Source organism: Hemitrygon akajei, chromosome 7 (genome assembly GCF_048418815.1).
Source record: "Hemitrygon akajei chromosome 7, sHemAka1.3, whole genome shotgun sequence".
In the NCBI taxonomy this organism is placed as follows: Eukaryota; Metazoa; Chordata; class Chondrichthyes; order Myliobatiformes; family Dasyatidae; genus Hemitrygon; species Hemitrygon akajei.
In genome coordinates, this window is record NC_133130.1 from 6,336,481 (window position 1) to 6,480,659 (window position 144,179).

Consider the following 144,179-nt stretch of genomic DNA (forward strand, 5'->3'; position numbering starts at 1 on the left):
CACGGGCAAAATTTTAACCACAGAGGTAGCGGATGGGTCCAGCCAATTTGCCGAGCTGGCGGAATTGGCCCTTACCCTGCGGGATACCACCGGCCGAGTCCACATTTACACCGACTCTTGGGCAGCGGCTAACGGTGTGGATGGCCCAGTGGCATGAGATGGGGTGGGAAATTCATGGACGCCCCCTTTGGGGACAGCAGCACAGGCGGTTCATTTGGGACCAGGCTGCCCACAGAAAAATTTCAGTCCAACACGTGAATGCCCATACCCAGAGAAACACTGGCGAAACAATACATAACGCTGCTGTGGGCCAGGCTGCCCAGATATGCCGCGCCACCACTTCCCCACCAGAAACCGACCTCAGTGCGCAAGCTGCGTGGGCGCACCGCAAAGTTGGCCATCGAGGGGCTGACAGTACACGGCGTTGGGCAGAGCAATTCGGGGTCGCCCTCACGCTAGATCAATGTAAGACCTCTGTTGCCATCTGCCCCATGTGCCAACAGATAAGACCACGGGGCTGGCCGACAGGGCCGCCGGGTCACATTCGTCGCAGCACGGGAGCGGGTCGCGTATGGCAGATTAACTATATTAGACCGCTCCCACGCCAAAGTGAAAAGCAGTATGCCCTGTCGATGGTGGACACATACTCTGGTCTCCTGGTGGCGGTGCCCTGTAAGAGGGCCGAGCAAAAGAACACCATCAAGGGATTACAGTACCTCTGCTCCATCTATGGAGTCCCGTGGGAGATAGATTCCGATCAGGGCTCTCACTTTGCTGGGGCCAAAGTTGGGCTGCTGAGGTGGGGATTTTCTGGCTGTTCCATATACCCTATTACCCACAGGCATCGGGATTAATTGAGAGGATGAACAGGTTTAAAGAAAAAATTCGCACGCTGACACCCTCTCGCACACTGCAGGGGAGGTTGAGCTTGCTACAGCAGGCCGTTGACCAGTTAAATACACGGCCCATCGGCCAGGGTGGGTCCCCACCTTCCCTCCATCTGGCACATTCCCCATCCCCCGACAGAGGACCAGGGTAGAGTGTGGATACGACGGCCACAAGGTCCCCCCCACCCCCACCAAGGGGATTTCGCGCGCTGTCCAGTTGACACCCGTTGGTTCGCGATTCCGCGTAAAAGTGACTTCTCTTGTCTACATACCCGACACCAAACCTGACGAGAATGTGTCTGTTCCTCACTCCCCCCACCCCCTACAGAACAATGGCGTTACTCCAGTCAACCCTCCCGGTCACCGCGATGATCAGCTTCGGGACAGCTGCCAACACCTTCCTCAGGGTCGCTTACGAGTTCGCCAGCAGCACCAACAGATCGGACTGCCGGATTGGCATGCGCAAGCTGATGACACCCCGCCACTCACGCCGATCCCGCTGGTCTCTGAAATAAACCTTTACACAGACTGTTTGCACCTGTGGCTTTTGGTATATCTGTTGTTTTTTTTTTTGGGGAGGGGGTGCTAATGGCAGTCCCCCACCACTCCCCTCACCACTACATAACATCTCTTCCAGCGAAACCCGATGGGGTGTGATGTGCTTCAGGAACTGGTATTTCCCTCCCTACAATTTGACCTCCCTCCGAGTCCCGACCCTCAGGGTTATCTCTCAGCCAGTGAGCAGACCCAGGGAATGTTGGTGCAGGCTCCGAAATGAGCACAGTTCCAACCTTTCAGTTGGCCACAGCGACTGTGAGCGAGACTGGTATCCGGGCGCTCCAGTGACCACTGCCGATGGTGCCGCTAAACTGGGGGCTCATGTGGTACATGTGGTGTCCTTTATCCATCCCCCGAACGACCTGTGTGAGCACCCGGCGTACTGCGGTCATCGGGACAAGAGGGCCATTACGGAGGCGGAGAGGTTCTGGCTGATAGCCTTTCCCGGATATGGAACGGTCCGATTGTCCCGTGAGGTGATCCAGATGACCAGTGTGCTAGAGGCGTTGGCCAAAGAAACGGCAGTGGCTCTACAACACACCGAAGATGCCCTCACCCGAACGGCGTCAGAGCTGGCGGCCGTCAGGATGGTCGCCCTGCGGAATCGACTGGCCCGGGATTACAGACAGACGGACAGACAGACTTACTTTATTGATCCCGAGGGAAATTGGGTTTCGTTGCAGCCGCACCACAAAGAATAGTGAAGAAATATTGCAATATAAACCATAAATAATTAAATAATAATAAGTTAATCATGCCAAGTGGAAAAAATAAGTCCAGGACCCGCCTATTGGCTCAGGGTGTCTGACACTCCGAGGGAGGAGTTGTAAAGTTTGATGGCCACAGGTAGGAATGACTTCCTATGACGTTCAGTGTTACATCTCAGTGGAATGAGTCTCTGGCTGAATGTACTCCTGTGCCTAACCTGCTCGCGGCTGATGCAGTGACTGGTAAGGAGTGCTGCACGTTTATCCCTGACGAGTCGAGTAACATCACCCACTTGGCTGCTCACATTCGGGACTCTGTGGCTGAAATTCAAAAATCAAGGGACCAGCTCCTCCAGCACGACACCTCATGGGGACACTGGTGACCGTTTATGTCCCTGGGGGGATGGTGGGCAACTGTCATCCACTGGTCGATTACATAGGACACAATGAGAAGGACTGTAAGATATCTTAATGGAAGTCTTACACTGTACTTCTAAGCTTAATGCTAATTGTGACTATATAGAAATAAAAAAAGGCATACGTGCTGTGAATAATTTGGCAAGCACAACATAATACTGTGCACACACAGCGATGATAACGAGAATGAGTGCTTGACGAGTGGAGTGAGTTCCGAGGGGTGGACTGTATTGGAGGGGCCGTGACTGTCACGTGACAACACTTTCCTATTACCTGGTCGGAAGACACGCCACCTGCCAATCAAGGTTTGACCCCTCCCCGTCTTTCAATGAACTCCTAACCATTGGCCCTTTTAATTAGCCTTGTACTTCACCTCGGGCTATTGGCCTTTGTAATCAGTTTAACCCTTCTGGCATCGACCGAGCCATTGGCTGCCCTGTGAATCACGTGGGCTGGACCTGCCAGTCCTGCTGCACTATAAAGGAACCCACGTGTGCTCTTTCTCCCTCTGGTGCTCCCCCCACCACCCCCTTTCTTTCTCCCGAGGCCTCCCGTCCCATGATTCGTTCCCTTCTCCAGGTCTGTGTCACTTTCGCCAATCACCTTTCCAGCTCTTAGCTACATCCCACCCCCTCCGGTCTTCTCCTATCATTTCACATTTCCCCCTCCCCCCACTACTTTCAAATCTCTTAATATCCTTCTTTCCGGTTAGTCCTGACGAAGGGTCTCGGTCCAAAACGTCGACAGCGCTTCTCCCTATAGATGCTGCCTGGCCTGCTGTGTTCCATCAGCATTTTGTGTGTCTTGTTGTTTGAATTTCCAGCATCTGCAGATTTCCTCGTGTTGTGCTCTTTCTTGCTTTCTCCAAGGGACCACTCTGCTGTTGGTGAGTTGTGCATTGAATAAGGTTGGGAGTGTGGATATTGTCCCTAAGCAGAAGAGGTGTTCCCGCACAGAGTCGGGGAATTGGTATGGTTTATGACAATAAACTTGAACCCGAAAGGGAATGCATACTTTAGAATGCTGTTGGTGGATGGCAGTTCAGCATTCAACACCATAATTCATTCCAGACTTGACAGGAATCTCAGAGACCTCAGCCTACACCCCACCTTCCACTGCTGGATCCTAGACTTCCTACTGGATAGCCAACAGATGGTAAGGATGAGGTCCCTCACCTCTGCCCCTCTGACCCTCAACACAGGTATAACCCAGGTTGTTTTCTGAGTCCCTTTCTCTACTCCCTTTACACACACAGGTGCATGGGGTTGAGTGGAATCCAGGATCAGCCACGAAGGAATGGCGGTGCAGAATCAATGGGCTGAATGGCCTAATTCTGCTCCTATGTCTTAAGGCCTTATGGTCACAGGGGACTTATTTGAGCTGGTGTTCTCTAATTACTGGTGTTCTGCAGGGATCGGCACTGGGACCTTTGTTGTTTATGATATACATATATATATATATATATATAACTAGGATGATAATATAGATGGGTGGGTAAGTCAGTTTGCGGATGATACCAAGATTGGTAGAGTTCTGGATTGTGTAGAAGACTGGCAAAGAGCGCAGTACGATATAGATCAGTTGCAGATATGGATGGAGAAATGGCAGATGGAGTTCAAATGGCAAGGGTAAGGTATTAGTGCTGTGAATGAGTTTAACAATCAGTCATGATGTTTCTGAATGATGGACCAGAGGCAAGAGACTGAGTGTGTTTCTCCAGGTTCTGCAGCCTGTGTCCGGATGTTGAATACATCTTGTTACTTACAGGCAGGCGATGCTTCATTTGCACAGGAGCTGTGAATGGGAATGAGTGTCTGTGGTTAGTTCAACATCTGAACTTCTGAAGGAAGGAAGGTCACTTATGAATCAGTGATGAAGTTTGCACTGTGGATGCTGACCCAAGGAATACCGGAGTGTTGTCCCGAGAATATTGTTACTACAATTGGCCAACCCCAATTGTGTTGGGAATTCAGAGCTTTAATCTCATTGGTTAAGGACTGTGCCATTGCTGTTTCATTAATGTGTGATTAACAGATAATCTCTGTGGCAACTTTGTGAGGTTGGTGCATCACCGGCCCCAGGGTGGTCAGATACCTATGACCATATAACAACTACATCATGGAAACAGGCCATCTCAGCCCTTCTAGTCCGTGCTGAATGCTTACTCTCACCTAGTCCCACCTACCTGCTCTCAGTCCATAACCCTCCATTCCTTTCCTGTCCATATACCTATCCAATTTTACTTTAAATGACAATACCAAACCTACCACTTCTACTGGAAGCTTGTTCCACACATCTACCACTTGCTAAGTAAAGATGATCCCACTTGTGTTACCCCTAAACTTTTGCCCCCTAACTCTCAACTCATGTCCTCTTGTTTGAATCTCCCCTACTCTCAATGCAAAAAGCCTTCCACATCAACTCTATCTATCCCCTCATAATTTAAAATATCTCTATCAAGTCCCCCCTCAACCTTCCATGCTCTAAAGAATAAAGACCTAACTTGTTTAACCTTTCTCTGTAACTTAGGTGCTGAAACCCAGGTAGCATTCTAGTAAATCTTCTCTATACTCTCTCTATTTTGTTGACATCTTTCTGATAATCCGGTGACCAGAACTGTACACAGTACTCCAAATTTGGCCTTACCAATACCTTGTACAATTTTAACATTACATCCCAACTCCTATACTCAATGCTCTGGTTTATAAAGGCCAGCATACCAAAAGATTTCTTCACCACTCTATCCACATCCAGCTTCAGGGAACTATGAACCATTATTCCTAGATCACTCTGTTCTACTGCATACCTTGACTGTAATTGTGTGTGATGGACACACTGGGCTGTGAGGATCTCGCTCAACTCTAATGATGAATAACTGACTCTCGGACCTTGATTTTATACGTAGTGCAGGGTAATATTTCTGCTCCTGATGGCCCACCATATCTTGTGGATGCTCCTGTTTCTGTCTGGATTTGGCTGATACTGGACAGATTTGCAGCAACTGGATTGGAGAGGATGAGGTTCGTCAATCCTTCAGCAGAGCGATTGAATCCTTCCAGAAAATGAGATTTCCCCACCACGAGTGTCCATTCTGTGTATTGTGAAATACAGCAGAGTGAGGGATCCCATTATTGATTAAAGGCTCTGTACAATATCAGTAACTTTCAGAACATTCAGCCCTCACTGAGTCAATGAGCACCAAATGAGGAGGAGTACAATTAGTGTAAATGCAAGCCACCTTTTCCCCTTGTAGTTGGGTGGGACTCTTACTTGAGGTAATACGGTGAGTGTGACAGGTGAAATATTTAATAAGTACCTGAAGAAATGTGTGATGGCAATGTCGAAACACCTGCCAGTGGAAGTAATGGATTTAGATTTGCTTTCAACATTTAAGAGAGATTTGTAAATGTACATGAATGAGGAAGCATGGTTGGCTATGGTCTAGGTACTGGTTGTTGGGGCCAGACAGAATAAAGAGTCCTGCAAGGACTAGATGGGCTGAATAGCCTGTTTTTATGCTGTGCTACTCTGCATTAATGACTCTATGACAATGTATTGTATTTCGGGTTAGTAATCCTGTCACCTGCTGTGCAGTAAAACCTCTGTGTTGTTACCCTGCCCTCTCTCCCCGATACACTGAGTCACCTGGTTGCACTGGAGACCAGGATTCATGAAGGTTAATGGAATTCATCGCTGTTCACAAAGAATGAACACTGACCAAGAGGCAGTTGCTTGCTTTTGTCAGATCTTTTAATCACAATTCAAAAGTACATCGAAATATTACAGACGAAGAAAACAAACATTTAGCTGGACTATGATGAAGGGTGTGTGCACACTACTTGTCAGATTTAGCTACTGCATCGATACTTGGACTCAATAACACAGGACATTGTGTTTAAATTCCAGCAGGGCTGAGGAAATTGAATTTATTGAGCTGAACGATTCGACATTGAAGCTGGGAACAGTGACACGAATCCATACCTTACTGGACCCGGCACTGAATAGGGTGAAGAAATGTAATCATTGTCAATCTGCTGTCAGTGGAACTGTTCGCTGGTAGGTGAGGCACCAGACCCTCCAGTTCTGATGAAGTGTCACTGCCCGAAACGTCGACTGTTTATTCTTTTCCATAGATGTTGCCTGACGTGTTCAGTTCCTCCAGCATTTTGTGTGGGTTGCTTTGGATTTTCAGCATGTGCCAGAATTTCTTGAGTTTGTGACATTGAACATCTACACCAGGATGACTGAATCTAGATTAAATTGTGAGGCATTCTGATGCTAAATGCTGCAGATACTGGAAATCTGAAATAAACCCTGAAGAGGTGGGTGGGTCATTGGGTCAGACAGTGACTATGGAGAAACAGCTCCCAGAAATGATGGTAAAAGGGATAGCCTTCCTTATAAGGGTAACAGGAAACACTTGGACTCAAGCTGTGTGAGGATTAACAGGAGTCCTGATGTATTGTTTATCCCCCCCCCCCCATTGATGCATTGATTTCCAGTATCTGCAGAATCTCTCGTCCAGATGGAGGTGGGTTTCAGAAAGACCTTGATTTTGGGTGATAGATATCAGGATGGTGTGACAATCCCTCCGGGATAGAGTAAGAGGGGCACACTGATAACAGCCCTCAAATACCGATGCCTTCAGGGGAAGTGGCTGCCTTGGCATTTTGCAGGACAATTTTAGCTGTCTCCACCATTGCATCCAGTGAACTGTTCAGCATCATGAGAGTCACCCCAAAGGACGATGTTGCCCCAAAGATAGAGCCTAAAATGGGGACAAAATCAAGGAAGGGCTCGGCGATTGTCAGCGCCATTGCCACTGTGCTTCTCTGCATCAACAGCACTACCTGCTCACGTGTGATCTCCCCGAACACCCAGTTGTGCTCAGTACCTTTTTTCAGATCCTCTACACTTGTCTCCACTCTCTGGGCCAGTTTGATGAGTGACGCCTCATCCAGACCAAGGTTCTTCCGTATGAACAGGATACCAGTGGTAATGAGCGCCAGGTCACAGGCAAGGGATAAACCCGGAATGGGAACTACACCGATAGCCCCCGATACGGCAGACAGCATCTGGATGAAAGGCCGCAGAGCCTGACGTTTTCTCTCTATAGCCTCTTCAGATGTGTTGGGGAGTGCTGTGATGAATAGATTCTTCTGTGTCTCCGAGAGATTGGATACCACAGCTTCCCTTAATTCAGGAAAATCAAACTGGTCAATGTCAAATGCGGAATAGAGGAAAACGGGAGTATTTTGTACCCCTGCTGACTTTAGTGAGGAGATACAATATTCCCTCAAGTCCTGGAACGTATCCTCCTGGTTGTAACCCTTCTTGCGGCTTTCTGCCCTGATAGTGTCGTCGATCTTAGAGCGCACCAGGTAGAAAGGTTTGCCCGCCTTCTTCAGTGCTTCAGCCAGTAACTTGTCATTCTCCGTGAACCGAGCAGCAGTGACAATTATGCCCAAATCATACTGAGAAAAGTTGGTTTCCTTCATGAACTTTTTCACCGGAAAGTTTGGCGTATTGAACCCGGGGAAGTCATCGTACTGAACATTAGGAAGGGTGGGGTGGGTGTAATGTGTTACTTTCATGGTGGTCTCTTTACCGCCGGTTGGGGCAGCCCTTTCCTCTTTCAATTTAAGCAGGGCATTGATCAGGGTCGATTTGCCCGACCCGGACTCACCCATCACTGCAATCTGGATCCGTACATTTTCGAACTGCTTGGATTTTTTCTCGATGGCCACTTGAAGAGCCGCCTCTCCTTCACGTTGATAGGCAGCCACCAGATCCTTCACATCCTTGGTGCTGTAATAGAGGTTGGATAGAACACCAGCCATTGCTCACTGAAAGAGGAAAACATGTTTATTATATTGGAGAAGGAAGTTGTCGGGGAATCACAAGAAATCCTGTTTGAACGAGCCAAATTAATTTAAATCAGCTTGTGGCACGCGTGAGAGGATGGCAATGGTGGTTTGTCTTTCTATTCGGAGGATGGAAATGACAGGTGATTAACAGGTCTCCTGCATTTTTTAATTTATATTAATGACTTGCATGAGAATATTAGTTCCATGTTTAGTCAATTTGTGAAAGATAGCAATGTTGGTGGTACAGCCAACAGTGGAGAAGGTTGAGATTACAGCAAGATCCAGATCACATGGGAAGTTTGGAAAAAGAGTGGCAGTTGGAATTTACCTCAGATATGTATAAAATGAGTAATTTCAGAAATGTAAGTTGTGCAGGCCAAATACAACATCGGTATCACGGGTAGACAGGGCAGTGAAAGAGAGGTTTGAAGCAACACACACAAAATACTGAAGGAATCTGAACACTAAGCAGCATCTATAACAATCAACATTTCAGGCCAAGTCTCTTCACCTTGACTGGAAAGAAAAAGGAAACGTCATAGTAAGAAGGTTGGGGGAGAGAGGAAGAAGTACAGGGTGTTAGGTGATAGGTGAAACCGGGAGATGGGGAGGGGATGACGTAAAGACCTGGATAGTTAATTTATGAAAAAGATAAAGGGGTGGTGAAGAGGGAATATGATAGGAGGAATCAGAAGACCATTGAAGAAAGAGAAGAAGGAGACCATAGGAGGTGATGGCATGGAAGGAGATAAGGAGAAAGAGAAACAGGAATAGACAGTATTGAAGGTGGTGTAGAGAAACAATTACTGGGAGTTCAGGAAATCAATATTCATGCCATCAGGTTGGAGGGTACCCTGATGGAATATAAGGTGTTGTTCCTCCAAACTGAGTGTGCCCTCATCACGGCAGTGGAGGAGGCCACGGGCTGATATGTTGGAATGGGAATGGGAATCAGATTTGAAATGGATGCATTCAATTTGGCCTTTTCTCCTTGGAGTGACAGGATGAGAGGTGACCTCAAAGAGGTGTGTAAGATGATGAGAGGCATTGATTGTGTGGATAGCCGGAGGCTTTTTCCCAGGGCTGAAATGACTAACATGAGATGGCATAGTTTTAAGGTGCTTGGAAATAGGTACCAAACGGATGTCAGGGGTAATTTTTTTACACAGAGAGTGGTGGATACTTGGAATGCACTGTCAGCAACAGCTATAGAGGCAGATAAAATAGGGTATTTTAAGGGACTGTTATATGGGTACCTGGAGCTTAGGAAAATAGAGGGAAATGCGGTAGGGTAATTCTAGGCAGTTTCTAGAGTAGGTTACATGGTCGACACAACATTGTGGACCAACGTGCCTCTAATGTACTGTAGATTTCTAAGCTCTGTGTTCTATTTCAATAGAACTTGCCATTCCAACACAAGCTTTGTACTCTCAAAATTTCACTGTTGAAGTCCTCCCACTTACTAAGTACACCTTTGTCAGAAAGGAGCCTGTCTCAATGCACGCCTGCAAGATCAGTTCTGATACCATCAAAATTAGCCTTTCTCCAATTTAGAATCTCAACCCAGGGACGAGACCTATCTTTTTCCATATTTACTTGAAACTGATGCCACTGGGATCATTAGATGCAAAGTGTTTCCCCAACACAAATTTCTGTCACTTGCCCTGCCTCATTCACTAATAGCAGATCCAGTATTGAGCACTAAGGGACATTGGGACTTTTACGTACTGATTAAGGAAACTTTCTTGAACACATTTGAGAAACTCCATCCCATCTAGTCATTTGTCAGTATGGGAGTCCCAGTCAATATGTGGAAAGTTAAAATCACTTACTGTGACAATCTTCTGTTTGCAACAGTTTGCGATCTCTTTACACATTTATTCCTTTAAACCCCCTGGTCTGCTGAGTGGTCTGTAATATAGCCCTATTAACATGGTCATTCCTTTCTTATTTGTCAGTTCCACCAATTACGCCTCACTAGATGAGTTCTCCATTCTGTTCTGACAGAGCACTTTCGTGACATTTTCTCTGCTTAGTACCGCCACATCTCCTCCTTTACACCCTCCCAATCTGTCCTGTCTAAACCAAAGGAACTCCAGAAGATTGAGCTGTGGCTCAATGGCTACAATGTCACAATTACAGTTGGTGATCCATGCTCTGACCTCATCTGTCTCTCTTACGATACCGCCAATATAAGATGCTCTATATCACAGACGCAAGCCACTCAGCCAGTCTAATCTGAACAGAACTATTGTTCTGCCAATGTCATCAATCTGAAAGCCGACAGTAGACTTCCACTCCTCCTCCTTTGTGTACTTACCCAAACTTCCCTTAAATGTTGACTTTGAAGTTGCTTCCACTATTTCCACTGTCAGTGAGTTCCACACTCTCATCGCCCTGAACATTTCACTTTTCACTCTTAACATATAACCTCTAGTTCCAATCTCATCCAAACTCTGAAAAAGCCTGCTTGCATTTACTTTACCTAGACACTATAATGTCCTGGTTCACATCTTCACTGTTATACTGTAGGTATTTCATTTAGCTCTTCTGTACGAGCATCTGTTCTGCTATCAGCCTTTTTGGGTTATTGTTGAAGATAAGGATGGTGGAAATGGAGGGAGGTTTTTTTTGGTGAGGGAGACTAAGTTTGGTTTGGGGATTTTGTTCGGCAGCATATGAATAGAGAAGATGCTGGAGAGAACAGGTCGTAGGATATGACCCAGTGGGAGACCCGTGTGTTCGAGATGGATTGCGAGCGACGTTCGGAAGGTGGTCTGTGCTTTCATATAGACCAAGGCCCCAGCGCATGAGTGACAGAGAAGTTCAAGATTGAGCTCCAACTTGTGCACATTTGACTGTTTAATTAGAACGGGCCCTTTTTGTTTTTTTCTTTCTTTTCCTTACTAACCCTTTAGTTAAGTAGGTTTCATAAATATAAATCCTTTAATCATGTGCAATTATTTCTGGGCTGTCTGGGTTATCTGGGTTGAACTCCACCTGCCACATCTCAGCCCAGTTCTGCATCCTACTGATGCCCCACTGTAACCTTAGACAACACTCCAGACTATCCACATCACCCCCAACCTTTGTGTCACCAGACAGAAGCAAATTGCACAGCATCCACACAAACCGGGGTTTGGGGTGGGAGAGCCTTCTCAATTGCATGGTTTTGGCAGGACCAGAGTGTGTCTTCCCTAGACTTACGCAGCCAAGGAAGCCAGTGGAGCTTCACACCATATAATTTTGTATCAAATCTCTTATTATCATCCTGTACTCCAGTGAATAATGGTCTAACCTGCTCAAACTTTTCCTGTAACTCAGGTCCTCAAAACTTAGCCATAACCTTGTAAACTTGCTCTCTATTCTTTCAATTTTATTTACATCTTTCCTGTAGTTAGGCAATCGTAGTTGCACACAATACTCCAAATATAGTCTCACCCATTTTTTCACTACTTCAACGTAACATCCTAACTGCTGTACTCAGATTTATGAAGACCAATGTGCCAGAAGCTTTCTTTATGACCCTATCCAACTGTACCTGTGATACCATATTCAATGAATTAAGAGTCTGTGTTACCAGATTCCTCTGATCTACCATACTATACAATGACCTAGCGCTCTCTGTGCTAGTCCTACCCTGGTTCACCTTCCCAAAGTGCAACACCTCACACTTGCATGCATTAAATTCCATCTGTCATTTTCGACCTATTTATCCAGATAGTCAGGATCTCACTGCTTCAATAGGCTTCCTCATTTCCACTTTCACCCCCATTTTGGAGTCATCCAAAAATTTACTGATGCAGTTTTCCACGTTACCACCCAGATATTCGATATGGATGATAAATAACATAGAGCTGAGCACTGAACCTTGCTGCACACCACTGGCTACAGGCCTCTCTTAGAGAGCTCACTGGTATCTGCCACGAAACAAATGTATAATACAATCTATTACCTGATCCTGAATGCCAAGAGACTGAATCTTTCTTACCAAACTCCCATGAGAGGCCTTGTGGAAGGTCTTACTAAACTCCATTTAGACCACATCCTTCATCAACTTTCCTGGCAGCCTCTTTGAAAAAAATCTATAAACTTTGTTAGATGCGACCTAACACGCGAAAAGGGATCCAGACCATCTCTAAAAAGTCCTTGTCTGTCTTGTGCCTGTCAGTTGGAGGGGAATTGCACAGCCAATGCAGAATATTCCTGTGGCTGATCCCCTCAATAATAATTATATAAATTTAGATAGTATTGAAGGGATTACATAATGGGCGGAGCTACAGTGAACAGGACTCTGGCACTGAGCTGATGCTGTGGCTCAGAAGAGCAGAGAGACGAAGAGGACTACTGTGTTGATAGAGATTCCTTAGAGGAACAGAGATGAGGTTCTTGAGGCATGATAGAGACACCCGGATGGTAAGTTGCCTCCCTAGTGCCAGGATCAGGGATGTCTTGGATCGTGGCCATGGCATTCTCAAGGGTGAGAGTGAGCAGCCAGTTGTCTTTATATATCTATATCGCCTGTGATATAGATCCCAGGGGTTCAATATCCTTGTGGTAGGATGACTAGAGCTGTTTGGGTTTAAATTAATTTGGCGGGGGATGGGAACTGGAGTGATAGTGTTGAAGAAGAGTTAATTGGTTCACAAACGAACAATGTGTAGTGAGACCCCTCGTAAGAAGAGACTGATGATAGCACAAAATGAAAGTCAACAGGATGGGTTGCAACCAAAAAGGCAGTCAAAATCGAAAATGGTGACTGCAGGAAAAAAGGTGTTATATTTGAATGTGTGCAGTATATTTTGAATAAGGTCAATAAACTTGCAACACAGATACAAGTATGATGTTGCAGGTATCATTGAATCTTTAATGCGGTCATCCATTTCTTATTCGTCAGTTGCACCCATATGAGCCTAGTAGATGAGCCCTGTCTGTCTTGTCTGAGCACAGAGGGACATTGTCTGTGACTAGTAATGCCACTCCTCCATCTTTTGTACTTCCCACTCTATTTTATCCCTGCAGTGTCAAGCTGCTAATCAACCTGATCAAAAGGAAAATCCAGTGGAAGTGATACAAGCTCTAGAAGATCTGGGCATAGATATTCTTTTTGAACTGTTTAATGACATATATGAGTCTGGTGTATTGCCTGACGATCTCTTGAAATCGGTATTTATAATGCTGACAAAAATTCCTGGAACTATTGACTGCAAAAATTATAGAACTATCAGTCTTATGAGTCACATGGAAAGATTTTGTTGAGAATTGTTCTGAGTCGAATTGAAAACAAGGGCAGAAACTTCTAAACTGCAATATGGGTTTATTGAGGATAAAGGAACGAGGAACACAATTTTCATACTACTGTAACCCCTTGGGTCACCTCAGGCTCGCTCAGCTCGTTCTCATCTAGGGGGAGCAGCCTTCGGCCCCGCTAAACTGGGTAAACAGCTGGTGTGGATGCTGTGTGATGTCCCCACCTCGCCAAAGATCAGACAGTATACCATATGCGATTAAATGATTACAATTACACTGCCTACAATCTCAGTCAAATCTGACAGCCGCCACAGAGAAAGCACCAGAACCTGAGATTGTTTCACAGCCACAAGTCTCACCTGCCAGGCAAAGTGATTCTCCTTCTTAGGAAAGATAGTATCCCACAGGAGTAAAAAATCACCCACAGCAATTACATTTTTAGATCTGAATAGGACAATTTAAAATGCACTATGCTGTGGATGGGGTGTATGGGGCGGTTGGGTCCTATTTGGGACAGATTTAAATATGCTATACAGCAATCAACAGAGGAGATAATCCCAGTACAAGAAATCCAACACACCAAAAACGGGTGGATAACCCAAGAAATTCTAGATCTGATGGAACAAAGAAGGTTAGTAAAGAATAATGAAGTGCAATCGAGAGAGCTAGACAGACAGACCGGACAATAGTGCAATATTGCAAAAGAAGAATGGCTGATTCGAAAATGCTATGAAGTAGAAGGACATATTAGCAACAGCAAAGAAATGCACTAGAAAATTAAGGAACTTACTGTAATTAAGAAAAGATCCTCTGAAGGATGTATAAGATCAGCAGATGGATCCAGACTAACAGATCCAGATAAAGTATGTGAGAGGGGGATTCAGTATACAGAGCAGCTTTTTGAAGATAGTAGAGGGGAACCCCCAGATATTAAACACCCTAATTCTGGCCCACCTATTACCAAAGAAAAAAATAACTAAAGCAATGAAAAGCATGAAACATGGTAAAACCACTGGACCTGATGAAATTCCAGTGCAAATGATACAAGCCCTAGAAGATCTGGTCATAGATATTTTTGAACTGTTTAATGACATATATGAGTCTGGTGTATTGCCTGACGATCTCTTGAAATCAGTATTTATAATGCTGACAAAAATTCCTGGAACTATTGACTGCAAAGATTATAGAACTATCAGTCTTATGAGTCACATAGAAAGATTTTGCTGACAATTGTTCTGAGTCGAATTAAAAACAAGTTAAGGGCAGAAACTTCTAAACTGCAACATGGGTTTATTGAGGATAGAGGAACGAGGAACACAATTTTCATACTACGAATGCTTCCAGGAAGGGCAATTGAATATCAAAATGATGTCTTTTCATGTTTTATTGATTTCACTAAAGCATTCGACAAACTGCAACATGAAAAGTTATTTCAAATTCTCGCTAAACTAAACATTGACAGAAAGGACCAACAACTGCTTCCAAGTTTATATTGGAACCAAATAGCGGCGGTAAAAATTGATAATATAAGCAGTTGGACTAAAATTCAAAGAGGAGTTAGACAGGGATGCATTGCCTCACCGGAATCATTTAATATCTATAGTGAAATGATTCTCAGAGAAATAGACCCAGATGTGATAAAAAATTGGAGGTGTTAACATCAACAATATATGATATGCAGATGATACCTTCCTAATAGCAAGTGCTGCAGAAGATCTACAAATCTTCCAAGACAAAGTAGTACAAACAAGTGCAGATTTTGTTCTAACCATCAACTGTTAAAAAAGCAAATGTATGGTAATATCAAAACAGAAGGATACTCCCAGCTGCCAATTGTACATCGGTAACAAAGAGATTGAACAAAAGACCAGCCTTAATTACCTTGGTTGCTGTGGTAAACCATGTATATAGGTTGTAACAACACACACAAAATGCTGGTGGAACACAGCAGGCCAGGCAGCATCTATAGGGAGAAGCGCTGTCGACGTTTCGGGCTGAGACCCTTCGTCAGGACTAACCGACGAAAGATAATAAGACATTTGAAAGTAGTGGGGGGAGGGGGAAATGCGAAATGATGGAAGACCGGAGGGGGTGGGATGTAGCTAAGAGCTGTAAAGGTGATTGGAGAAAATGATACAGAGCTGGAGAAGGGAAAGGATCATGGGACGGGAGGCCTCCGGAGAAAGAAAGGAGGGGAGGTGGGGGAACACCAGAGTGAGATGGAGAACAGGCTAACAACTAAATATGTCAGGGATGGGGTAAGAAGGGGAGGAGTGGCATTAACAGAAGTTAGAGAAGTTAATGTTCATGCCTTCAGGTTAGAGGCTACCCAGCCGGTATATAAGATGATGTTCCTCCAACCTGAGTTTGGATTCATTTTGACAATAGAGGAGGCCATGGATAGACGGGATGGGAATGGGACGTGGAATTAAAATGTGTGGCCACTGGGAGATCCAGCTTTTATTGGTGGATCGAGCATAGGTGTTCAGCGAAACCAGTCTGTGTCGGGTCTCACCAATATATAAAAGGCCACACCGGGAGCACCAGTCCTTCCAGGTGAGGCGACACTTCACCTGTGAGTTGGCTGGTGTGGTATACTGTGTCCTGGCTTTCTTCACTGCCTGCTGTACCTGCATGCTTACTTTCAGTGACTGATGTTTAACCTGCAAAGAAAGTAATAATAAAACAATCTAATACTACCATATTAACGAATTTCCGGTATTCACCATATTGAACTGTTTGCTTGCTGAACTGAATGTCAATGTATCGCTACACTTGTTAAATATGAATAAATGTATGGTTTACTATCGGGAGTGTTCTCGCCATTGACAAGAAAGGTTAACTTCCTTCACACAGCCTATGACTGTGCAGTGAAAGTTAAGCCCAGGGAAAGAGATAAAATCATTTGACCTTAAGAAATAGGCTAGTCGGTCCATTGAGCCTGCTCCACCATTTCATCATGCCTAAACCATTTCTATCTCAACCCCAATCTCCTGCCTTCACCCTGTAACCTTTCACACCCTGACTACTCAAGAAACAATCAACCTCCACCTTGAGTACATCCAATAACTTGGTCTTCACTGCTGTCTGTGGCAACAAATTCTACACATTCACCACCCTCTGCCTGAAGAAATTCCTCTTCATCTCCATTCTAAATGGACATCCCTCCACTCTGAGGTTGTGCCCTCTGCTCCTAGACTCCCACTGCAGAAAAATATTCTCTCCACATCCACCATGGACCTTTCAACATTCAATAGGTTTCAAGGAGATCCCTTTCATTCTTCTAAATTCCAGTGAATATGGGCCTAGTGCCATGAAACACTGTCTACAGCAGCTTCTCTGCTTCATCAGCTGTACATGCCACTCCACCTATCTCCATATTGTACACAAACCTGGCGACAAAGCCATCAATTTCATCATCCAAATCATTGACATACTGTGGTAAACCATGTATATAGGTTGTAACTGGGTTATCTGTCTGGACATGCCTGGACATGTCCCTCTACTGACTGCTCCTGTAGCTCCTCCCACAGACCCCTGGATAAAGGCGATTGTGTCACTGCTTCCCCCACTGTCCAGGACAGACACACAGCATGGACGTGGATCCATTTTACTGTTAATAAAGGCTTTCAGTGTTTACTCCCAGTCTTTTGGAGTAATTGATAGTGCATCAATTTTATTAACAGTAATTTTAAGGCATGGAACACGTCCTGAGACCTGACAAGATAGACCTCGACCCACAAACACCTGAGACTGGAAATGCTTTCAAACTCTGGCTGGCCTGCTTCGAATCATACCTGGAGGAGATTGAGGTGACTGAGTCTGCTGTGAAGCGCAGAGTTCTCCTCTCCAGGGTCAGTCCACGGGTCTACTCAATGATTAGAGACCAGCTAAGTTACGATGGTGCGATAAGCGTCCTCAGAAGACAATACCTGCAGCCGTTAAACACCATCTATGCACAACATCGCTTAGCGACGTGGCAGCAGTGGCCCGAAGAGTCGAACGCTGAGTTTGTCGGGGCCCTACTGACACTCATGTGGGCCTGCGATTGCCAGGGGCTGACGGCCGAACAGCATGCGGAGCTCCTAGTAAGAGACGCCTTATTTACGGGGACCAGGTCAGTGTACGTGCACCAGCGGCTGCTGGAACACGCTGATCTTACCTTCCATTCAGCGATTGAGCTGGCCGACATGCTGGAGGCCACTCTGCACAATTCTGATGCTCTCCAGGCACGCAATCTCTCGACAGCCTTGTAAACGCCATAGCCCCAGCAACCCGCCAGCGAATCGACGACGGCCGCTGCAAGTCACGAGTCCACGAAGTGTTACTTCTGCAAACTCAAGAAGCACCCCCGGAAATGCTGCCCAGCCCGAGAAGTTACCTGCTTCAGCTGCAGGAAGAATAGTCACTTCCCCAAGGCCTGTAAGTCCAAACCGCGAGTGGGATCAAGCAGCGCCGTGTGTGAGGCATGGGGGTCACCACCTTGCCTGCTTGCTGCCACCATGTGCGAGATTTGGGGCGGCCATCTTGGTCGGCGCCACCTCGCACCGCCTATAACCCATGGGTGCTTACCCCACCACACCGGATCAAGACTGCGATTCAACTCTGGCCTTTGTGACCCTTGACCAAAGCACTCCCCACCAGCTCGCAAGGTCAATGATGGACACTCTGGTGGAGGGGCGCAGGCACAGTTTGACACAGGCAGTAGGGAGAGCTTTATCCACCCGGACACGGACCAGCGTTGCGGACTCGTGACACGGCCGGTAGGCCAGAGGATCGCCATGGCTTCTGGGTTGCATATAACAGACATCCGGGGGGTTGTGTAGTGATGTTAGTGGTGCAGGGCACAGAGTATCGGGACTTTACTGGTCATGCCTCAACTGTGTGCCCTGTGCTATTGGGGCTCGTCTTCCAGAGCCGCCTGAAAAGCGTGACAATGGAGTATGATGGACCCCTCCCACCAATCACTGTCGGAAATCCTGAGTTCTGTAGGAATACATCACATTTCTCGCTACTGACCACCCCCACACACCGACCCGCATATTCCACCCAACACCATGATGACAGCTGTACTACAGACACCACTTGCGGCCTCTCCACCCTCAAGATCCCTCCCCCACCGCTGTTCGCCAACCTGACACCTGACTGTAAACCTGTGTCAACTAAAAGCAGGAGGTACAGCACGGGGGACAGGGCCTTCATTGAGTCGGAGGTGTAGCGGCTGCTCAGAGAGGGGATCATTGAGCCAAGCACAAGTCCTTGGAGGGCCCAGGTGGTCGTTGTTTGGAACGGGAAGAAAAATTGAATGGTCATGGACTATAGCCAGATCATCAATAGGTTCACGCAGCTTGATGCGTACCCCCTACCCCGCATCGCAAATATGGTCAATCAGATAGCTCAGTACAAGGTGTACTCGACCATAGACCTGAAATCCGCTTACCATCAGCTCCCCATCCACCCGGAGGACAACCCCTACCCCGCCTTTGAGGCAGACGGCAGGCTTTATCACTTCCTGCGCATCCCCTTCAGTGTCACGAATGGTGTATCTGTCTTCTAGAGGGAATTGGACCGGATAGTGGACCAGTGCCAACTGAAGGCCACATTCCCATATCTGGATAACATCACCATCTGCGGTCATGACTGGCAGGATCACGACACCAACCTCCAACAATTTTTCGAAGTGGCCAAAGCTTTCAATCTTACTTATAACAAGGACAAGTGTGTGTTTTGAGGAGTCTCAAAATGGCGCTTATGGAGTGAGACTGTTTTAGGCTTCGCTCCAATCCTTTAACTGTTTTCTACCTACAAGCACCCCCTAATTGACCTGTTTATACCTATTCTAAAGAGATTCATATTTATGAAATCTTTTTCAACTGTTTGAATCATTTTCAACTTGTTGAAATGTCTAAATCAAAGGAATTGAAACAGACAAAAGAACCGTTAAGTTTGGAAGCAATTGTGAAACTTATGGACGAGAGACTTGAAAAACTGGAGAATAAATTAACCCCAAAACTTTCTACGTTCGATGAAACTTTAAAGACAGTCGATGCAAAACTTCAATCACTTACACTGGATTCACAACAACAACAATAAGAAAGAATTTTAGTCCTTGAAGATGCCGCTCGCCAGAGAGATCGCCAAATTGAAACTCTGCAACAACAGCAAGCTTCGACTTCTCAACTGCTGGATCGTTATAAATCTAAAATCACTGATCTTGAAAACCGCTCTCGAAGACAAAATCTCCGGATAATTGGGCTTCCAGAAAATTTTGAGAACGGTGATCTCACTGTATTTTTCTCTAAATTTTTAATGGATGTCTTCGGCTCAGAAGTTCTGGATTCCCCTCCAATAACTGACCGTGCACATTGCATTTCTTGTTTTCAACCAGCTCCAGGTACGAAACCACGACCAGTGATTCTCCGGATCCATTATCCTCATACCAAAGAACGTTTGATTCGGTCTGCCCGGAAAAAGGGTATGATCGGCATTCAAAATTTCAAATTTCGTATTCTGGAAGACTATAGTCCCGAAGTTTTGAGGGCAAGAATGGCTTTTAAATCGGTTATATCAGAAATTCATCAGAAAGGCTACAAACAAGTGCTGCTATTTCCATCACAATTGAGAGTTACTCTCAAAGATGAGACTTTTCGGTTGTTCAAATCTCCAGCGGATGCTTAAAGATTCCTGGAAAAATAGTACTTTTTTTTTACTACGTGTTGACTAATGTAATAATTAGTCTATAGATTTGGATCTTTTATAATTTGATGATTTTTTACGTGATGGCTAACAGTGTATTTCTTACACACGGTAAAGGTCCTTTTTTTTGGTTCATCCTGAGTTCATTCTTTTTATATTATTATTCTGTTAGTTCTGAAAGTAACTCATTAGGTTTTTCTTTTAAGTTCATATACAATTTTTTCATATGTTTAACGTTTAAATATTAAGGATTTTTTAAAATAAAAAAAACTTTTCTGTGATGTTGTTTCTTTTCCCCAAAGACCTTAGTGCTTGGATACATTACATCCATTTTGATGTGTCTGAATAAGTTTAAGGACTTTCTTTTAAAACACTAATACGATATTATCCATTTATGGGTTTTAACGTTTTAATTTTTTTTCTTTCTTTGAAAATCCTTTTGTGTTATTTATTTATATATATATATATACACATATAACTGATTTTATAGTTTAATCTTTGTTATACTAACCCTTTCTTAAAGTATGGGTAGTTTGTATCTTTTTTTTAACTTTTTTGTTTGAGTTGCTGTCTTGAGACATGGGGGTAAATTTAGTATTAGATTGCCTGCTTGCCTCTTTTTGGCTTTTTTCCTGGGGTTTTGAGGGTGGAGGGAGGGGGATCTTCCTTTTTGCTGGCTTCACGCTTAGGTTTACTGCATGGGCTGGCTCGAAACTACAAAAATGGTTGCAGTGTCATAACTTCCGGTTCCTCCTTGAACTTACTTCTCTCTTCCGGATACATGAGTTTATCTTTTTTTCTAACCTTGTGTGTTAATTGTAATAAATATTGGCAATATGGATAAGATTATTAATTTTGTTTCTTGGAATACTAATGCCTTAAATCATCCGATCAAACGGAAAAAAAATATTCAAAGTATTCCACAGAATGAATGCTAATGTTTTCTTTGTACAAGAGACTCATGTGAGGAAGGTGGATAGACAACATTTTCTTTAGGTTTTGGAAAGGCCAACAGTATCACTTGAATTCCGAAGCCAAAGTAAGAGGCATTTCCATTTTTATAGATTCTTCAACCTCCTTTATACACAATGAAACAATTTCGGACCCACAAGTTAGATTTTTGCTTATTACTGGTTTACTTTTTAATCAAAAAGTTGTTTTAGTTAATGTTTATGCTCCAGACATTGATTGTCCTGAATTTTTAAGTGTCTATTTACATCCTTTCCTAATTTGAATCAGTACATGCTGATAATGGGTGGGGGTCTTAACTGTTGCTTAAACCCTTCGATAGATAGATCTAAGCCCACACAAGCTCTTCCGAATAAATCTGTCTCTCTTATTAATTCCTTTATGGTTGATTCTAGAATCTCCGAAATTTGGCATTTTTTACACCCCAATGACAAATATTTTTCATACTTTTCTCATGTTTATCATTATTTTTTAAGAATTGACTACTTCTTTATTGATCATCGTTTACTTACAGATGTTATTGATTGTAAATATGATTCCATTACCATTTCTGACCATGCACCTTTGAAGCTATCTATTGTTACGAAGGATGAACAACTCTGATGGGCAGAAGGGTACAGATTTACCCATATTTCCCCCCCCCCCGGAGAATCACAAACTGTTACTGTTACCATGCTGCTCATGAGAGAGAAAGAGAGACAAAGGGAAAAACATACTGGGACTGGAACATTTGCGTCAGACAAGGGAGAGTTAACACAGGGAGAAAGAGACTTGTTGTTCCACTATATTATGACTCCTGAAAGACTTATGGCACTGGAGAGGGCTGTTTACTTGGTACCATTCTGTTCATTAAAATTCCTCAGTGGACAGCAGGAGTGGGCTGGTTTGATGGACTAAGCCATTCAAAACTGATTGACACCTGATACCCCGTGAGTAGGGGTAAAACTGAGGTCTGGGGAGACACCCCTCAGACACACCAGGAGACACACTAGTGAGCGCTGCTTAAGTGTTGGAACCCACGAGAAGGTGTGGGGGCATCAGAAACCAAACGAAGGATCGGTCAATTTTAACTCACAGCGTTTATAGTGAGGCCGGTGGGGGCTTGTGTGTGTGTGTCCACCCTTGCCTGGGTGACGAGTCCACCATAGAAGAATGGTCTAGCTAAAGGCGAGAGGGGTCATACCTGAGTGGCCACAGCAACACATCGATGGATCAAGAACGTAAAGGAAGGTTTGACTGACTGTAGCTGTCACTGTTCGCTCGCTCTCTCTCTCTCTCCAGCGATTAAAACACAAGAACCAACAACTACCTCAGCACGTATGAACTGAACTTTAAATTCACATATGACAATTCATTATCCCCTAGACAACAATAGAGCTTGTTTATTATGATTATTATTATACCCACACTTTTAGGTTTAGTATTGCTAACCTGTATTATCTGTATATTTTCATTGTTGATATTGATTTGTATATTTTACTAATAAACACTGTTTTGAAAATGGTACCAGACTCCAACGGATACTTTTATGTTTACTGGTAAGACACCCAGTTACGGGGTACGTAATAAATTGGAGACTCGTCTCGAGATTTGATTACTAAATTGAGGGGGCCAGTGAATCGGGCTATAAGTCCATTATTTGATCTGGTTGCATGGGTAACCAGACGGGAAACCAGCAAAGATGGATATAGACAAATTTTTAGAAAGCCCGACTTTGAAGGCGCTAGAGGATGCCACAAAGACGGTCTTGGTGGAGGTTGCAAAACGATTAAGTCTCACAGAGGTGAAGTCGTCAATGAAAAAGTGGGAGATACAGAAGGCCATAGCCCAGTATTATATGGACAAGGATTTGTTTTTGGCTGGGGTATTGAATCTGTTCCCTGAAAAGAAACCAGTTGTTGGGGTGGTTCAGTTAGAGTTGGAAAAATTAAGGTTGGACGCGGAACAGAAGAAAAGGGAGTATGAGCTCCAGCTAAAGGAGTTAGAGGCAAAAAGGGAACGGGAAAGAGCTGCCTGGGAGGCACAAAGGGAGAAGAAAAAAGCCAAAAGGGAGATGGAGGAAAGGGAAAAGGAGAGAGATAGGCAGAATGCGCTGGACATGGAGAGGTTAAAACAACAGGGAAAAGACCAAGGGGAAGGCTCAAGAGAGGAGAAGTTTAATGTTAGTAGGGAGTTTAGGTTCGTACCTCCGTTCGAGGAGACGGATGTTGATAGTTACTTCTTGCATTTTGAAAAGTTGGCAGTGAATCAGAAGTGGCCCAGAGATCAGTGGGTGGCGTTGTTACAAAGTGCATTAAGAGGGAAGGCTCAACGGGCATATGTGGCGTTGTCCGAGGGGGAGTCTGAGGATTATCAGGAAGTAAAGCAGGCTATCCTTCGGGCCTACGAGTTGGTACCTGAGGCATATAGACAAAAGTTCAGAGATTTAAAGAAACTGTGGAATCAGACGTATGCAGAGTTTGCCTATGAAAAGGGTGTGCTCTTGGATCGCTGGTGTGCGGCAGAAAAGGTGGAGGAGGATTTCCATCGTTTCAGAGAGTTAATTCTGATTGAGGAATTTAAATGTTGTGTTTCAGATAATATCAGGATGCATCTGGACAAGAAGACGAATGAGTATATATCGGAATTTGCCAGGTTCACAGATGAATATGCCCTAACCCACAAGACAAAGTTTTCCTCAAACAAGAGTTACCTGAAAGGCAGTAGGGACAGTAGAGAAAGCCCACCGGCTAAGGTCGAGAATAAGCCGAGAGCTATTGGAAAAGGTGAGGAGGAGGAAAAGCAGGCTGGCAGGAAGGTTCCTGGCTTGACCTGTTATAATTGTGGAAAGGTTGGTCATATTGCATCTAAGTGCTTTGCTCCGAAGGAGGAGACAGGAAAAGGGAAAACAGCAGTCCCTACAGGGTGTATTGAGTCGATCAGCAAATCGATGAGGAAGGCAAAGGTAGATAGAGTACGAGAGGGGCGTGAGAAATTTATTTCAGAAGGGACGGTGTCTGTGAAAGAAGGAGAGACCCCAGTTCCAGTTAGAATCTGGAGAGATACTGGGGCTGATCAGTCATTGGTCCTAAGTAAGGTGCTAGATTTCGGTCCTGAAACTGGAGAGGTGGTATTAAGAGGTATAGGAAAAGGGACAGAAGCTGTGCCTTTGCATGGGATCATTTTAAAATGTGACCTGGTATCTGGACCAGTCGAAGTAGGGGTGCGGTCAGAATTACCGAGAGACGGCGTGGACGTCCTTCTTGGTAATGATTTAGCAGGTGGTGACGTGTGTTCAGCAGTGAAACTGACAAGCAATCCTGTGAGGGCTGAGGACCCGCCCCTGGATTCTAAGATCTATCCGGCATGCGCAATCACTCGCAGCATGTCGAGAAAGGCGGCTGAGAAAGAGGACAGTTTAAATGAGTCCAGTGTTGATTTGGCTGAGACGTTTTTACCGACCCTCTACCAAGAGGGGTTGGGGGATGGTAAAGCGGAGAATAGGGAGGTGAAAGAGAGTAAAGGAGAGGAGGTAGATCCACCCTTAGCCAAGAGAGAATGTATAGAGGCTCAGAGTAAAGATGAGAAACAGATAAGGCAGTTAGAAGGTCCAGGGTTGGACATGGATGATCTGTCTGGCTTGACAGAACTGTTTGAAGAAGTTGAAAAATTTAAATGTGTTCCCGATAATGATATAAGGGCAGTCCTAGATGAAAAGGATGCCATTACCTTGAAGGAGTCTGCTGGGTTAGCAGATGAAGTTGCTTTAACCCGCAGTGTTGAGTTTACTCCAGATGGGAGTTGCCCAAAGATTAACTGGGAGGATCAGGGGAACTTAGAATTTGAAAAAGGGACTGGTATGGAAAGCCTGGAAGAGGTAGATGTCCCGTTTGAGTGTGTTCAGGATGTGAAGAATGTGGAGTCACAGGATACTGAACCTAGTGTTGAAGCTCAGGAAAAGTCTGAGGTATTTGATTTAGTTGAAAAGGAATGCAGTCCTTTTGGGTCAGTTGGACTTGGTTCAGTGAAGAAAGGGTTAACCTTGGTACCAGTGGAAAGTGAGGATTCTCAGTTGTTTGTGGCAGAAGGTGTGTTAAAAGTTAGTGAGGAGATGAAAGGTGGTGATGTGAATATTATTGAAGGGAAAGGTGTTGTTCCTAAATTGAATAAAGAAAATGTAAAGTCTGAATTGGTTTTAGAAGCAGTAACCAGGCTGAAGGAACAGTGGCTTGTTAACAAGGTGCCTGTGAATTAATTACAGTTTATTTTGGAATTTAAAGGTAAACAACTCGCTGATGTTATTAAAGGAGGTGACTTGGAGGGACAGAACCAAAAGTGTTGTTTTGACAAAGAGGGATCACTTGCAGATGTTAAACTGTAAACTAATAGAATGAAGGGTCCTGAAGATAAAATTAATGACTTGCTCAAAAATAAAGAATTGTGTGGAAGTTCAGAAAATGGTCTAAGTTTGGAAAACATTGGTGATAAGATAACTCCTATGAACGGAGTATGTGAAAGCCTATTCCACACTGGTGAGCAAGCTAACCATGTGAGAGTTAAATGGAAAAGGGACAAAGGTTGACAAAATGCCACAGGATCAGGTTTTGAGGGAATTTGACAAAGCATGTAAGTAATAAAGACAACACCATGGAAGATTGACTGTTAAGTTTAAAAGTAAAATAGAGATTAGTATTTGCACAAACTTTTGTAATGTACTACAGTATAATCACACCTGTATTAGTTCACATTTTGTAAAATACACTTAAGCTAAGATCACAACCCTTGGTATTTGTTCGCTAACAAAGAGGAAAGAAATAGGCGGTTATTAAATTGGAGTCTGATGTTACAGGAATTTATTAAGATATTAAGATACACCATATTAAAGGGAGTGACAATGTAATCACTGACTGTTTATCTAGATGCTAAATTGAAGGTATATCTGTATTGCTTTGTAGTTAAAAATACTTCTGTATTTTGTTAGATTCTGTAATTCTGTAAGACTCTGTATTAGTTAATTTTCCCCTTTGGTGAAAATTCCTAGAAGGATGGGGGTGTTACAAAGGATGAACAACTCTGATGGGCAGAAGGGTACAGAGTTGCCCATATTCCCCCCCCCCCCCCCCGGGAGAATCACAAACTGTTACTGTTACCATGCTGCTAATGAGAGAGAAAGAGAGACAAAGGGAAATAAATACTGGGACTGGAACATTTGCTTCAGATAAGGGAGAGATAACACAGGGAGAAAGAGACTTGTTGTTCCACCATATTATGACTCCTGAAAGACTTATGGCTCCGGAGAGGGCTCTTTACTTGGTACCATTCTGTTCATTAAAATTCCTCAGTGGACAGCTGGAGTGGGCTGGTTTGATGGACTAAGCCATTCAAAACTGATTGACACCTGAGACCCCGTGAGTAGGGATAAAAGTGAGGTCTGGGGAGACACCCCTCAGACACACCAGGAGACGCACCAGGAGACACACTAGTGAGCGCTGCTTAAGTGTTGGAACCCACGAGAAGGTGTGGGGGCATCAGAAACCGAATGAAGGATCGATCAATTTTAACTCACAGCGTTTATAGTGAGGCCAGTGGGGGCTTGTGTGTGTGTGTCCACCCTTGCCTGGGTGACGAGTCCACCATAGAAGAACGGTCTAGCTAAAGGACAGAGGGGTCATACCTGAATGGCCACAACAAAACATCGACAGATCAAGAACGTAAAGGAAGGTTTGACTGACTGTAGCTGTCACTGTTCACTCTCTCTCTCTCTCCAGCGATTAAAACACAAGAACCAACAATTACCTCAGCACGTATGAACTGAACTGAACTTTAAATTCACATATGACGATTCATTATCCCCTAGACAACGATAGAGCTTGTTTATTATTGATTATTATTATACCCACACTTTTAGGTTTAGTATTGCTAACGTGTATTATCTGTATATTTTCATTGTTGATATTGATTTGTATATTTTACTAATAAACATTCTTTTGAAAATAGTACCAGACTCCAACGGATACTTCTATCTTTGCTGGTAAGACACCCAGTTACAGGGTACATAACAGTATTAAGACAATGGATCCATCTTCTGATGCTAAATCTTGGAGGTTCAACTCTATTTTATTGCAGGACTCAGACATCCTTAATTTTATTAAACAATAAATTGATTTGCTTTTTTTCAACAAATTCTACAGCAGAGATCTTTAGTGGAACTTTATGGGACACTTTTAAAGCATTTATTCGTGGACAGATTATTTCATACTCTGCTGGAGTTAGGAAACTAATTCTGAAATATCAATATTGGTTAATAAAATTAAAGCAATTGATAAGATTTATTCAGTGACCCCCAGCAAAGAACTTCATAAAGAAAGAGTTGAACTTCAAGTGGAGCATAGTTTGTTATCATCCTCTTCGATTGAAAATCAGTTAATTAAATCTAGAACCCAGTTCTATGTACATGGAGATAAATCTGGCAAATTATTGGCTAATCAATTGAAAACTGCTTCGGTTAAATGACAAATTACTAAGATTTATAAATGCGATGGCACTTCGATGATTGATCATAAAGAGATAAATAAAATCTTTCAAGATTTTTATAATTCTTTATATCATCAGAATTTGTTGAGGATTCTTCTATAATGGATGAATTTTAAAGAAAATTGAATATCCCAAAATTAACAACAGAAGATAATGTATTTCTAGATGCACCTATTTCAGAAACCGAAATAAAAGAGGCTATATTTTCACTGAATTCAGGTAAAGCCCCTGGTCCAGATGGTTATACTGCAGAATTTTTAAAAATCCTTTTCCTCTATACTCTCTCCTTGGCTTTGGAAAATTTTTAAAGATGTGTTAATTGTAGGTAAATTGCCACAATCTTTTTATGATGCCTCTATTTCTTTAATTCTTAAAAAAGATAAAGACCCCACTGAATGTACATCCTATCGGCCCATATCCTTGCTGAATATGGACTCTAAGATTTTTAGCAAAATTTTGGCCACTCGATTAGAAAATATATTACCTCGAATTATCTCTGAAGATCAGACTGGATTTATTAAAAACCGTTATTCATCTTTTAACATCAGAAAATTAATTAATATTATTTATACTCCTTCATCCAAAATACCAGAATGTGTTATTTCCTTAGATGCTGAAAAAGCGTTTGATAAAGTTGAATGGCCATATTTATTTAATACATTGCAGCATTTTAATTTTAGTTTGAAATTTATATCATGGATTAAATTAATATATTATAACCCTTTGGCTTCGGTTTTTACCAATAATCAAAGACCTCCTTTTTTTCAGTTATTCCGTGGTACAAGGCATGGCTGTCCTTTAAGTCTTTTACTATTTGACATTGTTTTGGAACCTTTAGCTATTGACATTCGTGAATCACCTAATATTTTGGGTTTTACCCGTGGGGAAGGGACATATAGGTTATCATTATATGCTGATGATTTGTTACTATACATATCTGACCCTGAGAGATCTATTCCGGCTATTTCGTCCTTGCTTGCTCAGTTTAGTAGCTTTTCTGGTTACAAACTGAATTTTAATAAGAGTGAATTATTTCCATTAAATATGCAAGTTCCAATTTATAAACAATTACCATTTAAAGTTGTCACAGATCATTTTATTTATTTGGGTATTGTGGTGACCCACTTTCTGCGCAGGTAAATCGGCTCACAAATAGCCAGCGCGCGGGGGGAGACTTTGGTAATGCCCCTCTGACGTCATTTCCGCCCGGAGAGGGCCGGCGCTAGGGATTAAATACCAGCACTGCGATGTTTGAATAAACTAGTCTCGAAATAACTTACCGACTGTGTGTCGTTATTTCTAGCTCTGTGTGCAGCACATCGCTACATTGGTGACCCCGATGGTCCAAACGGGATTTGGACCAAAGATGACCGACTCTTCATCTGTTCACGTAGTTTCGCTGAAACTGCCGACTTTCTGGACGTTGCGACCACGCGTGTGGTTTAGCCAAGCAGAGGCCCAGTTCCAGATTCGTCAGATATCCTCTGATTCCATGCGTTACTATTACGTGGTGAGCACCCTTGACCAGGAGACGGCTGCCCAGGTTGCGGATTTCATACAGTCGCCCACGGAAGAAGGCAAATATGAAGCATTCAAAGCGCTGCTCATTGGGACCTTTGGCCTCTCATGGCGTGAGCTGGGTGCCCGCCTGCTTCACCTGGACGGTTTGGGAGACAGACTGCCGTCAGCATTGATGAACGAGATGCTGTCCCTGGCTGACAGACACAAGCCCTGCCTCATGTTCAAGCAAGCGTTCCTAGAGCGACTGCCCGAGGACATACATCTGCTGCTGGCCGACGCAGATTTCAGCGACCCCCGGAAGGTGGCGGCCTGGGCAGACGTGCTGTGGAAAGCCAAGACGGAGAGCGTGGCGTCTGTCGGTCTGATTACCAGGCCACGCACCCAACAGCAGACCAGACTAGGCCCAGCTGGGGGGCGCACACAACACAGAGGCAGGAATGAGGAGGACAGTGAACAGTGGTATTTCTACCACCAGCAGTGGGGCACAAAAGCCCGCCGTTGTCGGCCGCCCTGCAAGGGCCAGGGCCAGCTGCCGCTAATGACTATGGCAGCAGGCCAGCAAGACAGCCTCTTGTACGTCTGGGACAAACAGTTGGGACGCCGCTTCTTGGTTGACACCGGGACGGAGATTAGCGTTTTGCCCCCGACGGGGTACGACACCCGCAACAGGAAGCCAGGACCCACCCTGAGGGCCACAAACGGCAGCACAATATGGACCTATGGCACCCGCAGAGTGCAGCTGCAGTTTGGCGCCAGCCGGTTCACGTGGGACTTCACACTGGCCGCGGTGGCCCAACCACTCCTGGGGGCAGACTTCTTGCGAGCTCACAGCCTGCTGATCGACTTGCAAGGGAAAAGACTGGTGCATGCCGAGACTTTCCAGATGTTCTCCCTGGGTGAAGCCAAGTTGCCGGCTCCACACCTGGACTCCATCACGCTATCAGACAACGAATTCACCAGAATCCTGGCGGACTTTCCATCGATTCTGGCACCGCAGTTCACGGCAGCCATGCCCAGACATGGGGTACAGCACCACATTCTGACTCAGGGACCACCCCTCCACGTCCGCGCAGGAAGGCTCCCCCTGGAAAAGCTCCGCCTGGCGAAGGAGGAGTTCAAGAGGATGGAGGAATTGGGGATCGTACGGAGGTCCGACAGCCCATGGGCTTCCCCCCTGCACGGTGCCCAAAGCAGCCGGGGGTTGGAGACCATGCGGCGACTACCGCAGACTGAACAAGGCTACCACTCCAGACCACTACCCCATGCCGCACATACAGGACTTTGCAGCAAACCTGCACAGGGCAAGAATCTTTTCCAAAGTAGACCTCGTCCGGGGATACCATCAGACCCCGGTGCACCCTGAAGACATCCCCAAAACAGCACTCATCACCCCGTTCGGCCTGTTCGAGTTCCTCTGAATGCCGTTCGGCCTGAAAAATGCCGCACAGATGTTCCAGCAGCTAATGGATGCGGTGGGACGCGACCTGGACTCTGCGTTCATCTATTTGGACGACATCCTTATAGCCAGCTGTAGTTGTCAGGAGCATCTGTCCCACCTCCGCCAGCTCTACTCCCGTCTGAGTGATTTCGGCCTCACCATCAACCCGGCCAAATGCCAGTTCGGTCTCGATACCATCGACTTCCTGGGCCACAGGATTACCAAAGACAGGGCAACACCTCTGCCCGCCAAGGTAGACGCGATCCGCCACTTTGCCCGGCCCAACACGGTCAAAGGCCTGCAGGAGTTCGTTGGTATGGTGAACTTCTACCACCGTTTCCTCCCCTCAGCAGCCTGTATCATGCGCCCTTTATACACACTGATGTCGGGTAAAGGCAAGGACATTACTTGGGAAGCGGAGGCCGCGTCCGCTTTCGTTAAAGCCAAGGAAGCCTTGGCAGATGCCGCGATGCTGGTGCACCCCAGAACGGACGTTCCGACCGCCCTCACGGTGGACGCATCCAACACAGCAGTCGGTGGGGTGCTGGAGCAGCTCATCGAGGGGCGCTGGCAACCCCTGGCGTTCTTCAGCAAGCACCTACGACCACCCAAACTCAAGTACAGTGCTTTCGACCGGGAGCTGTTGGCACTGTATCTGGCAAACCGGCATTTCAGGTACTTCTTGGAGGCAGGCCGTTCACCGCGTTCACAGACCACAAACCGTTGACCTTCGCGTTCACGAAGGTGTCCGATCCCTGGTCGGCTTGCCAGCAGCGACATCTGTCCTACATCTCCGAGTACACGACGGACATCCAGCATCGTGGTGGACGCACTCTCCAGACCAGCTATCCAGGCCCTGTCCCTGGGGGAGCAACACTGGCGGAGGCACAGCAGGCAGACGACGAGATGCCCAGCTACAGGACCGCAGTCTCGGGTTTGCAGCTGCAAGACTTCCTCATAGGCTCAGGTGAGAGGACCCTCCTGTGTGACGTGGCTACTGGCCAACCTCATCCCATCGTCCCGGCAGCCTGGAGGCGGCGGGTTTTCGACTCCATACACGGTTTGGCGCACCCATCTATCAGGACAACCGTCCAGCTGGTCTCCAACAAGTTCACGTGGCACGGACTTCGCAAGCAGGTCAGTGAATGGGCCAGATCGTGCGTGCAGTGCCAAACAGCCAAGGTGCAGTGGCACACTAAAGCCCCGCCGCAGCAGTTCGAGCCCACCCACCGGAGGTTCGACCACATTCATGTGGATATTGTGGGCCTCCTACCAGTGTCCCGAGGAGCACAGTACCTCCTAACTATGGTAGACCGGTTCACGAGGTGGCCAGAGGCGGTCCCGCTCACCGACACATCTGCCGATTCCTGCACCCGAGCACTGATCGCAACCTGGGTAGCACGCTTCGGGGTACCGGCCCACATTACCTCCGACAGAGGCGCCCAGTTCACCTCCAGCCTGTGGTCAGCTGTGGCCAGCCTGTTGGGAACACAGCTACACCACACAACTGCCTACCACCCACAGTCGAACGGACTAGTGGAACGCTTCCACCGTCACTTGAAGTCGGCTCTCATGGCCCACCTGAGAGGAACTAACTGGGTGGACAAGCTTCCCTGGGTCCTGCTTGGAATTCGTACAGCGCCGAAAGAGGATCTGCACCCCTCGCCATCCCGGGAGAGTTCATACCAGCCCCATGGGGGCAAGAGGAAGAACCAGCAGCAGTCCTGGACAGGCTACGCAAAAGGCTCGGCAACCTGGCCCCTGTACCAACATCACAGCACAGACTGACCCCGACCCATGTACCCAAAGGACTGCAAAACTGTAAGTTTGTGTTTGTATGAAGGGGCGTAAACCGGGCGCTGCTACAGCGGCTGTACTAGGGGCCATTCAGGGTGATCAACAACAACGGGTCCACGTACGTTCTGGACATTGGGGGGGGGGGGGGGGAAGGAGGTTTTCACAGTGGACCGACTCAAACCAGCCCATGTGGACTTGGCGCAGCCGGTCGAGGTTCAGGCACCGCGGTGCAGAGGCAGACCTCCCAAACAGAGGCTGATCCAGACTGTGGACGTTGGGTGTGTATCGCCGGTTCTGGAGGGGGGGGGGGGGGGTTATGTGGCGACCCAATTTCTGCGCAGGCGAAATGGCTCACAAATAGCCAGCGCGCGGGGGGAGACTTTGGTAATGCACCTCCGATGTCATTTCCGCCCGGAGAGGGCAGGCGCTAGGGATTTAAATACCAGCACCGCAAAGTTTGAATAAACTAGTCTCGAAATGACTTACCGACTGCGTGTCATTATTTCAGTGCTGTGTGTAGCACATCGCTACAGTATTAAAATTACCAAGAAACATAAGGATTTATTTAAAGTTAAATTTTTACCTTTAGTTGACCAAATTAAGCAACTTGTTACTAGGTGGTCCCCATTATCTTTGTCATTGGTTGGTTGAATTAATGCTATTAAGATGATAGTATTACCCAAATTTTTATATTTATTCCAAGCATTACCAATTTTTATTCCTAAATCTTTTTTTTTATATGATTGACTCCAAAATATTCTCGTATGTGTGGCAGAATAAAAATCCTAGACTAAGCAAAAAATATTTACAGAAGCCTAAGAAGGAACCATGTATATAGGTTATAACTGGGTTATCTGTCTGGACATGCCTGGATACGTCCCTCTACTCTGCTCCTGTAGCTCCTGCCACAGACCCCTGACTAAAGGTGATTGTGTCACTGCTCCCCCCACTGTCCAGGACAGACATACAGCATGGACGTGGATCCATTTTACTATTAATAAAGGCTTTCAGTATTTACTCTACTTCCAGTCTTTTGGAGTAATTGATAGTGCATCAGTAGCTTTATATCACAAGATGCTAGAAGTAAAGTAGAAATAAAAAGAAGAATTGCCATTGCCAAAACCAACTTCCAAAAAATGAAACACATTTTTATCAGGCTACTAAAATGTTACATTTGGTCATTCTTGCTGTATGCTTCCGAAACATGGACTATTAACACCAGAAATCCAAAGAAACTTGGACGCAACAGAAATGTGGTTTCTTAGAAGAATGCTGAAAATATCATATAGCGATAGGGTAGCTAATGAGGCAGTACTCCAACGTGCCCATACAAAAAGATCTTTAATGAGAAGATTTCTGGAATGCAGGGATTAACATATGAGGAGCGTTTGTCGGCTCTTGGACTGTATTCATTAGAGTATAGGAGAATGAGAGGGGATCTCATAGAAACATTTCGAATGTTGAAAGGGTTGGACAGACTAGATGTGGAAAAGCTGTCTCCCTTGGTGGGTGAGTCCAGGACAAGAGGTCACAGTCTTAGAATTAAAGGGTACCCATTTAAAACAGAGATGAGGAGACTTTTTTTTAGCCAGAGGGTCGTGGATTTATGAAATTTGTTACCACATACAGCTGTGGAGGCCCAATCATAGAGTGTGTTTAAAGAGGAGATTGACAGGTATCTGATTAGTCAGGGTATCAAGGGATATGGGAAAAAAAAGCCAGAAATTGGAACTAGACAGGAGAATAGTTTAGCTTATGGTGGAGTGACGGAGTAAACTCGATGGGCCGAATGGCCTACTTCTGCTTCCTTGTCTTACGATCTTGTGAACATTAAATGAGAGGAAACTTAAATTCCTTTGCCATGTCATCAGAAAGGGAGAAATAGAATGCCTTACATTACAAGGCCGTATGCCTGGGAAATGTGGAAGAAGAAGGCAAAGAAGAAAGTTTATGGACACTGTGAAAGAACTAATAGATCTAAGTGTGCGAGATATCATTGATGCTGCGTGGGATCATTCGATGTGGAAAGCCATGATTGCCCAAGCATGTAACGCACAAGGCACATGAAGAATAAGAATGCCATGGATGTTGTATGGTAGTTTTATTATATAGAGTGTGTATCTAGTTGAGATCTAGTTGAATAAAAGTCAAAGCTAGACCCACATTTCAGATTCCTGTATCTTCCTTTGAATTAGTTTAATGTTTGGAAGCTACAAAACATGACAGAGGAGGTTCCTGAGAGTGATTCTGGGAATGGAAGTGTTGATGTATGAAATACATTTGATGGCTCTGGGCCTGCACTCATTGGAGTTGAGAAGAACGAGGGGAGGGTCTCATTGAAAGCTTTCGAATATTGAAAGGTCTAAATAAAGTATATGCGGAGAGGATGTTTCCTGTAGTGGGGGAGTGTAGATCCTGGGGGTACAGTCTCAGACTAGAGGGACTCCATTTAGAAAAGAGATGAGCAGGAATTTCCTTAGCCAGTATGTGGTGAATCTGTGGAATTCATTCAGTATGCCACAGATGTCTGTGGAGGCCAATTCACTGAGTATACTTGAAGTGGAGGTTGATAGTTTCTTGATTTGTCAGGGTGTCAAAGGTTACAGAGAAAAGGCAGGAGAATGGGGTTAAGAGGGATAATAAATTAGATATGATCAGATGATGTAGCAGACTTGATAGCTGAATGGTCTGATCCTGTGGGGCATTTTCGATCAATCTAACTCTTCCTCCCCAGAATGCACTTCACTTCCCTTTCATCCATGTGCCTATCTAAGAGTCTCTTAAAAGGTGCTAAAGTCTTTGTCTCTGCAAACATGCCTCACCACTCATTGGATAAAAATAAATAAATAACTACTTCTGACATCCTCCTGCATGTTCCCCAATCATCGTAAAATCATGCTACCTCATATTAGTCATTTCTGGCCTGAGAAAACGTCTGTGGCAGCCCATGCCTCTTAACATCTTATACACTTCACTCAAGTTGTGCCTCTTCCTCCTTCACTCCAAAGAGAAGAGCTTAGCTTGTTCAACCCATCCTCATATTCTCTAATCCAGACAGCATTCTGATAAATCTGCTCTGCATCCTCTCTAAAGATTCCACTTCCTTCCGATCATGAGGCAATCAGAAATGAACACAATAGTCCAAGTGTGGTCTAACGAGGGTTTGATAAGCTGCCAAATTACTGAATGGCCCTCAAGCTCAATATATTGAAGGCCAAACTCCACATGCCTTCTTAACCACCCCATCAACTTGTGTGACACATTTGAGGGATCTGCAGACATGGACCCCAAGATCCCTGTTTCTTCACACTGCTATCATGAGAGGATGCTGCACCAAACCGGACTCTGTCTATGATGGCAGTGCAGAGGGATGGGGTTCCTCTTGTCCTCACCTCCTACTCCATTAACCTCCATACCCAATACATCATTCTCCACAACTTCTGCCATCTCCAACAAAGCTGCTTTCTCTCTCCCACCCCACCCCTCTCCACTTTCCAGAGAGATCACTCTCTGTGGGTGACAGCAGAACAGCAACGGCTGTATTTTCTGGAGTAATTTGGAAGGTGCAGGATAGATACATCTCAAATATGACCAGGAACTTGAAAGAGAGGATGAAGCTGAGGCTGACAGGGAAGTCAAAGACAGCATAAAAGCAAAGTAGAGGGTGAATAATATAGCAAATATTAATGGGAATTTAGACAATTGGGAAAATGTTAAAAAACCAACACAAGGCAACTAAAACAACAATAAGGAGAGAAGAGATGAAATATGGAGGTAAAGGAGCCAATAATATAAAAGAGGATACCAAATGTTATTTCAGATATATAAAGAGTAAAAGTGGGTTGAATATGAATATCAGACTATTGTAAAATTTTGGCGATGGGGAGTTTTAGGGGACAAAGAAATGGCGGAAGAATGTATTTAGTATTTTGAATCAGTCTTCACAATGGAAAGCACCAGCAGTATGACTGAAATTCGAGGGGGTCAGGGGGCAGAAGTGATTGCAGTTACTAAGGTGATGCTTGGAAAGCTGAAAGGTCTGAAAGTAGATAATCACATGGATCAGATGAACAACATCCCAAGTTTCTGATAGAGGTGGCTGAAGAGATTGTTGAGGCATTAGTAAAGATCTTTCAAGAGTCACTTGACAATGGAATGCTCCTAGAAGACTGCAAAATTGCAAATGACACTCCATTCTTCAAAGGGAGGGAAGCAAAAATCAGGAAATTATCATCCATGTAGCCTGACTTCAATGTTTGGGAAGATGTTGGACTCCAAACTGAAGGATGAGATTTCAAGATACTTACAGGCACAGGATAAAATAGGGTAAAAAATAAGATTTCCTTTGGGGAAATCTTGCCTAACAAATCTGCTGGAATTCTTTGAGAAAATGACAGGCAGGACAGACAGAAGATTGTCAGTGGATGTTGTTTATTTAGAACTCAGAAAGCCTTTGACAAGGTTCCACATATGAGGCTACTAAACAATGTAAGAGCCCATTGTATTACAGAAAAGACCCCAACATGGACTGAAGATTCACAAGATGCTGGTGGAATGCAGCAGGTCAGGCAGCATCTATAGAAAGAAGCACTGTTGACGTTTCGGGCTGAGACCCTTCGTCAGGACTAACTGAAAGAAAAGATAGTAAGAGATTTGGAGAAGTTTCACTCTTATTAACTTTTCATTCAGTTAGTCATGATGAAGGGTCTCGGCCTGAAACGTCGACAATGCTTCTTCCTATAGATGCTGCCTGGCCTGCTGCGTTCCACCAGCATTTTGCGTGCGCTGTTTGAATATCCAGCATCTGCAGATTTCCTCGTGTGGACTGAAGATTGGCTGACTGACAGAAGACAAAAATGGGAATAAATTGGGCCCATTCGGAGATTGGTTGTCAGTGACTAGTAGTGATCCACAGGGGTCGGTGTTGGGACTGCTTCTACTCATATCATATGTCAATGATTTGGATGATAAAATTGATGGCTTTGTAGTCAAATTTGTGGATGATATGAAGATAGATGGCGGGGCTGAAAGTGTTGTGGAAGCAGAAAGCCTGTAGCAGCACTTCCCCACCTTTCTCTTCTCACCCTAATCAATGAAGACTTGCACGCCTTATCCCTTCTTTGCCAAACTGTATTGAAGTTTGTAACCAAATCACCCATCTGTTCGTACATTAATGTTTCTAAGGGTCGTTATCAGTTGCCACGTGATTTCTTCTGATATTTGACCTCCGAAAGTGCAACACCTCACACATACCCAAATTAACCTTCATCTGCCATTTTCCACTCACCTCAATCCTGATGTGCCTTTTGTTTGCCTTCTTCACTCACCAAAGCTTCTCCAATTTTCAACTCAAACGCTTCCTTCTTCAGTCAGCCCACCTTCATTTCAAACATAGAAGTAGAATTAAGCTATTCAGCCCATCAAGTCTAGTCTGGCATTTGATCATGGCAGATTTATCTTAAATCTCAATCCCATTCTTCTGTCAACATTTCACATGTTGACACCCTGACTAATGAAGAACCTATCAACCTCTGCTTTAAATTAGCCACTGATTTGGCCTCCACTGCCATCTGTGGCAGTGAATTTCACACATTCCCCACCCTCTAGCTGAAGAATTTCCTCCCATCTGTTCTAAAAGAACATGCTTATAACATGACCCTCTGTCCTCTGGTCCTAGACCCCACCACCCACTATAGGAAATATCCTTTCCACATCCAGTATCCTGGCCTTAAAATATTCCATAGGTCTCAATGAGATCTGCCCCTCCATTCTGCTAAACTCCAGGGAGTACTGGCCCAGAGCCATCAAACATGCCAACATGACTCATATGTTAACCCTTTTATTCCTGCAGTCATTCTTGTGAAACTTCTCTGGACCTTTTCCAATGCCAGAAAACCTTTTCTTTGATAAGGGCCCCAAAAACTGCTCACAATACTCAAGTGCCATATAAAGCCTCAGCATTACATCCTTTCTTTTATATTCCAATCCTCTCAAAATAAAAAAATGTCATTTGGAAGGATATTAATAACATCAAAAGGTAGAAAAAGATTGGATAGACTGGGAATATTTTCACTGGAGCTGATAAAGCTGTGGGTGGCCCTACAGAGATACAGTCATGAGGGGTATAGGCAAAGTGAAGGTCACTTTCTCCCCAGGGAAGGGGAGTCTAAAAGTAAAGGACAAAGGTCTTATGTGATGGGTACAAGATTTAAATGGAGCCTGAAGGGGCGACTTTTTCCATTGTTTGGAGTGTATTGATCGGGTTGCCAGAGGAAGTGTTAGACATGGGTTCAATTACAACTTCAGACAGGTTCATGGATCGGAAATGTTTAGAGAGTTAGGGCGCAAATACTGGCAAATGGGACTAGTCAGGAAGGCAGCTTGGTTGCCTTGGATGAGGAGGGTTGAAGGCCTGTTGCCCTGCTGGATAACGCTGCCTCTTTGAACAAATTCCCTTTGTTGTAATGATATTTCACTGATGCATACAGTACAAGGAAGAATTTTAAACAAGACTAGCTTTATTTGCCACACGTACATCAAAACTGAGTGAAATACATCATTCGCAGCAAATTAAATTAGCAAAGACTGTGTTGGGAAACTGGCAAGTGTCGTTATGCTTCCGGCACCAACATAGCTTTCCCACAATCACTAACACTAACCTGTTTATGTCTGAAACAGAAACATAGAACATAGAAACATAGAAAAACCATAGCACAATACAGGCCCTTCGGCCCACAATGCTGTACCAAACATGTACATACTTTAGAAATTACCTAGGTTTACTCATAGCCTTCTATTTTTCTCCACTCCATTAACCTATCCAGAAGTCTCTTAAAAGACCCTATTGTATCCACCTCCACCACCATCACCAGCAACGCATTCCATGCATTCACCACTCTCTGCGTAAAAAACATAACCATGACTTCTCCACAGTACCTACTTCCAAACACTTTAACAATGTGCCCTCTCATGTTGACCATTTCAGCCCTGGAAAAAAAAAAGCCTCTGACTATCCACAAGATCAATGCTTCTCATCATCGTATACACCTCAATCAGGTCACTGCTCTCCATCTGTCCCTCCAAGCAGAAAATGCCAAGTTCACTCAACCTATTCCCATAAGGCATGCTCCACAATCCAGGCAATATCTTTGTAAATCTCCTCACACCCTTTCGATGGTTTTGACATCCTTCCTGTAGTGAGGTGACCAGCACTGAGCACAGTACTCCAAGTGGGGTCTGACCAGGGTCCTATATAGCTGTAACATTACCTCTCAGCTCTGAAACTGAAACCCGTGGTTGATCAAGGCCAATGTACCATCTGCCTTCTTAACCACAGAGTCAACCTGCGCAGCAGATTTGAGCGTCCTATGGACTCGAACCTCAAGATCCCACTGATCATCCACACAGCCATGTGTCTTACCATTAATACTATATTCTGCTATTATAATTGACCTACCAAAATGAACTAACTCACACTTATCTGGGTTGAACTCCATCTGCCACTTCTCAGCACTGTTTTGCATCCTATTAATGTCCCGCTATAACCTTTGACAGCCCTACACGCTAGCCACAACACCTCCAACTTTGTGTCATCAGCAAACTTACTAACCCATTCCTCCACTTCCTCATTCAGCTCATTTATAAAAAACACGAAGAAAAGGTGTCACAAAACAGATTCATGAGGCACACCACTGGTCACCAAACTCCATGCAGAATATGACCCATCTACAACCACTCTTTGCCTTCTGTGGGCAAGCTAATTCTGGATCCACAAAGCAATGTCTCCTTAGATCCCATGCCTCCTTACTTTCTCAATAAGCCTAGCATGGGGTACATTATCAGATGCCTTGCTGAAATCCATATACACTACATCTACTACTATACCTTCATTGTTCTGTTTTGTCACATCCTCAAAAAATTCATTCAGGCTTGTAAGGCACGACCTGCCTTTGACAAAGCCATGCTGACTATTACTTATCATATCATACTTCTCCAAATGTTCATAAATCTTCCCGCTCAGGATCTTTTCCATCAAGTTACCAACCACTGAAGTAACACTCACTGGTCTATAATTTCCTGGGCTATCTCTACTCCTTTTCTTGAATAAGTGAACAACCAAGCCATTACAAAGACTTGAATGGTGCAGGGACAGGAATGACTACTTCAGGTGCAAGGCTTTAGATGTTTCAGAAAGGACAGGGAGGGAGGCAGTGAGCCAGGGAAATGATGGTAGGGTACAGGAACTGTAGTGTAGAAAGGCTGTAATAAATATAGTCAAGAAGAAAAGAAAAGCTTGAAAAAGGTTCAGAGAGCTAGGTAATGTTAGAGATCTAGAAGATTATAAGGGTAATAGGAAGGAGCTTAAGAAGGAAAGTAGTAGAGCCAGAAGGGGCCATGAGAAGGCCTTGGCGGGCACAATTAAGGAAAACCCATGGCATTCTACAAGTATGTGAAGAACAAGAGGATAAGACCTGAAAGAATAGGACCTATCAAGTGTGGCAGTGGGAAAGTATGTATGGAACCGGAGGAAATAGCAGAGGTACTTAATGAATACTTTGCTTCAGTATTCACTATGGAAAAGGATCTTGGTGATTGTCATGATTACTTGCAGCAGACTGAAAAGCTTGAGCATGTAGATATTAAGAAAGAGGATTTACTGGAACTTTTGGAATGCATCAAGTTGTATAAGTCTCCGGGACTGAATGAGATGTACTCCACGCTACTGTGGAAGGCGAGGGAGGAGATTGCTGAGCCTCTGGTGATGATCCTTGCATCATCAATGGGGACGGGAGAAGTTCCAGGGGATTGGAGGGTTGCAGATGTTGTTGCTTTATTCAAGAAAGGGAGCAGAGATAGCCCAGGAAATTATAGACCAATGATTCTTACCTCAGTGGTTGCTAAGTTAATGGAGAAGATCCTGAGAGGCAGGATTTATGAAAATTTGGAAAGGTATAATATGGTTAGGATTAGTCAGCATGGCTTTGTCAAGGCAGGAGTTGCCTTACAAGCCCAAATGAAATTTTTGAGGATGTGACTACTAAACACATTGATGAAGGAAGAGCAGTAGATGTAGTGTGTATGGATTTCAGCAAGACATTTGATATGGTACCTCATGCAAGGCTTATTGAGAAAGTAAGGACATATGGGATCCAAGGAGACATTGCTTAGTGGATCCAGAACTGGCTTGCCCACAGAAGGCAAAGAGTGGTTGTAGACAGGTCATTTTCTGCATAGAGGTCGTTCACCAGTGGAGTGACTCAGGGATCTGCTCTGGGACACTTACTCTTCGTGATTTTTATAAATGACCTGGATGAGGAAGTGCAGGGATGGGTTAGTAAGTTTGCTGATGGCACAAAGGTTGGCGGTGTTGTGGATAGTGTGGAGAACTGCCAATGATTACAGTGGGACATTGATAAGATGCAAAACTGGGCTCAGAAGTGTCAGATGGAATTCAACCCAGATATGTGTAAAGTGGTTCATTCTGGGAGGTCAAATATTATGGCAGAATATAGTATTAATGGTAAGACTGTTGGCAGTGTGGAGGATCAGTAAGATCTTGGGGTCCAAGCCCATAGGACGCTCTAAGCAGCTGCGCAGGTTGACTCTGTGGTTAAGAAGGCATATGGTGTATTGGCCTTCATCAATCATGGAATTGAATTTAGGAGCCGAGAGGTAATGTTGCAGCTATATAGGACCCTGATCAGACCCCACTTGGAGTACTGTGCTCAGTTATGGTCACCTTACTACAGGAAGGATGTGGAAACCATAGAAAGAGTGCAGAGGAGATTTACAAAGATGTTGTCTGGATTGGGGTGTATGCCTTATGAGAATAGGTTGAGTGAACTAGGCCTTTTCTCCTTGGAGCGACAGAGGATGACAGGTGATCTGATAGAGGTTGATCGTTTGGACAGTCAGAGGCTTTTTCCCAGGGCTGAAATAGTTGCCACAAGAGAACACAGTTTTAAGGTGCTGGGGAGTGGATACAGAGGAGATGTCAGGGGTGAGTTTTTTACTCAGAGTGAACAGAGTTTACTTAAAGTGAGTGTGTGGAATGCGCTGCTGGCAATGGTGGTGGAGGTGGATATGATAGGGTCTTTTGGATAGGTATATAGAGCTTAGAAAAATAAAGGGCTATAGGTAAGCCTAGTAATTTATAAGATAGGGACATGTTTGGCACAACTTTGTGGACCAAAGGGCCTGTATTGTGCTGTAGGTTTTCTATGTTTCTATGCTTCTCTCCCCTTGTAGGCTTATATACATATTGTGTCAGGAAACCTTCCTGAACACACCTAACAAACTCTACCCCATCTAAACCCTTTGCTCTGGGGAAATGTTAATCAATATTTGGAAAATTAAAATCCCCCACCACAACCCTGTTATTATTACAAGTTTCCAGAATCTGTCTCCCTATCTGCTCCTCGATATCCCTGTTACTATTGGGTGGTCTAGAAAAAACACCCAGAAGAGTTATTGACACCTTCCAGTTTCTAACTCCCACCCACAGAGACTCCGTAGCTCTGTAGACAATCGCCCCATGACTTCTTCCTTTTCTACAGCCATGACACTATCTCTGATCAGCAGTGCCACACCCCCACCTCTTTTGCCTCCCACCCTGTTCCTTCTGAAGCATCTACAGCCTGGCACTTTAAGTAGCCATTCCTGCCCCTGAGCCATCCAAGTCTCTGTAATGACCACAACATCACAGCGCCAAGTACTGATCCACACTTTAAGCTCATCCACTTCTTTCCTGATGCATTAAAATAGACTCACCTCAAACCACTGGTCTGAGCATATCCCTTCTATCACCTGCCTATTCTCTCTCTTGCACTGACTCCAAATTTTCTCTATTTGTGAGCCAACCGCTTCTTCCTCCCTCTCTTTAGCTCAGTTCCCACCCTCCCAGAAATTCTAGTTTAAACTCTCCCCAGCAGCCTTAGCAAACCTTCCCGCCAGGATATCAGTCCCTCTCAAATTGAAGTGCAACCTGTCCTTTTTGTACAGGTCACGCCTGCCCCAAAAGAGGTCCCAGTGATCGAGAAGTCTGAATCCCTGCCCCTTGTTCCAATTCCTCTGCCATGCATTTATCCTCCACCTTCCTCTGTTCCTATTGCCACTGTCATGTGGCACAGGCAGTAATCCCAAGATTTCTACCTTTGAGATACTGCTTCTCAAATTCCTTCCTAATTCTCTGTAGTCTGTTTTCAGGACCTCCTCCCTTTTCCTACCCATGTCGTTGGTACCAATATGTACTACGACTTCTGGCTGTTCTCCTTCCCACTTCAGGATGTCGTGGACGTGATCAGAAACATCCCAGATCCTGACACCTGGGAGGCAAACTACCAACTGCATTTCTTTCCTGTGTCCACAGAATCACCTGTCTGACCTCCTGACCTATTAACATCAACAGGGAATGGTGTAAGAACTCTGTGCTGGTTTCCAGACACTGCTCATCGTTAGTGGAGTTTGTGGCAGTTCGATGCAGACCATTTTATTTGCGACGGGAATTCACCTCTGTCCTTATATTCGGTGTCTACATTCCCCCCAGTGCTAATGCTAAGGAGGTGCTCTGTGAACTGAACGGGGCTATTAGCGAACTGCAGAACACACACCCTGATGGTCTGTTTATTGTCGCCGGTGATTTTAACCACGCGAACCTTAAGTCAGTGTTCCCCAAATTCCATCAGTATGTGGACTTTGCAATGAGGGGGGAGAACATGTTGGACCTGGTTTACACAAACATCCCCGACCCCAGATACTCAGACCACATCTCTGTTATGCTAAACCCAGCATACAGACCGCTGGTCAGGCGCTCCAGACCAGTTCAGAAGCAGGTGAAAACCTGGCCAGCAGGAGACATCTCTGCTCTTCAAGACTGCTTTGAGCACACTGACTGGCACATGTTCAGGGAGGCTGCAACCGATGGCGACTCTACCAACTTAGAGGAGTACACGGCATCAGTGACCAGCTACATCAGCAAGTGCATTGATGACGTTACTCTGTCCAAGACCATCACTATACGTGCCAACCAGAAGCCATGGATGACCGCGGAGGTGCGTGCGCTGCTGAGGTCCCGCGACTCAGCCTTCAGAGCAGGTGACAAGGCAGCTCTAACAACAGCAAGGGCCAAACTGTCCCGAGCCATCAGAGGGGCAAAGCGTGCACATGCCCAGCTAATCCACAGTCACTTCCAGGACAGCGGTGACACTGTGGAAGGGCATCCAGGACATCACCAATTACAAGACAACATCACCTGACTGTGCAGGTGATGCCTCCCTCCCAAATGCGCTGAATAACTTCTACGCCTGGTTTGAGGTGGAGAATGACGTGGCGGCGAAGAAGTCCACCCCTCCTACAAATGACCAGGTGCTGTGTCTCTCCGTGGCCGATGTGAGAAGAACCCTGTGCAGGGTCAACTCACGGAAGGCTGCTGGACCAAACAACACCCTTGGTAGAGTGCTCAGAGGATGTGCAGACCAGCTAGCAGATGTTCTCACTGACATCTTCAACATCTCCCTGAGCAGCATCACCGTTCCAACGTGCTTCAAGGCCACCACCATCGTCCCTGTGCCAAAGAAGTCTTCAGTGTCCTGCCTAAATGACTACCGTCCCGTTGCACTTACATCCGTCATCATGAAGTGCTTCGAGAGGTTCGTCATGAGCTATATCAAGACCCTGCTGCCCCCCTCACTGGACCCCCTGCAGTTTGCGTACCATCCCAACCGCTCAACAGATGACGCCATTGCCACCACCCTCCACCTGGCCCTAACCCACCTGGACAAAAAAGGCACATACGTTCGGATGCTGTACATAGACTTTAGTTCAGTATTCAACACAATCATCCCTCAGAAACTGACTGGAAAGCTGAGCCTATTGGGCCTGAACACCTCCCTCTGTAACTGGATCCTAGACTTCCTGACTGGGAGACCTCAGTCAGTCCGGATCGGGAGCAGCATCATCAACACCATCACACTGAGCATGGGGGGTCCCCAGGGTTGCGTGCTCACTCCACTGCTGTTCATTCTGCTGACCCACGACTGTGCTGCAACACACAGCTCGAACCACATCATCAAGTTCGCCGATGACATGACCGTGGTGAGTCTTATCAGCAAGAACAACAAGTCAGCTTACAAAGAGGAGGTGCAGCGACTAACAGACTGGTGCAGAGCCAACAACCTGTCTCTAAATGTGAACAAAAAAAAATAGATGGTTGTTGACTTCAGGAGGGCATGGAGCGACCACTCCCTGCTGAACATCGACAGCTCCTCGGTAGAGATCGTAAAGAGCACCGAATTTCTTGGTGTTCACCTGACAGAGAATCTCACCTGGTCCCTCAACACCAGCTCAATAGCAAAGAAAGCCCAGCAGCGTCTCTACTTTCTGCAAAGGCTGAGGAAAGTCCATCTACCACCCCCCATCCTCATCACATTCTACAGGGGTTGTATTGAGAGCATCCTGAGCAGCTGCATCATGGCCTGGTTTGAAAATTGCTTCATCTCGGGTCGCAGGACCCTACAGCGGATAGTGAGGTCAGCTGAGAAGATCATCGGGGTCTCTCTTCCCGCCATCAGGGACATTTACACTACACACTGTATCCACAAAGGAAACAGCATTATGAAGGACCCCATGCACCCCTCATACAATCTCTTCTCCCTCCTGCCATCTGGGAAAAGGCTCCGAAGCATTCAGGCTCTCACGACCAGACTATGTAACAGATTCTTCCCCTAAGCTATCAGACTCCTCAATACCCGAAGCCTGGACTGACACCTTGCCCTACTGTCCTGTTTTTTATTTATTGTAATGCCTGCACTGTTTTTGTGCACTTTATGCAGTCCAGTGTAGGTCTGTAGTCTAGTGTAGCTTTCTCTGTGTTTTTTTTTATTATGTAGTTCAGTCTAGTTTTTGTACTGTGTCATGTAACACCATGGTCCTGAAAAATCTTGTCTCATTTTTACTATGCACTGTACCAGCAGTTATGGTTGAAATGACAATAAAAGTGACTTGACTTGAATTGAACTATACTTACTTCTGCCTTCTTCCTTTCCGTACCCTTCTGAGCCACAGGGCCAGACTCTGTGCCAGAGGCACTGTTACTTCATCTGGGTAGGCCATCCCCCCCAAAAGTACTTCAACAGAAGTACTTATTGTTAAGGGGGACAACCACAGGGGTACTCTCTAGAATCTGACCCCTGCCCTTCCTTCTCCTGATTGTTACCCACTTATCTGTCTCCTGAGGCCCCGGTGTGACTACTTACCTATAGCTCCTCTCTATCACTTCCTCACTTTCCCTGAGCAGACAAAGGTCATCAAGCTGCATCTCCACTTCACTAACCCAGTCCCTAAGGAGCTGCAGTTCAACACACCTGTGGGAGGTAACTGGAGGAAACACACACTGTCATGGGGAGAATATTTAAGTTATTTATCAACAGAGTGGGAATTGAACCCCTATCTTTCAGTTAGTGTCCTATAAGTGTTGCACTAACTGTGAAGGTAGCATGTTGCTCCATCTCTCCCAGGTTTGATGCAAGCTCTCCTGTGTGAAAAATTAACTGTTCCTCGCAGCATAGATGCTGCCTGATCTGTTATTTTTCTTCTAGAATTTTCCATTTGTTCTTTTTACATCCTGATGGCTCTGATCCTTGATCAGTCTAACCTATGGCACAGATCCCACAACCTCACTATTAACGACACATTATATTGAACAAGAAACTAAACAGATATTCCCTTTGTGTTACACACAGTGTGCAGACAAAGTGCAGTTATCAGGCTAACATGTTTCTTTTAAAGCCCAACTCCTATCTCTACCATCTTCCCGTTGCCAAGGTTTGCAAGGCACATCGAGAGCATTATCACATTGCAGCACATCATTTGCCAAATTGTGCTAATTAACTTAATCAATTGAGTTATTATGTTAAATTACAATCGACCCCTTACCTCACCGATGTCCCTTACTTACCAAACACTCCTTGGATGCAGAGCTCTGGCGATTCAAGAATAAGTGAGCTTGTGCATTCAGTGAGCCCTCAATTTATATATGCCAGTTGCATTCCTTTGGAGTCATGTGACTTCAGTTAGCCACTTTATTTATTGCTGCAAAGAAGACGAAAGAGAAACTAGAGCTGCTGTTTTCCCGTAAAGCACATAAAAGCTGGAAGTCAGCTGTGATCTGATTAAAGTTCAAGTTAAGTTTATTATCAATGTACTTATTGTTATCATCAGGTGCCAAGCCCAGTTTAAACTTTAACTGCCATGGCCCACACACTCCTGTTTCGGGTCAAGTGGATCAATTCATTGGTATTCATTTCCAGTTCTCTGGCTGTTCGTTCCATCATCGTTTGTCTTTGCCTTCCTCTTGCTTTCTTCCATTGAACCATAGAACATAACAGCACAGAAACAGGCCCTTTGGCCCTTCTTGGCTTTGCTGAACCATTTTTCTGTTTAGTCCCACTGACCTGCACCTGGACCATATCCGTCCATACCCCTCTCATCCACGTACCTGTGAAGGTTTTTCTTAAATGTTAAAACTGAACCTACATTTACCACTTCATCTGGCAGCTCATTCCACACTCCCACCACTCTCTGTGTGAAGAAACCCCCCCCCCCAATGTTCCCTTTAAACTTTTCCCCCTTCACCCTTAACCCATGTCCTCTGGCTTTTTTCTCCCCGAGCACCATTCACTCTATTTATACCCATCATAAATTTATATACCTCTATCAAATCTCCCCTCATTCTCCTATGCTCCAGGGAATAAAGTCCTAACCTATTCAACCTTTCTCTGTAACTCAGTTTCTCAAGTCCCAGCAACATCCTTGTAAACCTTCTCTGCACTCTTTCAACCTTATTAATATCTTTCCTGTAATTAGGTGACCAAAACTGCACACAATACTCCAAATTCAGCCTCACCAATGTCGTATACAACCTCACTATAACATTTCAACTCTTGTACTCAATACTTTGATTTATAAAGGCCAATGTACCAAAAGATCTCTTTATGACCCTATTTGACCCTATCCCTTCAATCTTTCCCATGTTATGAGTGCTGAACAGACCTGCTGGAAATGGGGTGCAGAGTTAACCATTTCCCACCCCCCCCCGAGAACTATGAACTATTGCTATGCTGCTAATAAGAGAGAGAGAGAGAGAGAGAGAGAGAGAGAGAGAGAGAGAGAGAGAGAGAGAGAGAGAGAGAGAGAGAGAGAGAGAGAGAGAGAAGCACAGAGGCAGGGACATCTGCTACAGATAAGGGAGAGAGACACACGGTTGATTTATGTATTATGGCTTCCTGGATTGTTTACCTTTCACTGCAAGGACGTTACTTTGCTCGTTAACATTCCTAAGGAGACAGCAGGAGTGGCCTGATTTGATGGACATGGTCATTTTGAGTTGCTGGATGGCTGATACCCTGTCAATGGGGATAAAAGACAGGTGTGGGGAGACACCCCTCAGACACACCACTGGACACTGACCGAGTGTCGTGCACCCACAGGAAGGTGGGGGCTTCGAGGATCGAATCAGGAGATCGGTCACAAAGCTCACAGTGTGACGGCAGGGCCGGTGGGGACTTGTGTGTGTGTCCACTCATGCCAGAGTGACAAGTCCACCACAGAAGAACGGTCTAGCTGAAGAACAAATGGGTCATAACCAAATTACCACAACGGTACAACGGAATCAGAATACAACAGAAAGTTTGCTGGCTGCAGCTGCCCAATCTCTTGCTCGCTCTCTCTCTCTCCAACAAATTACAATACAACCGCAACTACCTCAGCACGAACAAACTGAACTGAACTCTATATTCTCTTATGACAATTCATTTACCCCCTAGACATTGATAGAGCTTGTTTATTATTGTTGATTATTATTCCTACACTTCTATGTTTATTATTGCTAACCTGTTTTATATGTATATTTGCATTCTTGATACTGTATTGTGTAGTTTACCAATAAACACCTTTAGTTTTCGGTACCACCAGACTCCAACGAATTCTTCTATTTCTGCTGGTCTGTAAACCCAGTTAAGGGGTATGTAACAAATTGGGGCCTCATCTCTGGGATTTGATTACCAAATTGGGAGGCTGGTGAATCAGGATAGAATTCCCTTATCTGATCTGGTTGTGTGGGTAACCAGACGGGAAACCAGCAAAGATGGAGATTGACAAATTTTTAAAAGAACTAACTACGGGGGCATTAGAGGATGCCAGAAAGGTGGAATTGTTGAGTATTGCAAAACGATTGAATCTCTCGGCGGTGAATCCGGCGATGAGAAAGGTAGAGATACAGAGGGCAATAGCTGAGTATTATGTATCCCAAGGTGTGTTCCCGTCGGGGGCATTGGAACTGTTCCCTGAGAGGAAACCAACCGACAGTGAGCTTCAGTTACAGATGGAAAAATTAAGGTTGGCTGAGGAGGAAAAGAAGAGGGAGCATGAACTCTGGATAAGGCAGCTGGAGGCAGAGAGAGAGGAAAGGGAGGAGGAAAAGAAGAGAAAGAAGAGGGAGCATGAGCTTCGAGTAAGGAAGCTGGAGGCCGAGAAGGAACGGGAAGAGAGGCAATTTGAGCTGGAAAAGCTTAAGGCATTGCAGGGAGGGGACCAGGCAGTAGACCCAAACAAGGGGTTCAAGATTGGTCAGGAGATTAAGTTGGTATCCCAATTCGAGGAGATGGATGTTGATAGGTACTTCCTCCATTTTGAGAAAGTGGCTTTGAATCAGAACTGGCCTAAGGAGAAGTGGGCTGTTCTGTTACAGAGTGTATTTAGGGGGAAGGCTCAGCAAGCGTATTCGCAATTGTCTATGGATGAGTCTAAGGATTATGATGAAGTAAAAAGGGCTGTACTAAGGAGTTACGAATTGGTTCCAGAGGCATACCGGCAGAAGTTCTCGAATTTGAGGAAGCCGTGGGACCGCACGTATTTAGAGTTTGCCCGTGAGATGCAAATGTACTTTGAGCATTGGTGCGCCTCAAAAGGGGTCAATGGAAATTTTGATAGGCTGCAACAGCTGATGCTCATCGAGCAATTTAAAAGTTGTGTCCCTGAAGGTATGAAGACGTACTTGGACAAGAAGGAGACAGAGACTCTGTCTGCGTCTGCCAAGTTAGCAGACGAGTATGCCTTAACCCACAAGACAAAGTTTCCCCCAAATAAGAGCGACCAGAGGGGCAGTAGGGATGGTAGAGAAAGCCCACTGGCTAAGTCAGAGAGTAAGCCGGGAACTAGCGGAAAAGGCAATGAGGAGGAAAAGCAGGCTGGCAAGAAGCTTCCCAGCTTTACATGTTATAATTGTGGGAAAGCTGGCCACATAGCATCTAAGTGCTTTGCTCCAAAGAAGGAGACAGGAAAGGGAAAGACGGTAACTCCGACTGGTTGCATTGAGCCGGTCAGCAGACCGAAGAGGAGGGTGAAGTTAGATAGAGCCCAAGAGGGGCATGAGAGGTTTATTTCGGAAGGGATGGTATCTGTGAAGGAAGGAGAAACCCCAGTTCCAGTGCGGATCTGGAGAGATACTGGGGCTGGTCAGTCATTGATCCTAAGGAAGGTGTTAGACTTCGGTGCTGAGACCGAGATGGGAGAGGTAAATGTGTTAAAAGGTATCGGAAAAGGAACTGAGGCCGTACCTTTGCACAGGATATTTCTGAAATGTGACCTGGTATCTGGACCAGTCGAAATAGGGGTGCGATCGGAACTACCGATGGACGGTGTGGACGCCCTACTCGGTAATGATCTTGCAGGTGGCGATGTGTGTTCAGCAGTGAAATTAACAAGCAAGCCTGTAAGTGCTGAGGACCTGCCCATAGATTCCAAGTTTTATCCCGCCTGCGCAATCACTCGCAGGATGTCTAGAAAGGCGGCTGAGACAGGAACCAGTTTAAATGAGTCCGGCATTGATTTAGCAGAGAGGTTTTTATCAGCCCTGTACCAGGAGGGGTTAGAGGATGGTAAAGTGGAGAATAGTGGAGCTAAGGAAAGTAAGGGAGACGAAGCAGATTTAGTGTTGTCAGGGAACGGAATTTTGAACCTTGCCCATAAGATAACCCAAGGTGGACACTTGGGAATGAGGAAGGAGGTTATGGAGGCACAGAGCCAAGATGAGAAACAGATGTGGCAGCTAGAAGGTCCAGGGTTGGACACGGATGATTTATGTAGCTTGAAAGAGCTGGTTGTAGTTGAAGAATTTAAGTGTGTTCCCGATGATATGAGGGCAGTCCTAGATGAAAAGGATGCTGCTACCTTGAGGGAGTCTGCTGGGTTAGCAGACGAAGTTGTCTTAACCCGCAAGGTTGAGTTTACTCCAGATGGGAGGTGCCCAGAGAGTAACTGGGAGGATCAGGGGAACTTAGAATTTGAAAAGGGGACTGATATTGAAAGCCTAGAAGAGGCAGATGTCCCGTTTGCCTGTGTTCAGTTTGTTAAGGTACCTGTGGAGTCACAGGGTACTGAACCATGTGTTGAAACTCAGAAAGGGTCTGAGGTGTCTAATTGTATTGATAGTTGTATACTTATGATCGAGGGCAATGACCAAAGGTGTAGTTTGCACAGCAACATTTTGCCCAGACTCCCCGACATAGAAGCAAACACTCCTGATGTGACCACATCAGCCTCATCTACAGATAAGCCTGTCATCAGTGCTGATGACCCACCTGATGTATCTGTGAAGACTCATTCCCCAAAGCAAACGTTTCTGGACAGATGTTACCTGAAGAGGCAGAGACCTCCCCAGAGACCTGAGCTCTAAATGGGTCTTTGACCAAAAGTAAAAAAAAAAGAAAAAGAAGGCTTGTTATAGATAGATAGATAGATAGATAGATACTTTATTCATCCCCATGGGGAAATTCAACATTTTTTCCAATGTCCCATACACTTGTAGCAAAAACTCATTACATACAATACTTAACTCAGTAATAATATGATATGCATCTAAATCACTAACTCAAAAAGCATTAATAATAGCTTTAAAAAAAGTTCTTAAGTCCTGGCAGTTGAATTGTAAAGCCTAATGGCATTGGGGAGTATTGACCTCTTCATCCTGTCTGAGGAGCATTGCATCGACAGTAACCTGTCGCTGAAACTGCTTCTCTGTCTCTGGATGGTGCTATGTAGAGGATGTTCAGGGTTTTCCATAATTGACCGTAGCCTACTCAGCGCCCTTCGCTCAGCTACCGATGTTAAACTCTCCAGTACTTTGCCCACGACAGAGCCCGCCTTCCTTACCAGCTTATTAAGACGTGAGGCGTCCTTCTGCTTAATGCTTCCTCCCCAACACGCCACCACAAAGAAGAGGGCGCTCTCAACAACTGACCTATAGAACATCTTCAGCATCTCACTGCAGACATTGAATGACGCCAACCTTCTAAGGAAGTACAGTCGACTCTGTGCCTTCCTGCACAAGGCATCTGTGTTGGCAGTCCAGTCTAGCTTCTCGTCTAACTGTACTCCCAGATACTTGTAGGTCTTAACCTGCTCCACACATTCTCCATTAATGATCACTGGCTCCATATGAGGCCTAGATCTCCTAAAGTCCACCACCATCTCCTTGGTCTTGGTGATATTGAGACGCAGGTAGTTTGAGTTGCACCATATCACAAAGTCCTGTATCAGTTTCCTATACTCCTCCTCCTGTCCATTCCTGACACACCCCACTATGGCCGTGTCATCAGCGAACTTCTGCACGTGGCAGGACTCCGAGTTATATTGGAAGTCTGATGTGTACAGGGTGAACAGGACCGGAGAGAGTACGGTTCCCTGTGGCGCTCCTGTGCTGCTGACCACCGTGTCAGACCTACAGAATAATGTTGGATTCCAGAGCTAACCAATTCCCCTCTACCACCATTCTCCTCCGTCTAGCAGAATTAGTTCTTACTCTCAATAATTTCTCCTTTGGTTCCTCCCACTTTCTCCAAACCAAAGGTGTAGCCATGGGCACCCGCATGGGTCCCAGTTATGCCTGACTTTTTGTTGGCTTTGTGGAACAGTCCATGTTCCAAGCCTACACGGGTATCCGTCCCCCTCTTTTCCTTCATTACATTGATGACTGCATTGGCACTGCCTCCTGCACGCATGCTGAGCTCGTTGACTTCATTAACTTTGCCTCCAACTTTCACCCTGCCCTCAAATTTACCTGGTCCATTTCTGACACCTCTCTCCCCTTTCTTGATCTTTCTGTCTCCATCTCTGGAGACGGCCTATCTACTGACATCTACTATAAGCCTACAGACTCTCACAGCTACCTGGACTATTCCTCTTCCCACCCTGTCTCTTGCAAAAATGCTATCCCCTTCTCACAATTCCTCCGTCTCCACCGCATCTGCTCTCAGGATGAGGCTTTTCATTCCAGGACGAAGGTGATGTCTTCCTTTTTTAAACAAAGGGGCTTCCCTTCTTCCACCATCAACTCTGCTCTCAAACGCATCTCTCCTATTTCCCGCACATCTGCCCTCACCCCATCTGCCCACCACCCCATTCGGGATAGGGTTCCCCTTGTCCTCACCTAGCACCCCACCAGCCTCCGGGTCCAACGTATAATTCTCCATAACTTCCGCCACCTCCAACGGGATCCCACTACGAAGCACATCTTTTCCACCCCCCTCTTTCTGCTTTCTGCAGGGATCGCTCCCTAAACAACTCCCCTGTCCATTCGTCTCCCCCATCCTTTCCCACCGATCTCCCTCCTGGCACTTAACCCTGTAAGCGGAACAAGTGCTACCCCTGCCCTTACACTTCCTCCCTCACCACCATTCAGGGCCCCAGACAGTCCTTCCAGGTGAGGCAACACTTCACCTGTGAGTCGGCTGGTGTGGTATACTGCGTCCGGTGCTCCCGGTGTGGCCTTTTATATATTGGTGAGACCCGACACAGACTGGGAGACCGTTTCGCTGAACACCTATGCTCGGTCTGCCAGAGAAAGCAGGATCTCCCAGTGGCCACGCATTTTAATTCCACGTCCCATTCCCATTCTGATATGTCTATCTTGGCCTCCTCTACTGTCAAGATGAAGCAACACTCAGGTTGGAGGAACAACACCTTATATACCGGCTGGGTAGCCTCCAACCTGATGGCATGAACATTGACTTCTCTAACTTCCGTTAATGCCCCTCCTCCCCTTCTTACCCCATCCCTGATATATTTAGTATTTTCTCCCCCTCCTCAATTTTTTTCTCTCTCTCTGCCCATCACTCTGTCTGTTCTCCATCTCCCTCATGTGCTCCCCTCCCCCTTTCTTTCACCCCAGGCCTCCCGTCCCATGATCCTTTCCCTTCTCCAGTTCTGTATCCCTTTTGCCAATCACCTTTCTGGCTCTCAGCTTCACCCCACCCCCTCCGGTCTCCTATCATTTTTCATTTTCCCCTCCCCCTCCTACTTTCAAATCTCTTGCTATCTTTCCTTTCAGTTAGTCCTGACGAAGGGTCTGGACCAGAAACATTGACAGTGCTTCTCCCTATAGATGCTGCCTGGCCTGCTGTGTTCCACCAGCATTTTGTGTGTGTTGCTTGAATTTCCAGCATCTGCAGATTTCCTCATGTTTGCTTGTTATAATTAGATATTATTAAGTTACTTTGTTATAATTTGTAAACAAATGGTAGGTATTTGTATGTTAAAGGTAAACATATTGTTTAGCAGTGCCCCAGTTAAAAAAAAACAGTTAATACACTACTAAAATAAAATAAGAGGAGAGTATCGTATAGACTACATTTTCATAAGCGACTACTTTCTGTTGTAGTAACATGTCGTTGCATATGCTATTAGGTTGGAATTGATCTGTATGTGTGTGCCAAGTTTGACTCTACCAGTGAAGAGCCATGAAACTTAGTTCCCGTCTACAGTGTTTTTATTAATAACATCGTTGTGTAAACAGGCCACATAAACAACAAGTCACATGTGCACGGTGGAGCTCAAATATTGAACTTGTCTGTAACTCAGGCGCTGGACCCTCGGTCTGCGTGAAAACACACACCACCTTCCGAAAGTCGCTTGACATCCATCTCCCACAGATGGGTCTCCCACGGGAGTATTGGTCTTTCCTCTCAAAGCCATTCATCTGTTCAAAGCACCTTGTGTAACCTGGCCAGACTCATTACCCAACACCCAGTCCCTCCTCTCAATGAACCATCTACACATTGATTTTAGAAACCCTCCTGGATACACTTAACAAATTCTGCCCCATCCATTATATTTTCACATTTCCTTAATCTGTTTACATAAAATGGATACTAGGGGGGTACAATCCCATCAGTGTGATTGCACTCTTTCTGTTCCTGATTTCTATCCAAATGGATTCTGTGTCTGACCACTGCATTATGTCTCCCCTGAGTTCAGCAGTGATATTATCCCTCATTAGCAGTGCAACTCCCCAACCCCCCTTTTATCTTCTGTGTATCATTTCTGCAAACTTTGAAAACCTGGTACATTAATCACCCATTCCTGCCCTTCTCTCAACCAGGTTTCAGAAATGGCTCCAACATTGTAGTTCTGTGTACTGATCCATGCTCTTAGTTCATACACACTTCAAATTATCTGACCCATCATTCCTGTTATTTCAAACTTGCCTTTCAATAATTTCCCTGCCATCCACCTTCCTGTCTCATTCTACAATTACTGACCTGGTGCTTTGGTTCTCAGTTCCATGAAAAACTAGTTTAGGCCCTCTTGAGTAGTATCAGCAAACTTCCTGACCATGAAATTATTTTTTTCTTGAGTTCAGGTGCAACCTGTCCCTCTTGTCCAGGTCACCAATTCCAGAAAAGGATCCGATGATCCAAAATATCTCAAAACCCTGTCCCCGCACCATCTCTGCAGCCACTCTTTCATCCATGCTTTCACCCCATTCTTTCCTGCACTGGCCCATGGCACCAGGAGATTACAATCTCGGAGGTCCTTTTCCTCAGCCTCTTTCCTAACTCTATGTACTCACTACGAAGAACCTCTTGCCTTTCTCTGCATGTCATTTGCACCAATCTAGTAATTATTTATTGTTATTTATTTATATTCACATGTGCGCAGGTTTTTGTGCATTGAATTAAATGATCTTTATTGTCATTATACATAGGTACAATGAAGTTGCAGCAGCACCAGAATATCTTAATAATGCACAAAGTGCCATTAGTGCAAGTATTTGAGTCCTTGTGTGTGCATGTATGTGCTCACCGTTTCAATCGTTGCTCTGTGGGAGGGGTGTGATGGAGAGCCAGACTCATTCCACCGAGATGTAACACTGAGCGTCATAGGAAGTCATTCCTACCTATGGCCATCAAACTTTACAACTCCTCCCTCGGTGTGTCAGACACCCTGAGCCAATAGGCTGGTCCTGGACTTATTTCCACTTGGCATGATTAACTTATTATTATTTAATTATTTATGGTTTTATATTGCTATATTTCTACACTACTCTTGGTGTGGCTGTAATGAAACCCAATTTCCCTCGGGATCAATAAAGTATGTCAGTCTGTCTGTCCGGGGTAAAAGCTGTTCCTCAGTCTATTTGTTCTGGCTTTTAGTGTGCTGAACCTTTTGCTGGATGGCAACGGGTCAAACAGGGAGTGGCCAGGGTGTGTGGTGTCTCTGGTTATGCTGATTGCTTTCCTCCTGAGTCTGCTGGAGTAGATGATGTCCAGTCCTGGGAGCTCCATCCTGACAATTCGCTGGGCCGCCTTCACCACGCGATGCAGGTCTTGTTGCTCAGCAGCCGTGCAACTGGCATACCACACTGCGGCACTGTTGGTCAGGATGGTTTCAATAGTGCTTCTGTAGAAGTTAAGCAACAGTTTTTGTGGGAGTTTGGCCTGTTTCAGCTTTGTGAGGAAGAAGAGTCTTTGTTGTGCCTTTTTTACAAGCAGCGGGGTGTTGGTGGTCCATGTCAGCTGTTTTGACAACATAACTCCTTGGGTTTTCCACACTTTCCACTACATCTCACATTTACTATTCTATAGATTTGCTAAGTTTGCCTGCAGAGACAGAACCTCAGGGTTGTATCTGGTGGCCTGTATGTACTCTGATAATACATTTTACTTTGAACTTTGAACCCAGCTAACTGTGCGGTTTTCACCTTGGGAGATCAAATAATGACAAGACCTTGGATGAGCAAAGAAGAGGTCCCTGAAAGTGGCTACACAGGAAGACAGGATGGTAAATAAAGCATGTGGCATCCTTGCCTTTATTAGTCAACAAACTCAGGTCAATGGTCTGGAAGTTATGTTGCAGTTTTATAGAAAATTCCCTTTGGGCCTCTGGTTAGGTGATATTAAACCTGATTCGGAATCTGATCTGGGAATTGCATTGAGTTCTGGTTGGAGTTCTGTCGACATTTGGAGAAGGTACAGAAGATGTTTCCCAGGACAGTGCTTGAATGAGAGGGAATGCACTATGACAAGAGTTTGGACAGATTTGGTTGCTTTCTGAGACAATGACAGCTGAGTACAGATCATGGTATAAGATTATGAGGGGCATAGATAGATTATCTAATGTCTCTTTTTTCCTGTTTTGAAATGTCTGATACCAGAGGGCATGTATTTGACGGGAGAGGATACAAGTTTAAAGGAGATGAGTGGGGCAAGTTTTTTTTTAACACTCAAAGAGCCATGGGTGACTGGAATGTTTTGCCTCAGGAGGCATTGAAGAAAGGAGCATTAAGAGGCTTTTACATAGGTATGAGAATATACATGAAATCAAAATATGTGGCATTGCAGAGGGTAAATGGATTAGTTTATTTTGGCATTTAATCAAATAATTTGATTAATTTGGCACAATATGGAGAGTGTGGGCCTTTCTCCTTTACTGTACCCTGCTGTTCTGTGTTCAAAGGTTTTTATTGTCAAATGGGTGTTTATTTATATCATTGCAGCTGCAATCTAGTTATATCAAACGTGAAACAGAATGTAGAGCTGCCTTTCCGGGAACAGCAACAGACAGCTTTATAGGAAAACAAAACGCTTACTCATGTTTAGTCCTGATTGCCTCATTATGGGAAAGATGTGGAAACATGTTCAGCAAGAGTCATTTTCCCAGGGTGCGTGTGCACGCCCGCTCTCTCTCTCTCTCACTCACTCACACACTCACACACTCACACACTCACACACTCACACACTCACACACTCACACACTCACACACTCACACACACACACACACACACACAGACACACACACACACACACACACACAGTTTGCTGGTTGTTGAAAGCCTTCCAACTCTCTAACTTCCCACTAATTTTTGCTGTTATATGCCTCCCCTTTGACTTTTATGTTGGTTTTGACTTCTCTTATTAGCCACAGTTGTGTCATCTTTCTGTTAGAATACTTCTTCCTCTTTGGGATGTACATATCCTGTGCCTTCCAAGTTGCTTCCAGAAATTCCAGCCATTGCTGCTCTGTTGTCATGCCTACCAGTGTTCTTTTCCAATCAATACTGACCAACCCCTCTCATGTCTCTGTAATTGCCTTTAGTCCACTGTGATACTGATTCATCTGACTTCAGCTCTACTTCTCAAATCTCAGGGTGAATTCCATCATATTATGATCACGTCCCTCAGGGACCATGAAACTAGATTCAGAAGCCACTTTAGAAGCCTACTCTGGGCTCTCTCCAATGACAACAAAATAATGAGAGGGTAAATGCAAACAGGCTATTTCCACTGAGGTTGTGTGAGACTTGGGTCAAGTGTGAAAGGTGAAACATTTAAGACAAACATGAGCATAACATCTTCACACAGACAAATGGAGCTAGGGTGGAACAAGCTGCCAGAGGAAATACTGGGTGTGTAATGTTATTTCTGATTAAATGCACCATGGGTTAACAGTGAAGAATCATATTCTGGAAGAATTAAAGAACTTTTATTTACAGTAAAAAAACAAACACGTCTTAACCCAGCCACATGCTGGAACATTCTGGCAATCCTGCACATGCACAGTGCTCTGTCCAATCATGTATTAGCACATCATTGCACGTGATATTGCACGTTGAGCCTAGATCAGAGAAGAGTACCCAGACAGTGGAAAACATCCTGTATTGTCCCAGTACTGAAGAAACCACAACCAAAGGAGTTGAATGACTTCAGACCTGTTGCCTTGACGTCGCACGTGATGAAGACCATGGAGCGACTGATAATACAGAATCTGAGGCCACAAACCAGGCATGCCCGGGATCCGCTTCAGTTTGTGTATAAGGAGAAGGTGGGAGTGGAGGATGCTATCACATATTTGCTGCACAAATCATTCTCTCACCTAGATGGGGTCAGTTGTGCTGTGAGGATCACATTCCTTGACTTCTCTAGTGCCTTTAACACCATCCAGCCCAAGATCTTAAGGCACAAGCTAACGGAGATGGGAGTAGACTCTCACATGGTGGATTGGATAGTGGACTACTTGACAGATAGACCTCAGTATGTACGGTTGGGAGACTGTAGGTCTGACACAGTGGTCAGCAGCACAGGAGCGCCGCAGGGAACCGTACTCTCTCCGGTCCTGTTCACCCTGTACACATCAGACTTCCAATATAACTCGGAGTCCTGCCATGTGCAGAAGTTCGCTGATGACACGGCCATATTGGGGTGTGTAAGGAATGGACAGGAGGAGGAGTATAGGAAACTGATACAGGACTTTGTGATATGGTGCAACTCAAACTACCTGCGTCTCAATATCACCAAGACCAAGGAGATGGTGGTGGACTTTAGGAGATCTAGGCCTCATATGGAGCCAGTGATCATTAATGGAGAATGTGTGGAGCAGGTTAAGACCTACAAGTATCTGGGAGTACAGTTAGACGAGAAGCTAGACTGGACTGCCAACACAGATGCCTTGTGCAGGAAGGCACAGAGTCGACTGTACTTCCTTAGAAGGTTGGCGTCATTCAATGTCTGCAGTGAGATGCTGAAGATGTTCTATAGGTCAATTGTGGAGAGCGCCCTCTTCTTTGTGGTGGCGTGTTGGGGAGGAAGCATTAAGAAGAGGGACGCCTCACGTCTTAATAAGCTGGTAAGGAAGGCGGGCTCTGTCGTGGGCAAAGTACTGGAGAGTTTAACATCGGTGGCTGAGCGAAGGGCGCTGAGTAGGCTACGGTCAATTATGGAAAACCCTGAACATCCTCTACATAGCACCATCCAGAGACAGAGAAGCAGTTTCAGCGACAGGTTACTATCGATGCAATGCTCCTCAGACAGGATGAAGAGGTCAATACTCCCCAATGCCATTAGGCTTTACAAATCAACTGCCAGGACTTAAGAACTTTTTTAAAGCTATTATTAATGCTTTTTGAGTTAGTGATTTAGATGCATATCATATTATTACTGAGTTAAGTATTGTATGTAATTAGTTTTTGCTACAACAAGTGTATGGGACATTGGAAAAAAGGTTGAATTTCCCCATGGGGATGAATAAAGTATCTATCTATCTATCTATCTATATCACATCTTCCTTCCTTAAAAAGAAAAAAAAAACAATTAACAACATTAATCAAAGCAAATCTATATCAGCTAACTGAAACTCTGAAGTCAGCTGTTTTGTTTCGTATCTGCTATTGTAACTTCATTTGCGTTCATCCATTTGGAAAAACATGTTCAACCTGCATCAAATGAGCTTCTTCAGCTATCAGGGCCTGGTTCAGTTTTTCTTTCTTTTTTGCATCTTCATCTTCACTTTCTGGGCCATGACTCTTCTTGTGTTTCTTTTTCTTCTTCTTTTCTGCTTCAAGCTTCTCTTTATGTATCTCAACTAAACTTTTTTGAATACTCTCACATGCCTCCTGGTTAGAATCTGGAATTTCAGGTAGGTAGTTTGCGCCATCCTCCGCAGCAATCTGCTTCCCTGCTTCTGTTTGGAAAATATCTTTCTTAATTCCTTCCATTTCCATTTGTAATGAAATACGAATCTCCTTTTCTTTATCTAATTCATTCATTAACTGTGTAATCTCTTTTTTATGCTGAGTCTTCATCATTTCAATACAGCTTCTCAATTTCTTCACTTGTTCTTTCACTTCTTCCTTATACTGTGCCCAGTGTGAGCGTTCTTGCTCCAGACAGTGATGAAACTGAATCTCATATTCTCTCAATGTCTCTTTCATTATCACTTGCATTGAAGCAACCTCCTCTTGCCATTGCTTCTTCATATCATCAATTGCTTCCTGTTTACTCATTTCAGACACTGCAGCTACTGCTTTTATATTCTCCGTGTCAGCATTTGCCTCTGTGAGCTGAACCTGCAGTCGAGTTACACCACCTTCTGCCGACTGTAATGCAGATGTTGCTTCTGCTCTTTGTCACTATCCAAGACTAAAACTCTTTTCACCAAATCAAGTCTTTCACAGGCCGATACACCCAGAATTGACTGTACATTTTTTGGCACAACCACAAATGAAAGCGTGTGCACAATATTTTTGTATGATACCTTTGCCACACATGTTCCTTTAACTGGAATGTCTGCACCTGAATACCCAGTCACTTTTATATTTGTCTGATGTAACTTCGGTCTTGACTTTAAAGCATTAAACTCAGATTCTGCAAGAACATTTACTTGCACTCCAGTATCAAGTTTAAACAGAATATTGTTTTGATTCATTTGCAATGGAATAGTCCAGTCATTCTTACTTTGTTTATTTTCACAAAGCACATCGATATAAAATTTCTCATGTTTATCTTCCAGCACAGCAATTAATTGTTTCATTTTATTTTCCTTCTTTCTACTTGTACAACAGCAAGAAAAATGATTAATCTTACCGCAGCCATTGCAAATTTTGCCATATGCGGTACACTGATTTGGACGATGTTCCCAGGCACAGCAATCACATTACTTTGTTCTTTCAAATGCCAGCTTGCCCTCTGTCAGTTTCGTTGATGTATTATTATATTTCTTGATATAATTGCGCTTTTTACAGAGTTTACATGGCAGTTTTTGACAAATAGCTCTTAAACTTGCAACATCACGGTCTCAGAAGCTTTGCAGAGTGCCAAAGCTTTTCATAATTTAAATCTTGCTCTCTCAACAGCCTTTCTCTCAGAGCATTATCTTGAATGCCATGAACAGTTCTACCTAGAATGAGAGAGTCCGTGAGCAATCCAAACTCACATGTTCTACTACACTTTCTTAACTTAGTAACATACTGATCAATTGCTCCAGCAGCTCTTTGCGCACGTGAAGAATTTATACCGCTCATAGATTAAATTATGCTTAAGTATACAAAGTACTTCAAACCTGTCCATTATTGACTTTAAATTGAAATTATCTCCATCTTCAAAGACAAAATTATTACATACCTCTACTACGTCATTCCTGATTACTTGGAGCAAAAGTGCAGCTTTGTCTTTTTTTTCTGATTTCTCTTCATGATTGATCGCCGATAAGTACAGTTCAAACTGTTGCTTGAATATCCTCCAGTTCTCAGCTACAATGCCAGTCGGCTGAAGTTTTGGTAAGGGTTGTAAACCATCCATCTTCCCGTTTACAGTTCAAACTTTTTTCTTCTTTTTTTTCCGGTTATCTTCAATTCTTGATTCTCGATTCTCCCATATTATTCTTCCAGAACCACTTCTGACACCATGTTATGTTACTTCTCTTTAAATGTACAGTGGGTTAACAGTGAAGAATCATATCCTGGAAGAATTAACACAGCCACGTGCTGGAACATTGTGGCAATCCTGCACATGCACAGTGCTCTGTCCAGTCAATATGCTGGCATGTTATTCCATGTGATATCACCACAGGATGTTGGTTCAATTTCAACATTTAAGCGAAGTTTGGATTGATACATGTATGGGAGGAATATAGAGGGCTACGATCTGGGTGCATGTCGATGGGACTAGGCAGAATAATAGTTATTCGGTGACTCCTTTGCTTGCATCTTTGAAAACAGTCCTACTTCCATCTTTAAAATCTCTATTTTTCCCTTTCAGGGTTCTTTTGAAGACCCTGACCTGGAGTTACACGTTGACTACAGTTCTTTGCAGGAATGGGTCCCACTCTCGGGGTTCCACAATCAGCCTCTATTTGGCACACCAATGTCTTGACCTAAGATTTCGGCATGGTTTCAGAAGCCGAGGATCTCGAGTAATTGGAGACGGGCGAATCAAGGGTCGGTGTCGCCAAGCGTAGTTGGGGGATTCAGAACATCTGCTGTGTACCTGGGGATCCGGGATCCTTTTGATCTCCAGGCATAGAGCTTGAAAAAAGTGACGTAACAGACTTTTAATATCGTAAACCAGCGAGTTGTTTGTTATCTGTACTGCTCGTTGGAAAAAGAAGTCACCTCTTTCTCCCTTGGAGAAAGAGAGCCTGCAGCATGTCGAATTACGCAGTCTTTGGGGTAACTGCAAGTCTGTGTCCTTGCCATTGCTCATGCTTGAGTGCTGGTAGCGGGTGCGCTTTATTTTTGCCGGTGGGAGGAGGGGTGATTGTTGCTTACTGCCACTTACGCATGGGGGGGAGCTGGGGGGACTTTGGGGTTGTAACATTTAACTGTCATTCATTCTTTGGGGCACTCCTCTGTTTTCGTAGATAGTTGTGAAGAAAAAGCATTTCAGGATGTATATTGCATACATTTCTCAGGCATTAAATGAACCTTTGAACCTCTGATTTACAAGGGTCTGTCTCTGAGCTGTAACACTCTATTCCTCTGACTCAAAATCAGAACATTTTCAAACAACAAGGTTTCTTTTTGATGAAAATCCAATCCTGGTTCTCTTCTGACTCAGCAGCAAGTTCAAAGTAAATTTATCATCAACATACACGTGTTTCACCAGATACAACCCAGAGATCCATTTTCTTACGGGCATACTCTGTAAATCCAAGACCAATAATTAGAATTAGTAAAAGACCAGACCTAACAAAGTGCACAAACAACAATTTACAGAAGTTGATAAACTGTGTAAATATAAAAGAGAAAAATCATAATAAACAATTAATATCGACAACATGAGATGAAGTCCTGGAAAGTGAGGTATCCACATACAATCTCTCTCTCTCTCTGCTCCTCCCTCTTGCTCCCCCATTCCTCTCTTTCCATCTCACTCTTAAAACTAATCGTGACGCAGCCTGAGGGATGATTCCCATTTGCACCAAGACAGTGCTCCTTCTTATACCCTTCAAATATATAACCACAATACTTTTCTGTCTCCAAGCAGTATCAGCCTGTTCCTTCTTGTCTCTGATGAACTTCTGCCTGGTCCCATCCATACCTTAGAAACAGAGACAACAGGACTATAGGAGGGAAACACCCTTCACCAGTATCTCATCTCCAGGATGTGGTTTCATGCTCATCTCCACACTAATAACATTTTCTAAGATGACACCATTTTGTCTTATAGATGTACATTTTGTCTTACAAGTCTTACCAAGGAGGAACCAACTTTAACTCTTTCCTTAGCAATATGCACAAAATACTGGAGGAACTCAGCAGGTCGAGCAGCATCCATGGTAATGAACAAACAGTAGACATTTTGGGCCGAGACGCTTCTTTAGGGCAGGAAAGGAAGAGTGAAAATTCCAGAATAACAAGGTGGGGGGAGGAGGACTGAGGATGATAGTTGAGAAGGTGATAGGTGAAGCCAGGTGTGTGGAAAATGTAAAGGGCTGGAAAGGAAGGAGAGGAGAGTGGAATATAGGAGAAAGGGAAGGAAGAGGGGCACCAGGGGTAGGTGATAGGTAGTTGAGAAGCGGTAGAGGCCAGAGTGAGAAATAGAAGTAGAGGTGAGCAGGAAGGAAGTTTTTTAACCGGAAGGAGAAATCAATGTTCATGCCATCAGGTTGAAGGCTAAGCAGTTGGAATACAAGGTGTTGATCCTCCATCTGGCACAAGAGGAGGACATAGACCGACATGTCGGAACAGGAACGGGACTCGGAATTAAAATGTTTTACCGCCAGGAAGGTCTGCACTTGGTAGATGGAGCGGAGGTGCTCGATGAAGTTGTTCCCCACTTTGCAACTGGTCTCACCAACGTAGAGAAGGCTGCACAGTAGATAAACACAGATTTGGTGCTGAAGAGTTGCCCCACCTGGGAGAAGAGCTTGGGGCCCTAAATGGAGGTGAGGGAGGAGGTGTAGCACATTGATTGCTTGCAGAGATAAATGCTGGGAGGGAGATTATAGTGGGGGGTTTGAATGAATGAGAGAATTATGGAGGGAGTGATTTCTGTGGAAGTGAAAAGGGAGAGATGAAGATGTATTCGGTGGTAGGATCCCTTTGCAGATGATGGAAGTTGTGGAGAATGATGTATTGGATGCAGAGGCTCATGGGGCGGTAGCTCTTTGCTTATAATGTTGAAGAGGTCCCATGATAGTCAAACCCTTGCATCATGGAGTTCCATTTTCCCATCACCTCTCCCCAATAGCTCCCATTATCACTTCCTTACTTATTGGAGTATAGAGCTGGTGGGCTTTGAGTTCCTGCCTAGTCCCCTTCCAACAGTGTCTCCACTCTCACCCTCCCCTTTTCCTCCACAATCTGCCATCAGCTTCACCACTCTACCCATCGATCATTTACTGGTCCCCTTCACAGTGCTGTCCCCTCTCACTAACTTTCCTCACCCTCCTCAGTCCCAATGCTGGGTCTTGACCCATAAAATCAACGAGTCCTTTCTGTCAGCAGATGCTGCTCAACCCACTGAGTTCCTCCTGCAGTCACCCCTGCCCTGCCTGTCTTCACTCTTCCCCACTGAGCTTGAGAACCGGGCTCAGTGCCCCCACCTTTGACAGGCAGAATATCAAAGATAAGGTTTTTTTTTTATTTTTACGCAGTGAGTGGTGGGTGTGTGGAACACCCTACCAGGGGTGGTGGTAGAGGCAGATACATTAGGGACATTTCTGATACTCTTAGACAAACACGTGGATGATGGAAAGATGGAGGGTGATGTGGGAGGGAAGAGTTCGATTGATCCTGGAGTGCATAGAACATGGAGCAACCCACGCAAAATGCTGGAGGATCTCAGCAGGTCAGTCAGCATCTACACTAACTCTAATCCTCCTACTCCTTATTGTAAACACACCACTGTGAAACTGGGTGTTGAACTTCACCACGAACAGACCTCAGACAGTCAGGATGCACAACCGCACCTCCTTCCCCATCATCCTCAGCACAGGTGCCCCCTGGGCTGTGAGATGAGCCCACTGTTGTACACTCTGCTGACACACGACTGTGTGGCCAAACACCCGAGCAATCACATTGTCAAGTTCACCGATGGCATGACAGTGATGGGGCTCATCACCAGCAATGATGAGACGGCTTACAGTGAGGAGTGGAAGAACTTGAGTCCTGGTGCCAGACAAATAACCTCCTGTTTAATGTCAACAAGACAAAGGAGAAAGTTATTAACCTCAGGAGAACTTGCAGCACTCACACCCCTCTTTACATCGCCAGCACAGAAATGGAAATTGAAAACAGTTTCAATCTCCTGGGAGTGCACATCACACTCAACCTCTCATGGTCTCAGAACACATCATATATGGTCAAGAAAACTCATCAGTGCCTCTACCTTCTGAGGAGGTTGATGAGAGCAGGACTTGGCACATCCATACTCACAACATTCTACAGATGTGGACTAGGAAGCATCCTGACAAGCTGCATCATTGCTTGGTACAGAAACTACACTGAAATGGAGAGGAAGGCTCTACTGCTGGTAGTCAAAGCAACCCAATGCATCAGCGGTACCTGCGTAACAACACCCCACGCACTGCCCACCCATCAAGAACATAGATACAGAAAGGTGCTGGAAAAGGTCTAGTAACATCATGATGGACCACACTTTACCCTGCTCATGGACTGTTTGTCCCGCTCCCATCAGAGAGGAGGCTATGTAGCATCCACACCAGGACCACCAGACTCCAACACAGTTACTTTCCCCAAGCAGTAAGGCTGATCAACACCCCCACCAACTAACTCTATCACTACTTTATTATTTCTTGTCAATCTCCTTATGTACATAGTCAATTTATATGTTATTTTATGTATTTATATTTAATGTATAAATATTATGTTGTGGCAACCCACTTCCCAGTGCACTCGAACCGGCTCACAAAGTGACGCGCACCGGCATTGAGGCACCCGGTCCCAAAGAGGGCGCCAAGCCTGCTTCCCCAGCAAGGGGAAAAGCCCACGTGCGGGACGGGAATGTGAATACAGCATTCCCGCCCGGGGAGGGCGGGATCAGGAAGGCTTTAAAGCGAGGTCACGATATTTGAATAAATCTCGTTTGCAACTGCAGCTCACCGACTACGTGTCGTTATTTCAGCGTTGGTGTAGCACACCGCTACAATGTGTTCTTTATCTTCCATGTTTTAGTTTTCTGGTGCATGGGATCCAGAGTAACAGTTATTCCAGTTCCTTTACACTTGTATACAGGAAATGCCATTAAACTATCTTGAATCATGAAGATGCCTTGGAATTTTCCTTGACCCTACCCACCACCGAATTGAAGTTTAACAACAATGTGATGTGAAAACATTTGCTATGTACCTAATGGTGCAGAAAGTTCCATCATCATAACCTCCATGATGTTACATCCTGTGTTCCCACTGAGCACAGTATGTATGGTATATTCCTTCTGCACCAGTTTATCTCCTTGTTTTCCCACTTTCAGTGACCCCTTGAGTGCACTGAGATCCCCCTGTTTCTCAATACAACCAGCGTTTCACCATTTGGTGAGTCCAGCCTTCTGCTCCCAACCACATACTTGTCTGCATTAGACCCATCAGCCGGTACACTGCCCAAGTTAGAACATCCGCCTTTGTCTAACATGCTGTCTTTGGTGTGTATGTTTCTGGCCAACACCCCACCCTCTGCCTCTGCTCGAACCCAAGCCGCTCTCTCTCTAAAGCTTTAAACAGTGGGTGGGTAGGCAAGTTTGCAGATGACACAAAGATTGGTGGAGTTGTGGATAGCATTGAGGATTGTCGAAGATTTCAGAGGGACATTGATAGGATGCAGAAGTGGTCTGAGAAGTGGCAGATGGAGTTCAACCTGGAGAAGTGTGAGGTGGTACACTTTGGAAGGACAAACTCCAAGGCAGAGTACAAAGTAAATGGCAGGATACTTGGTAGTGTGGAGGAGCAGCGGGATCTGGGGGTACACGTTCATAGATCCCTGAAAGTTGCCTCACAGGTAGATAGGGTAGTTAGGAAAGATTATGGGGTGTTAGCTTTCATACGTCGAGGGACAGAGCTTAAGAGTCACGAGGTAATGATGCAGCTCTGTAAAACTCTGGTTAGGCAATGCTTGGAGTACTGTGTCCTGTTCTGGTCGCCTCACTATAGGAAGGATGTAGACGCATTGGAAAGGGTACAAAGGAGATTTACCAGGTTGTCTATGCTGCCTGGTTTAGAGAGTATGGATTATGATCAGAGATTAAGGGAGCTAGGGCTTTACTCTTTGAAGAGAAGGATGATGAGAGGAGACATGATAGAGGTATACAAGATATTAAGAGGAATAGATAGGGTGGACAGCCAGTGCCTCTTCCCCAGGGTACCACTGCTCAATACTAGAGGACGTGGCTTTAAGGTAAAGGGTGGGAAGTTCAAGGGGGATATTAGAGGAAGGTTTTTTACTCAGAGAGCAGTTGGTGCATGGAATGCACTGCCTGAGTCAATGGTGGAGGCAGATACACTTAGTGAAATTTAAGAGGCAGGAGAAATTTAAGGTGGGCTTTATATGGGAGGCAGGGTTTAAGAGTCAGCACAACATTGTGGCCGAAGGGCCTGTACTATGCTGTACTATTCTGTGTTCTATGTAATAATACAACAGCAATGGACCATTCAGCCCCTGGATACTATCCCACTAATAGAAACATAGAATACCTACAGCACAATACAGACCCTTCAGCCCTCGATGCTGTTCCAAACATGTACTTACTTGGTTAACCTACTATACATCAATATGGGGCATTTCAACCTTGTTTCTGTTTCCCTAATATCATAACGTATTTTATAATCATCTATGCAAGTAATTAATAAAAATATTGAAAAAGAAATTACCTAGGGTTACCCATAGCCCTCTGTTTTCCTAAACTACATGTACCTATCTAGGAGTCTCTTAAAAGACCCTATCATATTCACATCCACCACCATCGTCAGCAGCCCATTCCATGCATTCACCACTCTGTGTAATAAAACCTAGCCCTGACATCTCCTCTGTACCAACTTGCAAGCACCTTAAAACTGTGCCCTCTTGTGTTAGCCATTTCAGCCCTGGGGAAAAAAAAACCTCTGACCATCCACATGATATATGCTTCTCATTATCTTGTACACCTCTATTAGGTCACCTCTCATCCTCTGTCACTCCAAGGAGAAAAGGCCGAGTTCATTCAACCTATTCTCATAAGGCATGCTCCCCAATCCAGGCAACATCCTTGTAAATCTCCTCTGCACCCTTTCTATGGTTTCCACATCCTTCCTGTAGTGAGGCAACCAGAACTGAGCACAGTACTCCAAGTGGGGTCTGGCCAGGGTCCTATACAGCTGCAACTTCACCTCTCGGCTCTTAAACTCAATCCCACGGTTGATGAAAGCCAATGCATCGTGTGCCTTCTTAATCACAGAGTCAACCTGCGCAGCAGCTTTGAGTGTCCTATGGACTCAGACCACAAGATCCCTCTGATCCTCCACACTGCCAAGAGTATTACCATTAATGCTATATTCTGCCATCAGATTTGACCTACCAAAATGAACCACTCACACTTATCTGGGTTGAACTCCATCTGGCACTTCTCAACCCAGTTTTGCATCCTGTCAATGTCCCGCTGTAACCTCTGACAGCCCTCCATATTATTCACAACACCTCCAACATTTGTGTCATCAGCAAATATACCAACCCATCTCTCCACTTCCTCATCCAGGTCATTTATACAAATCACAAAGAGAAGGGGTCCCAGAACAGATCCCTGAGGTACACCACTGGTCACTTACCTCCATGCGGATTATGACCCGTATACGACCACTCTTTGCCTTCTGCGGGCAAGCTAATTCTGGATCCACAAAGCAATGTCCCCTTGGATCCCATGCCTCCTTACTTTCTCAGTAAGCCTTGCATGGAGTACCTTATAAAATACCTTGCTGAAATCCATATATATCTATGGCTATACCTTCATCAATGTGTTTAGGCACATCCTCAGAAAATTCAATCAGGTTCTTAAGACACGACCTGCCTTTGACAAAGCCATGCTGATTATTGCAAATCATATTATGCCTCTCCAAATGTTCACATATCCTGCATCTCAGGATCTTTTCCATCAACTTACCAACTACTGATGTAAGCCTCACTGGTCTATAATTTCCTGGGCTAACTCTACTCACTTTCCTGAATAAGTGAACAATATCTGCAACCCTCCAATCCTCTGAAACCTCTCCCGTCCCCATTGATGATGCAGAGATCATTGCCAGAGGCTCAGCTATCTCCTCCCTCGCCTCCCACAGTAGCCTGCCATACACTTTGTCCGGTCCTGGTGACTAACCCAACTCGATGCTTACCAAATGCTCCAGCACATCCTCTTTCTTAATGTCTATATGCTCAAGTTTTTCAGTCTGTTGTAATCAGTTACCTGTGCTCCGTATGTAAATTCTCCCGATCACTTCAATTAACTGACCTCCGCCTTGAATGGGTGAAGGATAAAGCGATTAGACACAACTACATCAAATCGTACAATGCATACCCAGAATTTACTAATCCTATTTACTTTGGCAAGTGGGGGGAAACTGGAGCGCTTTTAAAGAGATCTTATAGTAGATTAAAAGGTGGCCACAACACAATCACGGAAGAGCATCCAAACTCCTCACAGAGGCTGGAATTAAACTCCGATCTTACGATCATCATACCCCATTACTCTAACATGGTTCAAGGCCGCAACCATCGTCTTTGTGCTGAAGGAGTCTTCAGTGTCTTGCCTAAATGACTACCGTCCCGTTGCACTCACATCCATCATCATGAAGTGCTTCGAGAGGTTCGTCATGAGGTATATCAAGACCCTGCTGCCCCCCTCACTGGACCCCCTGCAGTTTGCGTACCGTCCCAACCGCTCAACAGATGACACCATTGCCACCACCCTTCACCTGCCCCTAACACACCTGGACAAAAAAGGCACATACGTTCGGATGCTGTACATAGACTTTAGTTCAGTATTCAACACAATCATCCCTCAGAAACTGATTGGAAAGCTGAGCCTACTGCGTCTGAACACGTCCCTCTGCAATTGATCCTAGACTTCCTGACTGGGAGACCTCAGTCAGTCCGGATCGGGAGCAGCATCTCCAACACCATCACACTGAGCACAGGGGCTCCCCAGGGCTGCGTGCTCAGCCCACTGCTGTTCACTCTGCTGACCCACAACTGTGCTCCAACACACAGCTCGAACCACATCATCAAGTTCGCCGATGACACGACCGTGGTGAGTCTCATCAGCAAGAACGACGAGTCAGCTTACAGAGATGAGGTAGATAGATAGATAGATAGATAGATAGCTACTTTATTCATCCCCATGGGGAAATTCAACCTTTTTTCCAATGTCCCATACACTTGTTGTAGCAAAAACTAATTACATACAATACTTAAATCAGTAAAAATATGATATGCATCTAAATCACTAACTCAAAAAGCATTAATAATAGCTTTAAAAAAAGTTCTTAAGTCCTGGCGGTTGAATTGTAAAGCCTAATGGCATTGGGGAGTATTGACCTCTTCATCCTGTCTGAGGAGCATTGCATCGATAGTAACCTGTCGCTGAAACTGCTTCTCTGTCTCTGGATGGTGCTATGTAGAGGATGTTCAGAGTTTTCCATAATTGACCGTAGCCTACTCAGCGCCCTTCGCTCAGCTACCGATGTTAAACTCTCCAGTACTTTGCCCACGACAGAGCCCTCCTTCCTTACCAGCTTATTAAGACGTGAGGCGTCCCTCTTCTTAATGCTTCCTCCCCAACACGCCACCACAAAGAAGAGGGCGCTCTCCACAACTGACCTATAGAACATCTTCAGCATCTCACTACAGACATTGAATGATGCCAACCTTCTAAGGAAGTACAGTCGACTCTGTGCCTTCCTGCACAAGGCATCTGTGTTGGCAGTCCAGTCTAGCTTCTCGTCTAACTGTACTCCCAGATACTTGTAGGTCTTAACCTGCTCCACACATTCTCCATTAATGATCACTGGCTCCATATGAGGCCTAGATCTCATAAAGTCCACCACCATCTCCTTGGTCTTGGTGATATTGAGACGCAGGTAGTTTGAGTTGCACCATATCACAAAGTCAGCAGCTAACGGACTGGTGCAGAGCCAACAACCTGTGTATGAATGTGAACAAAACAAAAGAGATGTTTGTTGACTTCAGGAGGGCATGGAGCCACCACACCCGCTGAATGCTGACGGGTCCTTGGTAGAGATCGTTAAGAGCACCAAATTTCTTGGTGTTCACCTGGCGGAGAATCTCACCTGGCCTCTCAACACCAGCTCCATAGCAAAGAAAGCCTAGCAGCGTCTCTACTTTTTGCGAAGTCTGAGGAAAGTCCATCTCTCACCCCCCCCACCCCCACCACTCCATCTTCATCACATTCTACAGGGGTTGTATTGAGAGCATCCTGAGCAGCTGCATCACTGCCTGGTTCAGGAATTGCACCGTCTCGGATGGCAAGTCCCTGCAGCGGATAGTGAGGTCAGCTGAGAAGATCATCGGGGTCTCTCTTCCCGCCATCACGGACATTTACACTACACGCTGCATCCGTCAAGCAAATACTATTATGAAGGACCGCACGCACCTCTCATACAAACTCTTCTCCCTCTTGCCATCTGGGAAAAGGCACCGAAGCATTAGGGCTCTCACGACCAGACTATGTAACAGTTTCTTCCCCCAAGCTATCAGACTCCTCAGTACCCAGCGCCTGGACCAATACCTTGCCCTATTGTCCTGTTTATTATTTATTGTAATGCCTGTACTGTTTTGTGCACTTTATGCAGTCCTGTGTCGGTCTGTGTAATGTAGTTGTTGTGCGTTTTCCTCTGTGTTGTTCTTTTTCCCCTCTGTGTTCAGCCTAGTTTTTGTACTGTGTCATGTAACACCATGGTCCTGAAAAACGTTGTCTCATTCTTACTGTGCACTGTACCAGCAATTATGTTCAAAATGTCAATAAAAGTGACTTGACTTAACTAGCCGCTACGCCACCGTTTCCCTCCGTTAATATAAGAAATTAAATCTCACATCACTTACGGATGGCTGGAGGTGTCCAAGATGATGTCACATAACCCTGACCGCACTGTATCGCACCCCTTCCTCTTTCACGGCCCCATCCGATGTCCCTGCTCCGTCTCCTTACCCTGAGAGACGATAGTACTCTCGAGCCAAGGTCAGGACAGGCATGTTGATTTTGCAGCCGTGAGTATAAAGGATAAACATTCTCTAAGGGTGGGGTTGGCGGTGGGGGCGGGCATTGGCAGTAGATTCCTCCTATTCACGATTTTTCTGTACAAAAATTTATTGTCAAACATTATGCAACAAGTTAGGACTTCATTAACTATTTGCAGTTTCAACAGATAACTAGTAGCTCACCCTCTTTTTGTTTTAAAAAGTAATCTTTATTCACGATCTTTCAAGAAGAAACGGCACAACGTTTACATTCATGCTGAATACTTTCCATATGAGAAGGGAGCAGAATTCAGCCGTTCTCTCCCAGTCCCATTTCCCTGCCGTCTCCCCAAAACCTTTCATGCACTGGCTAATCAAGAACCTATCAACCTCCTCTTTAAATATACCCAGTGACTAAAGGCTGATTTATACTTGAGCGGACGGGCTACGCTGCAGCCTGCGCTGAAAACCTGATTTTTACTTCTGCGTCGCTCTTCGCCGTAGCGAGCATGCGTTGATGTGCGCCAAAACGCTAGTTGGCGGTGGGGTTTCTCTGGGGTTGAGTTTCTTCATGAAAGACATGGACGAGGAAATGCATTTCAAACATTTTCACATGTCGGCAGGTATATTTAACGATTTGGTTTATTTATTTCGCATTGGTGTACTCATAGCCTACAGATATGGCGGAAAAGAAGCAACCGGAAATGGGTAGTAGGAAATGCGATGCTGCCAAGCGGACCAATCACAGTTGTTGAGGTCTATGACGCCACGACGCGTGAGTAACTTTTCTGGAGAGGTGTAGGGTGCGGTGCAGGTATAGCGCAGGGTACGCGGTACCTACGGCGTCGATGAGATGCACAAGTGTAAATCAGCCTTGAGTGCACACACATCTTTTCCTACAAGCGCGCAAAAGAATTTAAACTGCACACAAACTGTTGTCACCCTACCTCATTGGCATGTTAAGGCAGTGCCGATAACATTCAATCACCAGCATCCCCCCCCCCCCCACACCAGTTTTAATGTTTTATTCTGTGACAACATTGAATCACATTCGATTTAATTTGGCTTTTGTTTTGACACTGAGCAACAGAAAGGATTTTTTCCTGCCAAAGTGAAAACAAATTTCCACTAATTGGTCAAAATTTATTACAACTAATGAACACAAAACGAGAGATTGCATACGAATTGCATGAGTGCATGAGGGATTCCACAAATAGAGAAAGCTTGGAGACTGTGTGTGGCGGAGGATAGGCAGGTGATAGAGAAGGGACACGCTCAGACCGACGGTTTGAGATGTGTCCACTCCATTTCAACCCAAGGAGTATTTTGAACAAAGCAGATGAGCTTAGAGCATGAATCAGTACTTGGAGCTATGATTTGGTGGCCATTACACAGACTTGGATGGCTCAGTGACTGGAATGGTTACTTCAAGTGCCGGATTTTAAATGTTTCCGAAAGGACAGCGCGGTAGGCAAAAGAGGTGGGGCTGTGGCACTGTTGATCAGAGATGATGTCATGGCTGCAGAAAAGGTGGACGTCATGGACGGATTGTTTACGGAGTCTCTGTGGGTGGAGGTTAGGAACAGGAAGGGGTCACTAACTCTACTGAGTGTTTTATAGGCCACACTATAGTAACAGGGATATCGAGGAGCAGATAGGGAAAAAGATCCTGGAAAGGTGTAATAATAACAGAGTTGTCCGGCTGGGACAGATTAATTTCCCAAATATCGATTGGCATCTCCCTAGAGCAAGGGGTTTAGATCGGGTGGAGTTTGTTAGGTGTGTTCAGGAATGTTTTTTGACACTATATGTAAATAAGCCTACAAGAGGGGAAGCTGTACTTGATTTGGTATTGGGAAATTAACCTGGTCAGGTGTCAGATCTCTCAGTGGGAGAGGATTTTGGAGATAGTGATCATAATTCTATCTCCTTTACAACAGCATTGGCGAGGGATAGGAACAGACAAGTTAGAAAAGCATTTAATTGGAGTAAGGGGAATTATGAGGCTATCAGGCAGGAACTTAGAAGATACATTGGGAACAGATATTCTCAGGGAAAGTTATGGAAGAAAAGCTCAGGGGATATTTCTGTGGAGTTCTGCATAGGTACGTTCCAATGAGACAGGGAAGTTATGGTAGGGTACAGGAACCGTACTGAACAAAGTCTGTAGTAAATATTGTCATGAAGAAAAGAAAAGCTTACGAAAGTTTCAGAGAGCTAGCTAATGTTAGAGATCTAGAAGATTATAAGGCTAATAGGAAGGAGCTTAAGAAGGAGAGCCAGAAGGGGCCAGGAGAAGACTTGGTGGGCAGGATTAAGGAAAGCCCCAAGGCATTCTACAAGTATGTGAAGAGCAAGAGGATAAGACATGAAAGAATAGGACCTATCAAGTGTGACAGTGGGAAAGTGTGTATGGAACTGGAGGAAATAGCAGAGGACTCTCAGATGGTGTACTAAATATACTAGGTAACAACAGCCGGTCCACCCTTTGCTGGGACTTTGTGGATCCCATATGCTGGCAGTTTCCCTTGGGAGTCATATATAGGCCAGTTTTTCACACACCAGTGGGTGTTACTTACTGATTGGGGAGGGTCTGCAGTGGTATTGGTGGTACAACTGCTATTTCCCAGAAAAAAAATGCATCTTTCCCTCTCTGGAAGTTACAGTAACAGGTGGCATTTAGTACTCCGCTGCTGGACACCTGCAGGTATGGCCAGGATGCATGTTTCCCAGTGAATGAAGATCTGTTTGGTGGGGGCCTGAGATGTCATCCCTCAAAACACTGACAGCCACAGTCATCTCTGACTGGACTACAGTTCCTCGCCTCACTTCCGCGGGTGTTATTTGAGAAAACCCAGGATGAGAGTTCCTCACTCTAGTTGAGCAGGATTACTGAGTTTGGAATCATAGTCTTACCAAGCTGCGGAATTTCAGCGCAAACCCAGCAACCCCTGGTTCTACCTGTTTGGCATAGGTCTGACAGAGTGACAGAAAGGTGTTGACATGGGGGCCCCGGATGCCTGTACACTTGCTAGAGTAAATTTAAGGTCAGGGTTAGTTACAGGACCTGTTAAAGTAGGACTACAACCTAGCTTACCCGTGAATGATGTTTCTCTACTTCTAGGAAATGACTTAGCAGATGGACAAATTTTGCCTGAAGTGCATTTGACAATAAAGTCAGAGGAACCACAGATGGATTCGAACACAGATGCCTCCTGTGTTGTAACTCGAGCTACAGCTAAAAAGCTTGATGTGCAGGATGAGGTTGTTACCCATGACTGTTCAACTCGGAATTTGAATTTTGAGGATGTGGTCAGAAACTTTCTTACCTTTACTGTTTGATCAAGAATCTTGGAGTAAGTCTGACACTGAAGACTTGTCTCTGTCTCAGAAGGAGATGATAGCAGTGCAGAGTAAAGACCCTGAGATTATCAAATTAAAAGAACAAGCTCTCCCAGACAGTGGAACTGAGAAGGTGCCAGTAGGATATTATTTTAAGAAAGGAGAGTTGATGAGGAAGTGGAGATCACCTACAATTCCTGCAAGTGATGAATGGAAGGTTGTTCACCAGGTAGTTGTTCCCCAAGTTTATCGGAATGTGATTTTAACTTTAGCTCATAGCGTGCCCTTGCATGGACATAAAGGGGTGAAGAAAACTGTGAACAAGGTTTTTAAACATTTTTACTGGCCTGGTTTGAGAAAAGATGTGGCGACATTTTGCAGAACGTGTCATACTTGTCAAATTGTGGGTAAACCTAATCAAGTTACTCCAGTGGCCCCACTGCAACCTATTCCTGCATTTGGTGAACCTTATAAAAGACTCTTATAAAATTATTTACTTATTTTGGGTTGCCTAAGGAAATACAATCTGATCAAGGTAGTAATTTTATGTCTGGATTGTTTCAGGAGATAGTTTATAAACTGGGAGATAAACAGAATATGCCATCTGCATACCATCCAGAATCGTAAGGAGCTTTGGAGAGGTTTCATTCTACCCTCAAAACTATGATTAGGATGTATTGTGTGGAAAATGAAAATGATTGGGATGAGGGCATTCACTTGCTTCTATTTGCAGTACAGGATTCATTAAGTTTTAGTCCATTTGAACTTGTATTTCAGCATAGAGTTAGAGGACCTCTGGCCTTATTAAAAGAACAGTGGATTAATAAGGAGGTACACACTAATTTACTGGATTATGTTTTAAAATTTAAGAATAGGTTATATAAAGCTTGTAGCTTAGCCAGGGAAAATTTAAAATTGGCTCAGGAGAAAATGAAAAGCTGGTATGATAAAGAAGCTAGGATGAGGTCATTTAAGCCTGGAGATAAGGTGTTGGTTCATTTCCCAGTGCAAGCGAATCCTTTACAAGCTAAATTTCATGGCCCTTATGAAATTATGTCTAAAATTAATGATGTGGATTATGTGATAAAAACGCCAGATCAAAGAAGGCCAACCCAGCTTTGTCATATAAATATGATAAAACCATACTATGAGAAACAGTCTGCTACTATGATTGTTGTGGTCAATAATAATAAGTCTGATCTCACTAGGAACTTAGTGGATGATTCATCTAAAACTCACTTTAAACCCAGTATTATTTCTGCCAGATTACCAAACTCAACAATTCTGGAAAATATTTATGAGAAATTAGCTCATTTACAGCCAGAGCAGAAGCGACAGATGAAGTAATTAATTTTAAAATATAGGGATTTATTTCCAGATGTTCCGAAAAGAACCACTGTAGCTTCACATGATGTAAATGTTGCAGATGCCAAAACATAAAGCAACATCCATGTCAGATGAATATGGAAAAATGTGAATTTGCTGAACATGAAATTAAGTATATGTTATAGAATAATATTATTAGACCTTCTAATTTGAATTGGAGTTCACCTTGTGTTATGGTGCCTAAGTCCAATGGTAGTATTCGGTTTTGTACTGACTACGGGAAGGTGAATGCTGTAACCAAAACAGATGCACATCCAATCCCTAGAGTGGATGATTGTGTGGATAAAGTCAGAAAAGCAAAGTTCCTTATAAAGATTGATTTGTTAAAAGGGTATTGGTGTGTTCCGTTGATGGATAGAGTTAGAGAGATTTCTGCATTTGTAACGCCATCTGGGTTATATGAATATAATGTTCTTCCTTTTGGGATGAAGAATGCCCCAGGTGCTTTCAGCAGATAATTAATCCTGTGATTCATGGGTTAAAAGATACAGATGCCTATATTGATGATTTAGTTACAGGAAATGATACTTGGGAAGCACATGTTACTGCGGTGGAGAAACTATTTGAAAGGCTTTCAAAAGCTAACTTAACTATTAACTTAGCTAAAAGTGAATTTGGTCATGCCACTGTGACTTACCTTGGTTATGTTGTAGGTCCGGGCTTGGGTAAGGAAAATGGTTAAGGAGATTTAGCAACAAAGGTTTGATGCTACAGAAGTATAATATTTTGATAACTCATATTAAAGACAAAGATAATGAGATTGCTGTCTGTCTATCTGGATGTTGAATGTGCAATGTAATTTTTTTTACTGAGTGTTATTTTAACATTTGTAACACTCCTGCTTTATATTAATTTTTAAGGTGCTGTATGATAATACTATGTATATTGTGTATGTTGTAGATATAAAACATTTGGGTTTTTTTGTAAGCAGTTAAAATTTTGCTCATGACAGACCAATTTTTTTTTTGGAGGGAGGTGTTTCATACCCCATTGGTATCTTGTGACTGTCTTATGACAATGATGTAATTGAGTATCTGTTGAGCATGATGTAATGGTCTAGTGATGGTGGGGTGATGTAATTTCCCACCAGTGTGAAGTCATGTGATGACATGTTCTCAACAGGTATAAAACGGTAAACCTGCTGTGACACAGGAGTTTTTTTTGAGTTGAGTCGTCATTTAATTTGTCAGTTACTCCGTTATGCTGTGTATTTGTCTCATGACGCAGTTTCATTTTAAAGTGGAGTTTTACTTTCTACTATAGGTACAGAATTCTTGTGCTGGCAGTTTTGTTTTATATATCTTTGATTTAATTTTAAAGTCTAAATATGGGAGAGTGAAGACTGTACAGAAGTATGGGACCCCAAAGGATCGAGTGAAGTCGGTGTCATTTGGTGATTTCATACAGGATCAACCTTATTGAATCTTCGTTCAGAAAATAGTGACCTGCATCTGAGATAACCCCTACCTGTAAGAGTAGAAAGGGTTGTGCAGTGTTAATTCGCCCAGAAAAGGTCAGTTCCTTCAAGCCGTTTTTATTTCCTTCTTCGTGAATCCTTCGGACAAGGAATATTTCAGCTGTGTCTCTCCTAATTGACTGTATAAATCACTTGGACTTTCATATTTACCACAGTTAAGACTGTGTTCACATTTACCACTTTAAGAACTGTTCGAGTTGCCATATAGCAGTTAACTTCCAGTTAAGTTAGTCGTTTGTTTATTTTTCATTTTTGTTGAGCAGAGTTTAATAAATGCTTATTTGTTTATAAAACCCAACTTAATTTCTAAATTCATTGTTGTTGGACACCTAATTTAACACCCTCAATCTCAGTTCTTGATCAGGACAAAATCTCCAGGTTCTAGGGTGGGATAGTCACTCCTCTCTGCGGGTTAGTTCTCTTCCTTGTAAGCCTGTCGTACCTACAAATGTAATGCTTGGAGAATATTGGTTAGTTGGCATATATATTTCACCATCTCTTCCCCCAGGGTATGCATATCCAATTTTTCTGGTAGACTTTCTGGGGACAATTGTACACATGATCTTGGTCCCCAGGATGTCATCATGGGCTGTCCATAAATGATTTCAGCTGGTGACAACCCTGTTTTTCCCTGTGGGGTAACCCTCATGTGGAATAGGGCAAGCGGTAGGACCTTCAACCAAGTGAGTCCAGTTTCCACCGTTAGTTTGGCCAATTTACTCTTCAGAGTGCCATTGGCTCTTTCCACTACACCAGTGGCCCGTGGGTGGTGTGTGCACAGTGGAATTGTTGCTTGATAGCTCATTTGTTACATACTCCTTTGTTTACTTTCACCACAAAGTGTGTGCTCAGCATCTCTGGCAGGCTGTACCTGGGAATTATTTCCCATAATAATACCTTCACAGCAGTCATAGCCATATTATTGGTAGTTGGAAGAGCTTCAATCCATCTACTAAACACATCTATAATAACTAAGCAGTATCTATATCAATGTACTCTAGGCAGTTCAATAAAATCAACTTGTAGACACGAAAAGTTCCACCTGGCAGGGGAGTCGTACCCGGTGTGCAGGGTACTGGGTACCAACCATTCCCTCCTTTCCCAAGTGTGTAGATACACAAATCTGTCCCTCTGGGGTGATCCAAGTACCTAGGTCAGGGTCTTTCTGGCATCCCAACTGGGACCATAGTTTGTTCTCCTCTTCAGATTACACTAGTGTAATTTAAGAGACTACTAGACAGGTAGGTCGAGGAATTTAAGGTGGGAGCTTATATGGGAGGCAGGGTTTAAGGGTCAGCACAACATTATGGGCCGAAGGGCCTGTACTGTGCTGTACTGTTCTATGTTCAGAGGCATCCCCCTTAAAATTATGTACCTCTCACATGTCTGGCAAACCCGTTCTGCTTAAGTATCGGAGGGTTGCTTGATGGGAACCCGAGGGGACAACAACTACCGAGGACTGTACCGCACTCTTCGCTGTCTTATCCGCTAAAGCATTGCCTTTAGTGACCCAGTCAGACATATGGGTGTGGGCTGCACATTTAATGATAGCCAAAACTCGAGGTAGCTGTAGAGTAGTAAGTTGTTTACAAAGGTGGCATTGCTAATGGGGTGGCCAGTGGAAGTCAGGAATCTCCAATGTTTCCCGAGAGCCCCGTAGTCATGTGTAACTCCAGATGCATAACAGGAGTCTGTGTAAATGATCGCACTTCTGTCTGTTGCTAGGCTACAGACCCAAGTCAGAGCAAACAGCTCAGTCTTCTGGGCTGAGGCAGCTACTTCAAAAGAGGCCTGCTCAATTTCTTCACTGTCTGTCATGATCACATAGCCAGAACATTGTTTCCTTGCAGGATCCACAAAAAGAGCTTCCACCCTCTTAAAACGTAGCATCAGGCTTGAGGGGGTATTGTGGAATGGATGGGAGAGTCTGTCCTTCTTTCACGGTGATCCGGACAGGGGTGCAGTTGGTGAGGCCGACTTCATGGCCTGAAAGTGCCCAGAAATGGGGTACAACATGTTGGATTGGGTCAATATTAAAAGAGTGTCTTACCAGATATCCCATCTTCAGCTCAGACTCCTCCCAGTATCGGAGTTGGCCTGCGGGCAGGTCTTGCCAGTCTCCCTTGGTGCTGGAGGCTTGTTTCGTCACGGTGTAGGCGAGAAACATTAGGCTCTTTGGCTTAACCCAGGGCAAACCCTAACAGTGGTATGCGGAACCACCAGTCCTATCCGTCGGCAAAGGAAATCCGGAATTTTGGCCATTAATGCAATGCCCTTTTTTTCTTTAACCTCTCCAATCACCATAACTGTGAATTTCTGTCCCTCAAGGGGTTCATAATATTGGCTTTCCTCAGTGGCACACCTGATAGGGTCATAGCACAGTGTCACATGGGGGTTGACCCCTGGCAGAGGGGGTTGAAATGAAGTGGAGTCCAGATTAAGTGCCCACCAATGGGGGGTCGGAAACTCAGGAAGCTGTCGGTTGTTCACTAGTCCCAAGCTAATACCCTTATCTGTGCATAAAATCTCGATTTACAACAGGCAGAGCAAGTCTCTCCCTGCTAGATTACACCCCAGACTGCTGGTGACTGTAAATGAAACTTCACACTGGTTCCCCTGGAATTTCACCTGCAGTAGCTAGGTACGTGAATACGCACGTTGCGTGCCTTCCAACCCAGATAGAGTGATTGTAGTGTCCAATAGCTGGAACCCCTGTTACGATACTATTTCTTGATCAAGAGTGGATGTGGTTGGCCCCGTATCAATCATAAATGGAATTGGAATTCCAGCAACTTGTAATATTACATTGGGCTCTTCCTGAGGGGTGGTACTCACAGTAGGGAGCATCCTTGCTTGTCAATTTCTAAATGGGTCATTGTCCCCACCTGTCCCTTGGTAGGTTTCTGTGCCCATGGGCACCTCGCCCTCCAATGCCCAGGACGTCCACAATTGAAGCACACCCCACTTGGTCCGGGGTAGCCCCCCCGCCCCCCCATACCCATTGCCTGCCTGTGATAATGGTCAATGCGGTAAAGCAGGCCTACCATTCCTAGAATCCTGACCGTTGGATGAAAGTCGTTGGACTAGCATACTATTGGGTCCTGTCCAGTAAGAGACTTGGTTATCAAAGTATGGCTAATCAGAAAATAATCCCAGTTCTAATCCCCAGATATAGCCTGCTGGTGTCCTTCTCCCCGATGAACATATTCACCTGTAATATTAGTTCCCTTCGGGGTTGATCGGGATTCTAAAGCCAGATCCCAATAATTTGTCAAAACTTGTCGCATTCGATTTTGGTCATTGTCAGGCCAATCCATATTACAAACGTTTGTATTTGTTATAATCATGTTGGCTAACTTAGTTGGTAAGCATTGGAGCAGTAGGCATTAAACTGGGGGTGGGGGGGGGGAACGGATTCCCATTATTAAAGGCTTGGTCTCCTGTGAAAGTGCTGTAGCAGGTCACAAATCGCTCTCAATAGTCTGGTCTCGATTCCCCAAGCTTAGGTTTTGTCACGTACCCCATGACCGGGTTACCGAACCAGAAGAAATGGAAAACACATTGGAGTCTGGTATTACTGTAACTAATAGTGTTTATTAGTAAACTAAGCAATACAGTACTATAAAATGCAAATATATGAAACAGGTTAGCAATGATATATACAGAAGTGTGGAAATAGGAACCAAAACAAGTCTCTTTCAAAGCCTAGGGGTAAATGGATAGAGTTTGCATTCAAGTACTTTAGTGATGTTTACAGGTTGCTGGCAAGCCCTTTCCAAGGCTTGAATAATCTGGTCTGTCTGTTCATTCTCATTATGGTTTCCCGGCTGTAACTCCTGATAGGTTTGGTATCCTAATTCTGCCTTCCATTTCCACCCCTCATCAACTGAGAGAATCATGCAGCAGAGACCGAATAAATCTTTTGGGATCGCATTAAACATTTGTATAGTACTGCGGACATACTGAGCAAACTGTGCTGGTTTTTCTTTTCTATCTGGGGCCTGATTCATGATCATTATCATTTCTTGAGGCTTCCAGGGGGCATACACGGGAATCACTGAGGGCTGTCCCTCCTCCTGCTCGTGCACTGGGCAGAATTCTGGTGGGCAATTGTCTTGGTGGAGCCGTTAACTCTGGGGTTTTATTGGATTTTTCCTTCTCTGTATGGGAACAATCCTCGGTATTCCCTTTATGGACCTCAGGGTATAGGGACCTCTGCTTCCGTGCCGTTGCTGTTTTACCCGAGCGGCCACTATATCTGAGTACTGGGAGGATTCAGGTTCAGGAGCACTGGGTGCACTTGGCCCCTGGGAAGATGGGGTAGGGGTACAATGGGTGCCCAATCCTCATCACGATCACCGTCCTCAAACATGGTCGATATGCTAGACATGAGTTCTGGATCCCTTGTTTCTCTATTAGTTCGAACTTAGACTGATGTTCCTGCCCTTCTCTCCTATCTAGGTCAGCCTTGGTTTGCTTACGTTGTTTTTCCTGTTCTCATTTTCGGCGCCCATCCACTCTCGACCTTTAGCGTCTCCCAACCTTTTGGCGTTCCTTCTGCAGTACATACATCTATTCCTTTGTCACACGTATTATTCCTGCATTCCTTTATCAACAATTTCCACTTCTTTCCAAGGTTCTTTTTCCATATCAAATTTACTGCCTGTTCTCATGAGGTAATAGACCAGGTTGCACACCGCCACCCCCCCCCCCCCCCCCACAACCCCAGTAGCCACATTTTGTTCCCTAATTTCTTATTCAGTGCTGCACTCAACATTCGCAAATCTTTTTCCTTGTCTGGAAAACTTTTACACATATTGCATAGGGCTGTTCCTGGCCCACTTGTATCAATCGACTGCAATTGACCCACGTTCTCTAAGTAATTTACCCAGCACAAGGCCTCCTGCTCAATGAATAAATCAGATAAATTAACCCGGCTTGGCATCTCCTGCTTAATTAATAAATTTACCCGGCTTGGCACCACTTGCTCAATTGATAAATTGACCCGGCACGAATGCCTCCTGACCTATTAGTAAAATTGACACGGTACTGCCTCCTGCCTGAGGGCCGTGGAAATGATGATCGGCACTGACCATCTCCAGGACCTGGTGTCGGACGACGGGACCCTGGGCCCAGAAAAGCTGGGCACCAACCCCTCAGAGTGTGAGACCATGTTCCAGAACAGCATGGATCAGCTGGAGCAGGAGAAGGAGAGAGACACCGGGAATGCCGGCCTGGAGCTGTGCCGGGCTGGCGTCGATCTGTGCCGGCGGCTGGAGCAGCTTGGCCAGGCCGAGAAGCCCAGCGAGGCCCAGCTGTGGGACCCGGCCTCCTCCTTGAAGGAGCAGAGCACCAAGGTACTGGAACAAAAAGATCTCAAACATACTCCTTGTTCTTTTCTGATTGAGCTTCAAGAGGTATTTTATTTATTACCTTATCCCTCAATCCATCCTGGCCCTTCGAGCCACACCATCCAGCAACACCAATTTAATCTGAGCCTAGTTATGGGATAATTTAACAAAGGGCTTCCCAATATTTTTATGCCATGGACCTTGTATGCTGATGAAACATTTGTAAATGTACTGCCAATATTGGAGATCAACTCATCCCAACAATCAAACAACCGAGCTACACAAGTTCTGAGTTATATCTGTTATACTCTGTCACCTACGATCACATATGGTATGTACCATAATTTCTACTCTCAAAGCTGTAAACTGGTACTCACACGAATATCATAAGGTCAAAAAATATAGGAGCAGAATTAGGCCATTTGGCCCATTGAGTCTGCCCTGCCATTTCATCATGGCTGGTCCAATTCCCTCTCAGCCCCATCCTCCTGTCCTCTTCCCATATCCCTTCAGCTGTGAAGCCCTCCGTGGTGGTTTCAGGTGTGGGAGGGGTGTTGTCACGAGAGCAGGGTGGGGGGCTGTGAGGAGGGGAAGGAGGGGAGAGTGGAGTATGTGCTTGTTGGGGGCCGACAACAGATGAATCGTGTGGGGGATGGGCAGGGGCCACAATGTCAAATCTGTTGAGGAACAGGTTAAGTTCGTTGGCCCTGTCCACACTGCCTTCAGCTCCTGTGTTACTGGTTTGCCGGAACCCAGTGCTGGTCCTCATCCCACTCCAGACCTCTCTGTGTGTAACCTTGGACATTCAGCTCCCAACTGCAAAAATACATCAGCCACAATTCAATGATGGCCACATAATCACATCTGACATTCAGTAATACAGCAACAAGATGTCCACTTTATTTCTTATACTCCATGCATTGAGATTTCCGTACTGCATTTGCTGTGCTTTTGTTTCTGCATCCCTAATGCACTGATAATCACCCTGCTGGCTGTAATTATGTCCTATCATCTGCTTGCTCTTCCTGACAGTCCGACTTCATGTTATATTTGTTTTTTTACCATCCGTCTTATCCTGAGTCCCTTCACTCCGGTTCCTTGTCCCGTGCTAAATTAGTTCCAACCCTCTCCAAAAGCCCTACCATAACTCCTCACAAGAATATTGGTTCTGCTCAGGTGCAAGTGTAACCCGTCACTTTTGAACAGGTCATACCTCCCCCAGAAGAGATCCCAATTATCCAGGAACCAGAAGCCCTGCCCTCTGCACTAGCTTCTCAGCCACGCATTAATTCATCCAATCATCCTGCTTCTACCCAACTGGTGCGTGGCACAGGAAGCAATCCAGAAATTACTACATGGCAGGTCGTGCTTCTCAGCTTTCTAAAGGTCCTGCTTCTATAGCTCTCTAAATTCTCTTTTCTGGACCTCTTTGCTTTTCCTTCCTCAGTCATTGCTATTAATAAGTACCATGACATCTGGCTGCTCTCCCTCCCTCCCCAAAATGTTGTGGACAAGATGCAAGACATCTCTGACCCTGGCACCTGGGAGGTAACATACCAACTGGGTGTCCCGTTCACATCCACAGAATCTCCTGCCTGTTCCCCTGACTATTGAGTCCCTATCACTACTGCTCCCTTCTACCCCCTCTTTCTCTTCTGCACCATGGACTCATGCTCAGCGCCGGTAATCCGGTCTCCATGGAATTCCCCTGGGAGCTCATACCCCACAACAGTATCCAAAGTGGTATACTTATTGTTAAAGGGAATAGCCAGAGGGCTGATCTGCGCTAACCGCCTATTCACATTTCTATTTCTCCTGACAGTCACCCAGTTACTCGCCTCCTGCAATTTTGGAGTAACTACTTCCTTGTAACTCTGGTCGATATTCTCCTCACTCTCCTGTATAAGCTGATGATCATCCAGCTGCAGCACCAGTTCCCCAACATGGTCTTCAAGGAGCTTCAGCTGGCTACACTTCACTCACATGTAGTTCCTGAGAGATTCTGGGTCTCCTGCGACTCAAACATCCGGCATGAAGAACACAAAACAGCCATTTACTACACTTGGTACAGTGAGAAGAAAAAAAGGGAACCTTCAAGACACTTAATCAGAGCAAACACTTCTTCTGAGGCAAAGCTTCCTTTGAGCCAAAGCCTGAGATTCCTACTCTCACCACCAGCCTACTCACAACAATGGCCACTTCATTGTCCATTCTGTGCTTTTAAACAACCCGCAACAACGTTGTCGCTGTGTCCTGCTCCTGCCGCTGATTGGGCCGTTGTTTTCCAGCTGGTGTCTCACTGGGAAAGGGATCAGGCTATGTCCAGTCAGACTTTCACCACTCAGGGGTGGGGACTCACAGACTGAATATCAGGAATTAGTCAGAAGGATTGAAAGCAATCTTCAAGAACTGCAGCTGCTCCTGGTCCAACCATGTAAAGGATTCAAAGTACATTTAATTTCAAAGAATGTAGAAATTATCCAACCTTGAGCACATCAAGAGAGGAAAAAAAGCACAAATCATGCAAACAATAGAACAAGTGAGCACTCTGAACCAAACTGAGTTCATAGACCTGAATCCTGGAGCAGCCGGAGTAGGCCCAGAGCCTCAGTCTCAATTCATCACACAGCAGACATGAAGCCCGGAGCAGTCACACAGCCTCAGCACCGTGGATTGGAGTCAAAGTAGCAGAAGAACAAGTTTAATCTCCCTGACTCTCGCCTCTAATTTCGACACCTTCTCAGTGCTGGCCAGCAGCACTGTGGCTCCAGAGGGGACTGTCCTGTCTCCCTTTCTCATCACCATCTACACCTCGGACTTCAACTACTGCACAGATTCTTGCCATCTTCAGAAGTTTTCTGATGACTCTGCCATAGTTGGATGCATCAGCAAGGGAGATGAGGCTGAGTACAGGGCTACGGTGGGAAACTTTGTCACATGGTGCGAGCAGAATCATCTGCATCTTAATGTGAAAATGACTAAGGAGCAGGTGGTGGACCTGAGGAGGGCCAAGGCACGGGTGACCCCTGTTTCCATCCAAGGGGTCAGTGTGGACATGGTGCAGGATTACAAATACCTAGGGATACAAATTGACAATAAACTGGACTGGTCAAAGAACACTGAGGCTGTCTACAAGAAGGGTCAGAGCCGTCTCTATTTCCTGAGGAGACTGAGGTCCTTTAACATCTGCCGGACGATGCTGAGGATGTTCTGTGAGTCTGTGGTGGCCAGTGCTATCATGTTAGCTGTTGTATGCTGGGGCAGCAGACTGAGGGTAACAGACACCAACAGAATCAACAAACTCATTCGCAAGGCCAGTGATGTTGTGGGGGTGTTACTGGACTCTCGGCCGGTGGTGTCTGAAAAGAGGATGCTGTCCAAGTTGCATGCCATCTTGGACAACAACTCCCATCCACTCCATAATGTACTGGTTAGGCACAGGAATATATTCAGCCAGAGGCTCATTCCACCGAGATGTAACACTGAGCGTCATAGGAACTCATTCCTACCTGTGGCCATCAAACTTTACAACTCCTCCCTCGGAGTGTCAGACACCCTAAGCCAATAGGCTGGTCCTGGACTTATTTCCACTTGGCATGATTAACATATTATTTTTAAATTATTTATGGTTTTATATTGCTATATTTCTTCACTATTCTTGGTGCGGCTGTAACGAAACCCAGCTTCCCTCGGGATCAATAAAGTATGTCTGTCTGTCTGTCTCTGGCACCTGACCCGTGGGTATCGACATTTTAAATATTTCTGCCAGGGCCCCTGCAATTTCAACACTAGTCTCCTTCAAGGTCTGAGGGAATGCCCTGTCAGGTAGAAAAAATAAATTGAGAACTATTTTCTAAATAAAGAGACAATTCAAACATCTGATTCCGTAATGGTTATTTTCCAGGTCAAGTCTATGGTACGGAAGGCAAATGCAAAGTTAGCAGTCATTTCAATAAGTCAAGTATATAACAGCAGGAATGTATAATTGAGGCTTTATAAAGAAGTAATGAGGCCTCACTTAGAGAATTATGAACTGTTTTGAGCCCCATATCTTAGAAGGGTTGTGGTGACACTTGGCATGAGAGAGAAAATGGATCAGCCATGATTAAATGGCTAATTAATGATTATTAGTTATTACTGTTTAAATGATTAAACAGAGATGGAGGGTCAGAGAGCTTCATTCTGCTCTGATAACTTATGACTTTATAGCCTTCCTCTGCTGCCTGTCCTACATCCCTTTCTCCTGTAGTCCACTCTCCTCTCCCCTCAGATTCCTTCTTCTTTGACCCCTTCCTTTTTCCACCGATCACCACTCAGCGTCTCACCATTCCCCCTCCCCCCATCTCCCCCCCTCACCTGTTACCTGCCAGCTGGAAAACCCTTCTCTCCATCCTCCCTGCCTCTAACTTCTTATTCTGGCTTCTCCCCTGTTCTTCCCAGTCCTGATGAAAGGTTTTGCTTTGAAATGTGAACTGTATATTCCTCTGCCGAAATGCTGCCTGACCTGCTGATTTCCTCCAGCATTTTGTTGATGTTGCAGAATGTAGTGTTGCAATTACAGAGAATGTGCAGTTCAGGTAGGTGCAAAGCCACTATTAAGTAGAATGTGAAGCCAAGTTCCATCATATCATACCACGGGTCTGTTCAATAGTCTGATAACAGGAGCTGTACGACACTGGTAGTACCTGTTTACTGGGTTTTGTATTTTTCAGATGAAAACATACCATTGCTCACTGCCAACAACTCTGCTCTCAACCGGTCTAGTTGATGATTAAACAGGGTGTGGATGATTCAAACACAATTCAAGCCTCGTTCACTGTCAGGATCTGACAGTGCCACAGAACCAAGTTGTGGGCTATTTTTAGAGCCTAAGACCAAAAGACATAGCAGCAGAATTAGGCCATTTGACCCATCATGTCTTTTCCATTATTCAATCATGGCTGATCTTTTTTTCTCCCTCTCTGCCCCACTACCTGGCCTTCTTACCACAACCATTGAAGGTGTGTCCAGTCAAGGACTTATCAAGCTCAGCCTTAAATACACCCAATTACCAGGCCTCCACAGATGCATATGCTAATAAATTTTACAAATTACCACCCTTTGGTGGAAGAAATTTCTTCACGTCTCTGTTTTAATTGAACACCCCTATATCCTCATGCTGTGCCCATTTGTCCTAGACTCCCCTACCATGGGAAACATCCTTTCCACATCTACACTGTCTAGGCCTTTCAACTTTCGAAAAGGTTTAGTGACATTCCCTCTCATCTTTCTAAATTCCAGCAAGCACTGACCCAGAGCTACCAAACGTTCCTTGTGTGATAACCCTTCCATTTCCGGAACCCTTCTCTGAAACTTCTCCAATACGAGCACATTTTTTCAAACATAAGGGACTCAAACTGTACACAATACTGAATGTGAGGCCTCATCAATGCCTTATAAAGCCTCAGCATCACATTCCCGCTCCAGTATTCTGAACCTCTTGAAATGAATGCTAACATTGCAATTGCCTTCCTCACCACCAACTCAACCTGCAAGTTAATCTTTAGAGTGTTCTGCACAAGGACTCCCAAGTCGCTTTACCTCTCAAATTTTTGGATTTTTCCCCATTTAGAAAATAGTCTGCACATTTATTTCTACCAGCAAAGTGCATGACCATGCCTTTTCCAACATTGCATTTCATTTGCCACTTTCTTGCCCATTCTCCTAATCTATGTCACATCTTTCAACCAGTTTAATGCTATTCTTGACCAATAGAGACATGCCACCCGCTCTGCCGACCTTCCCATCCATCCGACACAACGTGTACAGCAGACAGACAGACAGACATACATTATTTATCTCGAGGGAAATTGGGTTTCGTCACAGCTGCACCAACCAAAAATAGTGTAGAAATATAGCAATATAAAACCATAAATAATTAAAAAATAATAAGTTAATCATGCCAAGTGGAAATAAGTCCAGGACTAGCTTAGTGGCTCAGGGTGTCTGACACTCAAAGTACATTTAATTTCAAAGAATGTAGAAATTATCCAACCTTGAGCACATCAAGAGAGGAAAAAAAACACAAATCATGCAAACAATAGAACAAGTGAGCACTCTGAACCAAACTGAGTTCATAGACCTGAATCCTGGAGCAGCCGGAGTAGGCCCAGAGCCTCAGTCTCAATTCATCACACAGCAGAAACAAAGCCCGGTGCAGTCACACAGCTTCAGCACCGTGGGTTGGAGTCAAAGTAGCAGAAGAACAAGTGAAATCTGCCTGACTCTCATCTCCAATTTCGACACCCTCTCTTTTCAGTCCATGTGGGCCGGCATTTAGTTCGTCCAAACATCAGGCCCCACCACAGTGATACACTCTGTGCCTGTAAACCTCCTCCCAGAACGAGGTCATTCTCAACCGTTTCAAATTGGCTCGGTGCTTTATTCAATGCAACCTCACTTTTATTTTAGGTGGGCACACTGACTCCGCTTTGCATCACTCAATCCAACTCCATCTCAATTCCAACTGTGTCTTGACTTCACTGCTCCGTGAACATGCCACGCTCTGAATTTGCAATCATTTTCTCTTGCCCCTTCATTGTTTGTGGTGATAGTTTACCCTAATTTAGCACTGAAAAAGTGTTATTAATAAAGTATTTAGTCATATTTCTTGCCTTTAAATGCCAGCCATAAACAGTCACCCAACTTCAGTGGTGCCATCTTAAATATCTTAAACCAGAACCTGGCCATGAAGGTTCACAAACAACTCTACTTCCTCAAGTCTGGGTGTGAATATCACCAAATAGCCTGTCCTGGACCAAACACTTTGATTTAATAGCCAAGTAATTTCACAGGAACCTTTACTTCCTCAGGAGATGAAAGAAAATTGGCATCTTCCCATCAACTCTTACCAATTTTTATTGAGGCAGCACAGATATCATTCTGTCTGGAGGCATCACAGCTGTGTGGCAACCTCTCTTCCTCTAATGGATCAGTGTGGTAACTGCTCTTCCTGTAATGAATCAGTGTGACAACTGCTCTTCCTGTAATGGATCAGTGTGACAACTGCTCTTCCTGTAATGAATCAGTGTGACAACTGCTCTTCCTGTAATGAATCAGTGTGACAACTGCTCTTCCTGTAATGGATCAGTGTGACAACTGCTCTTCCTGTAATGAATCAGTGTGACAACTGCTCTTCCTGTAATGGATCAGTGTGACAACTGGTCTTCCTGTAATGAATCAGTGTGACAACTGCTCTTCCTGTAATGAATCAGTGTGACAACTTCTCATCCTGTAATGGATCAGTGTGACAACTGCTCATCCTGTAATGGATCAGTGTGACAACTGCTCTTCCTGTAATGGATCAGTGTGACAACTGCTCTTCCTGTAATGGATCAGTGTGACAACTGGTCTTCCTGTAATGAATCAGTGTGACAACTGCTCTTCCTGTAATGAATCAGTGTGACAACTTCTCATCCTGTAATGGATCAGTGTGACAACTGCTCATCCTGTAATGGATCAGTGTGACAACTGCTCTTCCTGTAATGGATCAGTGTGACAACTGCACTTCCTGTAATGGATCAGTGTGACAACTCGTCTTCCTGTAATGGATCAGTGTGACAACTGCTCTTCCTGTAATGGATCAGTGTGGCAACTGGTCTTCCTGTAATGAATCAGTGTGACAACTGCTCTTCCTGTAATGGATCAGTGTGGCAACTGGTCTTCCTGTAATGAATCAGTGTGACAACTGCTCTTCCGGTAATGGATTAGTGTGGCAACTGCTCTTCCTGTAATAGATCAGTGTGGCAACTGCTCTTCCTGTAATGGATCAGTGTGACAACTGCTCTTCCTGTAATGGATCAGTGTGGCAACTGCTCTTCCTGTAATGGATCAGTGTGACAACTGCTCTTCCTGTAATGAATCAGTGTGGCAACTGCTCTTCCTGTAATGGATCAGTGTGGCAACTGCTCTTCCTGTAATGGATCAGTGTGACAACTGCTCTTCCTGTAATGGATCAGTGTGGCAACTGCTCTTCCTGTAATGGATCAGTGTGACAACTGCTTTGCCCATAATGGCTCAGTGTTGCAATTGCTTGCTCATAACGGCTCAGTGTGGTGACTGCTCTTTCCCCATATTGGTCAATGTGGCAACTGCTCTGCCTGTGGCCAGTTTTGTTTGTTTATTTAGTTACTTAATTTTTAAGAATTCCATGATTTGCCTTCATAGAACATAGGACATAGAACATACAGCACATTATAGGCCCTTCAGCCCACAATGTTGTGCTGATCATGTAACCTACACTAGAAACTGCCTAGAACTTCCGAAGCACATAGCCCTTTAATTTTATAAGCTCCATGTTCCAATCCAGGCAACATCCTTGTAAGTTTCCTCTGCACTCTCTCTCTATGGTGTCCACATCCTTCCTGTAGTGAGGTGACCAGAATTCAACACAGTACTCCAAGTGGGTCTGACCAAGGTTTTATATAGCTGTAACATTACCTCACATCTTTTGAAATCAATCCTTTGGTTGTTTGATGAATGCCAATACACCATACACCTTCTTAACAACACTGTCAACCTGCACAGCAGCTTTGAGTATCCCATGGCCACGGACATCAAAATCTTGATTATCCTCCACATTACCATGAGTCTTACCATTAATATTAGTGTATATGGATTTCAGAAAGGCATTTTGTAAGGTACCCCATGCAAGGCTTATTGAGGAAGTAAGGAGGTATGGGATCTAAGGGGACATTGCTTTGTGTATCCAGAACCGGCTTGCCCACAGAAGGCAAAGAGTGGTTGTAGACAGGTCATATTCTGCACGGAGGTCTGTGACCAGAGGTGTGCCTCAGGGATCTGTTCTGGGACCCTTACTCTTCGTGATTTTTATAAATGACCTGGATGAGGAAGTAGAAGAATGGGTTAGTAAGTTTGCTGATGACGTAAAGGTTGGAGGTGTGGATAGTGTGGAGGGCTGTCAGAGGTTCCAGCAGGACATTGATAAGATGCAAATCAGGGCTGAGAAGTGGCAGATGAAGTTCAACACAGGTAAGTGTGAAATGGTACGTTCTGGTAGGTCAAATATGATGGCAGAATATAGTATTATCAGTAAGACTCTTGGCAGTGTGGAGGATCAGAGAGATCTTGGGGTCCAAGCCCGCAAGTTGCTCAAAGCTGCTGCACAGTTTTGGTTAAGAAGGCATATGGTGTATTGGCTTTCATCAATCGTGGAATTAAATTTAGGAGCTGAGAGGTAATCTTGCAGCTATATACGACCATGGTCAGACCCCACTTGGAGTTCTGTGCTCAGTTCTGGTCGCCACACAACAGAAAGGATGTGGAAGCCATAGAAAGTGTGCAGAGGAGATTTACAAGAATGTTTCATGAATTGGGGAGCATGCCTTAAGAGAACAGGTTGAGTGAACTCAGCCTTTTCTCCTTGGAGCAACGGAGGATGAGAGGTGACCTGACAGAGGTGTATAATATGATGAGAGGCATTGATCGTGTAGATATTCAGAGACTTTTTTCCAGGGCTGAAATGGCTAGCATGAGAGGGCACAGGTTTAAGGTGCTGGGGCGTAGGTACAGAGGAGATGTCAGGGGTAAGTACTTTTCGCAGAGTGGTGAGTGCGTGAAATGGGCTGCCGGCAACGGTGTTGGAGTTGGATACGATAGGGTCTTTTAAGAGACATTTGGAGAGGTACATGGAGCTTGGAAAAATAGAGTGCTATGTGTAAGCGTAGTAATTTCTAAGGTTGGGACATGTTTGGCACAACTTTGTGGAATGAAGGACTGTATTGTGCTGTAGGTTTTCTGTGTTTTCTATGTCTCTAATCTTTACCATTTTGGTTGTTTATCAGTCTTTGTGCCTTCTTTTTCATAAAGTCTATTGAGCTTCTTCATTTTCTTGTAAATGCCTCCAAGAACTAAAATCCTGGCTAGAATATGGTGTCATACATGTACTTTGATAACAAAAACACTTTGACATGGAACATAGAAATCATACAGCACAATATAAGCCCTTCGGCCCGCAAACATGTCCCTATCTTAGAATGACTTAGACTTTACCCATAGCCCTCTATGGGTATGACTTTAACTTTAACTATTTCTGGAAAACCATTTCACATGCAAAGTGGCAATACCGGACCAAACTTGAATTACTGAAGGATGCTTGACAGATGAATAAGGCTTGAATGCTATCAGCTCTACAAAGTAAAGCCATGCTGCATACAGTATGTAGGAGACAGCAAGGTTTTGACCCTGATGAGCTCAGTGCCTTTCACTGACTGTAAAATCATGGAGGAACTTTCCCAAACTCCAACAGCCCCTAATGACCCTGTGATTACAGTCTCTGAGGCCAATATGCTAGCTTCCTTCAGGAAGGTGAATCCATTAAATGCATCGGCCTGTGCTCAGCAACAGGCTGGAGTGTTCAAAGGTTCATGTTATTATCAAAGTATGTATGTAGAATACACCTCTGAGATTCGTCTTCTCCAGATAGCCATAAAATACAGAAAAAACATAGAGGTCAATGAAGACCCTCCCCACAAAAAAGAAACAAAACCAAAACCCACCAGTCGGTCTCTCCCACAAACAATAACAGATCACCCGCTGGCACACGGCAGCTAAAACATGGCACTTCACCAATATCTTTAACCTCTCAGGTCTGAGGTACCACCTGCTTCAAGCAGGGTTCAGTTATACCAGTGCCTGAGAGGAAACTGGTAACCTGTCTCAATGACTATTGTCCAGCAGCACATATTTCACAGTGAAGAAGTGCTTTCAGAGGTCAGGTGATGAAACGTGTCAGCTCATACCTGGGAAGTGACTCAGATCCACTCCAATTTGCCTACTGGCAAAATAGTTAACATCTCCTGTAGTGACATCCACACTGGACTTCAAGGGAATTTGTCCCTGGTCTGAACCCAGCTGTTCCTTGCACACTATCCATCCATACTGGGTTGAACATTGAGCTAGCAACTCAGCCTCATGAAAAACCAATGCTAAAGAGATGGCGAGGCTGCTGCCCAATGTGGCACAGGGCACAGAAAGACACAGCAACAGCTGCAGATGCCTATCGGCTCACTTTTCGAGAACTCTTCATCTCATATTCCTGATATTTATTGCTTACGTTATTATTATTGTCATTTAACACACACAAAATGCTGGTGGAACACAGCAGGCCAGGCAGCATCTATAAGGAGAAGCACTGTCGACGTTTCCGGCCGAGACCCTTCGTCAGGACTAACCGAAAGGAAAGATAGTAAGAGATTTGAAAGTAGTGGGGGGAGGGGGAAATGTGAAATGATAGGAGAAGACCGGAGGGGGTGGGGTGAAGCTGGAAAGGTGATTGGCAAAAGTGATACAGAGCTGGAGAAGGGAAAGTATCATGGGATGGGAGGCCTAGGGAGAAAGAAAGGAGAGAGGGAGCACCAGAGGGAGATGTAGAACAGGCAGAGTGATGGGCAGAGAGAGAGAAAAAAACAAACAACTAAATATGTCAGCGATGGGGTAAGAAGGGGAGGAGGGGCATTAACAGAAGATAGAGAAGTCAATGTTCATGCCATCAGGTTGGAGGCTACACAGCCGGTATATAAGGTGTTGTTCCTCCAACCTAAGTGTGGCTTCATCTTGACAGTAGAGGAGGCCATGGATAGACATATCAGAATGGGAATGGGACGTGGAATTAAAATGTGTGGCCACTGGGAGATCCTGCTTTCTCTGGTGGACTGAGCATAGGTGTTCAGCGAAACGGTCTCCCAGTCTGCGTCGGGTCTCACCAATATATAAAAGACCACACCGGGAGCACCAGTCACAGTATACCACAACAGCCGACTCACAGGTGAAGTTTCGCCTCACCTGGAATGACTGTCTGGGGCTCTGAATGGTGGTGAGGGAGGAAGTGTAAGGGCAGGTGTAGCACTTGTTCCGCTTACAAGGATAAGTGCCAGGAGGGAGATCGGTGGGAAGGGATGGGGGGGTGGGGAACGAGTGAACAAGGGAGTCGCGTAGGGAGCGATCCCTGTGGAAAGCAGAAAGAGGGAGGGAGGGAAAGACGTGCTTGGAAGTGGGATCCCATTGGAGGTGGCAGAAGTTATGGAGAATTATACATTGGACCTGGAGGCTGGTGGGGTGGCGGGTGGATGCGGTGAGGACAGGTGTGTGGGAAATGGGAGAGATGTGTTTGAGAGCAGAGTTGATGGTGGAAGAAGGGAAGCCCCTTTGTTTAAAAAAGGAAGACATCACCTTTGTCCTGGAATGAAAAGCCTCATCCTGAAAACAGATGCGGCAGAGATGGAGGAATTGTGAGAAGGGGATAGCATTTTTGCAAGCGACAGGGTGGGAAGAGAAATAGTCCAGGTAGCTGTGAGAGTCTGTAGGCTTATAGTAGATATCAGTAGATAAGCTGTCTCCAGAGATGGAGACAGAAAGATCAAGAAAGGGGAGGGAGGTGTCGGAAATGGACCAGGTAAATTTGAGGGCAGGGTGTAAGTTGGAGGCAAAGTTAATGAAGTCAATGAGCTCAGCATGCACACAGGAGGCAGCACCAATGCAGTCGTCGATGTAGCGAAGGAAAAGAGGGGGACGGATACCCGTATAGACTTGGAACATGGACTGTTCCACAAAGCCAACAGAAAGGTAGGCATAACTGGGACCCATGCGGGTGCCCATGGCTACACCCTTGGTTTGGAGGAAGTGGGAGGAGCCAAAGGAGAAATTATTGAGAGTAAGAACTAATTCCACTAGATGGAGGAGAGTGGTGGTAGAGGGGAATTAGTCAGGTCTGGAATCCAAAAAGAAGTGAAGAGCTTTGAGACCATCATGGTGGGGGATGGAGGTATATAGGGACTGGACGTCTATGTTGAAAATAAGGCGGTGGGGGCCAGGGAACTTAAAATCTTTGAAAAAATTCAAAGCGTGAGAAGTGACACGAACATAGGTGGGAAGAGATTGAACAAGGGGGGATAAAACAGTGTCCAGGTATGCAGAAATGAGTTCAGTGGGGCAGGAGCAAGCTGAGACAATAGGTCTACCTGGACAAGCAGGCTTGTGGATATTGGGTAGGAGGTAGAAACGGGAAGTGTGGGGTGTGGGAACTATGAGGTTGGTGGCAGTGGATGGGAGATCCCCAGAGCTGATAAGGTTGGTGATGGTATAGGAGACAATGGCCTGGTGCTCCTTAGTGGGGTCATGATCAAGGGGTAAATAAGAGGAGGTATCAGAGAGTTGTCGCTGTGCCTCAGCCAGGTAGAGGTCAATACGCCAGACAACAACATTATTGTCATTTCTTTCTTTTGTATTTGCACAGATTTTTGTCGATTGCATAATGTTTGTTTATCCATAAGACCATAAGATATAGGAGCAGAAGTAGGCCATTTGGCCCATTGAGTCTCCTCCACCATTCAATCATGGGCTGATCCAATTCATCAAGTCATCCCCACTTTCCTGCCTTCTCCCCATACCCTTTGATGCCCTGGCTGATCAAGAACCTATCTATCTCTGCCTTAAAAACACCCAGTGACTTGGCCTCCACAGCACAAATTCAATGGATCTACCACCCTCTGACCAAGGTAATTTCTCTACATCTCTGTTCTAAATGGACATCCTTCAATCCTGAAGTCGTCCTCTTGTCATAGATGCCCCTACCATGGGTAATAACTTTGCCAAATCTAATATATTCAGGCCTTTTAACATTCAGAATGTTTCTATGAGATCCCCCCTCATTCTCCTGTAACCCAGGTAATACATCCCAAGAGTTGCCAGATGTTGTTCATATAGTAACCCTTTCATTCTTGGAATCATTGTCAGGAATCTTCTTTGAGCCCCCTCCAATGTCAGTATATCTTTTCTAAATTGAGGAGCCCAAAACTGCACACAATACTCCAAGTGTGGTCACACGAGTCCCTTAAAAAGCCTCAACATCACATCCCTGCTCTTATATTCTATACCTCTAGAAATGAATGCCAACATCGCATTTGCCCTTTTCACAACCAATTCATTCTGGAGGTTAACATTTTGGATTTCCTGCACAATGTCTCCCAAGTCACTTTTAATCTCTGCATTTTGAATTCTCTGCCCTTCTAAATAATGTTGTACCCGTTTATTATTTCCACCAAAGTGCATGACCAAACACTTTCCAACATTGTATTTCAATGTTTCAGTCCATCCTGTTGGGTGTGGTCTTTCACTGATTATGTTATTATTCTTGGATTTACTGAATATACCTGCAAAAAAATGAATTCCAGGGCTTTACTGATAACAAAATTACTTTGATAAGGTTGCCATGCAAGTTGATATGGTTGTTAAAAAGGCATATGTTGGCCTTCATGAGTCAGAAGATCCAGTTTGTGAGACATGAGGTAATGTTGCAGCTCTATAAAACCCACCTGGAATATTGTGTTCTGTTCTAGACACCTCATTGTAGGAAGGATGTGGAAGCTTTCGAGAAGGTGCAGAGGGGATTTACCAGAAAGCATGTCTTACAAGGATACTGTATGTTCTGTGAGCTCAGACTTTTCTCTTTGGAGGGAAGGAGGATGAAAAGTTTCTGAGTAGAGATGATAAGAAACATAGATCGAGTGGACAGCCAGAGACTTTTCCCCTGGGTGGAAATGGCTCATAGGTGGCGGCTTAATTTTGAGGTGATGGAGTAAGTTTGTGGGGGTGGGGCCAGAAGTATGATTTTATCTCACAGAATGGTGAGTGTGTGGAACTGCTACGGGAGGTGGTAGAGGCAGGTATACTACGGACATTTAAGGAACTCAAATGTAGACACATGGATGAAAGAAAAATGTAGGACTATGGGGGAGAGAACCGGTTTTATTATCACTAACTTATGTCATGACATTTCTTATTTATGCAGCAGCAGATCGGAGCTGTAATAATATACACTGTACATTATAGCAAGTAATTTATTCTGTATGAAAATCATAAATTCTGTAAATAGTGCAAAATTGTGAGATCACGTTCATGCGTTCAGTGTCTGCTCCTAAATTGTTGACTGTGTGGCTTCAGGATCCCATACATCGTCTCTGGTGGTGCATTCGATCTGTGCTTCTTATCATCTTCTACATCATCATCATCATCAGGTGCCGTGCCCAGTTTGAGCTTTGACTGCCATGGCCCACACACTCCTGTTTCGGGTCAAGTGGATCAATTCATTGGTGTTCATTTCCAACTCCAAAAGGCCATCTGTGGAAGGTTCACCTGTAAAAGGCCACTCAAAAGGTCCATCTGAGACAGCTGCCCATTCGGTTCACCAGTTCAGGGGGCAGTTGCTAGACTGGGATGGGAGTCACTGCCCTGTCAGACCAGGCGAGGTCCTGATCTCACCAAATGCCCGTCTCATTCATCAGTTCAGCCATAATTAAACAATGTATAGCCTCTAGAGGAGAATATTGAACTATTGGATGCATGAGCTACTTAAAGTACCAGCTGATAATTGTTAAACTGCAAAGAAAATAACAATTAATCAGTTTAATCTAGGAATGAAACAGTCAGATCCGACAATCCCTTTGACTCCAAATCATATGTTTAGAATCTGAAAATTCAAAGACAGAAAAAGCTTAAGGTATAAAATCGAATGGTATATATTCTTCAATATTCATAACACTATGGTTAGATAGATCAGTAAGTACACTTATGTGTTTGAAATATTCTATTGAAGATAGGCTTTAAAACAATAAAAAGATGTAAATTATGATAAGATGCATTAGTATGAATATTGGTAGTCATTGAAAGTAAAATTAGCAAAAATATAACAACTAATATGAGACTATCCTCCACCATGATCAGTAGTTGTTGAGTTGCTTGAAGTCGTCTGGCTGGTTAGTGATTTGCTCATTGTAGCCCAGCAGTGTAAGGCACTGTGAGTATGAGGTTACTAGCACATTAACTCAGCACTCATTACCTTCCTTGGGTAACAGTTAGCTCCATTGCAGTGATCGGCATATATCCACTTAATTTGATCTCCTACTTTCACCGTTGAGTTGGGAATTAATGACACTTGATAAGGGCCTTCTCATTGATCTCCTGGTGGATTCTTATGCTGGGTTTTAATCAGGACCCACTCAACAGGAAACAGGGTGTGTCCTCCTTCTGTTGGGTCTTCTCAAGTGACAGAAACCTATTGAGAAGTAGACTGGACAGCTCGAGTTAGTGTCACACAATGGTTAATTAAACTGTCTGACATTATGTGTACATCAGCCTCCTTGAGATCGAGGACAAAGCAGTGACAAAGGACGTCCTGTTACCACCTGAAACAGGCTTAGTTTAGTTTTCTTGTTCAGGGTTGCTCTGAAGCTACACAAGATCATAGGAAGAGCTGTTGGCTATGGTATGCCTTCCTCAGTATACTTAGTCAGACAGTGATGGCTTCATTCATTCGCTTGGCTTGTCCTGAAGACTCCAGGTGATGTGAACAATGGAAAGACCATCCATCTACATAATTCCTGACAAATGCTCCCAGTGAAATATTTTCCTTAGTCAGGGTCAATGTGACATGGCAATGACAATCTCGGAATATAGTCCTTGATCAGAGTTTTTGCTGTGTGAGTCATAATGACTTTCCTTGTTGTGATGGCTTCGACCCATCTTGAAAACATGACTGCTATGACTAGTACATTTGAGTATCCTGGTCCTGGACACTTGAATAAAGAAATGTACTCCACCTATGAATGCAAACATGAACTAAATGATGGCAGAAGCACTCAATTGTGGTGTCTTTTCCTCTGCTCTGGGGTTCATTTTCTGGCATGTCATACATAATTTGTCGAGCTTGTGCCATGAACGATGGATTAAACCACCATTGCGAGAATCCGTCAATCATTTTTTCCTCCTTAATGTGTCCCAGGGAATGTACCTGCTGTGCCAGATAAGGACACAACGTAGTTGAGTCTGCTAGTCTATGACATATTCCATCACAGTTTAAATTCTGACCATTCTCCATCCAGAACCACGTTTCCTGTCTGGAGCACTGGATTTGCATTACTCTGTTACCTTGTATGTTTCAGAAATCATTGGACTCTGGCATGATGCCAGAGGACTGGAAAATTGCAAATGTCACTCCACTCTTTAAGAAAGGAGGAAGGCAGCAGAAAGGAAATTATAGACCAGTTAGCCTGACCTCAGTGGATGGGAGATGTCAAAGTCAATTGAAAGGATGAAGTGATGGGGTACTTGGTGACACAGGACAAGATAGTACAAAGTCAGCATTGTTTCTTTCAGGGAAAATCCTGCCTGATGAACCATTGGGATTCTTTAAGGAGATTACAAGTAGGATAGATAAAGGGGATCCAGGGGATATTGTATATTTGGACTTTCAGAAGGGTTTTGAAGAGGTACCACACGTCAGGCTGCATACTAAGTTAAGAGGAATTACAGGAAATTACTTGCATGGTTAGAGCATTGACTGATTGGTAGGAGACAGCAAATGGGACTAAAAGGATCCCTTTCTGGTTGGTGTTGGGACTGTTTCTTTTTACGCTGCATATCAATAATTTAGATGATGGACTTTCAGAAGTCCTTTGACAGGGTGCCACTCATGAAGCTGCTTATGAAGTTAAGAGCTCCTGGCATTAATAGAAAGTTACTAACATGGTTAGAGCATTGGCTGATTGGTAGGAGACAGCAAATGGGACTAAAAGGATCCCTTTCCGGTTGGTGTTGGGACTGTTTCTTTTTACGCTGCATATCAATAATTTAGATGATGGACTTTCAGAAGTCCTTTGACAGGGTGCCACTCATGAAGCTGCTTATGAAGTTAAGAGCTCCTGGCATTAATAGAAAGTTACTAACATGGTTAGAGCATTGGCTGATTGGTAGGAGGCAGTGAGTGGGAATAAAAGGATCCCTTTCTGGTTGGTTGCCAGTGACTAGTGGTGTTCTGCAGGGGTCAGTGTCGGGAACACTTCTTTTTATGGCATATATAAATGATTTAGATGATGATATAGGTGGCTTTGTTGCCAAGTTTGCAGATGATGCAAAGATTGGTGGAGGGGCAGGTAGTGTTGAGGAATCAGTTAGGATGCAGAAGGACCTGGACAGATTAGGAGAGTGGGCAAGAAAGCGGCAAATGAAATACAATGTTGGAAAATGCATGGTCATGCACTTTGGTAGTTGAAATAAATGTGCTGCTATTTTCTAAATGGGGAGAAAATCCAGAAATCTGAGATGCAAAGGGACTTGAGAGTCCCTGTACAGAACACCCTGAAGGTTAACTTGCAGGTTGAGTCGGTGGTGAGGAAGGCAAATGCAATGTTAGCATTCATTTCAAGAGGTCTGAAGTACAAGAGTAAGGATGTGATGCTGAGGCTTTATAACGCACTGATGAGGCCTCACCTTGAGTATTGTGAACTGTTTTGAACCTCTCATCTTAGAAAAAAATGTGCTGGCACTGGAGAGGGTCCAGAGGAGGTTCACAAGGATGATTCCAGGAATGAAAGGGTTATGATACGTGGAACGTTTGATGGCTCTGTACTCGCTGGAATTCATAAGGACAAGGAGGGATCTCATTGAAACCTTTTGAATGTTGAAAGGCCTAGACAGAGTAGATGTGGAAAGGATGTTTCCCATGGTGGGAGAGTCTAAGACAAGAGGGAGAGAGGGGCATCCATTCAAAACAGAGATGCAGAGAAATTTCTTTTGCCAAAAGATGGTGAATTTGTGGGTTTTGTGGCCACATGCAGTTGTGGAGGCCAGGTCATTGGGTGTTTTTAAGGCAGAGTTTGATAGGTTCATGATCAGATATGACATTAAAAGTTATGGGGAGAAGGCTAGGAACTAGGGTTGAGGAGGAGATAGAAAAAAAGGATCAGCCATGATTAAATAGCAGAGCAGACTCGATGGGCCAGATGGCCTAATTCTGCTCCTATGTCTCATGGTCTTATGTTTGTCTATGATACAGAGTTCAACTTTGCTTCTATAATTCCAGTTCTCTGGTTCACTGAATATGTTCCCGGTACTTCAATTATTTCCTGTACTTTTTCTTGTGCTACCATTTTTGGTAATTTCAGCTGTGAATGCATTTCAATGGCTTTCCATTGCAGTCACTTTGGGGCAATCTTTATATTTTAATTCAGCAACTTCTGACAGCAGGTGTACAACATCCATAAGTATTCATTGGATATTCTTGATCAGACTTCCTACAGCTGAAAGAAATCCTTGTTGTCTTCATAAGTTTCCAAAGTCATGAACAACACTGAAAACATATTGAGAATCTGTGTCGATATTAACTGATCTTCCCTCTGCTAACTCACAGAATTCAATTAAAGCCTTCAGTACAGTACCAGGAGCCACACATCCCCCTGCCAACTCACAGACTTCAAGTAAAGTTTTCAGTTCTGCCTATTTCATGGAGGTACAGTACCTGGAGCCACACTTCCTGATAGCACCACTTCAGATTCAGAAACAACAGCCCATTCAGCCATTCGAATTCCTCTCTCAATCATTGAGGGGCCATGAGGGTACAGAATCAGATCTGGGTTTGATTAAGGCATTTCTTTGTAATAATTTGTATCTTCTTGGCAGGTTACTGTGCTTGCACAGTCACGATCATCATGGTCCTCCATGTCTGATGGTAACAGTGTAGCTGGATTTGCAGTCGCTCATTCAATGATGACATTAGTTGCCTCAGGAACAGTAGAGCACTTGGACCATTGAGAAGTTTTACTTTGGAGGCCCTATTCATAGTTGGTGAAGTATGTACTGAATGTGGACACCAAACATTTAAAATTTGATGAAGCACCATTCTGGAAACTCCCATGACTGCTCGTGAATACAGACCCCATCATAAGGTGATGTTATTCATTTAGGGAGAGTAATAACAAATAAGACACTGTCGCTCCACATGTTTATCACATACCATGTTCCTCATTTACATACAGGGTAGTTGGTTTTCCCATATTCGGGATTCCTAGTATACATGCAATGCAGAATGCCAAATTAAAGTTAGAAATGTTTCCAGTTGTTCTTCATTAAAAACATGAGGCCATAAGACACAGGGGCAGAATTAAACCAGTGCTTACTTTCAGCAGATTGTTGAGTGGCTGAGCAATCTCAGCACATGAATCAGCCCATGCTCTTTCGTAGTTGCACAAACCCAGAGAAAACCAGAGTTGCTGAACTGTTGTAGGTGGATTTGCTGATGAAACAACTTTTGCCTGATCCTGTGATTTCCTGTTTATCTTGGGAAGTTTTCTGTTCCAAGCAAATTGTTATGAGTGATAAACAGACCTGATGGAAATGGGGTACAGAGTTAACCATTCCCCCCCTCCCCCGAGAACTGTGAACTATTGCTGTTGCTATGCTGCTAATGAGAGAGAGAGAGAGAGATGAAGCACAGAGGCAGGGACATCTGCTACAGATAAGAGAGAGAGAGAGAGACTGTTGATTTATTGTATTTTGACTCTTCCTGGATTATTTACCTCTCGCTACAAGGATGTTACTTTGTTCTTTAACATTCCTCAGGAGACAGCAGGAGTGGCCTGATTTGATGTGATAGAGCTTGTTTATTATTGCTTATTATTGTTCCTACACTAAAGGGAAGGCCTATTCCACACTGGTGAGTCAGCTGACCACGTGAGAGTTAAGTGGTAAAGAGGCAAGGGTTGACCAAATGCCACTTTGAATGACAGGATCTGGTTTTGTGGGAATTTGACCTTTTTTTGTAATGAAGCTTGTGAAAGATAAAGACAATATCATAGTAGACTGACTGGATGTTAAGTTTAAAAGTAAAATAGAGATTAGTATTTGCACAAACTTCTGTAATGTACTACATTATAATCACACATGTATTGGTTCACACTTTGTAATATACACCTAAGCTATGAACACAACCCATTGGTATTTTTGGCTAATATGAAGAATAAAAATAGGCGGTTATTAAGTTGGAGTCTGTTGTTAGAAGAATTCGATATTAAAATGCAACATGTAAAGGGGAGTGACAATGTAATCGCTGATTGTTTATCCAGATGTTAATTTGAAAATGTATCTGTATTATTCTTGTAGTTAAGACCCCTTCTGTATTCTGTTAAACTCTGTAACTCTGTAATATGCTTTATTAGTTAATTTTCACCCTGGTGAAAATTCCTGGAAGGATGGGGGTGTTATGAGTGATGAACGGACCTGGTGGAAATGGGGTGCAGAGTTAACCATCCCCCCCCTCCCGAGAACTATGAACTATTGCTGTTGCTATGCTGCTAATGAGAGAGAGAGAGAGAGAGAGATGAAGCACAGAGGCAGGGACATCTGCTACAGATAAGAGAGAGAGAGAGAGAGACTTGATTTATTGTATTTTGACTCTTCCTGGATTATTTACCTTTCACTACAAGGACTTTACTTTGTTCGTTAACATTCCTCAGGAGACAGCAGGAGTGGCCTGGTTTGATGGACACAGTCATTTAGAGTTGATGCATGGCTGAGACCCTGTTAGTAGGGATAAAAGACAGGTCTGGGGAGACAACCCTCAGACACACCAGTGGACACTGACTGAGTGTTGTGAACCCACAGGAAGGTGGGGGCTTCGAGGACCGAATCAGGAGATCGGTCAATAAAGCTCACAGTGTGACAGCAGGGCCGATGGGGACTTGTGTGTGTGTCCACTCATGCCAGAGTGATGAGTCCACCACAGAAGAACGGTCTAGCTGAAGAACAGAGGGGTCATAGCTGAATGACCACAACAACACGACGGAATAAGAAAGCAACAGAAGGTTTGCCTGCTGAAGCTGCCTAACCTCTTGCTCGCCCTCTCTCTCTCTCCAACGATTACAACACAACAACCATAACTACCTCAGCACGCATGAACTGAATGTTATACCCTTCTATGACAATTCATTTACCCCTAGACATCAATAGAGCTTGTTTATTATTGCTTATTATTGTTCCTACACTTTTAGGTTTATTACTGCTAACTTGTGTTATATGTATATTTGCATTGTTGGTATTGTTTTGCTTATTTTACTAATAAACACCTTTGAATATTGTACCACCAGACTCCAATGGATTCTTCTATCTCTGCTGGTCTGTAAACCCAGTTACAGGGTAAGTAACTAAATTACTTCTTGTATATGTGCCTTGTCCAGATTCACTTTGAGCTCTTTAGAGGATAGAGAGCTGAGCAAATAAAGCACACCTTGTTCATGCTGGTCTGCATCTTTGGATGTAATCAGGGCTTTACCCACAAACCCCTGGTTGGTAAATCCCTCAGATGTTGTCTCAAAGCTACACAACTGTCCCTGTCTACCGGCCTCATTCACTGATATTGTTGACCATCAACTGTAATAGCCAACCACAGTTGACATTCAGGCACCCGTAGCACGGACCAGAAACCATTGGTCAAATCAGTAACTTGTGTGATTGCTTCCGAGTATTAAAAATAGTTATTCAAACAAGGTTAACTTGTCAGCATACTGATTAGCAACCCGGTAATCCACTGTCAGTCTCCGAATACCACTCATTTCACTGATAAATAGATGGACTGTTCGGCATGTTGTGAATCTCAATATGAATCCCTCACTCCTCCAGCCTGTTGGCAACAGGGAAAATGCCTCCTATAGATGTGCTACTCAGAGGATACTGCTTTGTACAAAGTGGCATCTTCCCAGTAAACGCAACCGGATTCATTTCCAGCACACAGCGGTTGTTTTTATCTCTCAAATTTATGGTGTGATTGGTTAATTCAGGTTGCGCCATTCGAAACAGCTTTTACTCAAGGATTCTAAAGTTAACAAGATACCCATCCCAAGAAGAGGCTGTGAGACATCCCCCACCCAGAACTGTATTTCTTGTAGGTGAGTATGTACTTTAACAGATACACTTTTGATTGGTGTAATTCTGTCCTCCTACACCATGTGCACTACTCTTACTTTGTTCCTTTGGGCAAAAGATTTGTTTATAGATGTTAGCTCAGCTCCTGTATCCAATACAAATTCAACATACTCATTTCCAATTAATAAGTCAATATATTAGTTAGCTGACTGACTTTGGCTCGATCTAGGCAAGCAAGGGCTACTGGGAAGGTCCGAGTCATTTTGCTTAGTCCGTGCCCATGTGACCATTGTTGAAACCATCAATCAACTTAGAATTTTCTGAACTTGGTGAAGCAGAGGATTCAGCTTGCTGATGAGCTGGTTCCTGTTGTCTTGAATGCCAACATCTTGAAGCCCAATGCCCACTCTTACCACAGAAGTGACACTGTGGCTCTGGCCAATGTGACCCAGACGGAGACGGCCCTGATGTGTACAGTGAGCTCCAGCCCAGTTTCTTCAGTCGGTTAGTGGCCTACTAACTAACTGTAAGAATGACTTACAATTCAAGCAGATAATTAATCGTTAAACTGCAAAGAACATAACAAATAAACAGTTGTATCCCACAGAGATGTCTACTCTGCAGAGAGATAGGGAGAAATTTCTTTAGCCAGAGGGTGGTGAATCTGTGGAATTCACTGCCACAGACAACTGTAGAGGGCAAGACATTGAGTGTATTTAAAACGGAGATTGATTGGTTCTTGATTAGTCAGGGCATCAAAGGCTTCAGGGAAAAGATGGGAGAACGGGGTTGAGAGGGATAATAAATCAGCCATGATGGAATGGAGGAGCAGACTCAATGAACCAAATAGCCTAATTCTGCTCCTGTTCTCCAAAGGTGTTATGGACACAGGGTTAGGAAGAAGACAGCAGCCTTTGGATGGGGTAAGCACTTACTCAGCTATGTGGGGCAGAGTGTCTCCAAACAGAGTCTGCTTCCACATACCCCACTCCCCTCCCTCAGCCCTTGGGGTCGAGGTGTGTGGCCAGGTTCCCGAGAGCAAGGCTCCCCTGCTGAAGTTTCTGCTGAAACTTCTCTTGAACATCTTTTGCCCGCTGATGGATTTCCTCCTCCGCACTGACATTTCCTCTTGATGCTCTTGAGCTTGTAGTCCATTCCCTCCTGGGCCAGGACATCAAGCAGGTCATTCAGTGGGACCTTCAGGTAGTCATCATAAATCTTGTTAAATGTTTCTGCCATTGTGCACAGGAGGGCTATGATGGTGTCTGCCTGGGACATCTGATCCTGGAACACCATTGCCTGTGGACTGGCTCCATATCCCCCCCCCCCCCCCCGCCCGCCTTCTCCAATATCTTCTGACAATCTCCCACCAATATTGGGATGAGCTGAATAAAACTATGGCCTGTAACTAGATGGATCTGATTCCCTCCAGCAGCTCCATCTCATTAGACATCAGCAGTAGCGTCCAACTAAGGTCCAGCTCCTGTGCCTGGTGGGCGGTGAGATCCTCAGACATCTTTGCACTCTGTTTGCTCAGATCTTCCACTCTGAGGCGACATTGCTCATACTCTTCCCCAGCTTGGTCCAGCCGGACTTGGATCAACCCAATCTTTTTTGTAGCCTTCTTTTCCACCTCATCCAGTTCTGACAGCAGAACTGGAATCTTTGCTCTTCAGGGCAGAGATGTCATTTAGGATGAACTTGGCCACTTTCCCGACCTCCGACACTAGAATGGTAGGGTTGACCACTGTGCCCAGGAGGTCCATTAACCAAGGTAAATTCTCAGTAAATTTCATCACCCCCTCCTCAGTCAGTAAAAGCCCGAGACCTGACATTGTTCAGTTCTTTCATGATCCTCTCCCGCTTCAGGGTAACTCGGTTCCACTCTTCCTCTAGTGTTTCTTCTCTTCCGTGACAGTCTCGATGCTCCACCGTGTTTGGTCCAGGGCTCTCCGTACGTCCTGGAGCTGAACCTGAGTGCAGGTCTGGGTCTCTGAGCACCTCTCCAGTATCTCAGCCAGCTGCTGGTTGAGGGAGGAGAGCTCCACCTCCACATCTTGTGCAGCATCCCTGAACTTTTTAATGCTTTTCTCCATCCTCGTCACATTCCGGGGGAGGTTCGCGCCCTCACCGGGCTCCTCCCTCACCATCTTTAGGAGGTGTTGCATGTTATCACAATTGCTGTGGATTTTGTACATGTTGTTAAGGATTGATTGGTAGGAGTTTAGAGCTTTCAGACAAATGTCCGGGAGGATTCCTTGGAAAGATTTGGTGTTCTCTGAACTCTGGGGGTCCTGAATAAAAGGAAGGTCCTTCTTGCTTTTCGCCAGAAGCGCCAGATCAGTAAGAATGGTGACAGAGGTGGACATTGGTGTCAAAACCATCTCCCAGTTGATCTGGGTCCGAACTGTCAGAAGGAAGCTCTCAGACACTGGAAGGTCCAGCTCCTGCGTCCCCGACATTTTGGCAACTCCCGTAACCAAATCAGTCATTGCAAAGTTTCATACATGGAGAGTAATTCAGCTTCAGTACAGAGTGTGGACAGGTCAACACAGGAAAGCAGACAGTTATAAACTCTTAGAGCACTACAGCACAGAAACAAACTATTCAGCCCGTCTAGTTTACCATGCATACCACTTTTTCTTTCTTAACCGTTTCCACAATCTCTCAGAAACCATGGATCCCCAGGGCCTCCCACTTACCAAGCACACCATCACTAGAAAATGACCTGTCCCAAAGCACACTTGAGATATCCTTCAAAAATGCCCTTACTCCAATTTAGAATCTCAACCCGAGCACCACACCTGTCCCAAGAGTCACAGAAAACAACAGTATAAAAAACATCCTTTGGATGATCTTGTCCATGCCAGACCATTTTAAACTGCCTCCTCCCATCGACCTGCCCATCAGATCACAGCCCTCCATAGACCTACCATTCATGTAGCTATCCAAACTCATCTGAAACGTTGAAATTAAAATTGCGTTCAAAACTTGTGTTGGCAGCTCATAACACAATCTCATCACCCTCTGTGAAGAAGTTTCTCATGTTCCCCTTAAATATTTCACTTTTCACCTTTATCCATAACATCTAGATTTCATGACACCCACTAACAGTGGAAAAAACCTGCTTGCATTTACCCTCTCCATACCCCATAATTTTGTAAACTTCTACCAAATCTCTGCTCAATCATCTACATTAGAGGAAATAAATTTCCAACCTATTCAATCTATTCTCATAACTCAGGTCCTCTGCACCAGCAAGATCCTTATAATTTATTTCACTACTCTTTCAACCTTATTTACATCTTTCCTGTAGATAGGTGACCAAAACAGTACACAATACTCCAAATAGGGCTTCACCAAAGTCTTGTTCAACTTCAATATGACATCCCATCTCCTTACTCATTACTTTGATCTATGAAGGCGAAAGTGCCGTAAGCTTTCTTTTTGTCCTTACCTACCTGTGACATCACCTGTATTCCCATATCTTTGTTCTAACACACACCTCAGTGCCCAACTGTGTAAGTCCTATCCTGGTTCATCCTCCCAAAGTGCAACACCTTGGCCTTATCCATCTGCCATTTTTAGCCCATTTTTTCATCTGGTCCAAACTCTGCTGCAAGCTCTGATATTCTTCTTCTCTGTCCACTGCACCTCGAGTCTTGGTGTCATCTGCAAATTTTCTGGTCCAGTTATCCACATTATCATCCAGATTATTGGTATAGATGACAGAAAGCGACTGAATCTTCTTGAGCATGCGGGATCTCGTCAACTGCCGTGCTGAAGTTCATGTAGACAACATCCACTGCCTTGCCTTCATCAACTTTCCTGATAGCATCCTTGAAAAACTCTATAATATTGGTTAGACATGACCTACAATGCACAAAATTATGCTGATCATCCCTAATCAGGCCCTGTCCGAATTTCAGAGAATACTGAAGAGAATGCTCTTCACTAACTTTCCCACAAGTGATTTCAGGCTCATCGGCCTATCATTTCACGCTTTATTCTTGAGAGACTTTCTTATAGCGGAACCACATTGGCTGTCTTCCAATCTTGAAGTACCTCACCTGTTGCTGAGGATGGCTTAAATATCTCTGCCACTGCCCCAGCAATTGCTTCACTTGCCTCCCAAAGGAATACCTTGTCAGGCACTGGAGATTTACTTAGCCTAATTTGCTCCAAGATAGCAAACACCTCCTCCTCGTAACCTGTTTTGGGGCCATGACCTTGCTGCTACATTGCCTCCCTTCTACAGACTCGGAGTCCGTCTCCCCAGTAAACACAGATGCAAAAGATCCATTTAAGATCTCGCCCATCTCTTTTGCCTCCACACATTGATTACCGTTTTGATTTTCCAGAGGACAAATTTTGTCCCTTGCAACTCTTTTGCTCTTAACATATCTGCAGAAGCCCTTAGGATTCACCTTCACCTTGTCTTCTTTTACTCCTGCTGATTTCTTTCTGAAGTGTTCTTTTTCAAATTGTACACTCAATAACCTTTTCTCTTCCTATTTGCCTATAGTGTGATGCAGCTCCTTTTCCTTCTTAACCCATAACATCTCTCTACATGAGTTCTCCAGTCTGTCCTGATGGTGCACTGCTGTGACATTTCTCCTACCACATAACACCACCCCTCCTCTTTATTCCTCCCACACTGTCGCATCTAAAACAATGAAACCCTGGAATATCGAGCGGTCGGTCCAGCCCCTCCTGCAACCAAGTCTCACAAGTGGCCACAATATCATAATTCCATGTTCAGATCCATGCCCTGACCTCACCTTCCTTTACTGTGATACCTCTTGCACTGAAACTAGTCGCACCATGCTCAACATCTTGTTTCCTGACTTTGTCTGAGGTCTTATCAATATCTGTCTCCACAACTGTTCCACTAACTGTTCTGGCACTTTAGTTCCAGTCCCCCTGTAACTCTAATTTAAACCCACTGTACAGAATTAACAAACTTCCCTGCTAGGATATTAGTTCCCCTCCAGTTCAGGTGCAAGCCATCCTTTCTGTATAGGTCCCACCTTCCCTAGAAGAGAGCCCAATGATCCAAAAATCTTATGCCCTCCCTCCTGTACCAACTCCTTCAGCACATATTAAACTGTATAATATTCCTAGTTCTGACCTCACTAACACGTGGCACATGTAGCAATCCTGAGATCATTATGATCAGAGATTAAGGGAGCTAGGGCTTTACTCTTTGGAGAGAAGGAGGATGAGAGGAGACATGAAGAGGAATAGACAGAGTGGACAGCCAACACCTCTTCCCCAGGGCACTGCTCAGTACAAGAGGACATGGTTTTAAGGTAAGGAGAGGGAAGTTCAAGGGGGATATTAGAAGAAGGTTTTTCACACAGAGAGTGGTTGATGCGTGGAATGCACTGCCTGAGTCAGTGGTGGAGGCAGATACACTAGTGAAGTTTAAGAGACTACTAGACAGGTATATGGAAGAATTTAAGATGGGGGTGTATATGGGAGGCAGGGTTTGAGGGTCAGCACAACATTGTGGGCTGAAGGGCCTGTAATGTGCTGTACTATTCTATGTTCTATGTTCTATAACCCTGGAGGCCCTGCCCTTTAACTTAGCCCCAAACTCCCTGAACTCCCATGCAGAAGCTCATCACTCACCCTACCCATGTCATTGGTACTTACATGGACCACAGCTTCTGGCTGTTCACCCTCCCACTTAAGAATGCTGAGGACTCGATTCGAGATACTCGGCACACTGACACTCAGAAGGCAACATACCATCCAGGAATCTCATTCTGTTCCCCTAACTAGCAAATCCCCTATCAGCACAGTGTGCTTTTCCTCCCTCCTTCCCTTCTAAGTCAGAGCCAGACAGTGCCAGAGATCTAATCACTGTGATTTTCCTCTGTTGGATCATCCACCAGCAGTATCCAAAGTGATATACCTGTTGTTTGAGGGCTATGGCCGCAGGGATACTCTGCACTGGCTCCTTAACTCCTTTCCCCTTCCTGACAGTTTCCTGTGTCCTGCACCTTGGGTGTAACTACCTCTCTCTATGTCCTTTATCACCCCCTCAGCCTCTCAAATGACCTGAAGTTCATCCAGTTCCAGCTCCAAATCCTTAATGTGGATTGTTAGAAGCTGCAGCTGGATGCACTTCTCACAGTTGTAGTCATCGGGGACACTGGAGGTCTCCCTGCCTTCTCACATCAGCAAGAGTTGTTTACCATGTTTAGCGAGAGCGTGGATATGTTAAACAGGAGAGACTCTAGTATGGACCCGCATGTCAATATTGTTCGCTAAGATATGCAGCCATCAATCGATACAAAATAGTCCCTGACCCGTAAATATGACTTACCCCTTTAGGACTGTACAGGAAAGTCACACCCAGTTTTCCAATCAGTTCAGAAGTAAGCCATGGTCAACTCTGTCAAAAGCAGCACTAAAGGAGGGCTTTGGCTCAACAAGCCTTCGGCGATAATGGGTAGAGGTGAGGTAGGTTACCTGTGAAGAATAGAAACAGGAAGTAAGTCCGTGAGGCTGGTGTTCTGTACTGGGTGTCAGATGTGGGATATCCGGGAGACTCCCAGCCTCCTGGACGGCCACAACTACACCAGGTGTGTCAAGCTGCAGCTCCTCAGGGACCGCGTTTGGGAACTGGAGATGCAGCTCGATGACCTTCCACTGGTCAGGGTAAGTGAGAAGGTGATAGAGAGGAGCTATAGGCAAGTAGTCATACGTGAGCCTTGAGAGACAGTTAAGTGGGTAAAAGTCAGGAGAGGGAAGGGCAAGACTCAGATACTAGACAGTACCCCAGTGGTTGTCCCCCTATGAGTAAATACTCCTGTTTGAGTACTGTTGGGGGGGACGGCCTACCTGTGGGAAGCAGCAGTGGCCGCGCCTCTGGCCCTGTGCTCAGAAGGGTAGGGAAGGGATGTGGATGGCAGCAGTGATAGGGGACTCTATAGTCAGGGGTTCAGATTGGCCATTCTGTGGACACAGGAAAGAAACACGGATGGTTGTTTGCCTCCCAGCTGCCAGGGTCCGGGATGGTTCTGATCGCATCCATGATATCCTAAGGTGGGAAGGTGAACATATTGGTACATATTGATACCAATGACGTAGGTAGGAAAAGGAGAGAGGTCCTGAAAACAGACTACAGGGGGTTAGGAAAGAAGTTGAGATGCAGGACCTCAAAGGTAGCAATCTCGGGATTACTGCCTGTATCACATGACAGTAAATATAGTAATAGAATGAGGTGGGGGATAAATGTGTGTCTGAGGGATTGGAGCAGGGGGCAGGAATTCAGATTTCTGGAGCATTGGACCTCCTTTGAGGCAGGCGTGACCTGTACAAAAGGATGAGTTGCACCTGAATCCGAGGGGAACCAATATCCCAGCAGGGAGGTTGGCTAAGGCTATTGGGGAGAGTTTACACTGGAATTGCTGGGGGGTGGGAACCGAACTGAAGAGATGAAGAAAGGGGCGGTTGGCTCACAAATAGAGAAAGCTTGGAGACAGTGCAAGAGGGAGGATAGGCAGGTGACAGAGAAGGTAGACGCTCATACTTCATTTCATAGCTTGTCACACCAGACAGTCAGACTTGCCTGGCGCGTGGTGTCAGGATTGGTCTCCTTTCAGATTAACCGGGTCACGGTATGACCTGACCCTTGTGTTTTGTTTTATGAGGCCAAGTGGCTAGCTTGATGCTCAACCTGGCACGGATGGAAAGTGTGCCTGGGGGTGGGGTGTGGAGCCGACTGGGTTCGAACTTGGGAGCCTTCGCTTCTGACGTCCGGCGCTGATGCCACTGCGCCACCATCCGGCTAACACTCAGACTGATGGTTTGAGATGTGTCTATTTTAATGCAAGAAGCATCATGAGCAAAGTGGATGAGCTTAGAGTGTTCATTAGTAACTGGAGCTATGATGTTGTGGCGATTACAGAGCATTTGATCAAGCGATTACAGGTTTTTGATCAGGTACCCTATGCAAGGCCCCTGGATGGCTCAGGGGTGGGAATGGTTACTTAGAGTGCTAGGCTTTAGATGTTTCAGAAGGGACAGAGAGGGAGGCAAAAGAGGTGGAGGTGTGGCACTGCTGATCAAAGATAATGTCATGGCTGCCGAAAAGGAGGAAGTTATGGAGGGATTGTCACTGAGTTTCTGTGGGTGTAAGTTAGAAACAGGAATGGGTGAGTAACTCTACTCGGTGTTTTTTAATACACCACCTGATAGTAACAGGGACATCGAGAAGCAGAGATGGAGCCAGATTCTGGAAAGGTGGAATAATAATCATGGATGGATATTTAAATTCCTAAATATTGATTGGCATTTCCCTAGAGCAAGGGGTTTAAATGGGGTGGAGTTTGTTAGCTGTGTTCAAGAAGGTTTCCTGTCACAAAATGTAGATAAGCCTACAAGAGGAGAGGATGTACTTGATCTGGTATTGGGAAATGAACCTGGTCAGGTATCAGGTCTCTCAATGGGAGAGCATTTTGGAGATAGTGATCACAATTCCATCTCCATTACCATAGCATTGGAGAGGGATAGGAACAGACAAGTTAGGAAAGTGTGACAGTAGAAAAGTATGTATGGAACCGGAGGAGATAGCAGCAAATTTAATGAATACTTTGCATCATTATTTAATTATTTATGGTTTTATATTGCTATTTTTCTTCACTATTCTTGGTTGGTGCGGCTGTAACAAAACCCAATTTCCCTTGGGATCAACAAAGTAAGTCTGTTTGTCTGTCTGTACACTACGGAAAAAGGATCTTGCTGATTGTAGTGATGACTTACAGCAGATTCAAAAGCTTGAGCAAATAGATATTAAGAAAGAGGATGTGCTGGAACTTTGAAAAGTAACAAGTTGGATAAATCTCTGGGACTAGATGAGATGTACCCCAGGCTACAGTGGGAGGTGAGGGAGATTACTGCGCCTCTGGCAATGATCTTTGCATCATCAATGGGGACAGGAGAGGTTCCGGAGGATTGGAGGGTTGCAGATGTTGTTCCCTTATTCAAGGAAGGGAGTACAGATAGCCCAGGAAAGTATAGACCAGTGAGTCTTATATCAGTGGTTGGTAAGTTGATGGAAAGGATCCTGAGAGGCAAGATTAATAAACATTTGGAAAGGCATAATATAATTAGGAATAGTCAGCATGGCTTTGTCAAGGGCATGACGTGCCTTACAAGCCTGATTGAACTTCTTGAGGATGTGACTAAACACATTGATGAAGGTAGAGCAGTAGATGTATTGTATATGGATTTCAGCTAGACATTTGATCAGGTACCCTATGCAAGGCTGATTGAGAAAGTAAGGAGGCATCCAAGGGGACATTGCTTTGTGGATCCAGAACTGGCTTGCCCACAGAAGGCAAAGTGTGGTTGCAGATGAGTCATATTGTGCTCGGAGGTCGATGACCAGTGGAGTGCCTCAGGGATATGTTCTGGGACCCCTACTCTTCATGATTTTTGTAAATGACCTGGATGAGGAAGTGGAGGGATGGGTTAGTAAATTTGCTGATGCACAAAAGTTGGAGATTTTGTGTAGTGTAGAGGACTGTCAGAGGTTACAGCGGGACATCGATAGGATGCAAAACTGGGCTGAGAAGTGGCAGATGGAGTTCAACCCAATTAAGTGTGAGGTGGTTTGTTTTGGTAGGTCAAATAACATGGCAGAATATAGTATTAATGGTAAGACTCTCGGCAGCATGGAGGATCAGAGGGATCTTGGGGTCCGAGTCTGTAGGACACTTAATGCTGCTACACAGGTTGTCTCTGTGGTTAAGAAGGTATATAGTACATTGGCCTTCATCAACCGTGGAATTGAGTTACATCTCTATAGGACCCTGGTCAGACCCCACTTGGAGTACTGTGCTCAATTATGGTTGCCTCATCACTGGAAGATTGTGGAAACCATAGAAAGGGTGCAGAGGAGATTTACAAAGATGTTGCCTGAATTGGGGAGCATGCCAGATGAGAATAGGTTGAGTGTACTGGGCCTTTTCTCCTTGGAGTGGATGTGAGGTGACCTGATAGAGGTGTAGAAGATGATCAGAGGCATTGATCATGTAAGTAGTCAGAGGCTTTTCCCCAGGGCTGAAATTCCTAGCACTAGAGGGCACAGTTTTAAGATGCTTGGAATTAGGTACAGAGGAGATGGCAAGGGTAAGTTTTTTATTCAGAGAGTGGTGAATGTGTGGAATGGGCTACCAACAACGGTGGTGGAGGCAGATACGATAGGATCTTTGGAAACTCCTGGGGGGTTGTGACCTATCAGGGCACAGTGGCAGCAACCAGGCCAGTAGATCTGTAGCCAGCTCTGAGGCTCAGCAGGAAAGGGTAAAGTCAGGTAGTACAGGAGTGATAGGGGACTCGATAGTTAGGGGGACAGAAAGGATATTCTGTGGCCACAAAAGAGACAGCAGGATGGTGTGTTGCTTCCCAGTGCTAAGGTCCATGATGTATCATAGCAGCTTTAGGATATTCTCATGAGGGAAGGGGAAAACAGTCAGAGGTCATTGTACATATTGGTACTAATAGCAAAAGCAGAAAATGGGAAGAGGCCCTTTGCAGTGAATGTATAGAGTTAGGAAAGAGGCTGAAGAGAAGGACCTGTAAAGTATTAATCTCCTGATTCCTCCTTGTGCCACCGGCTAGCGCAGGTAGGAATGGGGTGATAGCAGAGGAGATGTCAGGGGTAAGTTCTTTACACAGAGAGTAGTGAGTGCATGGAATGGGCTGCTGGCAATGGTGGTAGAGGTGGATATGATAGGGTCTTCTAAGAGACTCCTGGAGTGGTAGTAGATGGTTGCCTCTCTCACTGGTGGTCTGTGACTAGTGGAGTGCTGCAGGGATCGGTGCTGGGTCCTTTGTTGCTTGTCATCTGTATCAATGATCTGGATGATAATGTGGTTAAATGGATCAGCAAATCTGCAGATTATACCAAGACTGGGGATGTAGTGGACAGTGAGGAAAGCTACCAAGGTTTGCAGAAGGATCTGCATCAGCTGGAAAAATGGCAGATGGAATTTAATGCAGACAAGTGTGAGGTTTTGCACTTTGGGTGGACCAACCAGGGGAAGCCTTACACAGTGAATGAGAGGGCATTGAGGAGTATGGTAGAACAAATGGATCTTTGAATACAGGGCCAAAACTCATTGAAAGTGGCATCACAGATAGATAGGGTCATAAAGAAAGCTTTGCCTCATTGGCCTTCAGACCATAAATCATACTACTGAGTACAGGTGATGAGATATTATGTTGAAGTTGCAAAGATATTGGTGAGGTCTAATTGTAAATAATTTGGTCACTTAGCTTCAGGAAAGATGTAACCAAGGTTGAAAGTGTACAGAGAAAATTTACAAGAATGTCGCCAGGTCTGGAGGATCTAAGTTATAAGGAGGGTCGTGAGAGTGTGAAATGAGCTTCCAGCACAGGCGGTGCACGTGGACTTGATTTCAATGTGTAAGCAAAGTTTGGATAGGTACATGGATGGATGGATGGTATAGGTATAAGTCCCAGTGCAGGTCAATGGGAGTAGGCAGTTTATATGGTTTCAGAATGGACTACATGGGCCGAAGGCCCTGTTTCTGTGCTGTACTTCTCTGTGAGTGTTATGGTTAAGGGTAATGAACTGAAAGCATGGGCCAGTACATGGAACTATCATGTTGTACCCATTGCTGAAAATTAGTTGAGAGGGGGCAGAAATGGTTAATTAATGTACCAGGTTTTCAAAGTTTTAGAGAAGATGGAGCTTGTAAAATGTAAAATGAGGGGAGCAAAATTGCACTACTGTTCAGGGACAATATTACAGCTACACTCAGAGAAAACATAATGGAGGGGCAGTCATTGAGTCAGTCCATTTGGATAGAATCCAAGAATAGGAAGGGTGTAATCACACAGATGGAATTGTACTACAGCACCCCTCAAAAGCCATCAGGACATTGAGGAACAGATATGTAATCAGATTGAACAAATGTGTACAAATAATAGGGTTGTTGTCATGGGGAATTTCAACTTACCTGATATAAACCTTCTTACTGTAAGGGGTTTCAATGGGGCAGAATTTGTAAAGTGCATCCAGGAGGGTTTAGAAACATAGAAAACCTACAGTACAATACAGGTAATATGTTAACTGTCCAACAAGAGGAAGGGCCAAACTGGACAGGGTGTTGAGTAATGAGCCTGGCCAGGTGACTGACTTTTCAGCGGGTCAACATTTGGGGAACAATGACCACAACTCCTTAACAGTCAGGATAGCTAAAGATAAGGATAGATATGGTCCTTGTGGGACAGTCTTAAATTGAAGCAGGGAAAATTACAAGGGCATTGGGCAAACATGAAGAGGAGTTAATTGGGGACACCTTTTTACTAGCAAGTCCATGTCAGACATGTGGAGGGTGTTTAAAGATCAATTGCATAGAGTACAGGAAACCTGTGGTCCTGTTAGCAGGAAGAATGCGGATGGAAAGATAAGAGAACCTTGGACTTCCAGAGAGGTGATAAATTTAGTCAAGAAGACAAAGGAAAAGATGTAAAACTTCAGAGGATAGGATCAAACAGAACACAAGGATTATAAAGAAGCCAGAAAAGAACTAAAGAATTAGGAAAGCCAAAAGGGGCCAAGAAAAGTCCCTGGCCAGTAGGATTAAGGAGAATCCTAAAGCATTCTACACATACAGTAAGATCAAGATGAGAACTAGGGGGAAGGTATGACCACTCAAGGATTATAAGGGGAACATTTGCTTGGATGTGGAGAATATGAGTGAGGTACTTAATGAGTACTTTTCTTCAGTATTTACCAAGAAAAAGGATATGGAGAACCAGGAGGTCAGTGAGGAGTGTATAAATATGTTAGAGCATAGAGAGGTCATGAAGGAAGAAGTGTTGGACCTCGTAAGGAGTACTAAGGTGGCTAAGCCAACAGGGCCTGATGGGATTTACCTCAGGTTATTGAGGGGCGAAACAGATGAGACTACTGGGTGTTGACCAGTATCATTGTGTGCTCTCCAGGCACAGGCAAGGTCCTGAAGATCGGTGAGTGGCAAAGGTTATACCTCTAATTAAGAAAAGAAAAAGGGAAAATCCTGGGAACTATAGACCAGTGAGTCTTCTGTCAGTTGAGGGAAATTGCTGAAGAAATTTCTTAGGATAGGATATATGAAAATTTAGGAACCCATTCCCTAATTAGGGAGAGCAGCAGGGCTTTGTGGGGACAAGTTGTGCCTTAACAAATTGATTGAGAATTTTGACAAGATAATGAGAGAGACTGATGAAAGTAGAGTAGTGGATGTTATCTACAATAGGTGTTTAACAGTTCCTCATGGGAGGCTAATCCAGAAGATTGGGATGTATGGGGTCCATGGTGAATTGCATAGAAACAAAGAAACATCAAACATGTCCTTACTTTAGAAATTACCTAGGGTTACCCATAGCGCTCTATCTTACTAAGCCCTGTGTACCTATCCAGGAGTCTCTTAAAAGATCCTTTCGTATCCGCCTCGACCACCGTTGCTGGCAGCCCATACCACGCACTCACCATTCTCTGAGTAAAAACTTACTCCGACATCTCTTCTGTACCTACTTCCAAGCACCTTAAAACTGTGTCCTTTCATGGCAGAGATTTCAGTTCTGGGAAAAAGCCTCTGACTATCCACATGATCAATTCCTTTCATCATCTTAATCACCTCTATCAGGTCACCTCTCAGCCTTCATCACTCCAAGGAGAAAAGGCGAAGTTCACTCAACCTATTCTTGTCAGACATGATCCCCAACCCAGGGAACATCCTTGTAATTCTCCTCTGCACCCTTTCTATAGTTTCCATATTCTTCTGTAGTGAGATGACCAGAACTGAGCACAGTACTCCAAATGGGGTCTGAACAGGGTCCTATATAACTGCAACGTTACCTCTCGGATCTTAAACTCAAACACACAGTTGATGAAGGCCAATGCACCATACGCCTTCTAAACCACAGAGTCAACTGCGCAGCAGTTTTGAGAGTCCTATTACATGGACCCAAAGATCCTTCTGATTCTCCACACTGCCAAGAGTCTTGCCGTTATAACACGCTGTAAGATTTCATTGCTGTTGTAATGGCCTCCTTATGTTTCACTGCTAATGTCATGGTTTCTCTGTAGCAGCAATGTTTGGGTTATGACTATAGATAATGGGGACTTTGGAATGTATGTAAGCCAATGAGAGGGGTGTTGTTCTTTCTTGTGGATCTGGGAGAAGGATTTTTGCGGTCTTTTGTTGGCAAGAGATGAAGAAGAAGATGCGCGTGGAGAGAGCTGGTAGCTGACTGGACAGAGTGGATAGGAAGCGAAGGTCTGAAGCTCAGTGACGCTAGGAGAGGGTCCATGGTTGATCAATGGCCATGTCAGTGAGCTCCAAAGTGCATTTTGACTTTTTCTTTAAAATGGCCCCTCTTCTTTTTATTTTCTTTACTAACCCAACGTTCATATTAAGATTTATAAATTCACTCATTCAATTGCATATAGTGCACTGTCTGATATTTTGTGGTGTGGATTTGTAACCAGGCCACACATCACACGGCATCTACACAACCGAGATTTCACAGTTTGGCAGGGCCAGAGGCTTTCTTTCCCTAAACACATGCTGGCCGAGCCTGAGGGTTACACCATTAATACTATATTCTGCCATCATATTTGACTTACCAAAATGAACCAGCTCACACTTATTTGGGTTGAACTCCATTTGCCACTTCTCAGCTCAGTTTAGCATCCTATCGATGTCCCACTGTAACTTCTGACAGCCATCCACAATAACCACAACACGCCCAACCTTTGTGTCATCAGCAAATTTACTAACCCATCGCTCCACTTCCTCATCCAAGTCATTTATAAAAATCATGAAGAGAAGGGGTCCCAGAACAGATCGCTGAGGCAAACCACTGCTCACCATTCTCCATGCAGAATATGACCCATCTACAACCATGAGAACTATAGAACCATAGAACATTACAGCACAGAAACAGGCCCTTCTTGGCTGTGCCGAACCATTTTTCTGCCTAGTCCCACTGACCTGCACCTGGACTATATCCCTCCATACCTCTCTCATTCATGTACCTGTCCAAGTTTTTCTTAAATGTTAAAAGTGAGCTGGCATTTACCACTTCATCTGGCAGCTCATTCTACACTCCCACCATTCTCTGTGTGAAGAAGCACCCCCCTGCCAATGTTCCCTTTAAACTTTTCCCCCTTTACACTTAACCCATGTCGTCTGTTTTTTTTCTCCCCTAGCCTCAGTGGAGAAAACCTACTTGTATTCATTCTGTCTATACCCATCATAATTTTATATACCTCTATCAAATCTCCCCTCATTCTTCTACACTCCAGGGAATAAAGTCCAAACCTATTCAACTTTTCTCTGTAACTCAGTTTCTCAAGTCCCGACAACATCCTTGTAAAACGTCTCTGCACTCTTTCAACCTTATTTGTATCCTTCCTGTAATTAGTTGACTAAAAATGCACACAATACTCCAAATATGGCCTCACCAATGCCTTATAAAACCTCACCATAATATTCCAACTCTTATACTCAATACTTTGATTTAAAAAGGTCAATGTACCAAAAGCTCTCTTTACGACCCTATCTACCTGTGATGCCACTTTTACGGAATTTTTTAATCTGTATTCCCAGATCTCTCTGTTCTACTGCAACCCTCAGTTCCCTATCATTTACCTTGCATGTTCTACCTTGGTTTGTCCTTCCAAAGTACAATACTCACACTTGTCTGTATTAAACTCCATCTGCCACATTTCAGCCCATTTTTCTAGCTGGTCCAAATCCCTCTGCAAGCTTTGAAAACCTTCCTCACTGTCCACTACACCTCCAATCTTTGTATCATAGAACATAGAACGTAGAAAAAGTACAGCACATTACAGGCCCTTCGGCCCACAATGTTGTGCCGACCCTCAAACCCTGCCTCCCATATAACCCCCCCACCTTAAATTCCTCCATATACCTGTCTAGTAGTCTCTTAAATTTCACTAGTGTATCTACCTCCACCACTGACTCAGGCAGTGCATTCCATGCACCAACCACTCTCTGAGTGAAAGACCTTCCTCTAATATCCCCCTTGAACTTCCCTCCCCTTACCTTAAAGCCATGTCCTCTTGTACTGAGTAGTGGTGCCCTGGGGAAGAGGTGCTGGCTATCCTCTCTGTCTATTCCTCTTAATATCTTGTACACCTCTATCATGTCTCCTCTCATCCTCCTTCTCTCCAAAGAGTAAAGCCCTTGCTCCGCTAATCTCTGATCATAATCCATACTCTCTAAACCAGGCAGCATCCTGGTAAATCTCCTCTGTACCCTTTCCAATGTTTCCACATCCTTCCTATAGTGAGGCAACCAAAACTGGACACAGTACTCCAAGTGTGGCGTAACTTCAGTTTTATAGAGCTGCATCATTACATTGCGTCTCTTAAACTCTATCCCTCGACTTATGAAAGCTAACACCCCATAAGCTTTCTTAACTACCCTATCTACCTGTAAGGCAACTTTCAAGGATCTGTGGACATGTACCCCTAGATTTCTCTGCTCCTCCACACTACCAAGTATCCTGCCATTTACTTTGTACTCTGCCTTGGAGTTTGTCCTTCCAAAGTGTACCACCTCACACTTCTCTGGGTCGAGCTCCATCTGCCACTTCTCAGCCCACTTCTGCATCCTATCAATGTCTCTCTGCAATCTTCGACAATCCTCTACACTATCTAAAACATCACCAACCTTTGTGTCATCTGCAAACTTGCCAACCCACCCTTCTACCCCCACATCCAGGTTGTAAAAAAAAACACAAAATCAGAGGTCCCAGAACAGATCCTTCTGGGACACCACTAGTCGCAACCATCCAATCTGAATGTACTCCCTCCACCATGACCCTCTGCCTTCTGCAGGCAAGCCAATTCTGAATCCACCTGGCCAAATTTCCCTGGATCCCATGCCTTCTGACTTACTGAATAAGCCTACTGTGTTGTACCTTGTCAAATGCCTTATTAAAATTCATATAGATCACATCCACTGCACTACCCTCATCTATATGCCTGGTCATCTCTGAAATAACTCTATCAGGCTTGTTAGACACAGTCTGGCCTTCACAAAGCCATGATGACTGTCCCTGATCCGACTATGATTCTCTAAATGCCCATAGATTCTATCTCTAAGAATCTTTTCCAACAGCTTTCCTACCACAGACGTAAGACTCACTGGTCTGTAATTACCTGGACTATCCCTACTACCTTTTTTGAACAAGGGGACAACATCCACCTCCCTTCAATCCTCCAGTACCATTCCCGTGGACAACGAAGTCATAAAGATCCTAGCCAGAGGTTCATCAGCAGCAAATTTGCTGCTCCAATTTACCAGACTATCGTTCAGATCATTGATATAGATGACAAATAACAATGGACCCAGCACTGATCCCTATGGCACACCACTAGTCACAGGACTCCACTTAGAGTAGCGATCCTCCACTACCACTCTTTAACTTCTCCCATTGAGCCAATGTCTAACCCAATTTACTACCTCACCATGTATACCTAGCAAATGAATCTTCCTTACTAACCTCCCATTCGGGACCTTGTCAAATGCCTTACTGAAGTCCATGTAGACAACATCCACTGCCTTCCCTTTATCCACTTTCCTGGTAACCTCCTCAAAAAACTCTAATAGATTTGTTAAACCTGACCTATGATGCACAAAGCTGTGTTGACTCTCCCTAATAAGTCCCTGTCTATCCAAATACTTGTAAATCCTATCTCTTAGTACTCCTTCCAATAATTTTCTTACTACAAATGTCAAACTTACCGGCCTAAAATTTCCCCTATTACTTTTAGAGCCTTTTCTAAACAAAGGAACAACATGAGCTATCCTCCAATTCTCCAGCACCTCACCCATGGATACCGATATTTTAAATATATCTGCCAAGGCCCTGCAATTTCAAGACTAGTCTCCTTCAAGGTCCGAGGGGATACCCTGTCGTCCTGGGGATTTATCTACTCTGATTTGCCTCAAGATAGCAAGCACCTCTTCCTCATCAATCTGTATAGGTTCCATGACCTCACTACTTGTTTGCCTCATTTCCATTGACTCCATGATAGTTTCCTCAGTAAATGTAGACACAAAAAAAAATTAAGATCTCCCCCTTTTCTTTTGATTCCATACATAGCCAATCACTCTGATCTTCAAGAGGGCCAATTTTATCCCTTACTATCCTTTAGTTCTTAATATACCTGTAGAAGCTCTTTGGATTATCCTTCACCTTGACTGCCAAAGCAACCTCATGTCTTCTTTTAGCCCTCCTGATTTCTTCTTAAGTTTTTTTTTGCACTTTTTATACTCCTCAGGTACCTTAACTGCTCCCTGCTTCCTATACATGTCATATATCTCTCTCTTCTTTATTCTTTGCCTTCTGTGGGCAAGCCAATTTTAGATCCACAAAACCAGTTCCCATTGGATTCAATGGCTCCTTATTGTTTTAATAAGCCTTATATGGGGTACCTTATCAAATGCCTTCCTGAAATCCATATGCATGGGAATATTGGTCCTTCCTCTCAAAGCCATTCATCTGTTCAACAGGGACAGTATTATCCCCTTGCTCCTGATGTATGTATAGAATGCTTTGTGATTCACCTTATCCTACTTACCAATTAACTCTTCTTTGTTCCTGCCTAATGCCCTTGTAATTTTCCCTACTACAATTTAAACCTCTCCTGCAAGTCAGTAGGTTTCAACAGGCACATTTAATATCAAGAAATGTGTACAATATATTCCTGAAACTCTTTTTCTTTTTATTTTCTTTGTCTGAATATATGGTTATTTATAGCTATCCTGAAAGTTAAGGAGTTGTGGTCACTTTTCACTAATTCCTCACCACTGAAAGGTCAGTCACCTGGCCAGACTCATTACCCAACACCCAGTCCCTCCTCTCAATGAACCATCTACATACTGATTTTAGAAACCCTCCTGGATACACTTAACAAATTCTGCCCCATCTATTATATTTACACATTTCCCCAATCTGTTTACATATAATGGCTACTGGGGGGGTGGGGGAGGAGGTAAAATCCCATCGGTGTGATTGCACTCTTCCCATTCCTGATTTCTACCCAAACGGACTCTGTGCCTGTCCCCTGCATTATGTCTCCCCTGAGTTCAGCAGTGATATTATCCCTCATTGGCAGTGCAACTCCCCAACCCCCCTTTTACCTCCTCTGTATCATTTCTGCAAACTTTGAAAACCTGATACATTAATCACCCATTCCTGCCCTTCTCTCAACCAGGTTTCAGAAATGGTTCCAACGTTGTAGTTCTGTGCACTGATCCATGCTCTCGGCTCATCACCCTTACCCATAGTACCTGTAGCATTCAATTATACACACTTCAAATTCTCTGCCCCATCATTCCTGTTATTTCAAACCTGCCTTTCAATACTTTCCCTGCGATCTACCTTCATGTCTCATCCTACAATTACTGACCTGCTGCTCTGGTTCTCAACTAGTTTAAGTTTTCTAGAGTAGCATCAGCTACTTCCTGACGAGGAGATTGTTTTTTCTTGAGTTCAGGTGCAACCTGTCTCTCTTGTCCAGGTCACCAATTCCAGAAAAGGATCCAATGACCTCCTCCTCAGTCTCTTTCCTAACTCTATGTACGCACTACATAGGACCTCTTGCTGTTTTCTGCACATCATTAGTGCCAATCTGCATCACAACCTCTGACTGTTTACCCTCCTGCTTGAGAATATCCTGCAGTCACTCTGATACATCCTCGAATCCAGCACCTGGGATGCCACACACCATCCTGGAGTCTATTTATGGCCACAGAATCTCCTGTCAGACCCCACCTACTGAGTTCCCTATCACCACCTCACTGACTGACTTTACCCTTCCCTGCTGAGAGTCGGAGTCAGCCATCGAGCCACCAGCCTGGCTGCTGCTTGTGCCCTGTTGAGTCATCCTGCCGAGCAGTATCCAAAGAGGTATACTTGTTGCTGAGGAGAATAAACACAGGGGCACCCTGAACTGACTTTTAATCCCCTTACCTCTCCTGAGGTCACCCAACTACTGTAAAACTCCTGACACTGGGGCAGTTCCACTCTCTCAACCTCGAAGGACCAGGTCCAGTGATACGACAAGTCATCACAACTGGGGACTTCCTTGGTTGCAGTGGATGACCATAATTTCATCTTTGCCTCATCATGGCTTTCATTCTCCATGAAGCATTGCAGAACCATTTTCCTAGCCATTGGATCTCACTGTAGATCTCATCTGCCCAGTCATCTGAAGCTGACTTCACATGTTAGGACAAGCCTGTCCCTATCTCACTGGGATGTGAAGTCTGCTGGCAGCCCTTACCTGGTTTAGCCTGCCTGTCAAGGTAATGTACCGTGGTATGGCCGTATTACATGCAAACACTACATGGAACGGCAGGTCAGAGCTGAGTTTCTGGTGGGGACCAAAGGTGAGTGAGTTGCCCAGATCAGACATGACAAGCCCTTACACCATAGATACCACCCCTTCTTCGAGACCCCTTGTACCTAACTTGTCTTATAAACAGGGGGGTTAACGTTGTTTGAGATCTCAGTCTTTCAAGCCTGAATGCATTCACCCTATCTATGTCCCTCATGATCAACTCAGTTTCTTATGCTTTCAGGAATAAAACACTTTCCTGTCCAACTGTACCCTAGAACTTAGTGCCTTTCGTCCTGGCAGCAAACTTCTCAAGCTTTTCTGAGCTCATTCCAGTTTGATAAAATCTTTCTGACAGCAGGACAACTGAAACTGAACCCCAGCTTTTCACCTAACCCGGTACATGTGACAGTAATAAACTGATTCCAATTCTAATTCCAAAACCCCAAGTGTGACCACACTCGCATTCAGTACAACTGCTCTTGGATTATCGTGTTAAGCTTTGGTCACCCTGATCCTGAGGCAGTTCATCCTGTAAAGGCTTTCAGTCAGTAGTGGATGGTTTCTCATTTATCAATGCCAATTTTCTAGGCCATTTTGAGATAATGAAGATGGTAAAATTCTATCTCATATCAAGATCGAGAAGTCCTTCGGGTCCAATGCGATTTGCCACAGGTTATTGAGAGAAACAGGAGATGAGGTTGCTAGGACCTTTTCAAGATCTTCATATCATTTCTGGGTACAGGTGAGGTCCTGGAGAGCTGATGAAGAACTGATTTTGTTCAATTATTTAAGAAGAACATCAGATATAATCCTGGATGTCATTCCCAATCATCCTACCTGAAACATTGCCATGAAAAAACAGCATCCATCATCAAAGATGCTCATCACCCAGACCACATCCTTTCAGACATTTCTCATTTCTGCCATCAGGTAGAAGGTACAGGAGCCTCAGGACTCACACCACAAGGTTCAAGAATAGTTTCTACCCCTCAACCAACAGGCTCTTGAACTAAAGGGGAAAGCGACACTCAGTTAAGGACTCTGTTATATTGTTATTTCATGGTTATAATTTATTGTCATTTATTCATATTCACAATTGCACAGTTTTTTGCGCATTGATCCTGTTTACAGTTATTATTCTATAGATTTGTTAAGTTTGCATGCAGAGAGAGAATCTCACGGTTGTATATAGTGGCCTATATGTACTCTAATAATAAATTTTACTTTGAACTTTGAAGCCAGCTATCTGTGAGGTTTTCACCTGGGGAGATCAAATGTAAAGACTGTTTTGACAAGACCCTTGATGAGCAGAGAGCAGCTCCCTGAAAGTGGCTACACACATTGACAAGGTGGTAAAGAAATCATGTGGCATCCTTGCCTTTATTAGTCAACGAACTGAGGTCAATAGCCTGGAAGTTATGTTGCAGCTTTATATAAAATCCCCTTTGAGCCTCTGGCTAGGTGATATTAAACCTGATTCTGAATCTGATCTGGGAATTGCATTGAGTTCTGGATGGAGTTCTGTCGACATTTGGAGAAGGTACAGAAGATGTTTCCCAGGACACTGCTTGAATGAGAGGGAATGCACTATAACAAGATTTTGGACAGATTTGGTTCTTTTCTCAGACAACGACAGCTGAGTACAGATCATGATATAAGATTATGAGGGGCATAGATAGATTATCCGATATCTCTTTTTTCCTATTTTGAAATGTCTGATACTGGAGGGCATGTATTTGACGGGAGAGGACACAAGTTGAAAGGAGATGTGTGGGGCAAGATTTTTTTACACACAAAGAGCCGTGGGTGACTGGAATGTTTTGCCTCAGGAGGCATTGAAGAAAGGGGCATTAAGAAGCTTTTACATAGGTATGAGAATATGCATGAAATCAAAGGATGTGGCATTGCAGAGGGTAAATGGATTAGTTTATTTTGGCATTTAATCAAATAATTTGATTAATTTGGCACAATATGGAGAGTGTGGGCCTTTCTCCTTTACTGTACCCTGCTGTTCTGAGTTCAAAGGTTTTTATTGTCAAATGGGTGTTTATTTATATCATTGCAGCTGCAATCTAATTATATCAAAAGTGAAACAGAATGTAGAGCTGCCTTTCCGGGAACAGCAATGGGCAATACAAGAGGACATAAGGAGATTGGCGGAGAGTATTGGAAGGACATCAGGGAGATGTTTCTACTTACACTGAGAGTGGTGGAGCATTAAATGTACTGCCAGGGATGGGGTATATTCAGATGCATTATGGACATTTAAGAGCCTCTTAGACACACACACACACACACACACATACAATTTTCCAGTCTTATGGAACTATGCCAGTATTTAGTGATCTTGAAAGATCATTATTAATGCTTCTACAAACTCTTCAGCCACTTCTTTCAGAGCCCTGGGCTGTACAGCAGCTGGTCCAGATCTTTCAGTTTCAAAGAACATAGAACACAGAATGGTACAGCACAACACAGGCCCTTTGGCCCACAATGTTGTGCCCACCCTTAAACCCTGCCTCGCATAGAACCCCCCACCTTAAATTCCTCCAGATACCTGTCTAGTAGTCTCTTAAATTTCACTGGTGTATCTGCCTCCACCACTGACTCAGGCAGTGCATTCCACACACCAACCACCCTCTTGAGTAAAAAAAACCTTCCTTCAATATCCCTCTTGAACTTCCCTCCCCTTACCTTAAAGCCATGTCCTCTTGTACTGAGCAGTGGTGCCCTGGGGAAGAGGTGCTGGCTGTCCACTCTGTCTATTCCTTTTAATATCTTGTATACCTCTATCATGTCTCCTCTCATCCTCCTTCTCTCCAAAGAGTGAAGCCCTAGCTCTCTTAATCTCTGATCATAATCCATACTCTCTAAACTAGGCAGCATCCTGGTAAATCTCCTCTGTACCCTTTCCAATGCTTCCACATCCTTCCTATAGTGAGGCGACCAGAAATGGACACAGTACTCCAAGTGTGGCCTAACCAGAGCTTTACAGAGCTGCATCATTACCCCGCGACTCTTAAAATCTATCACTCGACATATGAAAGCTAACACTCCATAAGCTTTCTTAACTACCCTATCTACCTGTGAGGCAACTTTCAGGGATCTATGAACGTGTCCCCCCAGATCCCTTTGCTCCTCCACACTACCAAGTATCCTGCCATTTACTTTGTACTCTGCCTTGGTGTTTGTACTTCCAAAGTGTACCTCCTCACACTTCTCCGGGTTGAACTCCATCTGCCACTTCTCAGCCCACTTCTGCATCCTATCAATGTCTCTCTGTAATCTTCGACAATCCTCTACACTATTTACAACACCACCAACCTTTGTGTCATCTGCAAACTTGCCAAACCACCCTTCTACCCCCACATCCAGGTCGTTAATAAAAATCACAACAAGTAGAGGTCCCAGAACCGCTCCTCGTGGGACACCACTAGTCACCCCTCCAACCTGAATGTACTCCCTCCAGCATGACCCTCTGCTTTCTGCAGGCAAGCCAATTCTGAATCCACCTGGCCAAACTTCCCTGGATCCCATGCCTTCTGACTTTCTGAATAAGCCTACCGTGTTGTACCTTGTCAAATGCCTTACTAAAATCCATGTAGGTCACATCCACTGCACTACCCTCATCTATATGCCTGGTCATCTCCTCAAAGAACTCTAGCAGGCTTGTTAGACACAGTCTGCCCTTCACAAAGCCACGCTGACTGTCCCTGATCAGACCATGATTCTCTAAATGCCCATAGATTCTATCTCTAAGAATCTTTTCCGAAAGTTTTCCTACCACAGATGTAAGGCTCACTGGTCTATAATTACTCAGACTATCCCTACTACCTTTTTTTGAACAAGGGAACAACATTCGCCTCCCCCCAATCCTCCCATACCATTCCTGTGGACAACGAGGACATAAAGATCCTAACCGGAGGCTCAGCAATCTCTTCCCTCGCCTCATGGAGCAGCCTGGGGAATATTCCGTCAGGCCCCGGGGACTTATCCATCCTAATGTTTTTTAACAACTCCAACACCTCTGCTGTCTTAATAGCAACATGCTCCAGAACATCAACCTCACTCATATTGTCCTCACCATCATCAAGTTCCCTCTCATTGGTGAATACCGAAGAGAAGTATTCATTGAGGACCTCGCTCACTTCCTCAGCCTCCAGGCACATCTTCCCACCTTTATCTCTAATCAGTCCTATCTTCACTTCTGCCAACCTTTTGTTCTTCACATAATTGAAGAATGCCTTGGGGTTTCCTTTACCCAACTTGCCAAGGCCTTCTCATGCGCCCTTCTTGCTCTCCTCAGACCCTTCTTAAGCTCCTTTCTTGCTACCTTAATTCCTCAATAGACTCATCTGATTCTTCCTTCCTAAACCTCACGTATGCTGCCTTCTTCCATCTGACTAGATTCTCCACCTCACTTGTCACCCATGGTTCGTTCACCCTACTACTCTTTATCTTCCTCACTGGGACAAATTCATTACTAATATCCTGCAAGAGATCCTTGAACATCGACCACATGTCCATTGTACATTTCCCTGCAGAAACATCATCACAATCCACACCCGCAAGTTCTAGCTTTATAGCCTCATAATTTGCCCTTCCCCAATTAAAAATGTCCCTGTCCTCTCTGATTCTGTCCTTTTCCATGATAATTTTAAAGGCCAGGGAGCGGTGATCACTGTCCCCCAGATGTTCACCCACTGATGATCTGTGACCTGACCCAGTTTGTAACCTAATACCAGATCTAGTATGGCATTCCCCCTAGTTGGCCTGTCAACATACTGTGACAGGAACCCGTCCTGGACGCACTTAACAAACTCTGCCCCATCTAAACTATTGGAACTAATCAGGTGTTAATCAGTATTAGGGAAGTTAAAGTCACCCATGATAACAACCCTATTATCTTTGCACCTTTCCAAAATCTGCCTCCCAATCTCCTCCACGGTATCTCTGTTGCTACCAGGGGGCCTATAGAATAGAGTAACTGCTCCCTTCCTGTTCCTGACTTCTACCCATACTGACTCAAAAGAGGATCCTGCTTCATTACCCACCTTTTCTGTAGCTGTAATAGTATCCCTGACTAGTAATTCCACCCCTCCTCCCCTTCCCCCTGCCATCCCTTTTAAAACACTGAAATCCAGGAATATTGAGATTCCATTCCTGTCCTGGTGTCAGCTAAGTCTCTGTAATGGCTGCTGCATCATAATTCCATGTATGTATCCAAGCTCTCAGTTCATCACCTTTGTTTCTGATGCTTCTTGCATTGAAGTACATGCACTTTAGCCCTTCTACCTTACTACCTTTACACCCTTTATTCTGTTTCTCTTTCCTCAAAGCCTGTTTATATGTTAGATCTGGCTTTACTCCATGCACTATACTTGCAGTTCTTGCATGACCTTTATCCTCCTCCACCTCACTATCTGCTCTAACACTCTGGTTCCCCTCCCCCTGCAAATCTAGCTTAAAACCCCGGAGCAGCACGAGCCAACATTCCTGCAAGGATGTTCGTCCCCCTCCAGTTCAGGTGCAACCCGTACTGTCGGAACAGGTCCCAACTTCCCTGGAACAAGGCCTAATTGTCCAGAAACATGAAGCCCTCCCTCCTGCACCAGCTGCTTAGCCACATATTTAGCTGCATTATCTTCCTATTTCTAGCGTCACTAGCATGTGGCACGGGTAGCAATCCTGAGATTGCTATTCTGGAGGTCCTGTCCTTAAACTTTGCTCCTAACTCCCTAAATTCTCTTTGCAGGACCTCCTCCTTCTTCCTTTCCATGTTGTTGGTGCCTACATGGACCACGACATCCGCTGCTCACTCTTCCTCTTGAGAATACTGAGAACTTGATCCGAGATATCGCGGAACCTGGCACCAGGGAGGCAACAGACCATCCGGGATTCTCGATCTCTTCCACAGAACCTCCTATCTGTTCCCCTAACTACCGAATCCCCTATCACTACTGCTCTCCTCCTTTTCCTCCTTCCCTCCTGTGCTGAGGGTCCGCTCTCGGTGCCAGAGACGCAACCACTGCAACTTTGCTCCAGTAGGTCATCCCCACCAACAGTATCCAAATTGGTATAATTATTATTGATGGGAACAGCCACAGGGGTGCTCTGCTCATTCTGTCTAATCCCCTTCCTTCTCCTGATAGTCACCCAGCTACTTGTCTCCTGACTTTTAGGGATGACTATCTCCCTGAAACTCCTGTTTATTTCTGTCTCTGCCTCCTGAATGATCCAAAGTTCATCCAGCTCCAGTTCCCTAACACGATTTGTCAGGAGCTGCAGCTGAATGCACCTTTTGCAGGTGTGGTCATCAGGGACAATTGTGCTCACCCTGACTTCCCACATACTGCAAACGGAGCACTCAACTGCCCTAACTGCTGCCTCTATTACCTACCTCTAAGCTAAATAGATTAATTAAAGGAGCTTACCCGGCCTTAACCAAATGGGAGCAAGCTTGTTCTCAGCCTCTCAAGCCAAAGCCTTCCTAATCTGCCTCCCTCTACTCCGTCACCGGCTCCGTTAATCTGCTTGCTTTTTAAACTCTCCCGCTGCCTCATGGGCCGACTTTCATGCGCTTGCGCAGTCGTGCCCCATTCAAACTGCTGAAGATATTTCCAAGGAATGTTCTCGCTAGTAATGGTAATTTCACACATTTCTGACCCCTGACACTCACAAACTTCCAGCACACTGCTGGTGTCGTTCATAGTGAAGACTGATGCAAAATACTCATTCAGTTCATCCACCATTTCCTTGTCCCTCATTACTACCTCTCCAGCATCATTTTCCAACTGTCCAATACCCACACTTGCCTTTCTTTTACATCTTATGTATCTGAAGAAACTTTTGGTATCATCTTCAAGATTATTGGCGAACTTACTTTCATATTCTATCTTGCCTTCTCAATGGTTTTTTCAGTTGCGTTTGTTGGTTTTTGAAAGCTTTCCAATCCTCTAATTTCCCACTATTTTTTGCTGTTATATGCCTTCTCTTTGGCTTCTACGTTGGCTTTGACTTCTCTTGTTAGCCACAGTTGTGTCATGTTTCCATTAGAATACTTCTTCCTCTTTGGGATGTACATATCCTGTGCCTTCCAAGTTGCTTCCAGAAATTCCAGCCATTGCTGCTCTGTTGTCATGCCTACCAGTGTTCTTTTCCAATCAATACTCACCAACCCCTCTCATGCCTCTGTAATTGCCTTTACTCCACTGTGATACTGATACATCTGACTTCAGCTCTACATCTCAAATTTCAGGGTGAATTCCATCATACTATGATCACTTGTCCCTAAGGGACCATGAACATATATTCAGAAGACACTTTAGAAGCCTACTCTGGGCTCTCTCCAATGACAACAAAATAATGAGAGGGTAAATGCAAACAGGCTTTTTCCACTGAGGTTGTGTGAGACTTGGGTCAAGGGTGAAGGGTGAAAGGTGAAACATTTAAAGGAAACATGAGCATAACATCTTCACACAGACAAATGGAGCTAGGGTGGAACAAGCTGCCCAAGGAAGTGCTGGATATATTATGTTACTTCTGTTTAAATGCACCATGGGTTAACAGTGAGGAATCATATTCTAGAAGAATTAAAGAACTTTTATTTACAGTAAAAAAACAAACACGTCTTAACCCAGCCATGTGCTGGAACATTCTGGCAATCCAGCACATGCACAGTGCTCTGTCCAATCATGTACTGGCACATCATTACACGTGATATCACCACATCTTCCTTCCTTAAATGAAAAAAAATTAACAACATTTATCAAAACAAATCTATATCAGCTAACTGAAACTCTGAAGTCGACTGTTTTTTTTCATATCTGCTATTGTAACTTCATTTGCGTTCATCCATTTGGAAAAGCATGTTCAACCTGCGTCAAACGAGCTTCTTCAGCTAGCAGGGCCTGGTTCAGTTTTTCTTTCTTTTTTGCATCTTCATCTTCACTTTCTGGGCCATGACTCTTCTTGTGCTTCTTCTTTTTCTTCTTCTTTTCTGCTTCAAGCTTCTCTTTATGTATCTCAACTAAACTTTTTTGAATACTCTCACATGCCTCCTGGTTAGAATCTGGAATTTCAGGTAGGTAGTTTGCGCCATCCTCCGCAGCAATCTGCTTCCCTGCTTCTGTTTGGAAAATATCTTTCTTAATTCCTTCCACTTCCATTTGTAATGAAATACGAATCTCCTTTTCTTTATCTAATTCATTCATTAACTGTGTAATCTCTTTTTTATGCTGAGTCTTCATCATTTCAATACAGCTTCTCAATTTCTTCACTTGTTCTTTCACTTCTTCCTTATACTGTGCCCAGTGTGAGCGTTCTTGCTCCAGACAGTGATGAAACTGAATCTCATATTCTCTCAATGTCTCTTTCATTATCTCTTGCATTGAAGCAACCACCTCTTGCCATTGCTTCTTCATATCATCAATTGCTTCCTGTTTACTCGTTTCAGACACTGCAGCTACTGCTTTTATATTCTCCGTGTCAGCATTTGCCTCTGTGAGCTGAACCTGCAGTCGAGTTACACCACCTTCTGGCGACTGTAATGCAGAAGTCACTTCTGCTCTGTGTCACTATCCAAGACTAAAACTCTTTTCACCAAATCAAGTCTTTCACAGGCCGATACACCCAAAATTGACTGTACATTTTTTGGCACAACCACAATTGAATGTGTTTGCACAATATTTTTGTGTGATACCTTTGCCACACATGTTCCTTTAACTGGAATGTCTGCACCTGAATACCAAGTCACTTTTATATTTGTCTGATGTAACTTTGGTCTTGGCTTTAATGCATTAAACTCAGATTCTGCAAGAACATTTACTTGCACTCCAGTATCAAGTTTAAACAGAATATTGTTTTGATCCATTTGCAATGAAATAGTCCAGTCATTCTTACTTTGTTTATTTTCACAAAGCACCTCTATATAAAATTCCTCACGTTCATCTTCCAGCACAGCATTTACGTGTTTCATTTTATTTTTCTTCTTTCTACTTGTACAATAGTGTGAAAAATGACTAACCTTACTGCAGCCATTGCAAATTTTGCCATATGTGGGACACTGATTTGGACGATGTTCCCACGTACAGCAATCACATTACTTTTTTCTTTCAAATGCCATCTTGCCCTCTGTCAGTTTTGTTGATGTATTTTTATATCTCTTGATATATTTGCACTTTTTTTACAGAGTTTACATGGCAGTTTTTGACAAATAGCTCTTCAGCCTGCAACGTCAATGTGTCAGAAGCTTTGCAGAGCACCAAAGTTTTTCATAATTTAAATCTTGCTCTCTCAACAGCTTTTCACTCAGAGCATTATCTTGAATGCCACAAACAGTTCTATCTATAATGAGAGATTCCATGAGCAATCCAAACTCGCATGTTCTACTATGCTTTCTTAACTCAGTAACATACTGATCAATTGTTTCAGTAGCTCTCTACACTCATGTGAAGAATTTATACCGCTCATACATTAAATTACGCTTAGGTACACAAAATACTTCAAACCTGTCCATTATCGACTTTAAATGGAATTATCCAATCATTGATATACATCATAAAAAGCAGCAGTCCCAATACCAACCCCTGTGGAACTCCACTGGTAACTGGTAGCCAGCCAGAATAGGATCCCTCTTTACCCACTCTCTGATTTCTGCCAGTCAGCCAATGCCTATCACTCCTCTCTAATTCCATGGGCTCTTATCTTGCTCAACAGCTTCATCTGGGGCACCTTGTCAAAGGCCTTATGAAAATGTAAGTAATGCTGCTTTTTATGATGTATCTCAATGATTGGACTATGGGATTAATGGATTTGTGGCTGAATTTGCCAATGATGCAAAGATAGGTGGAGGAGCAGGTAGTGTTGAGGAAACAGTGCCTGCAGAAGATAGTTTATGTGAATGGGCAAAGAGGTGGCAAATTAAATACAATGTTGGAAAGTGTATGGTAATCCCCTTTGGTGAAAGAAATAAACGGGCAGACTATTATCTAGATGGGGAGACAATTCAAAATGCAGAGGTGCAAAAGGACTTTGGAGTCCTTGTGCAGGATACCCTAAAGGTTGAGTCAGTGGTGAAGAAGGCGAATGCAATGCTGGCATTCATTTCTATGGGTATAGAATATAAGAGCAGGGATGTGATGTTGAAGCTCTATAAGGCACTTCTGAGAACACATTTGGAGTATTGTGTGCAGTTTTGGGCTCCTTATTTTAACAAGGATATACTGACATTGAGAGGTTTCAGAGATGATTCAGGAGATTGATTCCAGGAATGAAAGGGTTACTGTATAAGGAATGTCTGGCAGCTCTTGGGCTGTATTCCCTAGAGTTCAGGAGAATGAGGGGAGATCTCATAGATGTTAAGTACCAGCAGCAATAGATCACATATGGAGTCTGGTTTTGATGTCTATATTTATTAGTATCTACTCAAAATATAAAAGATTAAATGAAAATAAACAGATTATAACAGTGTTATGCGTGTATATATATATATATATATAGCTCCCTAACTATCAAGCTTAGGAACAATTCTTAAAGTCTTAGGATGGTAAAGTCGAAAAGGTCCAGTAATCCAAGGGATAAGTGAGTGAGCAGAGATTTGTGAATCCATGCTAAAATGTAGAGAGGAGGAGATTATGAAAGATTCTACAGGTTCCACACTGGGTAAACAAAGTAATTGTCATTAAAGATCTCATCCATGAGTCGTTCTGAAATCCACATCGAAATATCACCAGGTGATAGTCACAGGAATATCGCCTTCAAGTGGTTACCACATAACACCCGAATTCCAGGTACGGGCCAACAAAAGTGATACCACAGGATACTCCAACAAATCCACACATATGGATTATACAAAGTGACAGTCACACATCCGTTGTGCACTGCGTGCCGATGATCAACCCAATCTTTTGGGCATGGAAGAGTTACACACCATAGCAGTGACAAGCTGAAGTTCCAACAGTCAGTCTCTCTCCCTCTCTCCCTCTCCTGACCTTGCTTATCCAAAACAAGCCACGGACTTGTAAAAACTTTCATTGTCCATCAAATAACTCCAACTCTCGTCGCCATAGTAACCCTGAAGCCGACAGCAGTTGTCGGTGTCCTTGCATATTCAAAACCAGCCGCAGGAAAGATGTAAACACGAGCTGCTCACCGTAGCAACCAAGCAATTCTTCTGTCACTAGAAATCCAACAGAGCCCAAATGTCAGTCTCCATTCTTTCAGCGTTTTAAAGTGACAGTCCACAGAAAAAAATGAATCCTAGGGGTACATAATACCAAGGGTTCAATATCCATTTAGGAAATGGATGGCAGAGGGGAAGAAGCTGTTCCTGAATCGCTGAATATGTGCTTTCAGACTTCTGTACTTCCTACCTGATGGTAACTGAGAAAAGGGCATGCCTTGGGTTCTGGAGGTCCTTAATAATGGCTTTTGCCTTTCTGAGACACAGCTTCCTGAAGATGTCCTGTGTACTTTGTAGGGTAGGAGCCAAGATGGAGCTGACTAAATTTACAACCTTCTGCAGCTTCTTTCGGTCCAGTGCAGTAGCCCCTCCATACCAAACAGTGATGCAGCCTGACAGAATGCTCTCTCTCTCCACTTCTAATCCCTCTATGAGGATTTGTATGTGTTCCTTCGTCTTACCCTTCCTGAAGTCCACAATCAGCTCTTTCATCTTACTGACGTTGAGTGCCAGGTTGGTGCTGTGACACCACTCCAGTAGTTGGCATATCTCACTCCTGTACGCCCTCTCATTACCACCTGAGATTCTACCAACAATGGTTTGTATCATCAGCAGATGTATAGATGGTATTTGAGCTATGCCCAGCTACACAGTCATGTGCATATGGAGAGTAGAACAGTGGGCTAAGCACACACTCCTGAGGTGCACCAGTGTTGATCGCCAGTGAGGAGGAGATGTTATCACCAATCCACACAGACTGTGGTCTTCCTGGTAGGAAGTCAAGGATCCAATTGCAGAGGGAGATACAGAGGCCCAGGTTCTTCAAGTTGTCAATCAGGATTGTGGGAATGATTGTATCAAATGTTGAGCTACAGTTGATGAACAGCATCCTGACATAGGTGTTCCTGTTGTCCAGATGGTCTAAAGCCACGTGAAGAACAATTGAGATTGTATATGCAATTGATCTATTGTGTCGATAGGCAAATTACAGTGGGCCCAGGTCTTTGCTGAGGCAGGAGTTCAGTCTAGTCATGACCAACCTCTCAAAGCATTTCATCACTGTAGATGTGAGTGCTACCGAGCAATAGTCATTAAGGCAGCTCACATTATTCTGCTTAGGCACTGGTATAATTGTTGCCTTTTTGGAGCAACCGGGAACTTCCGCTCATAGCAGTGAAAGGTTGAAAATCTCCTTGAATACTCCCACCCGTTGGTTGGCACAGGTTTTCAGAGCCTTACCAGGTACTCGGCTAGGACCTTCCACCTTGTGAAGGTTCACCATCTTTAAAGACAGCCTAACATCAGCCTCTGACACAGAGATCACTGGGTCATCAGGTGCAGTAGGGATCTTCACAGCTGTAGTTATATTCTCCCTTTCAAAGCGTGCATTGAAGACGTTGAGTTCATCTGGTAGTGAAGCATCACTGCAATTTATGCTATTGGGTTTTACTTTGAAGGAAGTAAAATCCTGCAAGCTCGGCCAGAGTTGTCATGAATCCGAAGTCGCCTCCAATCTCATTCAAAATTATCTCTTCACCCTTGAAATAGCCCTTTGCAAACCATACCTGGTTTCCTGGTACAGGCCTGTGTCGCCAGACCTGAATGCCACAGATCTAGCCTTTAGCAGACGACATACCTCCTGGTTCATCCACGGCTTTTGGTTTGGCAATGTACAGTAAGTCTTTGTAGGCACACATTCATCCACACAGGTTTTAATGAAGTCGGTAACAAGTGCAGCATACTCATCCAGGTTTGAAGATGAATCACTGAATACAGTCGTGTCCACCGATTCAAAGCAGTCCTGCGGAGGCTCCTGTGCTTCCCTTGTCCATACCTTCTTGGTCCTCACTACTGGTGCTGCAGTCTTCAGTCTCTGCCTATACTCAGTGTGTAGGAGTACAGCCAGGTGATCAGACTTCCCGAAGTCAGGGCTTGGAATGCACAGTAGGCATTCTTGATGGTGGCGTAGAAATGGTCAAGTCTGTTATTTCCTTTGGTATCACAAGTGATCTGTTGATGGTGTCTGTGGCAGATGAATCCAAAAGGGTCAATGGTCTAGCCATCTTGATGGCATGCAGAGGAACCAGAGTGCTGGTCAACAGATGGCAACACTAGACTAGTCAGTCATCACTGCGGGGCAGCTTCCTTATCCGCTAAGTCGGTTACACTCCTGTGTACCACGCAGCATCAGATCTGGAAGCCCAGAGAGACTGCATGGTGGGGGCACGACACTGTCTGTCTTGTCTCTGTGCAAGGTGTGTTGGAGTAAAATTCTCAGCTCAGTCAACATTGAAATTGATGGACAGCCGAAGAAGAAGATGATAATTGCTTAGTGATTTTTTCAGAGTGGTCTGGTTAAAATCCCCCAAAACGATGGTGAAGGCATTAGGGTGCACTGTTTTGGGCATGTTGATCTCATTGCTCGGATCATCTAAAGTCTGATTGACACTGGCCTGAGGTGGAATGTATACTGCTACCAAAATGACCCCAGAGATCTCCCCGGTAAAAAGGACAGCATTTAATTGCTAGATATTCCAGGTCTGGTGAGCAGAATTGAGATAGCATTGATATATATGTGCACCAAGTGTGTTGACCATGAGACATACTCGTCCACCTCTGCTTTTGAGAGACTCTATAGATCTATCCTGATGGTGTAAAGTAAACCCGTCAATCTGAATCGCTGTATTCAGTATGGAAGGGGTTAACCAGGAATCCATGAAACAAAGGACATACGTGGTCCTAATGTCCTTCTGATTCAACACCCTAGCTCAGAGATGATTGATTTTATTCACCAGAGACTGCATGTTTGCCAGCAAGTTAGTCGGTATTGGGAACTTAAAACCCCGTTTCCTTAAACGCACTTGTAACCCTGCGCTTCCTCCGGAGTATCCTACGTGGGCGCTTCCGACCACAATCGGTGTTGTTTCCTTCAGTTTTCAGCAGCGATAGTTCGTTTGAGCACATTAAAACATCTTTGTTGACTGCACTGACCTTGAAAGCAGTTGTGCTTTTTAGCTGTATCAGGCCTGAAACGAGAATATTTGATAATATCCATTCAGAGTACTGCTGCTACTTGAGTTGCCCCGAGGCGCCTCGAACAGTCCAACAGGAGGGGGTCATCACTTCCCCAGCTATAGGTTGACTCATTATTGAGCCTAATGGCTGAGAGTAAGAATGACCTCACATCGCGCTCTTTGGAGTAACGCAATTGTCTAGTCTATTTCTAAAAGCACTCCTCTGTTCAGGCAAGGTGACATTCAGGGGGTGAGAAACATTGTGCAGAATTGCCAGCATTTTCTGTAGGGCGCTTTCTTCTACAACAGCCTCCATCATGTCCAGTTTGATTCCTTATAACCAAGACAACTTTCCTGAGCAGTTTACTGAGCCTGTTGGCATCAGCTGTGTTGATTCTATTTCCCCAGCACACCACCATACAGAAGATTGTACTGGTGACAACCGACTGGTAGAACGTGTGAAGGAGAGGTCTGCATCTTCCAAAGGACCCCAGTCTCCTCAGGAAATAGAGGCGACTCTGGCCCTTCTTGTACACAGCCTGTGTTGGTGCTCCACTCAAGTCTGTAATCCAGGTGCAACCCCTGTACTTGTAGGTCCTCACCACATCCACGTCCAGACCATCAAGACAAACAGGGAGCAATGCAGGCTTAGTCTTCCTAAAATCCATCACCATCTCCTTTATCCTCCTGATGTTGATCTACAGACGATTCAGCTTGCACCATTTAACAAAGACCTCCACCAGGGCCCTGTATTCATCCTCCCATCCTTTCTTTATACATCCGGACGCAGATAATTTCTGCAGATGATGTGATTCAGTGTTGTATCTAAAGTCTGAGGTTTACAGGGTAAACAGAAAGGGAGCCAGTACAGTCCCCTGCCCCTGCAACCGGAGATTCATTTTCATGTGAGCATACTCAGTAAATCCAAGATAAATAATAGAATCAATGAAAGACCACATCGAAAGTGATGGACAAAGAATAATTTACAAAAGACAACAAATTGTGCAAATAGAAAAGAAAAAAAAAGAAAATTTAATAATAAATAAATAAGCAATTGATATTGAAAACATGAGATGAAGAGCCATTGAAAGTGAGGTAACCACATAAAAAGGAGCCACATGTTTAAGTTTATGATAAAGTATCAGATTAATAAGAAGAATAAATACAGCAAGAAAAGTACTTAATGGAGTCGTAAACGAACCAATCACTAAGCTAAGCTACATAATATAGTGCCAGACAACCACATCTCTCTCCCTCTCCCCCTCCCCCTCTCTCTCAACAAATAATCATGAGCCAGCCTGAGGGATGATTTTCATTTGCACCATGTAGGTGCCCTTCGTATAGCTTTCAAACTCTTGTTGCAAGG

The 144,179-nt window shown here is 44.5% G+C and overlaps 1 protein-coding gene and 1 long non-coding RNA gene across 5 annotated transcripts in view; one reads left to right on the forward strand and one right to left on the reverse strand.

Moving 5' to 3' along the window:
• LOC140729939 (uncharacterized) overlaps window positions 1-1,420 on the forward strand; it is an 11,277-nt gene extending 9,857 nt beyond the window's left edge. Inside the window, exon 2 of the long non-coding RNA XR_012099435.1 lies at window positions 1,216-1,420. This is a non-coding gene — a long non-coding RNA (uncharacterized lncRNA). The remainder of the gene's footprint in view (window positions 1-1,215) is intronic.
• A 4,881-nt stretch (window positions 1,421-6,301) lies between these two features.
• On the reverse strand, window positions 6,302-74,247 carry LOC140730195 (interferon-inducible GTPase 5-like). 4 transcript variants are annotated; one of them, XM_073050355.1, is made up of 7 exons: window positions 74,107-74,247; window positions 73,768-74,019; window positions 62,849-64,366; window positions 47,574-47,707; window positions 37,908-37,998; window positions 16,202-16,349; window positions 6,302-8,415 (listed from the first exon to the last, which is right to left on the reverse strand). In XM_073050355.1, the coding sequence occupies exon 7, from the start codon at window positions 8,407-8,409 to the stop codon at window positions 7,198-7,200; it is 1,212 nt and encodes a 403-aa protein (XP_072906456.1). In that variant the 5' UTR covers window positions 8,410-8,415; window positions 16,202-16,349; window positions 37,908-37,998; window positions 47,574-47,707; window positions 62,849-64,366; window positions 73,768-74,019; window positions 74,107-74,247; the 3' UTR covers window positions 6,302-7,197. The 4 variants fall into 4 exon arrangements, with proteins under 4 accessions (XP_072906456.1, XP_072906454.1, XP_072906458.1 ...); XM_073050353.1 differs by lacking the exon at window positions 16,202-16,349 and having other exon boundaries at window positions 74,107-74,245; XM_073050357.1 differs by lacking the exons at window positions 16,202-16,349; window positions 37,908-37,998.
• Between the last annotated feature and the right edge of the window lie 69,932 nt (window positions 74,248-144,179).

Coding starts and splice junctions, on each gene's coding strand:
- LOC140730195 (XM_073050357.1), bottom strand. CDS start 8,409: ATGGCTGGTGTTCTATCCAACCTCTATTACAGCACCAAGGATGTGAAG.